The sequence below is a fragment of the Papio anubis genome, chromosome 7, assembly GCF_008728515.1.
Source record: "Papio anubis isolate 15944 chromosome 7, Panubis1.0, whole genome shotgun sequence".
Lineage (NCBI taxonomy): Eukaryota > Metazoa > Chordata > Mammalia > Primates > Cercopithecidae > Papio > Papio anubis.
In genome coordinates, this window is record NC_044982.1 from 99,097,793 (window position 1) to 99,221,035 (window position 123,243).

The 123,243-nt window shown below is 45.1% G+C and overlaps 2 protein-coding genes and 2 non-coding genes across 9 annotated transcripts; 3 read left to right on the top strand and 1 right to left on the bottom strand.

The window, feature by feature from the left end:
• Positions 1–1,567: 1,567 nt before the first annotated feature.
• LOC103875502 (actin related protein 2/3 complex inhibitor) lies at positions 1,568–34,584 on the top strand. 4 transcript variants are annotated; one of them, XM_009210922.3, is made up of 6 exons: positions 22,797–23,039; positions 24,964–25,039; positions 27,692–27,824; positions 32,143–32,349; positions 32,749–32,912; positions 34,315–34,584. In XM_009210922.3, the coding sequence occupies exons 1-6, from the start codon at positions 22,948–22,950 to the stop codon at positions 34,321–34,323; spliced, it is 681 nt and encodes a 226-aa protein (XP_009209186.1). In that variant the 5' UTR covers positions 22,797–22,947; the 3' UTR covers positions 34,324–34,584. The 4 variants fall into 4 exon arrangements, with proteins under 4 accessions (XP_009209188.1, XP_009209186.1, XP_009209187.1 ...); XM_009210923.2 differs by having other exon boundaries at positions 32,749–32,916; positions 34,315–34,489; XM_009210924.4 differs by lacking the exons at positions 22,797–23,039; positions 34,315–34,584 and adding an exon at positions 1,568–2,176 and having other exon boundaries at positions 32,749–33,277.
• Positions 34,585–38,780: 4,196 nt separating this feature from the next.
• Positions 38,781–38,842, bottom strand: LOC116276057. The gene has a single exon (XR_004185505.1). It is a non-coding gene; the product is annotated as a U7 small nuclear RNA (small nuclear RNA).
• A 3,699-nt stretch (positions 38,843–42,541) lies between these two features.
• Positions 42,542–111,401, top strand: AP3S2 (adaptor related protein complex 3 subunit sigma 2). Of its 3 annotated transcripts, XM_009210920.4 has the most exons (6): positions 43,418–43,551; positions 48,331–48,422; positions 48,840–48,951; positions 71,096–71,167; positions 104,274–104,381; positions 106,342–111,401. In XM_009210920.4, the coding sequence occupies exons 1-6, from the start codon at positions 43,483–43,485 to the stop codon at positions 106,468–106,470; spliced, it is 582 nt and encodes a 193-aa protein (XP_009209184.1). In that variant the 5' UTR covers positions 43,418–43,482; the 3' UTR covers positions 106,471–111,401. The 3 variants fall into 3 exon arrangements, with proteins under 3 accessions (XP_021796546.1, XP_021796545.1, XP_009209184.1); XM_021940854.2 differs by lacking the exons at positions 104,274–104,381; positions 106,342–111,401 and adding an exon at positions 91,295–92,199 and having other exon boundaries at positions 42,542–43,551; XM_021940853.2 differs by lacking the exons at positions 104,274–104,381; positions 106,342–111,401 and adding an exon at positions 74,299–75,251 and having other exon boundaries at positions 42,542–43,551.
• Positions 51,143–51,249, top strand: LOC116276016. Its single transcript, XR_004185476.1, has one exon. It is a non-coding gene; the product is annotated as a U6 spliceosomal RNA (small nuclear RNA).
• Positions 111,402–123,243: the final 11,842 nt, after the last annotated feature.

Below are 123,243 nucleotides of genomic sequence, written 5' to 3' on the forward strand. Positions count from 1 at the left end.
TATCTTCTTGCATCCAGTGTTACCAAAAGAAGGGCTGATGCCAATCCATTTTTTTGTCCCTTTTTAGTTGATCTGTTTTTCCTCTCTTAAGGAAAGATTTCTTTAAAAAAATATTTTTAGAGATGGGTGGTTCACTATGTTGCCCAGGCTGGTCTTGAACTCCTGGCTTCAAGTGGTCCTCCCACCTCAGCCTCCCAAGTATCTTGGATTACAGACACATGCCACCACACCCCACTCCAAGACTTATCTTTTGTCTCTGATATTGTGAGATGTCACCACACCGCCCACCGGGCACAGTCTATTTTCTCACCGACAAACAAAATGCCAGACGTATTATGGTGAGCACATGGCGTTTTAGATATGTAACATCTTGTGGAATAGCGCACAGTTTAATTAATGTATGCATTTTCACTCACGTACTTTATTTGTACTGAGAACACTTTAAAATGTAATTTCTCTTAGCAATTCTTTTTTCTTTTTGAGACGGAGTCTCTCGCTTCTGTAGCTCAGGCTGGGAGGCAGTGGCCGATCTCAGCTCACGCAAGCTCCGGCCCCGGGTTCACTTCAGCCATTCTCCTCGCCTCAGCTCTCCGAGAGAAGCTGAGACTACAGGCTCCACCGGCCTCCGGCTACTTTTTGTATTCTCTTTAGTAGAGACGGGCTAGTTTCACTGTATAGCCAGGATGGTCTCGACTCCTGACCTCGGATCCACCCATCTCGGCCTCCCAAAGTGCTGATTACAGGCTTGAGCCACCGTCCGCCGCAATTTTCAAGTATATAGTAATAGTTGTTTTCCTTTTCTTTCTTTTTTCTTTTTTTTTTTTGAGACGGAGTCTTGCTCTGTCGCCCAGGCTGGAGTGCAGTGGCACGATCTCGGCTCACTGCAAACTCCGCCTCCTGCGTTCAAGCGATTCTCCTGCCTCAGCCTCCTGAGAAGCTGGGACTACAGGCACGTGCCACCATGCCCAGCCAATTTTTTGTATTTTTAGTAGAGACGGGGTTTCACCATGTTAGCCAGGATAGTCTTAATCTCCTGACCTGGTGATCTGCCCACCTCGGCCTCCCAAAGTGTTGGGATTACAGGCGTGAGCCACCACGCCCTGCCTATACTACCTTTTTATTTAATCATTCATCCATTGACAGTTAAGTTGATGACCTATCTTGGCTATTATAAATAGTGCTACAGGAAACACTGGAGTGCTGAAAACTGTTTAACATACTGATTTCATTTCTTTGGGATATAGAGTTAGTAGTAGGATTGCTGGATTATATGGTAGCTCTATTTTTAAATTTTTGAGGAACCTCCATGGGTTTTTTTGCGGGGGTGAGAAGGTCTCACTCTGTCACCCAGGCTAGAGTACAGTGGCGTGATCGTAGCTCACTGCAGCCTTGGTCTCCTGTGCTCAAGCAATCTTCCCACCTCAGCCTCCTGAGTAGCTGGGTCCACCGGCACGTGACATCACACTTGGTAATTTTTTTTTTTCCCAGTAGAGACAAGGTCTCGTTATGTTGCTCAGGTTGGTCTTAAACTCCTGAGCTCAAGCAATCCTCCGACTTGGCTGGGATTACAGGTGTGAGCCACGGAGCCTCGTCATCTATCTATATATACTGCATCGTAGTGTATATAATTAATTTGAAGTCTCCTTGATTTCTCTGTTTCCTGAGTTTGGTATCTCTGTTTTAAGGTTGTGTTTTTCCTCAAATATTTTTTGATTCCTGGATGTGCGACTGTCTTTTTATATTTGAGCATCCTTGTTAGCTTTCACAGAAGACCTTGACAATGGCCTAGTAATAGGTATTTCTCACTTCTTGCTTCCTGACCAGCAGAAAGTTAATTGAGTTTGCGCAATTGCATGTTCAGCCAGCTCAGGTAACAAATCATGACGGTTCTAAACCAATTGTTGTAATTCTAATTTTGTTTTTTTCCAGCCTCTCTTGCAGCAGGGCTGATGTGTGACAAAGTTCTGGCCAATGAGATATAAGTGGAAGCCTACTTACGAATTGCTGGGGAAACTTTCACTTTATCATAAAAGTGACACTTTTTTGAATGAAAACTCAGTGACACTGCGTCTTTCTCTTCTTCTTTCCTTTGACATAGATGTTGTGTCCGGAGTTGGTTCCTTCCGGTGGGTTCGTGGTCTCGCTGACTTGAGGAATGTAGCCACGGACCTTTGCAGTAAGTGTTACAGCTCTTAAAGTTGGCACAGACCCAAACACTAACCAGCAACCAAGATGTGTTGTGAACAGCAAAAGAACAAAAGTTCCACAGTGGAAGGGAACCCCAGCAGGTTGCCAGTACTGGCAGGCGGTGGCTAGCCTTTATTCCCTTATTTGTCCCCGCCCATGTCCTGCTGATTGGTCCATTTTACAGAATGCTAATTGGTCTATTTTACAGAGTGCTGATTGGTGCATTTTTACAGAGCACTGATTGGTGCATTTTACAAACCTCTAGCTAGCTACAGAGTGCTGATTGGCGCATTTTATAATCCTTTTGTAAGACATAAAAGTTCTCCAAGTCCCCACTGGGCCCAGGAAGTCCAGCTGGCTTCACCTCTCAATGTTAAATCTGAAGTGCAGCATACATCATGCGACCATAAGGCAGCTGTATACTAAGGATGATGAAGTGGAAAGGTAGAAAATCTGTTTTCTGTATAGCTTCCTTGAGTCAGAGACACTAAACCTGAAACCACCTATCTCTAGACATCTCATGATGTGATTTCATTAAATGTCTTTTTTGCTTGCATCACTATTAGTCAGATTCCTTATTATTTGCTAAACATTACTAACTAATGTGACCAGTGTGTGACACTAACTGTTTGCTACATCCTGAATCCAATTATTGTGGTAGAGGAACGGGATACTATGCTGGGTGGGTTGAGCCAGTAGCTTATGGTTTTTATCCTTTTTTTGCTCCTAAGTGTTGGTGGTCTTCCAGAGCACTGCCCTACTTTTTGAGCTGAAGTGCCCACCCTGCTACTCCTAACTGCAGGCAGAGGCCTCTGCTGTCCTCTGTTTGGTACAAAAAGGGGAGGAAAGCAGAGAGTCAGACCTTTGTTTCCACTGTGAAGCCTGAATTAACCACCTTCATGGTGCCCCAGAGCTTCCTTCTTTTCCCCATATCTACCATCTCCAAGCTTAGAGCCCCTAAGATGCTCTTGACTTGTACAGCAATCTTTTCTTGCATGTGGTTTAGGCTGTGGTTTCCTCCTGTAGTCTAGCCTCATTCTCTTTCTGCCTTTCAGGGGTCCCTGATCATTTATGGTCTACTGAGAGCACTCTGTTTTCCAGTGTTGCCACTGTGTGTGTGTGTGTGTGTGTGTGTATCTATGTGCCTACCTCACGTCTGATCCAAAAACTGTGATTTGTATTCATGAAAAGAATAGGCCGGGTGCAATGGCTCATGCCTGTAATCCCAGCACTTCGGGAGGCAGAGGCAGATAGATTGCTTGAGCTCAGGAGTTTGAGATTAGCTTGGTCAACATGGCAAAACCCCATCTCTACCAAAAAAAAAATACAAAAATTAGCTAGATGTGGTGGCGTATGCCTGTAGTCCAGGTACTTGGGAGGCTGAGGTGGAAGGATTGCTTGAGCGTAGGAGGATTGTTTGAGCCTGGGAGGCAAAGGCTGCAGTGAGCTGAGATCAGCTCACCACCACACCCTGAGTTCAAGGCAACAGAGACAGACCCTGTCTCAAAAAAAAAAAAAAAAAAAAAAAAGCCTTATTTTTAAATATCTAAACTCTCTCTTCTGGGACTCTATCTGAAGAAATAGCAGAGTTGTAGTCAAAGTTTTATATTCAAAGATTTCCTTTTCAGCAGTACTTGTGTAATAGGATTAATATCTTAGAAAGTATCAAAGAGCCTTTCCAAGTACATGACCTTCTCTCCGTGTGGTTTGAAGCATCCAGCCTTCCTAGAGGAAGGAGAAGAGGTGGGAGAAGGAATAGTATTAAGGTTTACTAGAATTCATTATTTCTTTGAAATTCATATGTGTCCCTATAATCAATGTTTGCTGACAATAGCTGTTGGCCAGGCAGTAGTTACGATACAGTTGTCATTGTCTGCATATATGAAAACTTGGCCTAAAAACCTTCTATTGACACCTTCTATAAGATTAAAAGAAGAAAAAAAGGACAGGAGGTGCAGCATAAAAACCTGCAGAATGAGGACGGGCGTGGTGGCTCACGCCTAATCCACCCGGGAGGCCGCAGGCGGTGGATCACTTGAGCTGGGAGTTCAAGACCAGCCTGGCCAACATGGTGAAACCCCGTCCTCACCAAAAACAAAACAAACCCAGCCGGGCATGGTGGCAAGCAACCCGCAACCCAAGGCACTCGGGGAGGCCGAGTCAGACAACCAGCTGAACCGGGGATAAGAGGTCGTATGAGCCGAGATCGGCCCACACTGCACTCCAGCCTGGACGACAGAGCAAGACTCTCAAAAAAACGAAAAACAAAAAAACTTGCTGAATGAGTGTCGACATTTGGGAAGGCAATCCCAGAGGCAGTGGTGGAGCACTGGATGAAGAAATCCTATATCAACAACTCTCTCAATGTACAGGCATCAATGCTGTATAGAGACCAGGTCATTATTGACTTTGATATAAAAAGGGGTTCAGAAGAATTAATGTCTACATCAGTCTCTTCTGTAAAGAAGGTATAGAAATACCTTCCAACTATTTCACTTAGATTTTCCTTTTTACATGTGCACAAGATGATATATAAAAATATATGTCTAAATAAGTCTAAAAAGAGCTTTTTGAATGAGTGTAAACCAAAATTCTAAATAAGAATGCATTGTTCACAATTTAATTGGCAGTTTGTTTTTCTTTCTTAGGAGTACCTAAAATAACAGTGCATCTTACAACTGATGGTGCTAGTTGTGGTGAAATGCAAAATTATAAAAAGTATGAGGAGAGAAGAAATTAATATCTAGTTCTGACATTCAAAATAGATTATGCAGCAAGACATTAGCCTTGCAAAATAGGTGTTTGTCTTAAGAGATCTTCTAAATTATTTTCTTTCGATCCTATACACAGACATCCTTTAGCATTTCAACAACCAAGCCCAGAGGACTTAGCCTGTAGAGTTGTCCCCTAAGTGGAAAAGAGAGCCCTTTCAGCCTAGACTGTGGGCCTCAAGGCTTGCCGCCTCGCTGGATGGATGTGTGTGGCAGAGCAAGGTGGAAGGCTGCCTGTTTGAGGCCATGGGGAAAGTGGGAAGAAGAAAGCAGTGAAGGGTCGGGTGCGGTGGCTCACTCCCAGCACTTTGGGAGCGCGAGACAGGCGGATCACTTGAGGTTAGGAGTTCGAGCCCAGCCTGGCCAACATGGTGAAATCCCATCTCTATTAAAAATACAAAAATTAGCTGGGCATAGTGGTGCACGTCTGTAATCCCAGCTACTTCAGAGGTTGAGGCACGAGAATAGCTTGAACCTGAGAGGCAGAGGTTGCAGTGAGCTGAGATTGCACCACTGTACTCCAGCCTGGATGACAAGGCAAGACTCCGTCTCAACAACAACAACAATAAAAAGGGAGCAAAGGAGGAGAGGGATTCAGGCAGAAGTGCGACCAGAGTTAGAGAAGTCAGTAACTCAATGATACCCATGGTGAGGGGGGCTTTGCCTCTCTTCTGCTTGGAGCCCCTGAAGGAGGTTGCTTCAGAGGAAGCCCTGTAGCTCTCCGAGGCACAGTCTCATCAAATTAAGGCACAGTTTGAGTAGGCAGAGCAAGGAGCTGAGCTTCAGCCTTCCTGAACTTCTGTACAGCCCCCGTGGGGTGAATGGGATCCTGATGTCGCTAGGGTGGGCTGTGAAGTTGCCAGAGGGGATCACCCTGGGTTCAGAAGAGGCCTGAGCAAACCCACGGCCAGAGATCCCTCGGCCTCCCTCCCACTCCTGCCCCTGGGATCTCAGCAGCCACAGTCCTGCCCCTAATACTCCCCAGCCATCACTTGGGACAGGAGCGGAAGATGGGCTGCTTTTCTTAGAGAAACTGAGACCTGTGTATAAGGATTATTGGATAGGACTAACTTTTCAAGGTAACTTTTTTCCCCCCACACTAACCAGAGAAGAGAACTTGGGAAGACCAGAAAAAATAAAAGAACTACATTTTTTTTTCTTTACATCCCAGATATAGTTGAGCTGCATTTTAAGACCCTGCTACATTTAGAAAAATGAAAGTGTGGAAACAAATATGTTGTCATAGGAGAGTGATTTAACAAGTTACTACACATGCATAAAATGGATTTTTACACAGTTATTAAAATTATGTTTTTAAATTTTTAATTTATTTAATCTTTTGTAAAAAGTAAATTATTTAATTTAATGATTTTTTTTTTTATTTTATTTTAGAGACATGTATGTCTCTCTGTGTTGCTCAGGCTGGAGTGTGGTGGCACAATCCCAGCTCACTGTAGCCTTGAACTCCCGGGTTCAAGCAATTCTCATGTCTAAGCCTCCTGAGTAGCTGGGACTACAGACACCCACCACCATGCCTGGCTATTTTTTGTATTTTTAGTAGAGACGGAGTTTCACCATGTTGGCCAGGCTGGTCTCAAACTCCTGGCCTCAAGTGACCCTCCCACCTCTGCCTCCCATAGTGCTGGGATTACAGGCGTGAGCCATTGCACCTAGCCCCGGCTAATTTTTTAAATGTTTTGTAGAGGCAGGGTCTAGCTATTCTAGCTATGCTGCCAAGGGTGATCTTGAACTTCTGGCCTCAAGCCATTGTTGAGGATCAAAAAGATAGGGTCCTTCTACAAGACCACTAGCTTGGACTCTGAAAAAAATGCCGATGACATGAAAGTTAAAACAAGGCTGTGGGCTCTGAGCTCGGAGATGGTAGGTACAGGGAACAGAAGGAAGTTCTGGGGCACCATGAAGTTGGTTAATTCAGGCATCACAGTAGGAATAAGGGTCTGGCTCCCTGCTTTCCTGCCCTGCTTGTACCAAAACAGGACAGCAGAGGCCTCTGCCTGCAGTCAGGAGTAGCAGGGTGGGCACTTGAGCTCAGAAGGTAGGGTAGTGCTGTGGAAGACCACCAACACTTAGGAGCAAGAAAAAGCTAAAAGCATAAGCTACTGATTCAAGACGTTTTGATGGAGATGAGTGCTCCCAGACCATGAGGAAGACGACATTGAAGCAGCAATGCCAGAACACAAATTGACATTAGACAATCTGGCAGAAGGGTTTCGATTATTTAAGACTGCCTTGACTTCTTTTATGACATGGACCCTTCTATGGTACAGGCACTAAAACTAAAGCAAATGGTGGAAGAAGGATTGGGACCATACAGGAACATTTTTTAGAGAAATCAAAAAGCAAAAAAGTCAGACCGAAATTCTGATGTATTTCTGCAAGTTGCACTGAGTATGCCTGCCTGTCCTGCCTCCCCTTCCACCTCTTCCACCTCTGCCACCCCTGAGACACCAAGACCAACCCTCCTCTTCCTCCTCCTCCGCCTAATCAATGTGAAGATGACAAGGATGAAGAACTTTACTTAATAAATAGTAAATATATTTTCTCTGCATTACAATTTTCCTAAAACATTTTCTTTTCTCTAGCTTACATTATTGTAAAAATACATCATATAATACATATAACATATAAAATATGTTAGTAAAATGTTTATGCCATTGGTAAGGCTTCCAGTCAACAGTAGGCTATTAGTAGTAAAGTGATTTCTGCTGTTCCAATAAAAAGAAAGAAAAAGAAAGAAAGGAAGGAAGGAAGGAAGGAAGGAAGGAAGGAAGGAAGGAAGGAAGGAAGGAAAGAAAAGTAGTTAAGTATTTGGAGAGTGAAGAGTTATACACAGATATTTTACTGCATTGGGGAAGGGGGGTGTCACTGCCCCAACTCCCCGCATTGTTCAAGGGTCAACTGTATTAAGTTGTAAAACTTTTTTTTTTTTTTTTAAGAGATGAGGTCTTGCTATGTTGCCCAGGCTAGTCTCAAACTCGTAGGCTCAAATGATCCTCCTGCCTTGGCCTCCCAAACTGTTAGGATTGTAAGCATGATCCACCACGCCCAACCTAAAACATTATTTCTTTTCTTTTCTTTTCTTTTTTTGGTTTTTTTTTTTTTTTTGAGACGGAGTCCTGCTCTGTCACCCCGGCTGGGGTGCAGTGGCATGATCTCGGATCATGGCAAACTCCGCCTCCCGGGTTCAAGCAATTCTTATGTCTCAGCTTCCCAAGTAGCTGGGATTATATTCTCACGCACCATGCCCAGTTAATTTTTGTATTTTTAGTAGAGACAGAATTTCACCATGTTGGCCAGGCTGGTCTCGAACTCCTGGCCTCAAGTGATCCACCCGCCTTGGCCTCCCAAAGCATTGAGATTACAGGCATGAGCACCATGCCTGGCCCATTCACATTGTTGTACAACCATCACCACCATCCTTCCATGGAACTCATTTCATTTTGCAAAATGGAAACCCTGTGCCTGTTAAACAACATCCTCCCTTCCTCTTCCCTCTGCCCTGGCAACCACTATCCTGCTCTCCGTTTCTATAAATTTGACTACCCTAAGTACCTTATGTAAGTGGAATCATAGAGTATTTATCCTTTTGCAACTGGCTCATTTCTCACTTTGCATAATGTCCTCTAGGTTCATCCATGTTGTAACATGTGTCAGAATTTCCTTCGTAAAGCTGAATGATATTCCATTCTATTGTGTATATCACCTTTTGTTTATTCTTTCGACTGTCAATGGATATTTGGGTTGCTTCTACGTCTTGGCTATTGCAAATAATGCCCACTATGAACATGCATAGACAAATACCTCTTCGAGCCCCTACTTTCAGTTCTTTTGGATATATACCCAAAAGTAGAATTGCTGGACATATGGTGGTTCTATTTTTAATTTCTGAGAAACTGCCATACTGTTTTCTATAGTAGCTGTACCATTTTACATTCCCACCAACAGTGAACAAGGGTTTCAATTTCTCCACATTCAAACTTGAAGACTGATATACATACACAAACTTGTCTGATGAACTAGAGTGTTCCCGCACATGCAGGAAAGAGTATGAAGCTCTGAAACAAAATCATCATGTATAAGGAAGATGCTGGCAGACAGGATGCAGGGTCAGAGGGCACAAGGATTTCAGGGACCCCATGACCCTGACTCAGACACTCCACGAAGTGCCTGTGGGTAACTGCAAAGCCATTTTTGTATCATTGCATTGATCTTTCTCTTATTAATCAATAACAGCTTCTCATATTTCCCAATTTATCATTATATTCAGAACTAAATACAACCCTGAAAGTTTATTTGAAATGCCATCTTTGTAATATCCTTAAAAAAAAAGCTATGGATACTCTTTTTTTTTTTTTTTTTTGAGACAGAGTTTTGCTCTTGTTGCCCAGGTTGGAGTGAAATGGCGCAACCTTGGCTCACCACAACCTCTGCCTCCCAGTTCAAGCGATTCTCCTGCCTCAGCCTCCTGAGTAACTGGGATTACAGGCCTGTGCCACCATGCCTGGCTAATTTTGTATTTCTAGTAGAGATGGGGTTTCTCCATGTTGGTCAGACTGGTCTCGAACTCCCGACCTCAGGTGATCCACTCACCTTGGCCTCCCAAAGTGCTGGGATTACAGGTACGAGCCACCACGCCCAGCCAAGATATGGATACTCTACTTGCAAATATTTCTTGGTTTTTTATTTTTTTTAATTTTTAAGTAAAAGCAAGTTTATTAGGAAAGTAAAGGAATAAAAGAATGGCCACTACATAGAGCAGCCTCCTGGCTTTTTATTCTGGTCCACTGATCTGTACATGTAGTACCATGGTTAACATTTTTTTAGTTTTATGAGATAATCCAATAACCAACAGGGCAAGTTCCCCTTTGTGAACCTGTCTGTCAATCTGACCTTGAATTTTCCTGCTGCACTTGTTTTTCTAGGTGTATCTATTCTAGAATGATTGGAGCCCCTGGAGTGACAATCAATTGTCAGGGCTTAGGACATAATGATGCTGGGCCTCCCAGGCAGGTCTCTCTCTGTCCAGCAAGAACCTCCATGGTAATCACAGTCAGTGATGGTAACTTCCCCTAAGGTATTCCCATTATGCCAGACTGAGTTTTCCTTCTTTTTTTTTTTTTGAGATGGAGTCTCACTGTGTCACCCAGGTTGGAGTACAGTGGCACAATCTCGGCTCACTGCAACCTCTGTCTCCTGGGTTAAAGCAATTGTCCTGCCTCAGCTTCCCGAGTAGCTGGGATTACAGGTGTGCACCACCACACATGGGTAACTTTTGTATTTTTAGTAGAGACAGTGCTTCACCATGTTGGCCAGGCTGGTCTCGAACTCCTGACCTTAATGATCCGCCCGCCTCAGCCTCCCAAAGCGCTGGGATTATAGGCGTGAGCCACTGCACCCGGCCAAGTGCCCTCTTTCAGTGGGTCTCTACTGGTGCTCCACCCAGTGTGGCTGATTGGACCAGAGCACCTGAAAAACTTCCGTGTTTCCAGGGACGAATTAACCTTCTTTTCCCTTTGACTAGAGGCCTTCACACTGGGCGCAGGTCTGTCAGTGGATAGCTGTGGTTTCAGAGGTGCCTGAGACTCCTGTCTGCTGGTATTACATTTTGTTCTTTATACCTGAGGTTATCTGCAAGACAGAGTTTTAGAAAATAATGCTCTTCATAGTCAAAGTTGGAAACGTTTTAAGGCTGACTGTACAGGAAACCCTTTGACAGAGCAATGTGGCCAGTGTAATTTCTGTGGGCATTGATTCAGGGACCTTCTCCTGGCTCCTCTGCTCTTATTACTAGATATCATTCTGCCTGATCAGACATCTGGTCTGTCTGCTTGGACATCTGGTCACATTTTAATGGTATTTAAATCTTTATTTGTCTTATCACTGAGGATTAGAATGTCAGAATCAGGGGGTTCTCTTAAAGCTTCCACTGCAAATATTGATCTAAATGAACAATTCCTCAATGTTCATAAAGAAACAGGCATTGCTAAATGGGAACAATCTTGGAGAAACTCTACCTTGATATTTCTGCTTTGAGGGCTAGCGTTAGGGAGGTATCCTGTTAATATTACCTTGCAAACTGTCATACTTGTACCAAATATCAGGGATCAGGGAGAAGGAATCATTTCCCACATTCTGTCCCTCAGTCAAGTCATCCACATCCTGTTGTAGTCAGGTTATGTTGATTTGGGAAGAGTAAGGGTCTTCAGAATCCATTTGTAACATTTGCTATATGAAATTATGTTGGTTGGGTGCGGCGGCTCACACCTGAAATCCCAGCACTTTGGGAGGCCGAGACAGGCAGATCACCTGAGGTCAGAAGTTCAAGACAAGCCTGGCCGACATGGTGAAACCCCATCTCTACTAAAACACAAAAACTAACCAGGCAAGGTTGTGGGCACCTGTAGTCCCAGCTACTTGGGAAGCTGATGTGGGAGAATCTCTTGAACTCAGGAGGTGGAGCTGAGATGGTGCCACTTGAACTCAGTGAGCTAAGATGGTGCCACTACACCCCAGTCTGGGAGGCTGAGGTGGGAGGATCGCTTGAGCCCAGGGGTTCCAGACCAGCCTGGGCAACATAGTGAATCCTCATCTCTACAAAAAGTAGAAAAAATTAGCTGAATGTGGTGACATGTGCCTGTAGTCCCAGCTACTCAGGAGGCTGAGACAGGAGGATTGCTTGAGCCAGGGGAAGTGGATGCTGCAGTGAGCCATGATCATGCCACTGCACTCTGGCCTGGATGAGGCTCAAAAATTTTTAAAAATTAAAAAATTTTTCTCAAAAATTAAAAAAATTGGCCGGGCTCAGAGGCTCATGCCTGTAATCCCAGCACTTTGGGAGCCCGAGGCAGGTGGATGATCTGAGGTCAGGAGTCGAGACCAGCCTAGCCAACTTGGCGAAACCCTGCCTCTACTAAAAATACAAAAATTAGCCGGGCGTAGTGTCGGACGCCTGTAATCCCAGCTACTCTGGAGGCTGAGGCAGGAGAATCACTTGAACCCGGGAGATGGAGGTTGCAGTGAGCTGAGATCATGCCACTGCCCTCCAGCCTGGGCAACAGAGCAAGACTCTGTCTCAAAAATAAATAAATAAGTTAATTAATTAATTAAAAAATTAGCCAGGAACGGTGGTACACACCTATTGTCCTAGCTACATGGGAGGCTGAGGCAGGAGGATTGCTTGAGCCCGGGAGTACAGGATTATAGTGAGCTGTGATCATGCCACTGCACTCCAGCCTGGGTGACAGAATGAGACTGTGTCTAAAAAAAAATAAAAATAAAAATATGAGTGCATTCAATGCCACATAAATGTACACTTAAAGATAGTAAAGATAGTAAATTTTGTTATGCATCTTTTACCACAATTGAAAAAATAAAAATAAAAAAAGGAGGGCACTGATAAACACAAAATTAGGATGGTGGTTACTTTTAGTTGGGGGAGGATGGGGATGGTAAAGGCAACAAGCCATGGATAGTTATTGGCAATAGTTATTGGCAATGTTGTAGTCGGGTGGTGGAGAGTGTATTATAAAAAGTATTATTATTATTTATTACTATTATAAAAATACTCAACCATGTGTGGGGCAAATAATGATAGTGGGCTCTTTAAAAAAATTTTTTTTTCAATTTTTAAAAAATTACACTTTAAGTTCTAAAAATTTTTTTTAATTTAAGATATATTTTTAGGCAGGGTGTTACTCTATTGCCCAGGCTGGAGTGCAATGGCACGATCATTGCTCACTACAGTCTTAACCTACTTGGCTCCCCTCCCACCTTCACCTCCCAGAGTGCTGGGATTTCAGGCATTCACCACTGCACCCAGCCTATAACGTGTTCTTAATTAAGAATTACAGTCTTTTTTTTTTTTTTTTTTGAGACGGAGTCTTGCCCTGTCACCCAGGCTGGAGTGCAGTGGCCCAGTCTTGGCTCACTGCAACCTCTGTCTCCCAGGTTCAAGCAATTCTTCTGCCTCAGCCTTGCAAGTAGCTAGTAGCTGAGATTACAGGTTCCTGCCACTATGACTGACCAATTTTTGTAGTTTTAGTAGAGACGGGGTTTCACCATGTTGGCCAGGCTAGTCTCGAATTTCTGACTTCAGGTGATCCTCTCACCTCGGCCTCCCAAAGTGTTAGGATTACAGGAATGAGCCACCACACCCAACCTACTGTCTATTAATTGCATGCACTTGAAGCTCAAAAAGTAAAAGTCATTTATAAAATGTATGATAATAAAGAGACCATAAATCACCCATGACTTACTAGGTCTTGCTAATATTTTTGCAGTCTTTTTTTTTTTTAAGTGGAGATGGGATCTTACTGTTGCCCAGGCTGGTCTTGAACCCTTGCCCTCCCAAAATATTGGGATTACAGATGCGAGCCACCATGCCTGGGCATTTTGTAGTCTTCATATGTGTGTGTGCTAAAATTGGAATATGGAACATTCTCTTTTGTAACTGTGTTTTTCATCCAACAGTAAATTGATAATATTTTTGCATGCCATTAGCATACTTTGACAGCATTTAAAATATAGTCATACAATTCTATTACATGGATATACCATAGTTTATTTAAATAAGTCACTAGTGTTAAAATTTAAATTGTTTCTATAATTTCCCTATTATAAACCTGCTGGAATGAATATCTTTGTAGCTTAATCTTTGCATCTGTTTCTTATTCTTTGGGGAAATTCATGGACATGGAATAGTTGAGGCAAGGATATACTAAAAAAATTAACGCCTTTGATACCAAAATAGTCAAGTGATCCTCAGGAAAGGTTTGCCAATACTCATTCTGACAAAATATACAAACAACACGTGAGTCCATTTTCTCATATCCTCATCAACAATGAGCTTTTTGAGTTTTTTTTTTTTTTTTTTTGAGACGGAGTTTCGCTCTATCGCCCAGGCTGGAGTGCAGTGGCCAGATCTCAGCTCACTACAAGCTCTGCCTCCCGGGTTCACGCCATTCTCCTGCCTCAGCCTCCCGAGTAGCTAGGACTACAGGCGCCCGCCACCTTGCCCGGCTAGTTTTTTTTTTGTACTTTTTAGTAGAGACGGGGTTTCACCATATTAACCAGGATGGTCTCGATCTCCTGACCTCGTGATCCGCCCGTCTCGGCCTCCCAAAGTGCTGGGATTACAGGCTTGAGCCACCGCGCCTGGCCGCTTTTTGAGTTTTTAAATCCTTCCTGAAAAATCTTATTTCCCTGATGTTTGAATTTGCATTTATCTGATTACAACTGAGATTGAATATTAAGATGTTTTCACAGTTTAAAAAATTAAGTAGTTTTTAATGGAAAAAGTAATTCATGTACATGGTAAAAATATCAAACAGCATAAAAAAGTACACTATGAAACATAAGTCTCCTTCCCGCCCTGGAGCCCCAGTCCCTCAGAGGCAGCCACCATAATCGGTTTCTTGTTTCTCCCTCCAGAAATATTATGTACATAAAGAAGCAGGCTGGGCGTGGTGGCTCACGGCTGTAATCCCAGCACTTTGGGAGGCTGAGGTGGATGGATCACGAGGTCAGGAGTTCGAGACCAGCCTGGCCAACATGGTGAAACCCCATCTCCATGAAAGATACAAAAAATTAGCCAGCGTGGTGGCACACGCCTGTAATCCCAGCTACTCGGGAGGCTGAGGCAGGAGAATAGCTTGAACCCGGAAGGCGGAGGTTGTAGTGAACTGAGATCATTCAGGAATATATACATACACATATACATATATACACACACACATATGTATACGTATATATACGTATACATATACATACATATATATGTATGTATGTATATGTATATCCCCAGTTTTTTATGCACTGAGAACATGTTCATGTTCTTAGAATAAAATACAAATTCTGAGCCTTGCCTACCACTCAGACCTCATCTATGCTGGACTCCCTAAGAGTCACTGAGTTCCATCAGCCTTATTTCTTTGTGCCCTCAGCACTCTACATTCTCTCTTGTCCCCTGTTCTTGCAGGTCCCAGTGTCTCAACTCAAAAGGCACCTTCTAGAGAAGTCTTCCCTGGCTACGTGTCTCCTGACCACCCCAGTGCACCCAGTCTCTCGCTTCCCCATCCCTTTGTTGAGTTTCCTTCATAGCAGCTACTACTGCCGGAACCTCTCTCATTTCTTTGTTGCTTTATTTGTTCATTACCCCTCTCCTCTACCAAGATGTCTGCCTCATGACAATTTGGATCTGATCTGTTCAGTTCACCTCTATATCTCCAGCACCTAGGACAGTTCTCAGCAGAGAGGAAGTCTCAAACGCCTGACCTCAGACGAGTCGCCCGCCTTGGCCTCCCAAAGTGCTGGGATTACAGATGTTAGCCACCGCGCCCAGCCTGTTTTTGTTTTTTAATACAAATTGAACATCATGCTGAGAGGCAGACCTATCAAGGCTGCACACTCAGCCTTCTTTGACAGCTCTGTCGTCATCAGATACCAAGTCCGATTTTTAGCAGTTGTCCCTGAAGCTTCAGGAAGTGACAGTCTCCTTAAAAACTGCCACAAAGCTCCCCATGGCTCTTTTTTTTTTTGAGAGAAAGTCTTGCTCTCTCATCCAGGTTAAGGTGCAGTGGGATAATCAGGGCTCACTGCAGCCTCTACATCCCAGGCTCAACTGATCCTCCACCTTAGTCCCCCAAGTAGCTGGGAACCACAGGTTTTTTAATTTTAGTAGATATGAAGTCTTGCTATGTTGCCCAGACTAGTCCTGAACACTTGGGCTCAAACAAGCCTCCTGCATCAGCCTCCCAGAGTGCTAGGATTACAGGCATGATCAGCACTACACCCAGCCCCTCTGGGCTCTCTTAATCACTACTTCCCCTTCCACAAAGATAACTTCCTTGCTTTTCTTTTAGAATATAACCACCCAAGCTTTTATTTCCAAACAATATAGTTTAGTCCTGCCTAACTTTTGAACATTGCATAAACTTTTGAACGGCTCTATTAATTATTTAGTGACTATCTTCTTTCGTACGACATTCTATTTGTGACAGTCCTCACGTTGTTGTGAGTTGCAGTCAGTCATTCATTTTTATGGCTGTATCATATTCCATCATAGGACTACACCGCAATTTATTTCTAAATTCTACCTTCTCTAGACATTTGAATTGTTTCCAGTTTTGAACTATTATGAAAAGTGTTGCTATAAATTTTATTTATTTATTTATTTATTTATTTATTTATTTATTTTTGAGACAGAGACTTGCTCTGTCACCATGCTGGAGTGCAGTGGTACAATCTCAGCTCACTGCAACCTCTGTCTCCTAAGTTCAAGTGATTCTCCTGCCTCGGCCTCTTGAATAGCTGGGACTACAGGCAAGCGCCACCACGCCCAGCTAATTTTTGTATTTTTAGTAGAGATGGGTTTTCACCATGTTGGCCGGGATAGTCTCCATATCTTGACCTCGTGATCCTCCTGTCTCAGCCTCCCAAAGTGCTGGGATGACAAGCGTGAGCCACTGCACCCAGCCTCTATACATTTTCTCATATATGTCTTTTTTTTTTTTTTTGAGGTGGGTCTCGCTCTGTCCGCCCAGGCTAGAGTGCAATGGCGTAATCTCAGCTCACTGCAACCTCTGCCTCCCAGGTTCAAGTGATTCTCCTGCCTCAGCCTCCGGAGTAGCTGGGATTATAGGTGTGTGCCACCATGCCTGGCTAATTTTTTATATTTTTGGTAGAGACAGGGTTTTACCATGTTGGCCAGGATGGTCTCGAACTCCTGACCTCAAGTGATCCTCCTCCTTTTTTTTGAGATTTGGTCTTGCTCTGTCACCCAGATGGGAGTGCAGTGATGCAACCAGAGCTCACTGCAACCTCCATTTCATGGGCTCAAGGGGTCCTCCTGTCCCAGCCTCCTAAGTAGCTGGGACTACAGGGATAATCTACCAGGCCCAGCCAATTTCTTTTATTTTTAGTAGAGACTAGATTTCACTATGTTCCCCAGGCTGGTCTCAAACTTCTGAGCTCAAAGGATTCTTCCCCCTCGGCCTCCCAGAGTGTTGGGATTACAGGCATGAGCCTCTGTGCCTGGCCTTGTCTATATCTCTTGGTGTACATATGTACATGTTTCTATTGGTTGTATACCTGGGAGTGGAACAGCCGGGTCATAAGGTTTGCCTATGTTCAGTTTTCACAGATACCAAAATAGTTTTCTAGAGACTGATTTGAGTAATGAATAATTAAGCTCTGGTCTCCTGCAAAAAAAAAAAAAAAAAAAAAAAAATTCTAAAATGATTGTATCCTGTCCCTACACCCAGCCTCCCCATGGCTTGTACATATCTGAAGTTGGCTGTTAGCTATCCTGAGACTATCATTTTCTTTTTTGTAAGATTTCAATGCTGTTAATAAAAGCTGGTCTACCCCATATTTCTTTTCTTTATTGTTTTGATACAGAGTCTCACTCTGTTGCCCAGACTGGAGTGCCATGGGGCAATCATAGCTTACTGCAGCCTCAAACTCCTGGGCTAAAATGGTCTCCCACCTCAGTCTCCTGAGTAGCTAGAACTACAGGCATATTTCACCATACCCAGCTAAATAAAACATTTTTTTTTTTGCAAAATTACCAGTTTCAATAATAGCTAAAAGTGTTCAAAATGTTAACAAAGGTTTTTGTTGCATGGTTAAATAAATAAATAAATAATAAATTTTGTAGAGACAGGATCGTACTATGTTGCCTGGGTTGGTCTTCAATTCCTGGCCTCAAGTGATCCTACCTCCTTGTCTGCCCAAAGCACTGGGATTACAGGCGTGAGTCACCACACCTGGCCCAATAAAAGCTAGCCTACTCAACATTTCTTATAATGATATTGCTCCATACCAATCAAATGCCACAGACACCCCATTTACCTGCCCAATTTCACTCTCCACCTACAGCTCACCCCCAATTAACTACAGATGAAAACCTTAATAATTTTGATGCCACTTCATGTCAAGGGTTATCATGAGCCACTTACCACTAGTAACAGTGTACCTATTGCCGTCATGAGGGATTGTTTCCACATGAGATCAGTGGGGCCCTAGGCAGAATTGATCACTGTAGAGAGGTGAGGACAGAATAGGTCAAAGACCTGGGAAGAATGTGAGGCCAAGAGGCTCTGATGTGGCATTAAGAGATGTTTGATCTAGGCCAGGCGCAGTGGTTCATGCCTGTAATCCCAGCACTTTGAGAGGCTGAGGCAGGTGGATTACCTGAGGTCAGGAGTTTGAGACCAGCCTGGCCAACATGGTGAAACCCTGCCTCTACTGAAAATACAAAAATTAGCTGAGTGCAGTGATGCACGCCTGTAATCCTAGCTGCTTGGGAGGCTGAGGCAGAATTGCTTGAACCTAGCTATTTGGGAGGCTGAGGCAGGAGAATAGCTTTAACCTGGGAGGTGGAGGTTGCAGTGAGCTGAGATCACACCACTGCACTCCAGCCTGGGCGACAGAGCAAGACTCTGTCAAAAAAAAAAAAAAAAAAGAAAGAAAGAAAGAAAAGAAAAGAAAAGAAAAGAAAGAAAGAAAGAAAGAAAGAAAGAAAGAAAGAAAGAAAGAAAGAAAGAAAGAAAGAAAGAAAGGTCTGATCTAAAGGCATATCATAGATTTTCTTTCCAAAGTAGGGTTACTCCATTTGCATTTATTGATGTGATGTGATGGATAGGTTTGGTCTTCATTCTGGCATCATGTTATGCTTTCTCTCTTGAGCGATTCCTTTGTTTTTCTTTTGCTCTGTGGTGTGTATACAATTTCTTCAGCCTTTTTTTTTTTTTTTTTTTTTTTTTTCCACTGTCTTGGTGGCAATTTGGCATGCTATTTCTTCTGGAACCACCAGACTTTGTCAGGACAAGATGTGTCAGATATGCTAAGATCTGATGTGATGCCTAAAATCTAAAACTCGATACACAAGTGCATTTTCTGTTTGTTTTACTGCTAGACATTTGTGCCCTACACAGGAATCCTGATAAATTCTATTTTGCCCGATGCCCATCAAAAGACAGGGAGAAAAATGGTTGGTATGTTTATAATTACATGCACAGCTTTAGGGAAGACATTCCTGAGAGAACTTTGATTTTGACTACAGTTAAGGAGAATCTTCTGCTTATAATTTCATCTGTCTGATAACTGGAAAAATTTTCTTTTCTTTTCTTTTTTTTTTTTTTGAGACAGACTCGCTCTGTCCCCCAGGCTGGAGTGCATGGTGTGATCTCAGCTTACTGCAACCTCCGTCTCCTCAGGTTCAAGTGATTCTTGTGCCTCAGCCTCCTGAGTAGCTGGGATTACAGGCGTGCACCATGACATCTGGCTAATTTTTGTATTTTAGTAAGAGACAGGGTTTCACCATGTTGGGCAGGATGGTCTCGAACTCCTAACCTCAAGTGATCCGCCTGCCTCGACCTCCCAAAGTGCTGGGATTACAGGTGTGAGCCACTGTGCCTGGTCCAAAGAATTTTCTACACACCAGCTTCTGGCACTTTATGACTCACACTTTGTTCCTTCTCCAGCACCCACAAAGTCTCAGTGCCAGGCACTGTAGGGCACATTTCTACTGTGATGTGACCTCTGGCCCTACTTCATGTCATCCACTTTGTGCTCTGTACCAGATGAGTTGGCACAGAGGGAGGTAGGATATTTCTACACCAGGATGGCTGGCAATAATTTAATTATAGGTGGAAAAGAGTACAGACCACATAAAAGTATTCCACTAAACCCAAACTAAATGTATTCCATGTCAGCTTCCCCTCACTCGTATTTCATACCACCATCACTTGACATGAGGCAAAGGAGAATTCTGAGCAAAAAAAGTAGTCTCTGCTTGAAGCAAAATTGCTTCATCTATGAAAATTTTACAAAAGTGGATGGCCATGTGAACATGTTATGAGAGCCTTCCAACACTGGCCTAAGTAGGGGCTCATGGAACTGAAAGGCCCAAAGCTTAGGCATCTGTAGCTGTAAATTTGTTTAAGCTAACAATTAAAAAAAAAAAAAAAAAAAAAAAAGAGGGCCGAGCGCCCTGGTTCACACCTGTAATCCCAGCAGTTTGGGAGGCTGAGGTGGGCGGATCACCTGAGGTCAGGAGATTGAGACCATCTTGGCCAACATGGTGAAACCTTGTCTCTACTAAAAATACAAAAATTATCTGGGCATGGTGGCTTATGCCTGTAATCCCAGCTACTCGAGAGGCTGAGGCACGAGAATCGCTTGAACCCAGAAGGCAGAGGTTGCAGTGAGTCAAGATCGCGCCATTGTATTCCAGCCTGGTGACAGAGCAAGACTCCATCTCAAAAAAAAAAAAAAATTAGCTGCACGTGGTGGTGCACGCTTGTAATCCCAGCTACTTGGGAGGCTGAGGTGGGAGAATTGCAGAGGTTGCAGTAAACCAAGATTGCACCACTGCACTCTAGCCTGAGTGACAAAGTGAGACTGCCTCAAGAAAACAAAAAACAACAAAAAACTGGACATTTTAGAAAGTTTGATGATGATGAAGAAATCAAAGCAAGGGGAGTTAGTGTAGGAATCAAATGTTGAATGGTGTTAATCGAAGATGACTTGATACTGTCTCCATGGTACCTTGTAGTTTATAATTTAATATAGAGACATTATTAAACTGCAAAATACATGTAAGAAAGTCCAACAAAATTCTGGGTATTTTTTCCCGTGATGATTGATGCTTTTTAGGAAATAAATGTCAAAACCTTTCCAAAATTTTCCTTTTGTTCTTTTGGGTTCCTCTGTCTTGCTGGTGCCTGGCTTGCAGATCGTGCTGATGGGGTGAAGTTGCAGAGCCTAATAAGCAGATGACTCTTCCTGAGAGGATGTAGAGCAGCCCTGTCCAATAGAATGTTCTGCAACGAAGAAATGTTCTGTGTCTTGTAGTCGCTAAACACACATTGCTATTGAGCACTTCAAAATGTGGCTAGTGAAAGTGAGGAATCGAGTTTTACATTTCATTTAGGTTTAATCAATTAGAATCTAAATTTAAGTAGTCACATGTGGTTAGTGGCGACCATAGATGGCTATTCAGAGTTGGAGCCACAGTGAGGGGGAACATGACACAGAAAGGGGAAAGAGGAGGAGGGCATGCCAGCCAGCTGGCTGGGAGCAGCTGGAGGGTTTTGAGCAGAGAGGGCCAAGGGACAGTTCTGCCCAGAGGGGCTTTTCAGTAGGGCTTTTCTATGTTTTTTCTTCTCAGACATGTACCAGGCAGCCAGGTAGGCCAGATGGGAGTGGAACTGATTCATCCATTAGGCCCATCATACTTTTAGTGGTCCACAAAATGTTTTTATTCTTTTGAAATTTAAATTTAATTTCATTAATTTTTTTTTTTTAATAGACAGGGTTTTGCTATGTTCCCTAGGCTGGACTCAAACTTCTGGGCTCAAGTGATCCTCCCACTTTGGTCTCCTGAGTAGCTGGGACTACAGGTGCTCTTTCTTCCTAAAAATATGTTTAGTAATGGATGATTGTATGCAGAAAAAAATACATATATGTTTAGGTTGAAGAAAATACATCAGGCCGGGAGCAGTGGCTCAGGCCTGTAATCCTAGCACTTTGGGAGGCCAAGGCAGGCAGATCACATGAGGTCAGGAGTTTGAGACCAGGCTGGCCAACATGGTGAAACCCCATCTCTACTAAAAATACAAAAATTAGTTGGGTGTGGTGGTGAGTGCCTGTAATCCCAGCTACTCGGGAGGCTGAGGCAGGAGAATCACTAGAACCTGGGAGACAAAGGTTACAGTCAGCCAAGATTGCACCACCGCACTGTAGCCTGGGCAATATACCAAGACTCTGTCTCAAAAAAATAAAATAAAATATATAAAATTCATATATTCATCTTTATGCCAACCCAGTGGTAAGATATAATTTTTAAAAAATTTTTAATGGAGAAAGGGTCCCTTGAAAACAAAAGTGCCTAGGACCCAAGAGAGTCATGGGGTGTGTGTGTGTGTGTGTGTGTGTGTGTGTGTGTGTGTAGCAGGGAAGGGAAAAAGTGCTTGCTTCTTCCAACATTGACAGCTCATGCTGGACTCCTAGGCATCTGCCTGGCCACCACCCGCTTTAAATGCCGCCCCACCCCCACCGGGGTTACACCTGGCCTCCCTGAATGGGCCCACCTGCCCCGAGGTCTGGCACGAAGAAACCAAACAGAAGAACAAGATTCTTCAGCAATCCCAGGGTCAGAAGCATCTCCTGTACCAGGCTTGGAAAATGCACCTATGGACTATGACATACTTGGGCAAAGGGCACTGTGGGACCAGGGAGGAGTTCAGGAGCTGTGCGGGAAGAAGGAGGGAGGGCAATGCTATATTGTAAAAAGAGTGAGCTCGTTAAACTTTACAATCCTCCTGATACCGACCCCATTTTACAGAGGAAGAAGCATGGGCTCAGAGAGGCTGAGGGTCTTGCCCAAGCTCACAGCTGGGATTCAAACTTAGGCGTCTCTGTTCTGACACCCATGCCCCAGCTCCCTGGTCACAGATCCCTGGGATGCCTGACTCAGCCACTGTAGGGCCGCCGGCAGGGCATAACGGACAGCTTCTAAGCTGACCACCCAATCCTCCCCAGTGGCTGTTCTCCATTCCTGCTTCCCAGAAACCCATCCTTCACGGGCTAATCCTACAAAGGATCTTCTTTAATAGGATCTCGGGGCCTCAATTTCCCTTGTTGCGTGTGCTGGGGCAGGAATCTTCCTCTAGGAATAAGGAAGAGAGAGAGACAAGAGAAAGGCATGGCCTTTCTGCCCCACTGTGCTAAGCCCCCAGCCAGGGTCCTCCCGGAAGCCCAACCCCTGCCGCGCGCGGCCTGGCGGGCAGGAATGGAGCTCGGTCCCTTTAAATCCCGCCGAGGAACGCCGGAGGGCCGGGCCGCGCCATTCCCGGATCCGCCGGCTGGGAATCGCTGGTCCCCAGCGCGTCCTGCAACGCTTCCCGCGCCGCGCCCCCAACCCGGTGCGCCGGGTCTGTGCGCGGGTGCCTGGGCGGTCGGGAGAATGAGCCGCATCTACCACGACGGCGCGCTTCGGAACAAGGCGGTGCAGAGCGTCCGGCTACCAGGGGCCTGGGACCCCTCCGCCCACCAGGGGTAGGCCTGGGCGCACGGCCTCGGGTCGGCCTCATCTGCCCCGGCTCGAACCCCGCTCCAGGATCGGGGGATGGGATGCGGGTGGAGAAAAACTGGGGTTGCCAAAGCCGCCTCTCCGCCTCCAGTCCACCCCTCCCGGCGCCCCTGCCACCGCGCCCGCCCTGCGACCCCATGACACAGATCGGCTTAAAGCTCCCCGCATGTCCTCATGCCCTTGAGAGAGGGTCCCGACCCCCAGACAGGTCTCGGAAGGCTGTGCTTCGCCTCACGCCGACCTCCGGCCTTACCCCACCCCCATAACTATAAACTCCAGCTGCTTGCCGCGCTGCTTTGCACAGGCTCATGCGCTGCCCCAGAAGGGACACTGGCCGTGCTGTGGCGGGAACAGCGGGCGTGCTGGTCCAGAGCAGGGCCTGCCTGGGTGAGGAGGATTTGGAGGGCCAGGCCCTGTCGTCACAGGGTTATGAGGCGGAACGGACAATTCCATTTCCAATTGCACTAAAGAATTGTGCTAAGTGAAATAAGCCAGACACAGAAAGACAAATACTGTGTGATCTCGTATGTGGAATCTATAAAGGGGTGGAACCATAGAAACAGCAGAACAGACCGGGCGCTGTGGTTCACCGCTGTAATCCCAGCACTTTGGGAGGCCAAGGCAAGTGGATCACTTGAGGTTAGGAGTTTGAGACCAGCCTGATGGTGAAACCCTGTCTCTACTAAAAATACAAAAATTAGTGAGGCGTGGTGGCAGGTACCTGTAATCCCAGCCATCTGGAAGGCTGAGGCATGAGAATCGCTTGAACCCGGGAGGTGGAGGTTGCAGTGAGCCAAGATTGTGCCACTGCACTCCAGCCTGGGCAACGGAGGGAGACTCTGTCAAAAGAAAAGAAACAGTAGAGCAGTGAACAGTGATTGCCAGGGGATAGTGGATGGGAGTGGGGATGGGGGTGGGGAAATGATCAAGGGTACAAACTTTCAGTTACAGAATAAACAATTTCTGGGGATCTAATGTACAGCATGGGGTCTGGTGGGTGTGTTCATTAATTTGTGGTAATCATTACATAGTGTGTACTTAAATCATCGCGTTGTGCACCTTGAATATATAGTCTTTGTCAGTTAAATATTTAGAAAAATAATTGCCCAGGAGGGTGGGGATGGATTGGATAGAGACAAGTTAGGTAGAGTTTTCACTTCCCACTCCCATCCCTCTTCCACTGTCATCTTCAGCTGTCCCCACCCTTCTCCATTTCTGTGGATGCAAAAAAGGAAGCCTCCAGGTTCTGCTTTTATGAAAACCAGAGGCAGGAAGCCAGGGGTCCACTTCCCCTCAGTGAAGGACTGTGTGATCTTGCGCTAGTCCCAGACTCCTGAGTTTTGGGTTCTTCACCTCTCAGAAATAACCTTTTCCTCGGATTAATGACCACCTGGATATGAATGAGAACAGGAATATGAGAGTGTTTAAAAACAGGTGGAAAGGGAAAATAGCTTATTGCAGCTTAGATACCTACCCCCACATTTGGCCCAATAAAAAAGTAAAATCTTTTATATTTAGTAAGCACTTAATAGCTTACAAAACACCTTCACACACATGATCTTGTGTCATCATCAGAGGAGCAGAGTGAGGCGGCTGTTTTCCTCCCCATTTTGTAGATAAGACTGAGACTCTGGTTCCAGTAACTCCCAGTGGCCTTGTAGGAGGGGGCCGTAACTTGATCTTAGGACAGCCTGACAAGGTTCCTCCTGGCATCTGGGCAATGCCCCAGCCTTTGGGACCCTTGCAGGGTTGGAGACCCCTGTGTAGGAAGCACAGGGAAGGGAACTGCTCAATACCCAGCCTGCTCAGGGTTGGGTGAATAGGAGACACAGGTGAGATTTGCTGAGGAGTGACAGAACCGACTATCCTTTCTTTCCCATTCATCCCCAGGGGAAATGGTGTCCTGCTGGAGGGAGAACTGATCGATATATCTCGGCACAGCATCTTGGACGCTCATGGCAGGAAGGTGAGGATGCTTCCTCAGTGCTAGCTAGAAGGCATAGACTTCACGGTCGTTACCCACTGTGGCATCTCCTTGTGCTGGGTCCTTCCAGTGCCATGAGTGGGGATTCTTGATGGGCTTAGAAAGCAAGTGGGAAGTAGGTCAGGAGACTTGTAGCCAAATGGGACCACCAGCTGGAAGCAGAATAGTTTAAGGCTGTGTTGGGCAGCAGACAGGTGGGAGGGCCTGTGTTCTTGCCAGAAGAGCCTGGGTCATGGCTGAGAAGGCGGACCAGGCCGTAAACCCCAGTCTTGCCTGAATGTAAACTCAGACACTGTCTGGGGCTTCAGTTCCCATGTTGATGTCCTGGCTGCCTTTGCCCTCTCAGCCTCCTGGGGTCATGCCCCGTATCACCACCCCATCTCAGGTGTCTGTGGGTACACCTGGCATTCACCATCCACTACTAGCTTGTGTCTTTTTTCTGAGTGCTAGTTCTGACTTTCCATTCCCCTTTCAAATAGCCCCACCTAGATGTGCTGACCACCTTATCTCCTTGGTCTCTATAACTGACCTTGGTCTCTAAAAATGTTCCCTCCAGTAGGGCCAGAGTCCTGGTGCTACGTGGAGCCTGCATGTCCCTCCTATACCCCACGAGAACACTCAGTACTATTTTCATGTCAGGTGGTATTTTGCTGCACCCTCCCCTTCTTAGCACACAGTCAGCAGGTGGGAACACCCCTCAGAGCCCCTAACCAGCCTGCCCAGGAGAGCCCAGCAGTGTCTCCATGCTGATATGGGGCTTACTTGCCTCAGCTGCCCTCAGGCAGGGCCTTCTCCTAGCCCCTCTTAAAACTTGCCTCCTCTGAGTTCCATTCCTGGTGACGGTTCAGTTGCCCTCCCAGCCACCAGGCTGCGAACCCTCACTGTCTCCTCCCCAGGAAAGCAATGCCAGGTCCCACTGGGCTCCTCCCTTGCCCATTCCTCCCCCTCCCCTGCCTTCCCTTCCTCTTTCCATGGCTGCTTACCTCAGATGGGCCCTCAGCCTGTCCTGATAAAACCTTGCACCTGTCCCTCTGCCTTCTGGCTGTCCCCAGAGCTCATCCCTGCCCTGCTGCCAACAGGACAAATGTCTTTCCAGAAATACATATCTGAGGGTCTCACTGCTGCTCAGAAACCTTTCAGGATTCCTTGTCCATCAGATAAAATCCAAACTCCAAATGCCAACTCAAGGCCTGTCCTGAACCAAGCTCACTTGCTTTCCCAGCCTGGGCTCCCAGAAGGCCTCCAGGTGCCCTGCGTGGCTCAAACATGCACAGGGGCCTCTTGACTTTTATTTCCTATACTGTCCCAGGCTTTTAATATTCTTCCTGTGGCTTCTTATTCCCACAGTTGGCAGACTTCCTCACCCTCCAAGACTTCATCTTTCTTGATTCTACCAGGAAGTGGCCACCTGTTCTTCAGGCCCTGGGAGCATTTCACCCACCTGCCTTGAACAACTGGCAAACAGCATTTACAGCACACTTCACACTTGGCACTGTGCTTGCCCCTCTGTTATCTCGTTGAACCCTCATAATATTCTTAAACACAGACATCGCGTTATCCCCATGTGATGGGGAAACTGAGTGGCTTGTCCCACGCACTGCATCTGCTGGAAGGGGCAGAGTGGCCACCCTCACCCAGGGCTCCTTTTCAGTGCCCTTTCCATTGTACCTTGGCAGTACCCATTCCTGCTCCATGGTATTTGGGGTCCTCGGACTTGGGTTATGGATTTTGTTTTGTTTTGTTTTGTTTTTTTGAGATGTCACCCCGGCTGGAGTACAGTGGCATGATCTCAGCTTATAGCAACCTCTGCCTCCTGGGGTCAAGCGATTCTCCTGCCTTAGCCTCCTGAGTAGCTGGGATTACAGGAGCATGCTACCACACCTCGCTAATTTTTTATATTTTTGATAGAGACAGAGTTTCATCATGCTGGCCAGGCTGGTCTCGAACTCCTGACTTCAAGTGACCCACCCACCTTGGCCTCCCAGAGTGCTGGGATGACAGGCATGAGCCACCTTGCCTGGCCGAGTTATGATTTTCTTTCTTTTCTTTCTTTCTTTTCTTCTTGAGACGGAATCTTGCTCTGTTGCCCAAGCTGGAGTACAATGGCATGATCTTGGCTCACTGCAACCTCTGCCTCCTGGGTTCAAGCGATTCTCCAGCCTCAGCCTCCTGAGTAGCTGGAATTACAGGCACCTGCCACCACGCCTGACTAATTTTTTGTATTTTTAGTAGAGACAGGGTTTCCCCATGCTGGTCAGGCTGGTCTTGAACTCCTGACCTCGTGATCCACCTGCCATGGCCTCCCAGAGTGCTGGGATTACAGGCGTGAGTCACTGCGCCCAGCCCAAGTTACGGTTTTCTGTATATACTCTTGGTCTTTGGCTGTGTGGAAGCCCTGGGCTTGCCCTGTTAAGAACTTCTAGCAGGGCTCATTATATGTGGCAGGTGCTCTTGTGAACCCATGAATGAATAAATATTTGGTGGGGTTGGGGCGTCTGTCTAGCTTGAACATCTTTTGGAGCTGAGGTGGGCTTCCAGGGTAGATGTGAGGTTGGCGGGGCTGCAGCCAGAGCCCAGAGTGTGTGTGTTGTGGGATGAGGCCGCCTCCCTCACTCTCTGTCTGCCTGGCCCCAGGAGCGCTACTATGTGCTGTATATCCGGCCCAGTCACATCCATCGCCGTAAATTCGACGCCAAGGGAAATGAAATCGAGCCCAACTTCAGCGCCACCAGGAAGGTGAACACGGGCTTCCTCATGTCATCCTACAGTAGGTATCCTCTGCCCTTCCTCCCTCCCTCAGGGCCCTCCTGCAGTGTGGCAGCCTTTGTCTTCTGAGCCTCTTGGCCCCTGGAAAGTGTCTTCTCATCCTGCTTGATGCTGAAGCCCCGTGTGTGGCCTGAGGCTTCCCCACCCACTCCTGGGGCTGGACTCCTTCCTGCCTCCCATTCACTCAGAGGATCCCCGTTTCCTCCCCTCCATCCCAGGGACCAGGCTGGCCTTCCCACCTCCTGCCATTTCCTGTGTCTGGCAGAATCACCCACAAACCTGGCTTTGGGCTCTAACTGCCTTTGTGCAGAGCCCAGGCCAGGCCCTAGGTGGTTTCCGTTTTACTGCCCAAATCCTCATTTGGTTCTGGGCTCTTAGTCCATGCGTGTTATATAACAAAATAGCTTAGGCTGGGTGATTTATTAACAACAGAAATGTGTTTGTTTATTGTATTCTTAATTTTAAAAATTTTTATTTCTTTGTGCATTTTTAGTGGCTGGATTTTGCTATGTAGCCCAAGTTGGAGTATAGTGGCTATTCTCAGGTGCAATCATAGCGCACTACAGTCTTCAAGTGATCCTCCCTCCTCAGCCTCCAGAATAGCTGGGACTGTAGGTGTGTGCCACCGCACCTGCTTAAGAACAAAAATGTCTTGCTTACAGTTCTGGAGGCAGGGAAGTCCAAGGTCAAGGTGCCAGCAGATTCGGTGTCTGGTGAGAGCTTGCTTTGTGCTTCAGAGACGGCGCCTTCTTGCTGAGTCCCACATGGCAGAAGGCAAGGCAGCTCTGTCTTCAACCTCTTCTGTAAAGGCACTCATCCCACTCATATGCCATGACCTTCTCACCTCATAAAGGAACCACCTCTTAATACTATCACGTTGGTGATTAAGTTTCAACGTATGATTTTTTTCTTTTTTAAAAAAATTTTAGGGTGAGTGCGGTGGGTCACACCTGTAATCCCAGCACTTTGAGAGGCCGAGGTGGGTGGATCACTTGAGGTCAGGAGTTCGAGACCAGCCTGGCCAACATGGTGAAACCCCGTCTCTACTAAAAATACAAAAATTAGCTGGGCATGGTGGCAGGCGCCTGTAATCCCAGCTACTTGGGAGGCTGAGGAAAGAGAATTGCTTGAACCCTGGAGGTGGAGGCTGCAGTGAGCCGAGATCCCACCACTGCACTCTAGCCTAGGCAACAGAGTGAGACTCTGTCTCAAAAAAATAATAGTAATAATAATAATAATAATAATAATACTTTTCAGTGGCCACTTTACTTCTAGGCATTACGTCCATACTCCGTCAGTGGAGGAAAGACAGCTGAGTTTGTCTCTTTGTTTTTCTTTTCTTTTCTTTTTCTGTCTGAGACAAAGTCTGGCTCTGTCACCCAGGCTGGAGTGAGTGGCTCGATCTTGGCTCACTGCAACCTCCACCTCTCAGGCTCAAGTGATTCTCCTGCCTCAGCCTCCTGTCAACAAATGAATTTTGGGGGATACATTCTGATCATAGCAGACCCTCCATGATCTTGTTCTTCTTCCTAATTTTGTCTCTGGTAGGGCCTCTTTGCTGTCTGCCCCTGGGTGAGAAGGTTTTGAGGTTGAGTGGGACGCCATCACTTTATTCATTCATACCTTCAGTTACTCGTTGACTCTCTGAACATTAGGGATCATCTATATCATGTGCCAGCCCTTGTGCCACATACTGAGGGGTCCAGGGATGAACAAAACCCAGTAGTATACTTGAAATGTTCTCGGTCCAGTAGAGGAGATAGAGAGGCCTGGGCCTGGATCCTGTGAAGGGCGCTGAGCCCAGGCAGGCATGACTGGGGACGCCCTGGAGCAGGGAATACCAGGACTGAATCCTGAAAGATAAGCAGAGGTCAGCCAGGTGCCAGGGATTTGCAGGGTGTTTCAGAGAGGCAGAGGGTGCCCAATGCCTGGAAGTTGAAGAGTTCCTAACCCAGGTATGTGAAGCCATGCAGGGCAGGCAGCAGGAGGAGCAGGCACTGAGGAGCTCAGCTCTAACCGAGGGTGCAGGGCAGCCCTGTAGTGAGTGGTTTTAAGTAGGCAGGTGACATGATCAGGTCTGTGTTTGAAAATCCCAAGGGAGGCAAATAGCCTGGAGCCCAGCGAGGACTGTGAAGAAGCTGTTATGGTCACCTAGGACAGAGATAAGAAGGCCAGGATTAAGGACCTGTCAGTGGGGGTGCAGAGACTGGAGCAGCTCAAGCTAGAGGAGGCACAGTGGCCTGTTGGCTTGGCTATTGGGGAGGAAGAGGAAGGAGTCGTGATGACACCAGAGGTTGGGCATGGGTGCCAGGCTCAGGGGAATGGAGGAGTGAGAGGTTTGTGTAGAGGAGATCTGTTTGGAACACACCGAGTTTGAGTTGCCAGGAGCACTGCTGGGTAGAGGTCCACTGAGGCCTTGGAGGACAGTTCTAGAACTTGGGGAGAGAACTGGGCTGCAGCACATTGAGAGTATTGAAGCTACGGAAGTGGACCAAGTTACCCAGGAGGAGAAAAGAAGTGGGCCCAGGAGGTTGTCTTGGGAAACAGCAACAACGGGAGGTGGATGGAGAAGGAAGAGCAGGAGATGGAGCCACTGAAAGGTCCGAGGGATGGGGAAGGTGTCATGTCTCTAAAGCCCCTTGAAGCCAAGGGGAACAGGCGTGAGGAGCTAACAATGGGGTCAGGCACTGCCCAAGGGTTAGTTAGATCTGAGATATGGAGCATCCAAGAGGTTTGCCGGTTAAGAGCTCACCGGTGACTCTGGTGGGGGTACATGGGGTCTGGAGCAGTAGGTGTCAAAGCCAGAATGCAGGAAGGCCTTGAGGAAAGGTCAAGGAGTAGGGAGAGAGAGACAGGTCCTCAGGAGGTGGGAAAGGGTCTGCAGCCCAGATGGAGGAGCTGGCTTGAGGCAGGAGGAGAGGCCTCCTATCCTTTGAGACTGAAGAAAAGAGGAGATGTTTTGTGTGGTCAGAAGTGAGTTGATGGCTTGGCGTGGTGGCTCACGCCTGTAATCCCAGCACTTTGGGAGGCTGAGGTGGGTGGATCACCTGAGGTTGGGAGTTTGAGACCCTCCTGGCCAACATGGTGAAACCCCGTCTCTACCAAAAATACAAAAATTAGCCAGGTGTGGTGGTGCACACCTGTAATCCCATCTATTCGGGAGGCTAAGGCAGGAGAATTGCTCAAACCCAGGAGGCAGAGGTTGCAATAAGCTGAGATTGTGCCACTGCACTCCAGCCTGGGTGACAGAGTGAGACTCCATCTAAAAAAAAAAGTGAGTTGACAGGTAAGTGGTGTCAGGGAAGTGAGAGGCCCCACTTGATGGCTTCTGTTACCTTGCAAAGAAGGTGAGATGCTCTGTCTAGCCGGTGTCGGGCAGAGGGCTGAGGAGAATGGAGCGGTCCTGTGGGGGCAGCCACCTGTGCAGTCCCAGAAGGCATCCCTGACAGAGGTCGGCTGAGGTTGTACCCCATGAATGAAATGTGCTCCATGAAATGTGTTCATGGGTTGACTGGGATGTTCTTCAGCAAAGTGCAGCCACCTGGGCTTGGCGTGGCGCAGGCAGCCTGTGGGACAAGCTCCGGGATTGCTGTGCTGGGGCGTGGCCTTGTGAACATCCAGCCCTGTGAGGCTGGGCCCACTTCACAGTCCAGGAGTGCCCCTCCCCTAATCCAGCACCTGGATTTAGGACTCCTCCCTTACCCCACGAACTCTGCCAGGAACAGGAAAGAGGAGGGGGACTACCAGAGTTTACTCCTGGTTCCAGTAGACCTCACCCCAGCCAAGGAGACCCTGAGGGCTTGGACAGAACCCTTCCTGGCCACCGGGGTCTCAAGATGGAATTGTGTTGGGGTGCTTTGAATCCTGCCTCCTCTACTACTATGTGACCTTGAGCTAATTACTGAACTTCTCTAAGCCTTGGTTTTCTCATCTGTAAGATGGGAATAGTGAAAACATATGAACGCTCACTGAGGGGTCCACATGCCAGGCGCTGCGCTACGTGCTTTATTTCCTTTATATGTCATGTCAGTCCTGTCAGGTAGGTACCGATTTTATCCTATTTTTCGGGTACAGAGAGGTGATGTAACTTGCCCAAGTTATTGTGGAGCCCAGATCTGCACCAGGCTGCCTGTCCCCAGCCCATGCCTGTCCGCCTCTGCTGTGGAGTTCCTTGTTGAGGACTCGCAGAATGGGCACCGAGTCCCAGCCTCCGGGTGACTGAGCTTGGAACCACTCAGCCCTCACCTGGCTCTTGAGAGGCCCTGCGGAAGTGCTTGCTGCCACAGTAATAATGACCCTCCTGTGCTCTGTGCCTGCAGAGGTGGAAGCCAAGGGGGACACTGACAGGCTCACGCCCGAGGCGCTGAAGGGGCTGGTCAACAAGCCAGAGCTGCTGGCACTAACAGAGAGCCTCACCCCCGACCACACAGTGGCGTTCTGGATGCCCGAGTCGGAGATGGAGGCAATGGAGCTCGAGCTGGGGGCCGGGGTACGGCTGAAGACTCGGGGCGATGGCCCCTTCCTGGGTGAGCAGTGCAACCCTCACTGTGGCCCACCATTCCTGTGTGGCCCATGGGAGCTCTCGGCCTCCCTAATGTCTAGAGCTCATGGGAGCAGGCAAGGTCTGGCCTCCGTGGGGACACAACCAAGTCCTGGAGATTTACTCCTAAATCCCTGCACAGGTGCCCTAGGGCCATTAGGCTCGACAGCCTGGATCCCCAGGTGCCACCCAATCCCATGGTTCCTGTGAGCGACCTCTCCCCACCATACCTTGGGGGTCCCACCCAGGGATTCACTGACCACATCTAGGCCTGGAAAAAACAGTGGCTTAACCCAGGCCTAGGGGACCCCACCACAATGGGCCCAGCCCTCGCTATGTTTCCACCACAGGGACAGAGGACATTCAGCTTCATTTCTTCTTTCAGATTCACTGGCCAAACTTGAGGCTGGAACAGTGACAAAGTGTAATTTCGCTGGTGATGGAAAGACAGGGGCATCCTGGACAGACAACATCATGGCCCAAAAGTGTTCGGAGCGGGCTGCAGCGGAGATCCGAGAGCAGGGGGACGGGGCAGAGGACGAGGAGTGGGTAGGTCAGTGGGGAACTGTGCACCTGGTGTTGGTGCAGTTGAATCTCCTGGCAGGAGTATGGTACATACTGGTTGAGGTTGTGGCTAGGATGAGAAGATGACAGAAGAATCTTACCCCCTAGCTTTAGTGGAATTCTGTGAAACACTTGGGAGTATGTTAGCATCAGGAAAATTCCTTTAAGGTATGAAGAATGACAACCTGGGACCTTCCTTGTAGGTGGCTGTGAACCTAACTATGCCCCAAAGATTCCCAAGTGGTAGGAAGAAGGGGGTGCAGAGGGATATTAATGATGGTCATTAAGTCTCAAAACATCTCTACTTCAGGTGAATATATTAACAATGCTGAGGCAGTTGAACAACTGAATGCGTAGTTTTTCCTCCTTTGGTTTGGGCTGCTTGCCTGAAGTGTCTGGAGAATGGCTGACCTGGTCCTTACTGGTTTTTCTTTTGCTGAGAGTCAGTCCCCTCATTGATCCTCAGCCTATTCACAGTTGCTTTTCTTTTCATTTCTTTTCTTTTTTTTGGAGACGGAGTCTTATTCTGTTGCCTAGGCTGGAGCGCAGTGGCATGATCATGGCTCACTACAGCCTCAAACTCCTGGGCTCAAGTGATCCTCCCACCTCAGCCTCCCAAGTAGCTGGAACTATAGGCATGCATCACCATGCCTGGCTAATTTTTTTATTTTTTGTAGAGACAATGTCTTGCCATGTTGCCCAGGTTCACAGTTGTTTTTCTGAAATATATTTTACCCAAAGAGTTGAATTGATGTCACAAGGCCCCCAAATGCACACTTATTATTTTATTTTATTTTTTCGAGACGGAGTTTCACTCTTACTGCCCAGGCTGGAGTGCAATGGTGTGATCTTAGGTCACCGAAAACTTTGCCTCCCAGGTTCAAGTGATTCTCCTGCCTCAGCCTCCCAAAGTGCTGGGATTACAGGCATGTGCCACCTTGCCTGGCTAATTTTGTAGTTTCAATAGAGACGGGGTTTCTCCATGTTGGTCAGACTGGTCTCGAATTCCCAACATCAGGTGATCCACCAAAGTGCTGGGATTATGGGCTTAAGCCACCACACCTGGCCTCAAAATGAACATTTAAAGCAAAGAAGTCACAGAAAAATGCTCTATCTAGGTGATGGAGATGATTTTTGCCAGAGAAAGCAAGGGCACGCAGATGAGAGTGTCTGAATTCCTTTTTGTCTTCATAAAGCAAGTCTTGGACTGAAAAACAGTCTAAGAGCTGTTGGATCTGCCAGGCCAGCTCTAATAAGGGTGGGCCCAGGCAAGCACTCATGGGCCCCACAGGTACCACGCGATTGAACCCTTGTTTGTCTGATAACTTGCAGCGACGTTTATGACATGTGCTCTCTCTGTATCTCTTTACCCCTTGGATTTCTCCAGGATGACTGAGGGATGTGGCTGCCTCCGGGGGCACCAGCACCTTCTGTAGCATTGTTGAGAATTTCTTCCATGAACTTCTACTCTGGAGCTGGAGAGAACAGTCAGCCAAGTCTTACCTGGTTCTTCCCCACAGCCACCTTGGAATACTCTTTGAACAAGCTCTGCTAAAACCAAACCCATGACCACTGTGTTGGTGGTGGGTCCCATGCCGCTCCACTGCCCCTCCCCTGCATGTGAGTCTAGCCTCCCAGACACATGATGACCCTTTAAGAAAAAATTAGAGGTCGTGGTGGTGGCTCAAGCTCAATCCCAGCATCTTTGGGAGGCTGAGGCTGGTGGATCACAAGGTCAGGAGATCGGTGACCATCCTGGCTGAACATGGTGAAACCCCGGGCTCTACTAAAAATACAAAACTGGGCCTCATGCAGTGTGGCCGCAGTCCTGTGCTACTCAAGGCTGAGGCGGGAGAATGGCGCGAACCCGGGAGGCGGAGCTGCAGTGAGCCGATTGTGCCACCTCGCACTCCAGCCTGGGCGACACAGCCAGACTCCGGCTCAAAAAAATTAGAGATGGAGGTCTCACTGTGCTGCCGAGGCTGCTCTCAAGCTCCTGGACTCAAGCGATCCACCCACCTCCACCTCCCAAGGTGTTGGGATTACAGGTGTGAGCCACCGCACCCGGCCTCATGTTGACCCTCGCCCTGGATAGCAGCCTGGTTTTTGGAGGTGGTGGTGGAGAGACTCTCACGCAGCCCCAGAGTAATCTCAACCTGCATTGTGCAGATTGGGAATATCCTTTTGTCTAAATGCAGAGCAGCTGAGAGAAGTTAGCGGAGCTCTTCCTCTGTTCTCATTGTTTCCTGCTTTCCTTCCCCACTGGCCCCCTCCTTAGCACTCCATGTTGTAGCCTCTACTATGCCGCTTCAAGCCTCCGTGTCCCCTGTACCTTCCCCCCGCCTCCCAAGTTGCCAGGTCTTTATTCCCCCATTGATCCCATGCCACCTCGGGGGTTCCTGTCGTCTGACATCCCTGGCTGCTTTCCTGGTAGATGGCATTCCCAGAGAGGCCAACAGCATTCCCAGAGAGGCCAACAGCGTTCCCAGAGAGGCCAACAGCGTTCCCAGAGAGGCCAACAGTGTTCCTAGGTGTGGCTGGCTGGTCTGCATCTCTCAGACTCACTCTGCCAGGCTACAGTTTTGAGAATACCTTTTTTGTTGTTGTTTTATACCTGGAGGACTTTTTATGAATGAGCAAATCTTCAGAAAGGAATTCCTCCACCCTTACTGGGTTATTGTCAGGTGTAAACAGCCTTTCAGCTGAGCAATGTTCCTAGGAGAAGGAAGCCATTTATCTTGGGTCGTGAACATTGCCTTTTTGGGTGGTATACCCACACCCAGATCTGTGAAGAGACCTGGAGTTGAAGTCTCCATGTCATCAGGACTTTGGCATGTGGATCTTGCTTGACTTGGGAAAAGAGAGGGTGGTGGTGAACTAATAATTATGGAGTGCCCCTAATGTGTCAAACACAATGCTGGATGATTTCCATGATAATAATGACTCATACTTGTGCTAAGCACTTGCGATATCTTACTTGTCACAACAGTCCATGAGGTACTGATTATCCCCATTTTTTCATGAGACTAAAGCTCAGAGCTCTAGGATAGTATACAGTGGCAAGAGGAATTTACACCCAAGCACCCAGATTTCAAAGCCCACATTCTTAACTACTGGACTATTCATATTACAGAGCAGGAAAAGGGTCTCAGAGAGGTTAAGCAACCTGCCCAGAGTCACACAGCTAATGAGTAGCAGAATCAGGATTCAAACCCAGAGCTGTCAAAAGCAAATCTTATGTTCCTTCCACTGTCCCCTGCTTCCTTACTTTTAAGAAAGGTCTTGGAAACGGGGCCAGAAGACGTGGTAGCCACTTCACTGGTGTTCTGTGTCTGAATGGGACTTTCTCACAGGCAGGCCATGCTGGAACCTCAACCATGGGGGTGGCCAGGGAGGTGGTTGAGCAGAAGGATAGCTGGGGACACTGACTGGGGGTAGAGTCACCCAGTGTCTTTAGACATCCTGCTGTCTAAAGCACTGTGCCCAAAGGGTATGGCAAACTCATATGGACAGGTCACCATTCCAAACAAGGAGGCCCAGTGTGTCGATAGGAGAGGTCCTAAAGCAACAAAAAAGGTGGGGTGTCTTGGAGGGGGCTTCAGAAAGGGAAAGGCCATTGTGTCTGGAGCTCAGAGAATGGGGGCTGGTGTTTGAAATGAAGCTGGAGATTGGGCATGGCATCCTCACGCATTTGGGGACTTTACCCTTAACATCCTGGAAGCCAGTGATACCATGAAGAGTGAGATCTGATCTATGTTTCAAAGGTCACTTGACTACAGAGCAACTGGAGGCGAGGAGCTCCTTTAGGAGACTGCTGCAGTTGCCTGGGTGAGAGGCTAGAGGGTTTGGGCTATAGCAGTGGCAGGGGAGATGACAAGAAGAGAATGGTTTCAGGGGCATTCAGGGGGCAAAATCAACAGGACCTGGGAGGGGACGAAGGGGTCAAGAATGATGCCCAGATTCTGGGTGAGTGGCAGTGCTGTGGTGCACAAGTAGTGATGTTATGGTTCTGGGTGACCTGCTGTTTAGGAGGAGCCCAGCCTGTGGCTAAGAAGTATAGAGAACTGAAACCAGCTCCCTAGGGATGGGAAAACCAAGTGGGCTGATGATAAGAACAGGGCCCCAGGGCCGGGTGCAGTAGCTCACGCCTGTAATCTCAGCACTTTGGAAGGCTGAGGTGAGCAGATCACTTGAGGTCAGGAGTTCGAACGCAGCCTGACCAACACAGTGAAACCCCATCTCTACCAAAAAATACAAAAAGTAGCCGGGCATGGTGGCACGTGCCTGTAGTTCCAATGCCTTGGGAGGTTGAGGCATGAGAATTTCTTGAACCCAGCAGGTAGAGGTTGCAGTGAGCTGGGTGACAGAGTGAGACTCTGCCTCAAAAAAGGAAAAAAAAAGAAAGAAAGAATAGGGTCCCAGGCTCAGCAGGTAGGGAAACTGATGCAAAATCCTCTTCCCTAGGGCTAGGGACTAGGAAGGGAGAAGATGGGAAGCTGCTGTGGCTCAGAGGCTGCATGGGCATCTACATGGGCAGACGGTGAGGCCAAAGCCCCTGATTTTGCTGCACCTCCTGCCCTGGTCAGGACTGGCTCAGGCATTAGGGCAGGCCCAGCCAGGGCAGGAGCCTTCCTAGATACACTTGTGGGGAGCTGAGCAAATATGGCAGGGCTGAAACCTTGCTTTCAGGGGCCCCCATGTGGCTGGCAGGGGCAGCTTTCAGAAGCTAGACTGGATCCTATTACTCCCCAGATGAAAAGTTCAAATTCCTTAATACAACTCAGAGCTCATCACAACGTCACAACCCTCCTCTCTTGGCTCGCTTCCTCCTTAAGAGCTCTGCGGCGATCCCTTCAGACCAGCTCGAGGGATATTCCACAGGTTGTTAATAGGGCTAGAAACAAAAAGCGGTGGTGTTTCTATGATCTAATTTGTTGGGACAAACGTAATGTTAAACTCAAACATTTCTGTAGGATTTCCCAGAGCTTTTACTATACTAACATTTACTGTAACTCTTCAGGACAGGGTATGATTAAGTATTTCCCACATTTCTTTGGTCATAGAACCCGTTTTTGTGAGGAGCATTTCATGGGACAGCTGCTCTGAGAAACAGTTTGGGAAGGGCTGTGTTGGTCCCACGGAGGGGCTGGCTGTTTCCGGAGCAGGTCACTCTCCCACTTCCATCGCCTTGCCTGGACTCTTTTCTTATCGGGAGGTCCCTTTCCTCTATCCATCTGAATTTCTTTTCTTCCACCAGTGTCCAGCTTGCCTTTCACCATGGGCCTAATGATGGAAATTGACAGTTATTTTGTATCTTCAAACAGAACCAAGAAAATCCTCTGAGCTTCATTCATATGGGAATTTTTTTTTTTTTTTGAGATGGAATTTCACTCTTGTTGCCCAGGCTGGAGTGCAATGACTCAATCTCAGCTCACTGCAACCTCTACCTCCCGGGTTCAAGAGATTCTCTTGCCTCAGCAGGAGTATTACCATAATCCCAAGTAGCTGGGATTATAGGCATGTGCCACCACACCCAGCTAATTTTGTATTTTTAGTGGAGATGGGATTTTACCATGTTGGGTAGGCTGGTCTTGAACTCCTGACCTCAGGTGATCCATGCTCCTCGGCCTCCCAAAGTGCTGGGATTACAGGCATGAGCCACTGTGCCCGAACGATATAGGAAGAATTTTTGAGGGACTAAACTAATCTCCATAAATAGCAATGCACTTAGGAAATATATTTAAAGGGGAAAAAAAACCTCACAGTTTCACTCAGTCATGTTCATAATTTTTAGTGTTTGGGTTTTTTAGCATGTAATTTGTGTACATAGTTTTGGTTTCTGTAAACTTGCATAGGGGTTTTCTGGTACAAACTGGAAAACCTGCTAGACAAATTCTAAAACATCTGTAATACTTGTACGTAGTTGTTGTAACACTATGCCCACACATAAAATTTGATATTACTTTTTCGATTAATGTTACATAATCACTTTCCATATTGCTACATAGTCTTTGTAACCATTTTTCTTTCTTCTTTTTTTTGAGATGGAATTTCACTCTTTTTGCCCAAGCTGGGGTGCAATGGCGCGATCTTGGCTCACTGCAGCCTCTGCCTCCCAGGTTCAAGCTATTCTGCTGCCTCAGCCTCCCTAGTAGCTGGGATTACAGGCACACGCCACCACGCCCGGCTAGTTTTTTGTGTTTTTAGTAGAGACGGGGTTTCACCATGTTAGCCAGGCTTTTCTTAAACTCCTGACTTCAAGCGATCCTCCCACCTCAGCCTCCCAAAGTGCCGGGATTACAGGCATGAGCCACCATGCCCACCTGCAACCATTATTTTTAAGATTGCTACCACTGGATAGTTCCGTCATGGTCCAACTTTTGGATATTTAAATTGATCCCTGTGTGGCTAACAGGATTGTTTCCAAAAATGTTGAAAATTATATAGTTCCCTTAATTCCCCACCTCTAACTATATTTTTGGGTTATTTCTTTAGGAGCAGATTCCCAGGAGTCATATTACTGAGAATCTAGAAATCTTTTGTAAAGTTCTTGTTATATTGCCAAATTGCTTCCCAAAAGAGTTGTTCTAAACCATAATTTCACCAGCAATGTAGGGGAGAACCATTTTTATGCTGCCCTTGTCAGAATTGGGTATGAAAACATTTTAAAAATGATTTTGGATAAGGTGAAAATTATATATATACACACACACACACACACACACACACACACATACACACACATACATATAGTTTTTTTTTTTTGAGCCAGAGTCTCACTGTCGCCCAGGCTGGAGTGCAGTGGTGCGATCTTGGCTCACCTCCGTCTCCCAGGTTCACGCCTTTCTCCTGCCTCAGCCTCCCGATTAGCTGGGACTACAGGCACCCACCACCACGCCTGGCTAATTTTTTTGTGTTTTTAGTAAAGACAGGTTTTCACCATGTTAGATAGGATGGTCTCAATCTCCTGACCTCGTGATCCACCCGCCTCAGCCTCCCAATGTGCTGGGATTACAGGCGTGAGCCACCGCACCCGGCCTATTTTAATATATTTTAATTTGCCTTTCCCCCCACTTATAGTGAGCTTAAACATTTTTTCCTTTTCCTAGCTGTATTTCTCCCTTTGTTATTCAGTTTTTTTGTCCATTTATCTACTGGGGAGATGGGGAGTGATACCTCTTTATCAGAGTTATTTGTATTTTAAATGTAACCATTTGCCATATTTTAATGATTTTTCCATTAAATAATTCTTTTCATAAAAAAATCTTTATATATCTATTGATGTTTTGTGATTTTTATTGCTTCTAAGCTAATGCAGATTTTTGGATATTATTCAATTTCGTTTTCTTCTATTTAGGTTATTATCTGGTTTTATACTTAACTACTTATTTTCAAATTGCTAACCAGTTTATCCTAATAGTATTTACTGAATTCCTTCCCACTCCTACATCACATATTAAAATTATTTTGTGCCTAAATTATTTATAGTATTTCAGTTAGTCTTCCTATAATTACAATTTGAACCATCAAAGTAGGTTTTAATAGTTGGCAGAGCTAGTTCTTCATAATTCTGTTTCAGAATTTTCTTTGATATTTTTCCTCAATATTTTAAACATTTTTGTCAAGTTTCAGTGCAATTGACTTTGGGTTTTTATTTATTTAAAAACTGGGCCATGGCCGGGCGCGGTGGCTCAAGCCTGTAATCCCAGCACTTTGGGAGGCCGAGACGGGCGGATCACGAGGTCAGGAGATCGAGACCATCCTGGCTAACACAGTGAAACCCCGTCTCTACTAAAAATACAAAAAATTAGCCGGGCGTGGTGGCGGCGCCTGTAGTCCCAGCTACTCGGGAGGCTGAGGCAGGAGAATGGCGTAAACCCGGGAGGCGGAGCTTGAAGTGAGCGGTCACCCCTCAACGCAAGCTCCGCCTCCCGGGTTTACGCCATTCTCCTGCCTCAGCCTCCCGAGTAGCTGGGACTACAGGCGCCCGCCACCACGCCCGGCTAGTTTTTTGTATTTTTTAGTAGAGACGGGGTTTCACCGTGTTAACGAGGATGGTCTCGATCTCCTGACCTCGTGATCCGCCCGTCTCGGCCTCCCAAAGTGCTGGGATTACAGGCTTGAGCCACCGCGCCCGGCCTTTCCTCAATATTTTAAACATTTTTGTCAAGTTTCAGTGCAATTGACTTTGGGTTTTTATTTATTTAAAAACTGGGCCATGCCAAGTGCAGTGGCTCACGCCTGTAATCCCAGCACTTCGGGACACTGAGATGGGTGAATCACTTGAGGTCAGGAGTTTGAGACCAGCCTGGCCAGTGTGGTGAAACCCCATCTCTACTAAAAATACAAAAATTTGCTGGGCATGGTGGCATGCACCTGTAATCTCAGCTACTAGGGAGGCTGAAGCAGGAGAATTGTTTGAACCCGGGAGACGGAGGTCGCAGTGAGCCAAGATCATGCCACTGCACTCCAGCCTGGGCAACAGAGACTCCATCTCAAACAAACAAACAAACAAAAACAAAAAAACGCTGGACCAGGCATTGTGGGGGTTTGGGAGGCTGAGGCTGGAGGATCGCCTGAGGCCAGCAGTTTGAGGTTACAGTGAGGTATGACTGTGCCACTGCACTCCAATCTGGGTAAGACCCTGTCTCTGAAAAAACAAACAAGCAAACCCCAAAACTCTAGCTGCAAAAGTAGCACATATTTCTTTGAAGGAATAAAAGGAAAACTTGATAATCCTACCACCCAAAGATGTTTTAAAATCACTTATGTGGTACTCAGTTATGTGCCATGCACTGTTCCAAGTGCTTACAAATATTATAGTAACTCCTTTTGTGTTTATAACAACTGTCTGCAGTCAGTAGACTCATCTTCCAGTTTAGGAAACTGATATTACACCTTTTCTACAGATGAAGAAACTTGCCCAGGGTGCCCAGGCAGTCCGCAGAACCATGCTTTGAATCAGGGCAGTGTGGTTCCAGGGGCCTGTACAAATCAAACCACCCTGACTCTGCCATTCCATCAGATACATTATTCATATTTTGGTGTATTTGCCGCCAATCTTGTGCAAAGTGGGTTGTCCCTGTGCAGACTTCATGTAATCTTTTGGCTTAACAGATGTCATGAACACTTCTGTATCATAAATCTTTCCCAGCATGATTTTTATTAGCTATTTAATATTTCTCATATTCATGTAGAACAATGCACTTAACCAATTTCTCATTTTTGTAATAATTTTTTTCCCATTTTCCCCTGTAATAACACTGCTGAGATATATATTTTTTTCTTCTTTTTTATTTTACTGTTCTAAAGATACTCTGGCAGAAATGTATGTTCCTGAGGCTAAATCTTCTCACACATCCACAATCATTTTATTATAAATTCCAGAGCTGGAAACGCTGAGTCTAATGTTAAATAAATAAATAAATATATATATAGAGAGAGAGAGAGACAGAGAGAGAGAGAGAGTTTTTTTTTTGGAGACAGAGTCTCCCTCTGTCGCCCAGGCTAGAGTGCAGTGGCGCAATCTCGGCTCACTGCAACCTCCGCCTTCCGGGTTCAAGCCATTCTCCTGCCTCAGTCCCGGGACTAAGTATCTGGGTATCTGAGTCCCAAATATCTGGGACTACAGGCGCGCGCCACCACACCCGGCTAATTTTTGTAATTTAGTAGAGGCGGGGTTTCACCATGTTGGCCAGGCTGGTCTCGAACTGCTGACCTCAAGTGAGCCACCCGCCTCAGCCTCCCAAAGTGCTGGGATTACAGGCCTGAGCCCCCGGGCCTGGACTGTTACATATTTTAAAGGCTTCTGATCCATATTGCCAAACAGTCCTCTGGATCGATTTGCAGCTGTATCCGCTGCTCCATCTGCAGTATACGAACGTGCTCCACCTTACCCACACTGGGTCATTAAAAGAACAAACAAAAATAAGAACTTGATTGATTTGGGATTTTAAAGGAAATGCACTAAAAATTCTTTAATTCCACCATTCACCGTCTACCATGGAGGAACAGCCCATATGCACAGAGAGACAGCTACGTAATTCACTGCAGCATTGTAATACTGAAAAATAAAAATGAACGAAACGTTCCTTAACCGAGGAACGGCCGAATGACCGGCGTCTCCACTCCGCGGAACGTTCTGCGAGCGCTAAGGGGAAGGCGGGAGTACAGGTTTTGGAGCGGACGGTGAGAAAGGCAAGCTCGCGCCGCCTCTCTGTGTTGGCAACCCGGCTGGTGGTCAAGTTTCGGCTTCTGGGGCCAGCTGTCGGTCTTGGCGAGGGACATAGATCCGGATTCGCATCCTGACCGGCCAACCGACGCTGGTCGAGGTGACCACGCTCCTGGGCACCCGCACCTGCAGTCCGCAGGGGACCCCGCCGCCTTCTCCAGGGCGTCAAAGAGGCCGGACCCTTGGGTGCTAGGGCTCCTGGGTGCCGGGGCCAAGTTTCCGAGTGCCGCTCTCAGCAGCGCACCAACCGGAAGTGGCCGTGTTGTGGCGGAAGGAGGCGATTTCTGGGAGTAGCCGGTGCTGAGAGAACCGTGGCTGGCAAAGATGATTCAGGCGATTCTGGTTTTCAACAACCATGGAAAGCCGCGGCTAGTCCGCTTCTACCAGCGTTTCGTGAGTGCGGCCCGGCTTCACCACGCCCGTTGAGGGTGCCCACTATCTCTTCCCTCCTCTTTGGCCTCTGGGCGCCCGGGGGCATCGCTCCTTGGTCACCTGGGGCTCCTGCACCGTGCATGACCCTCACCCTTCTTAAGCACTTAACCTGGGCGCAGGCCGGTGCCAGGCATTCTGTCTCCCGCCCTACTGCCCCCGCTCTTTCTGACCCTTTTCTGGATCCTGGCATTTCTGTGCCATTTTGTGACATTTTCCCTTGGGTCTCTGGGAACGAGATAGAAGCGACAGTGGGGAGTGTGCCTCGTTGAGAACTTGAATGATTGAAGTCACGTTCTGTCATCTTTTTGGTTGTTGACCACAGTTTCATGAGGAAGAAATATTAAGTTTCTGAAAGTTTTTGTTATAGCCAAAGGGTCTGGAAAAGTTCTTTATTTGGAATTATTTTGCTTCAGTGTGGCTGGGACTTTCCAGAGACTAGATACCCTTCACTCTGTAGGGTTGAAGAAAATTTTAGTTTAAAAGTGGAAACATGGCCGGGCGCGGTGGCTCAAGCCTGTAATCCCAGCACTTTGGGAGGCCGAGACGGGCGGATCACGAGGTCAGGAGATCGAGACCATCCTGGCTAACACGGTGAAACCCCGTCTCTACTAAAAATACAAAAAACTAGCCGGGCGAGGTGGCGGGCGCCTGTAGTCCCAGCTACTCCGGAGGCTGAGGCAGGAGAATGGCGTAAACCCGGGAGGCGGAGCTTGCAGTGAGCAGAGATCCGGCCACCGCACTCCAGCCCGGGCTACAGAGCAAGACTCCGTCTCAAAATGAAGAAAATTTTAGTTTAAAAGTGGAAACATGATGAGAAATTATAAATGCTGCTGCATAAGGGCTCAATAAGTGATTACGTAAATTTGAATTTTCCCAACACGTTCCTTTGCAAACACATAAACATCAGTATTTGCTTCTTGTCTTCCAGTATTTTATTTCTTCATGGCGGGGTTTCAAAATGTTACATAATTGGGGTACTGGTGAAACTGAAGAGGGAAAAGAGTCAGAAAACGTATTCCGGCTTCAGCTCCACCTTTTCTACTCTTGCGTCTATTGACAAGTTAATAAACCCTTTTCAGACTTTTATTCTGTCTTTTTTCAATCAGAAATGAAAAACTAATTTTACTCCTTCATAAGATTTTTAAAGCTAGATTACATTTAATTAAGTAGATTACATCGAGGTAAAAATATGAGTATTCAACATAACTATTTGTATTTGCATTTGTGTGTATACAGATTCCCCCCTAGTTTTTTTCTAACAGGGTTATTGAGATAAAACTAACATGCCATACTATTTACTTATTTATTTTACGTTATTTACTTATAGAGATGGAGTCTATGTTGCCCAGGCTAGTCTTGAACTCCTGGGCTCAAGCAATCCACCGGACTCAGCCTCCCAAAGTGCTGGGATTACAGGCATGAGCCACTGTGTCCGGCCCCAGTTTACCTATTTAAAGAGGACAGTTCAGTGTTTTTTAGCACGTTCACAGAAGCTGCACAACCATCACCACAATCAATTTTAGATCATTTTCATCACCCCAAAAAGAAACCTCTGCCCATTAGCACTCATTGCCTATTTCTCCATGACTGTCCCAGCCCTAGAGAGTCTCTTTCCCTCTAAATTCGCCTGTTCTAGAATGGCAAATGGAATTTGACTATTCCAGAGTGGCAGATGGAATTTGCCTACTCCAGAGTGGCAGATGGAATTTGCCTATTCCGTTGCATATAAATGAAATCATAAATAAGTGGGTTTTTTTGTGTCTGCCATGTTTCATGTAGTATAATGTTTTCAAGATTCATCCATGTTGTAGCATGTATCTGATCTTCATTTCTTTTATTGCTTAATAATATTGCATTATATGGGTATGCCATATTTTGATTGTCTGTTTATAAGCTGATGTTTCTACTTTTTGGCTCTTCTAACTAATGCTGCTATGAACATTCTTGTGCAAGTTTTTATGTGGACTTATGACTTCATTTCTCTTGGTTATATACCTAGGAGTAGAATTGCTGGATCATATGGTAACTATGGTGAACATTGTGAGAAACTGCAAACTATTTGACAGACTTTCCAAGTGGCTGCACCATTTTACATTTCCATCAGCAATGTATAAGGATTCCATTTTCTTCACATCCCTGCCATTCGTTATTTATTTATTTATTTATTTTTTTGATTAAAGACATTTTAGTGGGTATAAAGTGGTATCTCATTGTGGCTTTTTTTTTTCCCCCGAGACTGAGTCTTGCTCTGTCTCCCAGGCTGCAGTGGCGTGATCTTGGCTCACTGCAACCTCTGCCTCCCGGGTTCAAGTGATTCTCCTGCCTCAGCCTCCTAAATAGCTGGGATTACAGGTGCCCGCCACCATGCCTGGCTAATTTTTGTATTTTTAGTAGAGATGGGGTTTTGCTATATTGGCCAGGCTGGTCTTGAACTGCTGACCTCAAGTAATCTGCCCGTCTTGGCCTCCCAAAGTGCTGGGATTACAGGTGTGAGCCACTGCACCTGGCTTATTGTGGTTTTGATTTTAATTTCCAAAATGACTAATGATGTTGAGCATCTTTTCATGTGCTTATTGACCATTCATGTATCTTTGGAGATCATAGGATTTTTATAAGACCTCATGAGCTCATAGATGAAAGTACCTTGAAAACTACAGAGTACTAAAATGATATGAGGGGTTATTAAAATCACTGAGGCATGTAAGCAATTGGTAGTTTACCTTTTTACTGAACTAGAAATTAGGTAGCCTCATCATTTCATACCATTTCCCACTGCTGCCACTTCCCCCAGAGTCAGATAAAAGGCTTTAGTTCAAAAGATGTGTTTTCAGTTTTAAAAAGTGCTGATGTTTAGCATGTTTCGTATTTTGCAGTATATAGACTTAGTTCCTTACAGCATCCTGTCATCTGTGAGCTTTGTTCTTTAAATGGAAATGAGGAAAATAGTGATTGATTTACTCAAATTTGTAGTGACCAATGATTAGCAAGTTTTCATTCATTCAGTAAATACTGTGAGCCATTCCATACCCATGTGAGTCAAAGTAATTTCCCCACAATTACGTTTTCCCTGTTTTTTCCCCTCTCTGTTTCTTTTAAATAACTAACCCTTTCAAAGCTAAATTCAGGGCTGTAGAAAAAAAGGGATTAAAATTACTTGAACCTATTTTCTAACTCTTGGGGCAAGTCCAATTTAAGGTTTTCTTATGCTTTGTTACTCAAAGTGTGGTCCCCAGACCAACAGAAATGGTATTGCCTGGGCGCTTACTAGACTTGCATCTCAGGATTTAACCTATACCTGCTAAATCCGAATCTGTATTTTAACAACATTCACAGCTGATTCATTGCAAACTAAGATTTGAGAAGCAATGGTCTAGAGCTTTAAATTATTTTCTGTCTTAATTGCTGGTTTCTCCCTCTCATTACCCTTTTTAACCATACTTCTGAAACTCATATGTATAATTAGAAATCAAAGGTGAGTTATCAAAGTGATTTCATCAGAGTTGAGCTTTCTTATGCACGTAGTAAGTGAAAAAATAAGGCCAGACATGGTGGCTCACGCCTGTAATCCCAGCACTTTGGGAGGCCAAGGCATGTGGATCACCATGAGGTTAGGAGTTCAAGATCAGCCTGACCAACATGGTGAAACCCCATCTCTACTATAAATACAAAAATTAGTGGGGCATGGTGGCACATGCCTGTAATCTCAGCCACTGGGGAGGCTGAGGCAGGAGAATCGCTTAAACCCGGGGTTGGAGGTTGCAATGAGCTGTAATCGCACCACTGCCTGGGCAACAGAACAAGACTCAGTCTAAAAAAAAAATAATAAAACATTTTATTTGTAGCTCTCTAATTGTTCAAAATTTTAATCTGTGATCTATTTTTCTCAATAATACTTTGTTGATGAGTAACACAGCATCTTATATGTAGTATCTATATTACCAGTACAAAAGATGGCAGCTGTATTTGCCAATACAACTTTTTAAAACATTTACATGATTACTTCTTGACCTTCTTTTTTTTTTTTTTTTTTTTTTTTTTGAGATAGCGTCTCACTCTTTCGCTCAGGCTGGAGTGCAGTGGCATGATCTCAGCTCACTGTAACCTCTGTTTCCTGGGTTCAAGCAATTCTCCTGCCTCAGCCTCCCAAGTAGCTGGGATTACAGGCATGTGCCACCACGCCCGGCTAATTTTGTATTTTTAGTAGAGATGGGGTTTCTCCATGTTGGTCAGGCTGGTCTCGAAATCCTGACCTTGTAATCCACTCCCCTTGGCCTCCCAAAGTGCTGGGATTTCAGGCGTGAGCCACCGTACCTGGCCCACATCTTGACCTTCTTAAAATGTTAGACCTGTTGAGATTTATTATATACTTGTCACAGATGTTTTCCAGGGGAAGACAAAATATTTCAGGATCAGGCCTTCTAGTTATTCTCTGACTTTGTATGAGAGTTTATCAATGTTCCTTTTCTTGTTTAAATATCAGCTTACCTATAGGACAGTAATGGTTAGTGACTTAGATATTTAGGTAAATATACCCTATCTTAATTCCTGTATCAGAGCCTTGTCATCCATTTTTCATAGATTCACTCTTATTTTTTCCTCATCATTTTTATCATTTCTAGAAACAAGTACTAAATGTTTAGATGTTCCCAGCTTAGAAACACTTCTTCCCTGTCCATCCCCATGGATGGGATGTAGTTTTTCAGGCCTGCCCACTGATTCACTTATCTTTTTGTTCCATAGCCAGAAGAAATTCAACAGCAGATTGTTCGAGAGACTTTCCATTTAGTCCTCAAGCGGGATGACAACATCTGTAACTTCTTGGAGGGTGGAAGGTAAACTGTCAGCTTCATTTTTCTCCCCATATATCCACTTGTGAGTGCCCTTCATTATTGCATCTTCTGGCAGTACTCAAGTGTCAGGTGGATACTTGATGCAACTGTAACTGGTCTCACCATGATCTGCTCAGGGAGAGACACAATTCTCTCTGGGGGCGCAGTTCAATTACTGTGCTTCTGATATCGCTCATTTGGATGATCGGTCCCTGGGAGGATAGGCAGGAGAAAAGGTAAGGTAAGGTGGCTTTAGGTACCTCTGCCAAACTTGGTTGCCATTCACCTAGTAAGAATGGCCTGCTTCTAGCATCTGGCCTTCTCCTTTCCAGTGGGCCCTTTCTCATTCTTTGGCACAAGGTTCCTTTTTGATGTGTTTAATTAAGCTGTGGGCATTTAAATGTTTCCCATCTTCTGCAGTTTGATTGGTGGCTCTGACTACAAACTGATCTACCGACACTATGCTACCCTCTACTTTGTATTTTGTGTGGATTCCTCAGAGAGTGAACTTGGAATCTTGGACCTCATCCAGGTATGTGTAGTCAGCTAATGATGGCAGCAACTTTAGAGAGTTTCCACGGGATTTTTGAGTAACCTTGTGTCCATCTCCTTATTGATACTGGTAAAAGTTGCCAGATGTCCACCAGGTGGTGCTCTGGGAGAGCTCCTGAGAAACCCTCAGCACTTGTAGATTTATTGGTTTCTATCTAGCCCTTGCACTGCCCTTGGTTTTCATTTACAAACTTACACTTTTGGCCGGACATGGTGGCCCACAATCTGCTTTCAGATTGTTTTTATTAACTTCATGAAAACTGAGATGTGTAGGGATCCTAGCTTGGGAACTATTCATTTAGCATAATTTCATCATTTTATATGTGAGATTCTAGATGAGCTTCTTTTAAGTACTTGAATAAGCCCATAGGTAGAAAACACTCAAATAGATGCTACATTGAAAACTTAAGTAACAACAATTGTGGAAAAGAAAATTCTATAGCTATAAAATGTAAACTTTAAATGCTTACAACAACAGGCCAGGTATGGTAGCTCATGCCTATAATCCCAGCACTTTGTGAGGCCAAGGCGGGCGGATCAGTTGAGGTCAGGAGTTTGAGACCAACCTGGCCAATATGGTGAAAGCCTATCTCTACTAAAAATACAAAAATTATCCAGGCGTGGTGGTGTGCACCTGTAGTCCCAGCTACTCAAGTGGCTGAAGCAGGAGAATCGTTTGAACCTGGGATGTGGAGGTTGCAGTGAGCCGAGATCGTGCCACTGTACTCCAGCCTGGGCAACAGAGTGAGACTCCGTCTCAAAACAACAATAAATTAAAAATAAATAGGCCGGGCATGGTGGCTCACGCCTGTAATCCCAGCACTTTAGGAGGCCAAGGCGGTCAGATCACGAGGTCAGGAGATTGAGACCATCCTGGCTAACACGGTGAAACCCCGTCTCTACTAAAAATACCAAAAATTTGCCAGGCATCGTGGCGGGCGCCTGTAGTCCCAGCTTCGGGAGGCTGAGGCAGGAGAATGGCATGAACCTGGGAGGTGGAGCTTGCAGTGAGCTGAGATCGCGCCACTGCACTCCAGCCTGGGCTACAGAGTGACACTCTGTCTCAAAATAAATAAATAAGTAAATAATAAATAAATAAATGCTTACAACAAAATTTGTTTTCTTAAGATAAAAGTTTAAAAGCTAAATATAACTTGGAACAAATAAATTGAAATTTTGAATATATAGTTTTGTAAGATAATTAAAAATTTCATACATTGTATTCACTGATACATAAAAGTATACATAAAGATGAACCCATCTAAAACAGATGCATCTTGGAGATAATTTTTAAATACTTTCTTAAAACCTGAGTCAGATTGGACATTGAGAGTCAGCATAATAGAAAGAGCTCAAGGTGGGGCGCAGTGGCTCACACCTGTAATCCTAGCACTTTGGGAGGCCGAGGTGGGTGGATACTTGAGGCCAGGAATTTGAGACCAACGTGGTCAACATGATGAAACCCTGTCTCTACTAAAAATACAAAAAATTAGCTGGGCCTGGTGGCATGTGCCTGTACTCCCAGCTACTTGGGAGGTTGAGGTGGGAGAATCGCTTGAACCCAGGAGGCAGAGGTTGCAATGAGCCAAGATCGTGCCACTGCGCTTCAGCCTGGGCAACAGAGTGAGACCCTGTCTCAAAAAAAGAAAAAAAGCGCCGGGCGCGGTGGCTCAAGCCTGTAATCCCAGCACTTTGGGAGGCCGAGGCGGGTGGATCACGAGGTCAGGAGATCGAGACTAACCTGGCTAACATGGTGAAACCCCGTCTCTACTAAAAATACAAAAAACTAGCCGGGCGTGGTGGTGGGCGCCTGTAGTCTCAGCTACTTGGGAGGCTGAGGCGGGAGAATGGCATGAACCCAGGAGGCGGAGCTTGCAGTGAGCCGAGATCACGCCACTGCACTCCAGCCTGGGAGCACAGCGAGACTCCGTCTCAAAAAAAAAAAAAAAAAAAAAAAAAAAGCTCAAGATCTAGCATCAGGAAATCTGGGTTTGAGTCATGAATCTACCATCTGAAAAGTGATATTAGGTTGTAGAATTCAAATGTGAGAATGTGCTTTATACTACTGTTAACGGTATGTAGCAGGCTATAGAAATGTGTACATAATATGAGTTTATTTGAAAATTAAGGAAATATAGTGATAATGTATTTTAAAAATTGGGATAGAGTGCTTGCTTCATTCAGCAGCATATATTCTAAAAGTGGACCAATGCAGAAAAGATTAGCATTGCCACTGTGTAAGGATGACATGCAAATTGGTGAAGCATTTCATATTATAAAAAATAAGGAAAATTTTTTAAAAGAGAAAAAAAAATTGGGCCACAGTTATAAGAGAAAATGGACCTTGGAGATTTATATTAACAATACAAAAAGACCAGCTTTATAATTTTTAAAAAATTATTTATTTATTTATTTTTGAGACAGAGTCTTGTTCTGTTGCCAGGCTGGAGTGCAGTGGCACGATCTCAGCTCACCGCAACCTCCGACTCCCTGCTTCAAGCGATTCTTCTGCCTTACTCAGCCTCTCGAGTAGCTGGGATTACAGGCACACACCCAGCTAATTTTTGTAGTTTTGGTAGAGACAGGGTTTTACCATGTTGTCCAAGATGATCTTGATCTCCTGACCTTGTGATCTGCCTGCCTTGGCCTCCCAAAGTGCTGGGATTACAGGTGTGAACCACTGTGCCCGGCCTCTAACTTTATAATTTAATAGACATTTATTAAATATTTAGTGTACATTGGATTTGGTAAGATCAGATAAGTAAAACGTAAAAATAATAGGAACTAAAAAGTTTGATCTTTGTTTTTGTTTTTTTTTTGAGACAAGGTCTTGCTCTTAAACTGGAGTGCTGTGGAGTGATCACAGCTCACTGCAGCCTCCATCTCCCAGGCTCAACCCATCCTCCTACCTCAGCCTCCTGAGTAATGGGGCCTACAGGCATGCATCACTACATCTGGCTAATTTTTTTAATTTTTTAGAGATGAAGTCTCACCATGTTTCCAGGCTGGTCTCGAACGTCTCAGCTTAGGCAGTCTTCCCACTTTGGCCTCCCAAATTGCTGGGTTACAGGTATGAACCACTGGACCCAGCTGATCTTTGAAAAGATAATAAAAATTAATAAATAGTTGGCCTAATTGATATAAAGAAGATAGAAATAGAAAACATTGTTTTAAAGGGATGATATATACATAATACTACCAATATATCTGAAATAGCTGACTACAAAAAATAACTGCACTGGCCTGGCGCAGTGGCACGTGCCTATAATCCCAGCACTTTGGGAGACCAAGGAGGGTGGATCACTTGAGGCCAGGAGTCTGAGACCAGCCTGACCAACATGGTGAAACTTCGTCTCTACTAAAAATAGAAAAATTAGCTGCGCATGGTGGCACATGCCTGTAATCCCAGCTGCTTGGCTACTTGGGTAGCTGAGGCATGAGAATCACTTGAACCTGGGAGGCAGAGGTTGCAGTGAGCTGAGATCACACCGTTGCACTCCAGCCTGAGCAACAGAGCAAGACTCTATCTCAAAAAATATGAAAACAAAAAACTGCCCAAATGAGGTCAACATAAAAGCACTGAAATAATATTAGGATAAAATAATAGATGTTAAAAAAAAAAAAAAAAAAAGAACTGACTCCCTAATGGGGTCACAGAATTTTTTAAAGTTGAAGTACATTAAAACCTGTATGTTGCATTCAGTTATTTTTTAAAACTTAGAACAAGGAATCCTACTACCTAAGCGTATTTCATGGAATAAATTGGTTATCATCCAAAAACCTGACTCTAAAAAGCAAGATGGGCCGTGCACAGTGGTTCACGCCTGTGATCCCAGCACTTTGGGAGGCCAAGGCGGGAGGATCACAAGGTCGAGAATTTGAGACCAGCCTGGCCAATGTGATAAAACTCTGTCTCTACTAAAAATACAAACAAAATTAGCTGGGTGTGGTGGCACCCAGCTACATGGGAGACTGAGGCAGAAGAATCACTTGAGCCTGGGAGGTGGAGGTTACAGTGAGGTGAGATTGCGCCACTGCACTCCAGCCTGAGTGACAGAGTGAGACTGTGTCTCAAAAAATAAAAAAAGGGGAAGATGTTTGTCAAATATTGCTTGTTAGTATTGGTATAAAATTACATACTAACTAAAATCTTAGCCAACAATCAGTTGAACCAAGGGATTGTGAAACCTGACTTTTTTTTCCTTTTTGACTCTCCCATTAACAAGCAATGTGCCCTTAAACAAATCATCTAGGCTTTATTGGCCTTAATGGTTTTTGTTTGTTTTGCGTTTTGTCTCTTCTGTGTGTTGGGTGTTTTTTTTTTTTTAATCTACAAAGATACTAGATATTCTTTTCTAGCCCTAAAATTATTTCTTTAGCAGGAAAACTGCATACTATTAAATAGAAGAATTATACATTGTGTCCAAATAGTATTTATTCCCAAGAATGCAAGTCAGTGTAACAAAGAAAAATTAATAGTTGGCCGGACGCGGTGGCTCAAGCCTGTAATCCCAGCACTTTGGGAGGCCGAGACGGGCAGATCACAAAGTCAGAAGATTGAGACCATCCTGGCTAACACAGTGAAACCCCGTCTCTACTAAAAAATACAAAAAGACTAGCCGAGCGAGGTAGCGGGCGCCTGTAGTCCCAGTTACTCGGGAGGCTGAGGTAGGAGAATGGCGTAAACCCGGGAGGCGGAGCTTGTAATGAGCTGAGATCCGGCCACTGCACTCCAGCGTGGGTGACAGAGCGAGACTCCGTCTCAAAAAAAAAAAAAAAAAAAAAAAGAAAAAGAAAAATTAATAGTCTATTATAGCAGTAAGAAAAACTAATATAATAAAAATTAGTAGTTTCTGAGAGGAGTGATTATCCAAATTATATTAAATACACTCTTAAACTGGAATAAGAAGCATTTTTGATTAAAAGTACACATTTATTAATTGTTTACTTTCTGAAGAAATGAATATAGTTATGTGGTTCAGAATTCAGAGACACACTATGAGTATACAGGTTGAATATCCCTTTGAACTGCTTGGGACCAGAAGTGTTTTGGATTTTGGACTTTTTCACATTTGGGGATATTTGCATCATACTTATCCTAAATCTGAAAGTCCAAAACCTGAAATGCCCAATGAGCATTTCCTTTGAGCATCATGTCGGCACACAAAATTTTGGATATTGTAGTGTTTTGGATTTCAGATTTTTGGATTTTGAGTGTTCAACCTGTATGGTGAAAAATATCCTCCTTCCCCTTTCCCCTCGTCACTTAGTTTACTTTCCCTGAAGCAATCAATTTTAGTTTCAAAACCAAGAGCCAAGAAACCAGAGCCACTGTTATCTCAGGGTAAAATCTGTAGGCATTTGTGAATACTCTTGTTGAGTGTTTCATCCAGGTGCAGTGGCTCATACCTATAATCCCAACCCTTTGGGAGCCTGAGGCAGGAGGATCACTTGAGCTCAGAAGTTCAAAACCAGCCTGGGCACCATAGTGAGACCTACCTAGTCCCTATAAAAAATCAGGTGGTGTGCCCCTGTGGTCCCAGCTACTCATGTGGCTAAAGCAGGAGGACTTCTTGAGCCCAAGAGGTTGAGGTTTCAATGAGCCATATTCACGCCACTACACTCCAGCTTGAGTGACAGAGCGAGACTCTGTCTCAAAAAAAAAAAGGAATATCTTTTATTGTTTAATTTTAACAAACATTTGTAGTGAGTGATACAAAAACAAATGAAGAAGTAACATAGTAAAGAAAGACAGATAAGTTATCATGTAAGGTGGCTGGATTATGGACATAGAAAATCTTTTTAAAAAATTATAAGTAAGGAAATTATATCAGCAAAATGACAGAATATGAGATAAAGCCAACAAAATTAAATTTCCTGTTTCTGAGAAAACAGCTAGAAAATGCATAATTAAAGAAGTCTCATTTACTGTAGTAATAAAGAATAGTTAGTGCTTGGGAATGAACTTGGTATGGAATACTTGACATTGATTCCAATAAAATTATAAAATCTTAAAGGAAAAACAAAGGAATAGTTGGAACAAATGGAGCTACAAACTCTCCCCTTGTTGGAAAGAGTCAAGCAAAGATGACAGTAGTCCCAAAGGTGGTGAGCAACACATCAAATGGAAAACCAAGTATAATTCCATCAGGAGAGTTTATAGAACTCGGTAAAGGCAAAATATATCAGGGAAAAGGGGTGGCCAAGAAATGCAAAACTATATTCTAGGGAAAAAGGACAGTGATGGGAAATTTGCTTTACTAGGTTTCAGAATATATAGTAGTTACAGATGAATTGATTAGAAAATCGAAATCAGTTGGAAACAATTGGAACTAATAATAGAGTTCTGTAAGGTGACTGAATACAAGTTTAACATATGGAAATTAGTAGCTTTTGGCCAAGCACAGTGCATCACGCCTGTAATCCCAGCCCTTTGGGAGGCCGAGGTGGGCAGATCACTTGAGGTCAGGAATTTGAGACCAGCCTAGCCAACATGGAGAAACCCCGTCTCTATTAAAAATACAAAAAATTAGCCAGGTGTGGTGGCACATGCCTGTAATCCTAGCTACTTGGGAGGCTGAGGTAGGAGAAACTCTTGAACCTGGGAGGTGGGGGTTGCGGTGGGCTGAGATTGTACTCTGGCCTGGGCAACAAGAGCGAAACTCTGTCTCAAAAGAAAAAAAAAAAAAAAGGTCAAAGCAGAACGGGGGGTTAAAATGAGTGTTCTTAGCTGATTCAGGTAGCAGAGCACCTAGGATAACAGACACTGGATACTTTGTTTCTTTTTTTTTAATTAATATGAATAAAACTACTGTAAGTCTTTATGCAAACTGTTATGCCTGTTCATACCCTGCTAAAAACAGAATACCTGGGTCAAAGGGAATTAATATTTCTAATCATAATGCATATTGCTAGATAGATATTTAGAAAGAGTATGTTAGCCAGGCACGGTGGCTCACACCTGTAATCTCAGCACTTTGGGAGGCCGAGGCGGGCAGATCACCTGAGGTCAGGAGTTCAAGACCAGCCTGGCTAACATGGTGAAACCCCGTCTCTACTAAAAATACAAAAAATTAGCCGGGCATGGTGGCATGCACCTGTAATCCCAGCTACTCGGGGGGCTGAGGCAGGAGAATTGCTTGAACCTAGGAGGTGGAGGTTGCAGTAAGCTGAGATTGTGCCATTGCGCTCCAGCCTGGGTGACATATCAAAAAAAAAAAAAAAAATGAAGAGTATGTTAATTTATAATGCCTCCAGTACTATATAAGTTTGTTTCCTTGTAACTCTAGTACTGAAGTGTATCATTTTACATTTCTACTCAGAGATAGAGGTACCTCACATATTTGAATTTTTATTAATCATGCTTTTTCCGTATGTGAGTTTATAATTTTATTTTCCATGTCAGCCTTCTGTAATATAATTGAACCACTTGTCCAGTGAAGTCTAGATCCTGGCTTATAATATCATATTTTATATATTCTAAGATGCACATTTTATCACACTTTAATAACTCTAAAATCTGGATGTGTGTTATAGTGGGTGACATCTTACAATTATAATTGACGGCATTTTTTTTTCTTTGTTAGCAGATAAAACAATGGTTTGCCTTATCATCAACAAATAAGTAAATCTCTGTGTTTTTTGAGTTTATTTTAAAACTTATTTTTTTCAAACTAATTATTGTCTAACCTATTATATTAAGTGTAAATAATCCATTTTTACCTCCCCTTGTTGAAGAAACTCTAATGTTGTATACTGTATTAAGTTTAGAGTAAAACTCAGGCCCCCTATTACAGCCTGTAAGGCCCAGCATGGTCTGGCTCCTTTGCCACTCTCTCCCCTCACCGGATACACTGTCATCTTCATTGTGCTCTGGCCTTCTTGCTGTTCTTCAAACACAAGTACATTTTTGCCTCCAGGCCTTTGTACTTGTTCTGTCCCCTGGAATACTCTCATCTAGGTTCCTTCACTTCAGCTCTTCAAATGACTGACGACTTTTATCATTTATGTCTCAGCTCGAATTTTAATCCTTAGACAGACTTTCTTGACATTCTATCTGAAGTAACCCCCGTCACATCATCCTGTTTACTTCCTTCAGGGCACTTAGGACAATAGAAGATACCTCGTTTCATTTGCCTCCTTGTTCTTCCCACACCCAGAATATAAACTCGATAAGAACATGAGTTGTTGACTGTGGTGTCAACAATGGTATGTTCCTGGCATGTAGTCATCACACCTTTAACATTGGTTCAATAAACATTTAATACATAATTGGATTTAGTTTTTACTCTTCATTTCTTCATTTTATTCCACTGAGTTACATTTTTCTTTCTGCATTACTTTCTTGTTGTTTTATTTATTGTTTCTTTTCTTTTTCTTTTTTTTTTTTTCTGAGACGGAGTCTTGCTCTGTTGCCCAGGCTGGAGTGCAGTGGCTCAAACTCGGCTCACTGCAATCTCCGCCTCCTGGGTTCAAGCAATTTTCCTGCTTCAGCCTCTTGAATAGGTGGGACTATAGGCGCCCACCACCGCATCTGACTAATTGTTGTATTTTTAGTAGACACGGGGTTTCACTATGTTGACCAGGCTGGTCTCAAACTCCTGACCTTGGCCTCCCAAAGTGCTGGGATTACAGGCGTGAGCCACCGCACCCAGCTATTTATTGTTTCAATATAGTTTCACATACCTAGTAAGACTAGTTATTCCCCTTTGTGGCAGTTGTTTTTCAATACATTCTCTGATATTTGTAACTATTTATTCATCCATGTATATACTTGAATAATTTGTAAAGGTCCCAAAAAGTCCCTGTTGGATTATAATTATAATTAGAAGTGAATTAACAGTTAGCATTTCCCTCTTGTTTATTCATTTCTTCTTTTGAAACTTACATTAAAGTTTCTTTTATTTATTTTTTATTTTTTGGAGACAGAGTCTCACTTCGTCACCCAGACTCCAGTGAAGTCTAGATCCTGGCTTATATTATCATATTTTATATATGCTAAGGTGCACATTTTATCGTACTTTTATAACTCTAAAATCTGAGATCACACCACTGCACACTGGGCGACAAGAGTGAGATTGCATCTCAAAAAAAAAGAAAAAAAATGAAGTGTATGTTAATTTATAATGCCTCCAGTACTATATAAGTTTGTTATATAATTTGGAATCTCACTCTTGTCGCCCAGAGTGCAGTGGTGTGATCTCAGCTCACTGCAACCTAACCTTGAGGTTAGGAGTTCGAGACCAGCTTGGCGCCACATGGTGAAACTCTGTCTTTACTAAAAATGCAAAAAAATTAGCCCGGAGTGGTGATGGGTGCCTGTAGTCCCAGCTACTGAGGAGGCTGAAGCAGGATAATCACTTGAACCCAGGAGGTGGAGGTTGGAATGAGTCGAGATTGTGCCACTGCACTCCAGCCTGGGTGACAGAGTGAGACCCCCAAAAATAAAAATTAATAAAAATTAAAAGTAATCACACTCTATATTAGTTCTAAAACTTTCCTTTTCATCATTTAAGTTCTGGAGCTTTTTCCACATGCATTTTTTTTGATGGTGTGTGATTTTCCATAATATGAATGTATTCATATCTTCATCTTTGATTCATCATGCTGCTTGTGTGAAGGGGTGGCCTACCCCTCCACACCTGTGGGCGTTTCTCGTTAGGTGGAACGAGAGACTTGAGAAAAGAAATGAGACACAGAGACAAAGTATAGAGAAAGAAAAAATGGGCCCAGGGGACGGCGCTCAGCATACAGAGGACCCACGCCGGCACTGGTCTCTGAGTTCCCCTAGTATTTATTGGTAATTATCTTTACCATCTTAAAGAAAAGGAAGTGGCAGGATAATAGGATCATTATAGGGAGAAAGTCAGCAGTAAGACATATGAATAAAGATCTCTGTGACATGAATAAGTTTAAGGAAAAGTACTGTGCCTTGATATGCATATGTAAACATCTCCATAAACCTTTTTAGTGCATAAAGAGCAGCTTTGCACTAGCAAGTCCCGCCTTTCGCCCTAAGGCAGTTTTCTCCTTTCTCAGTAAACAGAACATACAATCGGGTTTTATACCGAGATGTTCCATTGCCCAGGGACGGGCAGGAGACAGATGCTTTTCTCTATCTCAACTGCCAGCAACCGCCGAGAGGCCTTCTTTCCTCTGGTACTGGTCCTCCTCAGCACAGACCCTTCACAGGTGTCAGGCTGGGGGACGATCAGGTCTTTCCCTTCCCACGAGGCCATATTTCAGACTATCACGTGGGGAGAAACCTTGGACAATACCTAGCTTTTCTAGGCAGAGGTCTAGAAGTGTGCGTGTCCCTGGGTACTTGAGATTAAGAGAATGGTGATGACTTTTAACCAGCAAGCTGCCTTCAGGCACTTGTTTAACAAAGCACACCCTGCACAGCCCAAAATCCTTTAAACCTTGAGTCACCATAGCACATGTCTCTTGCAAGGACAAGGTTGGGGGCAGGGTCACAGATTAACAGCATCTCAAATACAGAACAAAATGGAGTCTCTTATGTCTGCTTCTTTCTATATAGACACAGTAACAAGCTGATCTCTTTCTTTTCCCCACACTTGTGGGCATCTATGTTTTTCCCAATTTCTTGCTATTGCAAATGATGCTGCAATGACATCCTTCCATGTGCATCTATATGCATATATGTTAATTCCCATAGTACAGATTTCTCAATTGGAATTGCTGCTTTAATAAGGGTATGTGTTTTTAAAATGAATAGATACTGCTGAATTGCCTCCAAACAAAGGCTTTGCTTTTGATACTTGTACTAATGGAATGTAATAAGAATGTATCTGTTTACCCGTAACCTCACCGACTTTTGAATATTAGAATATTAAGAATATTTTCACGCTGGGTGCAATGGCTCACGCCTGTAATCCCAATACTTTGAGAGGCCAAAGCAGGAGGATCGCTTAAGCCCTGGAGTTTGAGACCAGCCTGGGCAGCATAGTGAGACTTTGTCTCTACAAAAAAATTAACCTGGCTGGGTGCAGTGGCCCACGCCCATAATCCCAACACTTTGGGAGACCAAAGCAGGCAGATCACTTGAGGTCAGGAGTTGGAGACCAGCGTGGCTAACATGGTGAAACCTCGTCTCTACTAAAAATACAAAAATTAGCTGGGCCATGGTGCGGGACATCTGTAATCCCAGCTGCTCAGGAGGCTGAGGCGGGAGAATCACTTGAACCTGGGAGGCAGAGGTTGCAGCGGCCTGAGATCATGCCACTGCACTCCAGCCTGGGTGACAGAGACCCTGTATCAAAACAAACACAATAACAACAAAGAAAATTAGCCTGGGGTGGTAGCATGCCTCTATGATTCTCAGCTACTTGGGAGGCTGAGGCTGAAGGATTGCTTGAGCCCAGGAGATCAAGGCTGCAGTGAGCTATGATTACACCACTGCACTCCAGCCTGCATGACAGACCAAGACCTTGTCTCAAAAATAAGATAAGAATATTTTCAAATGTTTGCCAATCTGATGGGTGAAAAGATGCAAATTCATTGTTTTCACTAGCGTTTCCCTGAATAGTAGTGAGGCTGCATATCTTTGGTATTTGGAAATGTCTGTGATATTTGTCCACTTATCAAATGACTCATTTGTTTTGTTTGTAAGTTGGATTCTTTCCTAATTGTATGGATATTCTTTTTTTGTTATATTTATTGCAAATATTTTCTCCTAGTCCATTGGTCTTTTTACTTTATGTAGATACATCTGGAAGTTGTTTTCTTCATAGCTCCCAAGGTATGAAAATATTCTCCAATAGTTCTGCTGGTTTTTTTCCTTTGGAGAAAACCATTTTTATTATCATCACCACCCAGCTTATTTGTGCTGGGTTATGTACCAGTGGCAAGATCTTCTAACGAACATCTGCATAACATTTCTTTTATGTTTTAAAAGATGAAAATAACTGTACAAGGTTAAGTACAAAAGTACACAAGATAACAGACACAAAAAAAATGCATGTATGAGATTTCATTCTACCTACAGCATTTTATGTTCAAAAAGTAGAATTCATGAACCAAAAAATATTGTCCTTCTATAGTCCTGTCAGGTTTAGTGGAAGTGAGTTTAACATGATTACAACACCTATATCACTGATCTGATATTTATGAAAAAAATCTTAATTTTTCAATAAATTAAAGCCAATGCAAATGGGAATAGCATTTCAGTTTTTTGGTATTTTTCTTTTTTTTTTACTTTTATTTTGAGACAGAGTCTCACTCTGTTGCCCAGGATGGAGTGCAGTGGCATGATCTTGGCTCACTGTGACCTCCGCCTCCCAGGTTCAAGCAATTCTTGTGGCTCAGCCACCAAGCCACCCAGGGTTTCACCATGTTGGCCAGAGTGGTCTCAAACTCCTGGCCTCAAGTGATCCACCTGCCTCGGCCTCCCAAAGTGCTGGGATTACAGGCGTGAGTCACCGCGCCCAATCACGTTTCAGCTTTATAAGATAGAGATATGAACATGGATGGTGGTGATGGTTGCACATTATGAACGTTATCGAATGCTACTGAATTGTACACTTAAAAAATGGCTATGATAGTAAATTTTATGTTATGTGTATTTTACCACAGCTTAAAAAAAAAGAGAGGAAGAAAAGCCAGTGCAACAAACTGGAACACTAGCTCTTTGGGAACAAGGACCTGACATCAGAACAAGAAGGCTATAAGTTCCCAAATCTTAAAAGTATGGTCTTTTTTAAACTGCATTCATTTCTTACGTTGAAGATGTGAAACCCAATCCCATTCCTCTTTGTGTGTGGGTTTGTGATCTTGCCTTTTCATATTGAGCATCTACATTTCTAAATACAGGACTTCCTATTGCTTCACAGTCTTCTAAGTTTCTTCATCAGCTGAGCTACATCCAGCTTCATCATCACTCTTAATACCCGCTAATTTCCTATATATGACATTTTGGTCCTTGTTTCCCAAAGTCATAGTTCAGCAGATGGGGAGTTTGCCCAGTTTTTCTTGCCTTGATTTTTTTCCTCTTGTTCAGCAAATTTCACTGGATTTCTAGCTGCTGTGTCATAATCCCTCGGTACAGCTGTTCCATCTCTGCCAAAGCTGTTGCTTGCAGGGCTCTCATTTGAGCTGCCATAGCTATCTGAGTTATTGGCATTCCTGATGCCAACAGGGCAGCAACATTAAGAACAAAATCTCTAGTAACTGGAGCTATTTCTTGTTTTTGTTTTTCAACAATATCTTTTTCTTTTAAAAACTTTTTCTGCAACACCCATCCCAACTATTTCTTTTTCTTGCTGTTCTTGTAATTTCTTTGCCTATTCCATCCTCCCAGCTAAAACTCTTAGGCATCCATTGCTGTGCCTTTACCTCTGAAGAGAGATGAACTAGAAATCTGGCTTAAACTTCTGGTAAATCTTCTTAGTTTCTCAATGCTCTTCTTTCTCTCTTGTCTTCTGCTTCCTGTACTACTTCTGCTTCTTTCCTATGCGTGTCATATTTATTTATTTACTTATTTTTCACACACAACACAGATGTAGTTTTTATCTTGAACAGGAGCAAGATCTGGTCCATGGTTTTCTTTCTTTTGTTTTTTTTTTTTTTTTTTTTTTTTTTTCCTTTTTGGAGACGGAGTCTCACTCTGTTGGCCAGGCTGGAGTGCAGTGGTGCGACCTCAGCTCACTGAAACCCCCACCTTCTGGGTTCGAGTGATTCTCCTGCCTCAGCTTCCCAAGTAGCTGGGACCACAGACGTGCACCACCACACCTGGCTAATTTTTGTGTTTTTAGTGGAGACAGGGTTTCGCCATGTTGACCAGGCTGGTCTCAAACTCCTGAACCTCAGGTGATCTGCCTAACTTGGCCTCCCAAAGTGCTGAGCTTACAGGTGTGAAGCACCGTGTCCAGCCCATGGTTTTCTTTTCCTTCTCCTAGATCATGATTGTTCTTCTCTCTGCTTCTGGATTGAGACTACTTCTTTTCCCTCTTTCTACTATGATGATGCCTTTCACGAGACCTGTATCTTGAGTGGACTTCTGCTTCCTGACGACTTTGTTTGTGTTTGTGTCTGTCCTTATCATTTTCAGATGAATTTATTTATTTATTGAGATAGCATGTCATTCTGTTGCCCAGGCTGGAGTGCAGTGGCATGATCACAGCTCACTGTAACCTCTGTTCCCCCGACTCAAGCTTCTCACCACAGCCTCCTGAGTAGCTAGAATCACAGGCACACACCACCACACCTGGCTAACTTTTGTGTTTTTTGTAGAGACAGGGCTTTGCAATGTTGCTCAAGCTGGTCTCAAACTTGTGAGCCCAAGCAATTTGCCCACCTTGGCCTCCCAAAGTACTGGAACTACAGACGTGAGTTACTGCACCCAGCCCATTTTCAGATGAATTTAGTCCCTCTCTTCCTTTATCAGAATAGTGTTGTTTGTCATTAGGCTCCTCAGAAGTGTATTTCTTAGAGGAATTGTTGTAGGATTCCTGTCTCCTTGCCTTATCATGAAATAGGCTTATTATTTTCCTACCTGAGTCTGCAGTGTCTTCAGTTCAGCCTTTTTGCCCATCAGCATGCTCTTTGTGTTTTCGTCCTTCATTTTCTTTCTCGTTTTCTTTCTCTTGACCTTGATTGTGATCTTGAATAATAATATTTTGAGTAAGAAAAACCGATGCATCCGACAGTTCTTCTTTTTCCCCCACCATCTGGGGATGTCTTTTTCTGGGGCTAGTCCATCTTGTCCTGGATAACTACCCTATCTTGAGAACCCAGTCTTAATTTCATTAAACATCTTTAATGAAGACAGCCTTTTGGCACAGTGCTGCTGCAAAATGTGGTCTGGCTCTCCTCACATGTTCTCTGGCTGCCACACTTCAGAGCTCAGGCCACTAGGGTGGCACCTCCACTTGCCACTTTTAGCAGTACCAGCCACCTCAAAGCTTTGCCACAGACTGAATAGCTCTTTCTGGGGGCCTGGATGGCACCCAGGGGATCTGCCATTGCTTTTTAAATTTATTTTTTACATTTAGCTCATTAATATCTGTTAGATATTTTTATGTCTCCATTGAAATAGGTAACTTTATTTTTCCCCCAAAGGGTAACTGTTCTAACATTATCAGTTAGCTTGTCTTTTCCCCACCAACTTAAAATATGACTCTTACTTTAAAAATTACATGTTATAAACGTGTATGTTTCAGTAATTTATATTCTGCCCCACTGATCTACATTCCCATGTTAGAATTATACTTTTATTTTATTTTTAAAATTTATTTAGAGACAAGATCTTGCTATGTCACTCTGGCTGGAATGCAGTGGTGCAATGATAATTCACTGCAACCTTGAATTCCTGGGCTCAAGCAATACTCCCACCTCAGCCTTCGAAGCAGCTGGGACTGCAGGTGTGTGCCACTGTGCCTGGCTAATTTTTTTATTTTTATTTTTTTGTAGAGACGATGTTTTGCTATGTTGCCCAGGCTGGTCTCAAACTCCTGGGCTCAAGGGATCCTTCTGTCTTGGCCGCCCAAAGTGTTGGGATTATAGGCGTGAGCCACCCCACCCAGCCTTAGTATTATACTATTTTAGTTAACAAAGCTTTACAATGAATTTTGATACCTAGAAAGACAAGTCATTCCTTATTTTCGCTGTTTTTCCAAATTTTTTTGGCAGGGTAGTCTTTCACATTTAATTTTCTGTAAGAAGTTTAGTCTGTCAAGTTTCATTTTCTAAAGTCCTACTGGGGACTTCCATACTTCTAAATTCATTTTTTTCCTTTAAAACTGTAGAAAGTGAACTTTAAAACACACACACACATACAAGGACAGAGAGTACAGGAAAGGAGACAATAGCAATGAAATTTTTGAAAGCAGACAGGAATATGAATGCTTGATAATTGACTTGGAAAGCCACATCCCAGCCAACAACAGGGAAAGCTGACAGGCAAGCCGATAGAACTCTCAAAAGGCACAGAGCTGGCAGCATAGAGTCTCACTGGGGTGTGGGTCTGGAGCAGACAGGGAAAGCTGTCTGAGAACCAGTTAGCTCCCTAAGTCCTTTTCCCAATTCCAGTTCTCTGGTTAATTGCCCTTACCCCAGCACAAGACTGCAGATTTATTCCCTGAGAGTGAAAGAAAGTGTCTCTGGCTTAGGCAACAAAAGGTGTGCTTGATGGTACAAGTCGGGGATTAAATGATCATATGGATTCTGATTGTCGAATACTAATTTGCCAGCCCAGTCAGCTCCCACGTATCTAGCAGCCAGTCTTTTATTCTCCAGGCAGGAGATTGAAAGATTTTGTCTCATGTGTCCATGTGAAGAGACCACCAAACAGGCTTTGTGTGAGCAACAAGGCTGTTTATTTCACCTGGGTGCAGGTGGGCTGAGTTTGAAAAGAGAGTCAGCAAAGGCTGGTGGATTATTAGTTCTTATAGGTTTTGGGATAGGCAGTGGAGTTAAGAGCAATGTTTTGCAGGCAGTGGGTGGATCTCACAAAGTACGTTCTCAAGGGTGGGGAGAATTACAAAGAACCTTCTTAAGGGTGGGGGAGATTACAAAGAACCTTAAGGGTGGGGGAGATTACAAAGTACATTGATCAGTTAGGTTGGGGCAGAAATAAATCACAATGGTGGAATGTCATCAGTTAAGGCTATTTTCACTTATTTTGTGGATCTTCAGTTGCTTCAGGCCATCTAGATGCATACCTGTGGGTCACAGGGGATATGATGGCTTAGCTTGGGCTCAAAGGCCTGACATTCCTGTCTTCTTATATTAATAACAAAAATAAAACAAAATAGTGGTAAAGTGTTGGGGCAGTGAAAATTTTGGGGGGTGGTATGGAGAGATAATGGGCAATATTTCTCAGGGCTGCTTTGAGTGGGATTAGGAGCGGCGTGGGATCCTAGAGTGGGAGAGATTGAGCTGAAGGAAGATTTTGTGGTAAGGGGTGATATTGTGGGGTTGTTAGAAGGAGCATTTGTCATATAGAATTATTGGTGATGGCCTGGATGCAGTTTTGTATGAATTGAGAAACTAAACGAAAGATATAAGGTCCAAATAAAAGAAGGAGAAAAACGGGTATTAAAGGACTAAGAATTGGGAGTACCCAGGATGTCCAATTAGGGAGTGTCCAAGTGGGGTTCAACATTATTGTTTGCTTGGTTGGTGAGTTTTTGGGCTCTGTCCTTGAGTTTTTTTATGTTGTTATATACTAGGCCAGATTGATCTAGGTAAAGACAACATTCTTCATTTAAAAATATACAAAGTCTTGGCCAGTCGCGGTGGCTCACGCCTGTAGTCCCAGCACTTTGGGAGGCCAAGGTGGGGGGATCACGAGGTCAGGAGATCGAGACCATCGTGACTAACACAGTGAAACCCCGTCTCCACTAAAAATACAAAAAATGCTCCAGATGTGGTGTTGGGCGCCTGTAGTCCCAGCTACTCTGGAGGCTGAGGTAGGAGAATGGCGTAAGCCCGGGAGGCGGAGCTTGCAGCGAGCCGAAATCATGCCACAGAACTCCAGCCTGGGCCACAGAGCGAGACTCCATCTCAAAAAAAAAAAAAAAAGTATATATCTATCTACACACACACACACACACACACAAAGTCTCTTTTTTTTTTTTTTTTTTTTTAAGCAGTGAGTAAGTCAGGGCCTCGGCGATTTTGGAGGAAAGAAAAATGCAAAGCCAGCAACTGTTCGTTAAAGAAGGATTAAAAACAGCTAGGAGAGGGTGAGATTGATAGTGTGGTGGAGATAACTGGGGAGAGGTAGAGGGTGGCATAAGAACGGGAACCAGAATAAGAGTGAGTATAAAAGTAAAGAATAGAATTTCATCAGGGTGGAAGTATTGGAGGGTGCCCTGCCACCAAAGATCATCTATCTACTCCAAGAGTGAGTCAAGGGTGGCGGTTTGGGGATGGCACCGGGAGATATCAGCCGTGATGTCTTGGAGAAACAGTGTAAACTGGCAGTGTAAACAAGAGCAGGTCATTTATGAGTAGTTGAGAATGGTAAATAGGAGTATGACTAGACAGAATATAGTAGGGATGACAGGTTTTTGGGGCACAGTCCAAGTAGTGGGGGTGACTGCATAAAGCCCTGTTGCAAAGAGTAGGGTAAGGATGGATAGACCTAACAGAATGAAGGGATGTATTAGGCTCATAAGGGTTATTATTGTTCTTCAGAAATGTGAGTGAGTTTAAGGGAAGTAGGGGAGAGTACTGGCAACTTCCAGGAGGAAGAGGAGATATCAGGCTGGCTGTCCTGATATCAGACAGACACAGCTTTATCCTGGAATGATGAACCCAGTGGGGAGGGTCCTGCAGGCAGATGGTGGTTGGAGTACTATAGATGACTAAGTAGGGTCCGGTCCATCGAGGTTGTAGAGTTTGAGGGGTCAGATTCTTAACAAGAACTGATCGTCCAGCTAGAGTGTCTTCATATGGCTGGGAATCTGGACTGGGCAAGAGAAGATTAGCAGCTTGGCAAATTTCCTGTCTAGCCTGATGGAGGACTGGAAGATAGTCACCTAGAGGTCTGGTGTCTGGGACGAGATTGGGGCCGAGTAAGAAAGTGCGTCCCCATAAAAGTTCAAATGGACTGTACCCTGTAGCATCTCGAGGACAGGCTCTAATTCTGTCAGGCCTCTGAGCCCAAGCTAAGCCATCACATCCCTTGTGACCGGCAGGTATGCATCCAGATGGCCTGAAGAAACTGAAGATCCACAAAATAAGTGATAATAGCCTTCACTGATGACATTCCACCATTGTGATTTATTTCTGCCCCAACCTAACTGATCAATGTACTGTGTAATCTCCCCCACCCTTAAGAAGGTTCTTTGTAATCTCCCCCACCCTTAAGAAGGTTCTTTGTAATCTCCCCCACCCTTAAGAAGGTTCTTTGTAATTCTCCCCACCCTTGAGAACGTACTTTGTGAGATCCACCCACTGCCTGCAAACACTGCTCCTAACTCCACCGCCTATCCCCAAACCTATAAGAACTAATGATAATCCACCAGCCTTTGCTGACTCTCTTCAACTCAGCCCACCTGCACCAGGTGAAAATAAACAGCCTTGTTGCTCACACAAAGCCTGTTTGGTGGTCTCTTCACATGGACACATGAGACAGATTTCACGGGGGAAGCAAATAGCCATGGGGGTGGGCAAGAAGTATCCGTGATTATGGAGCTTCCAGGCAGCCTTTTATTCTTGTAACAAATGAAAAACCAAGGATTATCAGACATCTGAGGAAAACCTCTAACATAGAAGAAGGAGATAAAATGAACAAACAATAAAAAGCAACTTAAAATGTGCACCATATAAAGAAAGGAAAACAGTTAAAAAAAAAACCAAACAAACAAAAACCCAAAACTCTATTCTTAAGCTACAGAGAAAGCCTGGCCAACATGGTGAAACCCCATCTCTACTAAAAATACAAAAATTAACCAGGCGTGGTGGCGTACACCTGCAGTCCCAGCTACTCAGGAGGCTGAGGCAAGAGAATCACCAGAACCCAGGAGGCTGAGGCTGCACTGTGCTGAGATCACACCACTGCACTCCAGCCTGGGTGACAGAGTGAGACCTTGTCTCAAAAAAAAAAAAGCCACAGAGAAATAAAATCAGACAAACATAAATGGGTACTAAACAAAAACACTCACAGAACAAAATGGTCTCTTAGAAATAAAAAAATTAGAGGAAATGGAAACAAACGAAAACCCACTTCAATTGAAGTATTAGAAAATCAAGTTAAGCAGTTGTCTCAGAATGGGCAGGGATAGAAAATGGGAGAGAAAAGATAAGAAAATAAGACAGAGGCCAGGTGCAGTGGCTCATGCCTGTAACCCCAGCACTTTGGTAGACCGAGGCAGGGGGATCACTTGAGGTCAGGAGTTTGAGATCAGCCTGGCCGACATGATGAAACTCCATCTCTACTAAAAATACAAAAATTAGCCAGGCGTGGCGGTGCACACCTGTAATCCCAGCTACTCGGGAGGCTGAGGCAAGAGAATTGCTTGAGGCAAGAGAATTACCGGGGAGGCAGAGGCTGCAGTGAGCCGAGATCATGGCACTGCACTCCAGCCTGGCCAACAGAGCAGGGCTCTGTCTCAACAACAACAACAACAACAAAAAAGACAGACAGAGGTCCAATACTTGAATATAAGCAGCTCCAAAAAGATTGATGAGGAACGTGGAAAGGAGGGAATTCTCAACAAAATAATTTGATAAAATTTCCCAGAACTGAAGGACTTGAACTGCAGGATTATAAGGGCTTACCAAGTACCCAGCATAGTGATTGAGAAAAAGACCCATTTAACTATGTGTCCTTACAGTGAAATATTCTGGCACTGTTAAAAATGTAAAGATTTATGAATAGCACTAATATGAAATTATTGTATGTGGTTTTTCATCTGTAGCATTACTAGTCATAGAACATGAATACATAATGTCAAATAGTTTTCCAAAGTGATTGGTATCTGACAGAACACAGTGTACTGGTTATCAGTCTCAGGAAAGGAATCTAAATGCTTTTGCCCATTGCATCTTGGTATCAGAGTCAGCAAGGAAAACAGTGCAAACACTGGATAAAGCTTTACTTACATAGAGAAGAGACAGAGCAGGATCAGCTCCAATAGTGTGCATTGGTTCCTCATGGCAAGTGGGTCTGTCTCCCCAGCAGCCACTGCAGGGTGGTTTGCCTACAAGCACCCATCTTGTGCTACAGTGAAACGGTGTGCCTGGTCTCCATCACTTGCTGGCCTCAAGTAAGACCCATTTTCATGCAGTGCTGAACAATTCGTGACACTGCTGACAATGAGATTGTTTAAATGAGGTCATTCTCTGAGAGAAATTAAAAAGTTATGGACAGATACCTAGGCTGTAGTTACATGGTATGTTCATTCTGAAAATTCATTAAATTATGCCTTTGTCATTTGTACGCTTTTCTGTTACGTTTTATTAAAAGTTAAAAGGTTCTATAGAGAAGTAAGCTCAGGGCTTTTTAAAGAAAATTTTAAGTTGTAAACACATAAATTAAATTTATTCATAGGAAGGTGTTTTGTAGGCTAAATAACTCTGACCAAAAAAATTAAAAAGGGAAAGTGTTTCCAAGTTAATGTTAGCTGAAATTAAAACACAGCCATGTTAACCCTGTAATAATGAAAACTTTTTTGTACATGTATTCATTGAGGACATAGTATTGTAAGTAGTTGGGTTTTTTTGTTTTTTTTTTTTTTTTTTGAGACAGAGTCTCGCTCTGTCGCCCAGGCTGGAGTGCAGTGGCTCTCACTGCAAGCTCCGCCTCCCGGGTTCACGCCATTCTCCTGCCTCAGCCTCCGGAGTAGCTGGGACTACAGGCGCCCGCCATCTCGCCCGGCTAGTTTTTTGTATTTTTTTTAGTAGAGACGGGTTTCACCGGGTTAGCCAGGATGGTCTCGATCTCCTGACCTCGTGATCCACCCGTCTCGGCCTCCCAAAGTGCTGGGATTACAGGCTTGAGCCACCGCGCCCGGCCTAGTAGTTGGTTTTTTAAATTTGTTATTTTATGGAATTTTTTTCTTTCTTTCTTTTTTTTTTTTTTATGAGACTCTCACTCTGTCACTCAGGCTGGAGTGCAGTGGTGCAATCTCTGCTTACTGCAGCCTCCACCTCAAGCGATTCTCGTTCAAGCTATTCACATGCCTCAGCCTCCCAAGTAGCTGGGACTATAGGCTTCTGCCACCACATCCGGATAATTTGGATAACTTTTGTATTTTTAGTAGAGATGGGTTTTCACCTTGTTAGCCAGGCTGGTCTTGAACTGTTGGCCTCAAGTGATCCGCCTGCCTTGGCCTCTCAAAGTGCTGAGATTGTAAGTATGAGCCACCATGCCCCACCATAAATTAGCATCTTATAAAGGGGGAAAGAGCCACATGTGTCTGCTGGTTGTGTTACTATCCTGAAAACAAGGTTTTCCTGTCCTAGATTATTCCCTCTGTATCGAGATAAGTAGGGTGATCAGCTAATGCTGGAGACAAAAGGTGGGTGGTTTTTTTTGAGATTTGTCATAAAGTAAATAGTATTGTGACAGCTGCCTTTACTTTCAGATGTGACATTGATAAAGCTGTGAATATGTTCCTATTTCTCCTCTTTATCTATTTCTCTTTGTTTTCTAGGTTTTTGTGGAAACTCTGGATAAGTGTTTCGAAAATGTGTGTGAATTGGATTTGATCTTCCATATGGATAAGGTACATTCTCTTGCAGTTCTCTTCCAAACTAGGGTTACCAGAAAACCAAGAGCCTTGGGCATCTCTAGCTACCTCTACACCTTCATTTTGTTTCTTGTTTTTTTTACTCTTAAGACAGTCCTAGAACCTGTTTTATTTAATAGGTTTAATAGTTTGGGTTTTGCTTTATTTTTGCTAAGATCTATTAACAGTTTTAACGTGCATAAGATTATTACTAGGCCTATATCATGGTTCATCTACTCACAGACTGACTTCTTGATATAGGAGAATGATGTCACTGGCTACTTGGCCAAAGGTGAGATAGTTTTATGTTGATTATACAATTAGTTTCCTAGTCATAGGCCAGTGACAATGAAACTTTGGAATAATCATGACGCAGAGGCTTTGACTTAGATAGTAAAATTTATATCTTTCCTAAAGAGTAATATAGTGACTAAGAGATCTGTAATGTAATTCAAGGTCAGGTGATATTCTGTAGGAAGGCAGACTATCAGAGGCAGAATTAAAATGGCCCCAAGTAGGTGTTCTCAGATTTGTTTTGCTAGGATAACTGTGACATGGCTTGTGTGATCTTGGCTCACTGCAACCTCTGCCTCCCATGTTCAAGCCTCTCCTGTCTCAGCCTCCCAAGTAGCTGGGACTACAGGTGCCTGCCACCATGCCCGGCTAATTTTTGTATGTTTAGTGGAGATGGGGTTTCACCATATCTGTCGGGCTGGTCTCCAACTCCTGACCTCAGGTGATCCACCCACCTCAGTCTCCCAAAGTGCTGGGATTACAGGCGTGAGTGAGCCACCGCGCCCAGCCTCTTAGGTAACTTTGAAAGTCAACATTTGTTGTTTTGTATTTTACCTTCTTTGTTCCGTGTTTTTTGTAAGAATCACCCATTTTGTTACATTTAGCCTTAGGTAGTTTAATTTCATTGCTGCATAGGATTTCATTATATGATTTTATCCATTCTATGACTGATGGAATTAGATTGTTTTGAGTTTGGAGCTTTTATGAAATATGTTTATGAAATATCAGCATCCTAATGCAGAAACATCATGGAACCCTGTTCCTTCTTTAGATACTTAACTTGGGACTCCCTGGCAACCTTATGGTGTTTCCAGTATTTACTGATGATTTTGAGTCAGCCTCCCTTTCATGTGAAAGGATTGTATACTTTTTGGAAACTTCAGAGATCTCTTAGCACTCTTTCTTTGCAAGCACTTAGAGTTGTTTTGTGCTTTTCATGTGTTATAAAGATCTGCTGTTTTGCAACTGCTATCAAGGAGAGCCATAGCTCAAATCTAGTTCCCTTTTGTACTGGAGGGACTAGAGGGACTAGAGTCCCTTTCAAGTATTAAAGAGACTTGAAAATATAGGGGGAATGGAGAGGTGCCTTCTGTAGGCCTTATTGTTATTATTTTAAAATAATATTGTTAAATACAGGCCGGATGTGGTGGCTCACACCTGTAATCCCAGCACTTTGGGAGGCCGAGGCGGGCAGATCACTTCAGGTCAGCAGTTCAAGACCAGCCTGGCCAACATGGCAAAACCTTGTCTCTACTGAAAGTACAAAAATTAGCCAGGCCTGATGGTGCACGCCTGTAATCCCAGCTATTCAGGAGAACCGCTTGAACCCAGGAGGTGGAGGTTGCAGTGAGCCGAGGTCGCGCCACTGCACTCCAGCCTGGGCAACAGAGCGAAACTGTGTCTCAAAAAAAAAAAAAAAAAATTATTAAATGCAAGATGTTACTTTCAAAGTTACCACCTGGTTTGCAAAGTGCGTTCTTTGAAGATGCCACCTGTTGCTCACCAGGCTGCAGATGAATTTCTTAACATCTCAGGTGTAGATTCAGGGATTCAGAGATATATTTTACTAGGAAAGGGGGAGTTTTCAAAGCAAGAGAAGAGCCCATGGAGAGGTATATTGAGGTGTCTCTGCTGGAATGACTTCGTATCACCCCCCTCTTCTAATGCTGTCTTTTTTTATCAGGCACCTATGAGAGTAGCTTTACTAGTGGAGAGATTGGCAGAATGCTTAGACACCACGAAATCTGTATTTGTGTGCCAGCTACTTATAGATGTTGTCTGGGGGCTGGGCACAGTGGCTCACGCCTGTAATCCCAGCACTTTGGGAGGCCTGAGGTTGGGAGTTTAAGATGAGTCTGACCAACATGGAGAAACCCTGTCTCTTCTACAAATGCAAAATTAGCCGGGCGTGGTGGCGCATGCCTGTAATTCCGACAGGAGAATCACCTAAACCTGGGAGGCAGAGGTTGCAGGGGGCCGAGATCGCGCCATTGCACTTGAGTCTGGGCAACAAGAGCAAAATTCCATCTCAAAAAAAAAAAGGAAGTTGTCTGGGAACGCCAGCTGCCCAACACCTGGAAACTTAGGGATCTGTGGGATAATATACACCTGGAGAAGACAGTGGCAGGCCCTGTGGGAAATTGTGCTTGGGTGCAGCCCCTCTCACTGGGAGAAGGGGTAGCCTCCCAACCCCCTGGTCTAAGCTAGTTCATTGTCTAGGCAACCTGGAGTATGCCTCCACAGTGACTTTTTTTTTTTTTTTTTTTTGAGACAGAGTCTCGCTCTGTTGCCCAGGCTGGAGTGCAGTTGTGTGATCTTGGCTCACTGCAATCTCTGCCTCCCATGTTCAAGCCTCTCCTGTCTCAGCCTCCCAAGTAGCTGGGATTACAGGTGCCTGCCACGATGCCCAGCTAATTTTTGTATGTTTAGTGGAGATGGGGTTTCACCATATCTGTCGGGCTGGTCTCCAACTCCTGACCTCAGGTGATCCACCCACCTCAGTCTCCCAAAGTGCTGGGATTACAGGCGTGAGTGAGCCACCGCGCCCAGCCTCTTAGGTAACTTTGAAAGTCAACATTTGTTGTTTTGTATTTTACCTTCTTTGTTCCGTGTTTTTTGTAAGAATCACCCATTTTGTTACATTTAGCCTTAGGTAGTTTAATTTCATTGCTGCATAGGATTTCATTATATGATTTTATCCATTCTATGACTAATGGAATTGGATTGTTTTGAGTTTGGAGCTTTTATGAAATACGTTGTCATGAATATTCTTGAAAATAGATGCTATTGTACATTTTTGTACATTTTCTTGAAACATCTATTTCTCTTAATAGTGCAATTCCTGGGTCATAGATGAGGCCTCTAGAAGGAAGAAACAGGGGACCACAAAGGCACCAGCAGGCCTGCAGCACTGGCAGAAGAAGTCTGAGGCTCAAGGCCTCCGGACTGTAGGCCATAGTATCTGCCACTTTGTTAGATAATGCCAAACTTGCCAGAGTGATTGTATCAATTTATACTTCCACCAGTGGGGGGTGAGTGTTCCCTTTGCTACATATGCTCACCAAAAGTTTATATTCTCAGTGTGGTAATCATTAGAACTGATAACTAAATATTTACAGCTCTTTCCCCTTCAGGACACATGGTAAAATTACACTTCTATGCCTTCCTGAAGTTAGGTGTAGCCATGTGACTTGCTTTAGCCATTGAAGTGTGAATGGAAGTGCCATGTATCACTTCTAGGCAAAACTTAGGAGCCAGTGCTAATATATATAATAATGGAATGTGTGTGTGTGTGTGTGTGTGTGTGTGTGTGTGTGTGTGTGTGTATATATATATATTCCATTTGTGGAAGCATGGATACACAGCCTCCCACGGCCTGGGTCCCTAACTGACGATGAGGTAGAGCACTGTCCCCAAGTGGACCCACAGTGGATGTGTGTATAGTATGAGAGAAATAAACTTGTTACTTTAAGCCATGAAATGTTAAAATTGTTACTGTGGCTTAACCAAGCCTGTCCTGACTGATGGATATAGAACTTAATTTTTATCAAGCTAGTAGGTATGTACTGGCATTTCATTGTCATTCTAATTGCATTTCTCATGAAGATGAGCATCTTTTCTTGTTTATTGGCTATTAGGAGGTCCTCTCTAGTGAAATGTTTATTCAGGGCCTTTGTTCTTCTGTGAGGTTGTCAGCCTGTGTTTTAAAAATGTATTTGTAAGGGCTGGGCACGGTGGCTCATGCCTGTAATCCCAGCACTTTGGGAGGCCAAGGCGAGCAGATCACCTTAGGTCAGGAGTTTGAGAACAGCTTGGACAACATGGTGAAACCTTGTCTCTACTAAAAATACAAAAATTAGCTGGGCATGGTGGTGCACCTGTAGTCCCAGCTACCTGAGAGGCTGAGGCAGGAAAATCACTTGAACCCGGCAGCCGAGATCACACTACTGTACTCCAACCTGGGTGACAGAGCAGGACTCCATCTCAAAAAAAAAAAAATGTGTTGGTAGAAGTTGTATTGAATAGAAGTAGTGACAGTGGGCGTCTGCTCTGATTCCTGGTTTCAAAGGGAAGCTTTCATCCTGTCACCATGAAGTACAGTATTTGCTATAGGTTTTTTTGGTAAAGATGATCAGGTTAAGGATGTTTCTTCCTTTCTCTTCCTACTAAGCATTTTTAATCACAAAAGGATGTTAAAATTTATCAAAAGCCTTTTTTCTAGTTCCTGAGGTAATCATGAGTTTTTTGCATCATCATTCTAATACTGCTTTGTAAACATCTATAAGGGTGCCCTCTAAAGCAATAAAGTAATTCCACTTCCAGCCATTTTATTGGACATGTCTTTTAGAAGGGAATAAAAGGCCATAAAAATGTTGTTCTCCCTCATGTCTTATCTTCAGATAAGTTCCATAAAGTATTTTGCTGCCACTGCAAATTTCTTTTACAGTTTATGAAACTGTTTATTTTTGTTGTTCATGCAGTATTAGGAAATAACTGTTCATATCTCCTGAGATTTTTGAAAACTAGTGATGCAAGGAATCAGAATCCTACCCTATTCAGCTTTAGAATGTCTGAGGCTTCCAACAGGTGGCTTCCTTTTCATAGGATTTCAAGCTTATCTTTGCTGTCATAGAGAGCAGTTGCTAATTCAAGTACAGCTTCTTTCTATTGATAATAAAAAATGATCTTTTTACTAAGATAGGTAAAAGCCTTGTCCTAAGACAATAGGAACATCACCTTGAACTCTGTTCTTTTTGACTAAAGAATCTCTTCACCTTGAGGTCAGAAACTCTCATCAGTTCCTAGGTCTTTAAGATCTGCATTAGATAGTCATGGATAGGCCGGGCGAGGTGGCTCAAGCCTGTAATCCCAGCACTTTGGGAGGCTGAGACGGGCGGATCACAAGGTCAGGAGATTGAGACCATCCTGGCTAACACGGTGAAACCCCATCTCTACTAAAAAATACAAAAAACTAGCCGGGCGAGGTGGCGGGTGCCTGTAGTCCCAGCTACTCGGGAGAATGGCGTGAACCCTGGAGGTAGAGCTTGCAGTGAGCTGAGATCCGGCCACTGCACTCCGGCCTGGGGACAGAGTGAGACTCCATCTCAAAAAAAAATAGTCATGAATAGATACCCCACCACCTTAAGCAGATGTGGCCAGAGTAGTAGGCCTGTGTAAAGACTAGACATAACTGAATTCCTCGGCTCTGACAAGTTGTTTATTCCTAATCTTGTGATTTCTTGTTTAACCTCCTAAGTTGTTTTTGTATACTGTCTTTATCACTGCTTCTCTCTTTTTCACCTCTTCTCTCTCCTTTTCTTCCTGTGTTAAAGGAGGGTTTATTTCATTCCATTTCTAGAGCCAGGTTCTCTTTCTGTCTCTCCCCCACACACACCATAATGTCACTTCTTGCACCGGTCTGTAAGGTGTCCTTAGTGTTTGTTCTTCTGTGTCTATAGATCCCCAGAATGCCCCAGTCTCAGAGAGAATATAGCCCTTCCCATGGCTCTACTGCCCCCCTAACTGTAGTTCCATTTCCGTTGTTCTCATGCAAGGTGAACTTGAATTAGTGAGTGATTTATGCCTAGTCTTTAATTCTACTTTCTCTGTTCTCTTTCTAGAGTCCCATAGCCTGGTTTTCACTCCTACCCAAAATTCACTGATGATTTCCCAATTTTCAAATCCTATGATCGTTTCCTAGTCATCACTTTCTTTCTTGTTTCTGCGGTATCTGATGCTGTTAACCCTTCAATGGAGCACTCTCTTAATCTTTTTCCACCTTTATTTCTGTAATATAGAACCCTCTTGATTTTTCTCCTCTTCTCTTCCCACTCTATCAGGAAATTATGTTGTCAGTCATCTCTTACCTCTCTCTTCTCCCTCATATTTCTAGCATAAATCTCATCCATTTTTCATGTTCTAGGTCTTACAGCAAAACTTGGGTATTAAAAAAAAAAACATTTTTCATGCTCAAACTATTGTCTATGTAGGTAATTCCCAAATTGGTCATTACCAATTACCATACATCTAGTCTTGATGTATGGCTTGAGTCCTATTCCTGTATTTCCAACAGCCTGAAGGCATTTCTCGCTAATGTCATTCTCACATCTAAATTTCTTCTTACCAGTTATCCAGAGCCAGCTTCAGCATATGTCTTCTGAAAACCATTTCTCCCTGCAGCTTCCCTTTTCCAGGAGTGTTAGTACCATCCTCTGTCATCTACGTTCAAAACCTTTTCTCCTTCTTCCTCGCTCCCAAGATCCAGTCAATCACTAAACCTGTTGCTTTTTTCTGTAATGTCCTTCTTTATATCTTGTTCTTAGATTCGTCAACTATTAACATTCGGCATACTTGCTTTTATCTCTATATACATATATACTTTTTTCCTGAACCATTTTGAGAGTTAGTTGCAGACATCATAGCTTTTCATCCCTAAATATGTCAATAGACATCTCCTAAGAACAAGAATATTATTATATAATATGTTGTATATAATTCTCTAATGATGCACAACACAATTAACATAGTTGGGAAATTTAACATTAATAAATATTGTTTTCCAATATATAGTTCATATTTAAGTTTCCCCAATTGTCCCAGAAATGTCCTTTAGATCTTTTTTTAAATCCCAGTTTCAGTTATGAGTCAAACATTGTCTTTAGTTATCATATCTCTTGCTTGTTTCTGGCAGGTTTTCTAACCTTATTCTCTCTTCCTTCTTGTTGAAATTAGTTTTTCTAATGTACTTCTTAGACTAGCCTTGACTCCTTGGCCAGACATCAAGGCTGTCCACAATTTGTCTCCATCCTATCTTGGCCTTACTTCCATAACTATTTGCCACTTTCTGCTCCAGCCACAGTAGACCACTCTTACTTTGTAATTGCTGCCTCAACTCTCTGCCTAAATTGTGTTTTCATGTACTAAATACTGCCTGTCATTCAAATGCAGCTCAAATCCTACCACCCTAAAGCTTGTCCTCATGGTCTAGCCTATTGTGATCTCTTTGAACCATGTGTAGTATTATTTTTATCCTTCTGTGACCTTTATTTATATACCTTTCTATGTTTTCCCTGCTTGATTAGACTACCTTATCTTTGTCTTCCTCACTGAATCTAGTGTGGTACCTTTTACTGACTGGGGTAGTCTTCAGGTGAGTGTCACTAAAGAGTTCCCAGGACTCTAGTCTCATAAGGTTGTTCATGATTTAAACTGTTGGAGGCTGGAGTAAGGTCTGATTTCATATTCTCTGGGGTAGACATCAGCTCTCCTGGCTGTGCTATTTAGAGCCTAGGGCACTTGGTTCCCTTTTGCTTTCAGAAATTCCCAAACACAGCTCAACATCATGACTGAGTTGGGTGTTGATGTTAATTATGGTGAATTGAATTTTTGTTCAAAGAAAACTGTGTGGGTGACCTAATATTCTGATCTACCAGTATCTAATAGCAAAGCTGGATTTAGAATTCAATTGGGCTTTCAAGATTTGGTCATCAGAGTCACAAATCAATGGCTATGTCAAGGGAATTTATCCAGCTTTTTTTTTTTTTTAATAGATTTCAATTTGCAGTGGGAAACATATGCTTCTGAATGGTGCTGAATCCAAGAAAACCTCATAGTATGGAATTTTAAATCTCTGCTAAGCATAGGCTGCTAAAATGGAAAAATGCTGAGGGTTCAAAATTGGACTTGTGAACACTAAGATGAAAGAATCATAAACAGTAATATTGGGTTATGTTTGCCAGATGTCCCTTCTGTGAACAGAGCTTGTGATAACAAAGCTCATTAATACCCGCCACACCCTGTGACGTTGAAGGAGGTGTCCTGACTGCAGGTCTCCAGGAATGGAGGGACAAGTGAGGGACATACAGTTTGTGTTTTTGATGATGAAAGAGAAGCTATTTGGTCTAGAAGAATAAGATATTCTGTTTGAGTTTTAGTTCTTGTAAAAGGTGTGAGTTAACACACTTGACTATCCCTGGCTGCCTCTATTTCTATATCTGGATGTGCCAAAGAGAGAAGAAGGGAGCTGAGGCCAGCCTTGGGTTCCATTGCATCTATAAAGCCCTTCTTTACTGATGCTTGATAGGTAAGAATTTTGTGGCAGAATTTTTTTTTTTTGGCTTAAGTAATAAAGAAATGTATTATCTTACATACAGAAAGGCCAGTTGAAGGGCAGAGTTAAACCGTGGTTAAGACAGTTTTATCTGCAGTTTCACTTTCTGTAGTTCCAGTTATGCACAACCATGGTCCAAAAATATTAAATGGAAAATTCCAGAAATAAACACTATGTTTTAAATTGCATGCCATTCTGAGCAGCATGATGAAATGTTGCTCTGTCCTGCTCCAGGATGGGAATCATCCCCTCATCCATTGTATCCATGTGATGTACACTAGCTGCCCATTGCTTACTTAGTAGCCATCTTGACAGTCACAGTGTCGCAGTGCTTGTGTTCAGGTAACCTTTATTTTACTTCATAATGGCCCCAAAGTGCAAGAGTAGTGATGCTGGCATATTGTCATAATTGTTTTTATTATTAGTTATCATTGTTAATCTCTTAGTGTGCCTGATTTACAAATTAGACTTTATCTTAGGTATGTGTGTATGGGAAAAAAACATCGCATCCACTGGGGGTCTTAGGACATATCCTAGGCAGGTAAGGGTGGACTACTGTACTTTCTATATGTTATCTTCAATTCTTAGTGTTGGCTGTAGAATATTTTTTTCAGAGGCCAAAATCTTATTCCCTCAGGGTAGCATAAAGACAGAGATCGGCCGGGCATGGTGGTTCACGCCTGTAATCCCAGCACTTTGGGAGGCCGAGGCGGGTGGATCATGAGGTCAGGAGATCGAGACCAACCTGGCTAACACAGTGAAACCCTGTCTCTACTAAAAAATACAAAAAATTAGCCGGGCATGGTGGTGGGTGCCTGTAGTCCCAGCTACTCAGGAGGCTGAGGCAGGAGAATGGCATGAACCCAGGAGACAGAGCTTGCAGTGAGCCGAGATTGTGCCACTGCACTCCAGCCTGGGCAACAGAGCGAGACTCCATCTCAAAAAAAAAAAAGACAGAGATCAGCAATAATGATTTCTCAAATTTTTAAAATCCCTGTAATTTGTTTAGAAAAAAAAGAAAGAAGGGCTGGGCGCGGTGGCTCACACTTGTAATCCCAGCACTTTGGGAGGTCGAGGTGGGTGGATCACCTGAGGTCAGGAGTTCAAGACCAGCCTGGCCAACATGGTGAAACCCCGTCTCTACTAAAAATACAAAAATTACCCCACCTCTAATCCTAGCTACTCAGGAGGTGTGAGGCAGGAGAATTACTTGAACCTGGGAAGTGGAGGTTACAGTGAGCCGAGGTCACGCCCCTGCACACCAGCCTGGGTGACAGAGCAGGACTCCATCTCAAAAAAAATAATAAAAGAAAAAGAAAGAGAGAGAGAAAGAAAAGAAGGAAGGAAAGGAAGGAAGGAAAGGAAGAAAGAACACTTAGGCTGGTGGTGGAGGCTCACGACTGTAATCCCCAGCACTTTGGGAGACTGAGGCAAGAGGATCGCTTGAGCCCAGGAGTGTGAGATCAGCCTGAGCAACAAGTGAGACCCCATCTCTTTAAGTAAAAAGGGGGGAAAAAAAAGAAAAGAAAAAAACAAAGATTGTTCCAGACTATACTTAATATCTGCTGCCATATACGCACTCACTTTCCTTACTTGAACTTTGGACTGCCTCAGTGCACAATCTCATTGATTACCTGCTGCTTCAAGTTTGGTGTGTTAGTCATTCCTTATTACTGGTTAGTGGAATAACAGTGTACACAAAACAACACAATTTGACCTTTAGAGATATCCCTTTGATATCTAGCCTTTTTCAGTAAAACCTAGTGTTTGTCAAGGTTGTAGTCAGTAAGCAAAGCTTATTACCCATGGTATTACTTGGATATGTTGCAGATAAAACAAATTGTATTTTGCTTTGGTTGCTGATTTACAGGCACCCTGAAAGGCTGGAATTGAGATTCAATTCTACTGTTCTTGCTATTATTCCTTATATTGCAGAAGAGGATTGGCCTACTCTATGATAAAAGCAGAATTTTTTTGTTTGTTTGTTTTGAAACGGAGTTTTACTCTTGTTACCCAGGCTGGAGTGCAGTGGCGTGATCTTGGCTCACCGCAACCTCCACCTCCTGGGTGGAGGCAGCAATTTTCCTGCCTTAGCCTCCCGAGTAGCTGGGATTATAGGGATGCGCCACCAAGCCCGGCTAGTTTTGTATTTTTTTTAGTAGAGATGGAGTTTCTCTATGTTGGTCAGGCTGGTCTCAAACTCCCAACCTCAGGTGATCTGCCTGCCTCTGCCTCCCAAAGTGCTGGGATTACAGGTGTGAGCCGCTGCACCCGGCAAAGCAGAATTTCTTGATTCCTAACTGAGAACCCTTTTCCAGGCTTGGTTTTTGTATCAATCAAGGTAGGCTAGGTAATGCATTACCCCAAAATCCCGATGACTTATGACAACGAGGATTATTTTTCACTTGTGCTGTGTGGCCATCGTGGTGTCTCTGCTCACTGTAATTCCTCTGAGGTCCAGGCTAATGGAAATCTCCTCAACATATGCTTCTACCTGGGCAGTGTGTGTGCCAGCTCTTGAAGTGACACATCCCTGTACACTCACATTTCTTTTTTTTTCTTTTTTTTTTTTTTTTGAGACAGAGTCTTGCTCTGTCATGAGCCTGAGGTGCAGTGGCAGTTCAGCTCACTGCAAGCTCCACCTCCCCGGGTTTTACGCCATTCTCCTGCCTCAGCCTCGAGTAGCTGGGACTACTGGCTCCCGCTTCTACCTCGCCTGGCTAGTTTTTTGTATTTTTTAGTAGAGATGGGGTTTCACCGTGTTAGCCAGGATGGTCTCGATCTCCTGACCTCGTGATCCACCCGTCTCGGCCTCCCAAAGTGCTGGGATTACAGGCTTGAGCCACCGCGCCCGGCCTACACTCACATTTCAGCGATCAAAGTAAGTAACATGCTCCCACCCAAGGGACTGGGAAGTGATACTATTATGTGCCCAAGAGAGAGGAGAACCTGAACTAGTTGAATATTACCAATGATGACCACGGTTTTTCTATGTATTTTCTTAGAGGAAAAGCTGACATTTGATTTATTATCACTTTGTAGAAGGGAAGCTAGAAATTATTATAGTTACAGAAAAATAGAGGAGTGCTCTAATAAGAAGGAAATATGGTTGAATCTTAGGAAAGGTATTCCACATAGCAGCTTTTCAATTTCTCTAACTGATTATTTGGTATTTATATCTTCTGTACTTCCCAAATGAATTTAAGGTGACTTAAAATAAAATTTCTTAACAGAATAAGTGGCTTTTATATGTGGGAGGCAAGTGTCTGCTTCCTTAGAGGCTTTCTGCAAATCATTCATCTTTACCTTGGCTCTCTGACGTTGATGAAGTACCGATGTCTGTTGAGAGTGTTTTTGTCTTTTCTCTGATTACCAAACAGCAACCATTTATGAAGCATTCACTAGGAAAAAGACAGTGTGCTAAATATAGAGATACAAAGATATAAAAGTCAAATTTTCTACCTGTAAGAAGCTCATAAGCTAGGCGTGGTGGCTCACACCTGTAATCCCAGCACTTTGGGAAGCCGAGATGGATGGGTCACTTGAGGTCAGGAGTTCAAGACCAGACTGACCAACATGGTGAAACCCCGTCTCTACTAAAAATACAAAAATTAGCCAAACATGGTGACGCATGCCTGTAATCCCAGCTATTTAGGAGGCTGAGGCATAAGAATTGCTTGAACCCAGGAGGCGGAGGTTGCAGTGAGCCCAGATTGCACCACTGCACTCCAGCCTGGGTGAGAGAGTGAGGCTGTCTCAAAAACAAAACAAAACAAAACCAGGAGCTTATAGTTGAAGTAAATAGATGGATCATACAGAGACATCCTTTGGTCTTGGAGTCAACGGCATATTTTTGGAAAACATTCCGTAAGTTGAGTGTAATTTTTCAGTGGGCATGATGTTCATATTAGGGAGTTCTCATCCTGTACTGCTTTTCATAGAAGTGATCGTAAGCATGTCTTAGTCAAATATGTATATATCTGCAGGTTGCATTTTGTAACACTAAATTGCATATAAATTATTTATACAGAATAATACAGTACCTAATCATAAGCTCTTTCATTTAATGATATTTGATCAAAAGTAGAGAACAAAGAATAGGACTTTGAAGTAATAGCTGTCTCTGAGGCTGGGCTCTGAAACAGACTAGCAGAGTAGATGGTAACCCATCTGCAGCTTTCAACTGAGCATCTGTGGCCCTAGATACAGAAGCATGGCAGGCAGCCTCCTGACTGAGTGCAGTGTACAGCTCTTGAGCTGTGCCGAGTGTGTAACAACATAGGCAAGGCTGGCCTGGCACCGCAGGTATGCCTTAAGCCAGATAGCTGGGGGAAAAAACACTGGCAATTTGGGGTAGAAGATCAATGCCAAGTGAGAAGAGCAATGAAGACTGTATAAATTCCTGAGTAGGAAATTATCAGGCCAGGTGTGACTCACGCCTCTAATCCCAACACTTTGAGAGGCCAAGGCAGGTGGACCACCTGAGGTCAGGAGTTTGAAAGCAGCCTGGACAACATGGTGAAACCCTATCTCTACTAAAAATATAAAAATTAGCCAGGTGTGGTGGTGGGCACCTGTAATCCCAGCTATTCAGGAGGGTGAGGCAGGAGAATCGCTTGAACCCAGAGGGCAGAGGTTGTAGTGAGCCGAGATCTCGCCATTGCACTTTAGCCTGAGCAACAAGAGTGAAACTCTGTCACAAATAATAATAATAAAAAAAAAAAGAAGACGAAGAAGAAAAAAGAAATTATCAAGGGAGGAGTAGTCATAGGAAGGGAAGTTAATGTTAACTGGGCAGCTGCCAAGTACCAGGCATTGTGCTAGGTACTTTATTCTCAGTAATCTTCTATAAAGTAGATGGTAGCATTCCTGTGTAACAGATGAGGAAGCTGAAACTCAGGCTAAAGTGCCTGAAACTTTAAAACCCATGTTCTTTCCACTAAACCACAGAATTTGAGAATTTTAAAGCATAAATAATGTGATAGATATAGATAGATATAAAAATTTATAGAATTTATTGATTTTTTGTTTTCAAAACCAGAAGTCTAAGAGTCAAGACAATAGGAACAAAGGCTGGGGGCTATGGGAGATTTGGAACTATGCATAAGCTCCAGCCAGACCAAGGGTCTGCCAGAGGAGGCACTGTTTACATTTTGGGCAGTGCAATTTTTCTTTGAATTGCTGGTATTTAGTGTCCTTAGCCCCTTCTACTAAATGCTGGTAGGGTGCCTACCTGATACATTTCCAAATGCCTTCTGAATGGGAGCAGTACTTTCCTAGATCAAGAGCATGGGGTTAGAATACGGAGTATGTATAAGAGATCATGAAGTTTGAAGTAGACAGTGATCCAGTTGAGAACCTTGTCCTCTGTATTGCTAAATCTGATGGACACTTTCCAGTGCCCTTCACCAAGCAATTTTGACACTTCCTTATTTTTAAAATAGTCTTTGTTCTTAGTTTTATGATACACATTTACTGGTATTTTTTTTTTTTCTACCTTTCTGGCGACTCTCTCTGGCCCACTGGGCTTCTTACCTCTTAAATAGCCATTCTTCTCTTTTCTTTGAGACATTATCTTCTTAGGAAATCTCTCACAATCCCATGACTTCATTTATCTGTCTGTTGGTGACTCCTCAGTTGCTGTCCAAACTGACTCTACTTTAAACATGGTATGTCCAAAGCAGAACCTCCAGCTCCTGCATCTTCACACTGACAGTTTTTTTTGTTTTTTGTTTTTGAGACAGAGTCTTGCTCTGTCGCCCAGACCGGAGTGCAGTGGCTCGATCTCGGCTCACCACAACCTCCACCTCCCAGATTGAAGCGATTCTCCTGCCTCAACCTCCCAGGTAGCTGAGATTACAGGTGCATGCCACCACGCCCGCCTAATTTTTTGTATTTTTAGTAGAGACAGGGTTTTATTGTGTTAGCCAGGATGGTCTCAATCTCCCGACCTCATGATCCGCCCGCCTCAGTCTCCCAAAGTGCTGGGATTACAGGCATGAGCTATAGCGTCTGGCTTTTTTTTGAGAAGGAGTCTCACTCTGTTGCCAGGCTGGAGTGCAGTGGCATGATCTTGGCTCACTGCAACCTCTGCCTCCCGAGTTCAAGCGATTCTCCTGCCTCAGCCCCCCGAGTAGCTGGGGCTATGGGTGCATGCCACCACATCCAGCTAATTTTTTGTATTTTTAGTAGAGACCGGGTTTCACCATGTTAGCCAGGATGGTCTTGATCTCCTCACCTCCTGATCCACCTGCCTCGGCCTCCCAAAGTGCTGGGATTACAGGCGTGAGCCACCATGCCTCGCCTTTTCTTTTCTTTTTTTTTTTTTTCTTTTTTTTTCTTTTGAAACAGAGTCTTACTGTGTCGCCCAGGCTGGAGTTCAGTGGCACGATCTCGGCTCACTGCAACCTCCGCCTCCTGGCTGCAAGTGATTCTCCTGCCTCAGCTTCCTGATTGGCTGGGATTACAGGCACATGCCACCGCACCCAACTAATTTTTGTATTTTTAGTAGAGACTGGGTTTCACCACGTTGGCCAGGCTGGTCTTGAACTCCTGACCTCAGGCGATCTACCCGCCTTGGCCTCCCAAAGTGCTGGGATTATAGGTGTGAACCACCATGTCTGACCCACACTGACAATTCTGACTCACCCTTTGAAAAAGTCAGCCCTCAAAATGCCTTTCCTGGCACTCCCCTCCTGCCCATAGACTGAAATAGATATACTTGTCTTGTTTGCCCAGCACCTTTGACTAATTTTGCCACTGCATCTGACACAGGGTGTTGTTTTCTCCTGTTTGCATGGATAAGGGCACAAACTCCAGAACCTGTGTGTCTGAGCTTAAATCTTGACTTTGCCACATAAGAGCCAAATGACTTGTGCCTAAGAAGCTTTTGTGTGAGGCTGAGCGCAGTGGCTCACATCTGTAATCCAACCACTTTGGGAGGCCAGGGCAGGCGGATCACTTGAGCTGAGGAGCTGGAGACCAACCTGGGCAACATTACAAAACCCCATCTCTACAAAAAACACCAAAATTAGCTGGGAATGATGGCACATACCTGTAGTCCCAACTACTCAGACAACTGAGATGGGAGGATGGCTTGAACCTGGGAGGTCAAGGCTGCAGTGAGCTGAGATCGTGCCACTGCGTTCTAACCTGAGCAACAAAGCCAGACCCTGTGTCAAAAAAAAAAAAAAAAGAAACTTGTGTGTGATAGCATCTTGCTTATGTGGTAGCTGTGACTATTAAAAATATGTAAAGTACTTAGAACTGTGCCTACACAAAGTATTTCATTATTTTGTTTGTTTATTTCCCCTACCAGATAGTATTAAGAAAGTAGGGATCAGATTGTCTTGTTCACTACTGTATTTTCCATTTTTAGCACAATAGTTGGCACACATTTGTTAATTAATTCCTGTAGAATTCATATATTCACCCACTGTTCTAGGCGGGAATTCATATATCCACCCATGTTCTGGGGAAACAGTTAATAAAACATTCCTGTCTTCATGAATCTTACCTCTAACAGGGGAGACAAAATAAAACATAGGTGGTGATAAGTGCAGGGGAGAAGATACAGCAGGGTAGGGGATGGGTAGATGTGGCTTGATAATTTATATAGGATAGTCAGAGAAATGTTTGATAAGATAGCATTTGAATAGAAACTGGAAGGAAGTGAGAGAAGTAAGAGGGAAGCCGATAATAATCCTGAAAGGAACAATCCCAAATATTGAAATCTGGAAAGATCAAAATTCCTAAAGTCTAATGTCCTGAAAATCACAATCCAGAAAAATCAAAATCCTGAATTACAATTCTGGAAAAAGTAATTTAAAGAGTTCTTTAAGCCAGGTGCAGTGGTTCATGCCTGTAATCCCAGCACTTTGAAAGGCTGAGGCGGGAGGATCACTTGAGCCCTGGAGTTGGAGACAACAAGCCTGGGCAACATAGTGAGACCCCCCATGTCTACAAAAAAGTAAAAATATTAGCCAGGCATGGTGATGCATGTCTGTAGTCCCAGTTACTGCAGAGGCTGAGGTGGGGGGATCGTTTGAGCCTGGGAGGTTGAGACTGCGTTGAGCCATGATTGTGTCACTGCACTCCAGCCTAGGTGACAAAGCAAGACCCTGTCTCAAAAAAAAAGGCTGGGCGCAGTGGCTCATACCTGTAATCCCAGCGCTTTGGGGGAGACCAAGGCGGGCAGATCACCTGAGATCAGGAGTTGAAGACCAGCCTGTCCAACATGGTGAAACCCCATCATCTCTACTAAAAATACCAAAATTAGCCGGCCATAGTGGCAGGTGCCTATAATCCCAGCTACTTGGGAGGCTAAGGCAGGAGAATTGCTTGAACCCAGGAGGCGGAGGTTGCAATGAGCCGAGATTGCGCATTGCACTCCAGCATGGGCGACAAGAGCGAGACTTCGTCTCAAAAAAAAAAAAAAATGAAAAGAAAAAAGGGACAGGTCTGGCTGTGTTGGCCAGAGTGGTCTTGAACTCCTGAACTCAAACAATCCTCCTGCCTCGGCCTTCCAAAGTGCTGGGATTACAGGCATGAGCCACCGTGCCCAGCCCCAGCCCAGTTTTTACCTTTGATGAAGCTTTCTCTGAAATTCAGTATTGTAGTTCTCCAAACTGTTTGTCTTCTTGCTCATGCTCTCATGTTTTTAATTCTAATTGTTTCTAGTAGATTGTAAACTCCTTTGGAATAGTGTCAGTGTATAATACTTTGTTGGTTATCCAAACAGTACAGGACAGTCAGAATTGATTAGTTGAAGTGAAATAGATATGTGTCCCAATTTTGTGAGTTTCTTTTTCTTTTTTTTTTTTAGACAGAGTCTCACTCTGTTGCCCAGGCTGGAGTACATTGGCACAATCTTGGCTCACTGCAACCTCCGCCTCCCGGGTTCAAGTGATTTCCAGCTAATTTTTGTATTTTTAGTAGAGACAGGGTTTCACCATGTTGTCCAGGCTGGTCTCAAACTCCTGACCTCAGGTGATCCGCCCACCTTGGCCTCCCAAAGTGCAAGGATTACAGACATGAGCCACCGCGCCTGGCCTTTTCTTTGTTTTGTTTTTGAGACAGAGTCTTGGTCTATTGCCCAGGCTATAATGCAATGGCACGATCTCAGCTCATTGCAATCTCTGCTTCCGAGCGCCTTCCACTTCAGCCTTCCAAATAGCTGGGACTACAGGCGTGCACTACCATGCCTGGGTAATTTTTTTTTATTTTTTGTAGAAATGAGGTTTCTCCATGTTGCCCAGGCTGGTCTTGGATTCCTGGGCTCAAGTGATCCGCCCATCTCAGCTTCCCAAAGTGTTGGGATTACAGGCATGAGCCATCTTATCCAGCCTGTTTTTTTATTTTCAAGGCATACTTTTCAGGTATATTATCTGAATAGCACAGCTAGAGGCCACCCCCCCGCCTTTTTTTTTTTTTTTTTTTTTTTTAATTTTGCGACAGAATCTGGCTCCGTTCCCCGGGCTGGAGTGCAGTGGCTCAATCTTGGCTCACTGTAACCTCTGCCTCCTGGGTTTAAGCAATTCTCATGCCTCAGCCTCCTGAGTAGCTGGGACTACAGGTACGCACCATCACGCCCGGCTAATTTTTTTTTTTTGGGGACGGAGTCTCACTCTGTCATCCAGGCTGGAGTGCGGTGGTGCAATCTCGGCTCACTGCAACCTCTGCCTCCTAGGTTCAAGTAATTCTCCTGCCTCAGCCTTCTGAGTAGCTGGGATTACAGGTGCACACCACCATGCCCGGCTAATTTTTTGTGTTTTTTTTAGTAGAGACAGGGTTGCACCATCTTGGCCAGGCTGGTCTTGAACTCCTGACCTCGTGATCTGCCCACCTCGGCCTCCCAAAGTGCTGGGATTACAGGCGTGAGCCACTGCGCCTGGCCCTCATTTTTGTGCTTTTTAGTAGAGACAGGGTTTCGCCATGTTGGCCAACCTGGTCTCGAACTCGTAACCTCAAGTGATCCACCTGCCTCGGCCTCCCAAAGTGCTGGAATTACAGGTGTGAGCCATTGCACCCAGCCAAGGCCCATTTTTTAAAACCAAATTCTAATTAGACCTTGCCTCTGAAGGTTATGACTTGTGCATACTGGCTAGTTTCAGGGTGGGCTCACTTTTCACTTTGCCTTTGCTCCCTTGGGAGATAACCTCTAGGTGCACTCAGGAGGAACTAGGAACCCTATGTTCCTCAAGTGGGATTCTGCATGAAGTGCTTTTGTGGGCTTCTGACTCTACCAGATTCTAACTGTGTAATTTATGCAACCCTCTTAAAGACCTCTTTGTGCCTCAATTTTCTTCAGTTGTAAAACAGGGATGATATCACATTTCATTGATTCTTAGACTCACTTTTTGAGTACCATTTATAATTTTAACATCAAATCAAGATTTTTCTTATAATCAATGGTATGTCATTTTTCTTTTTTAGTAGCACATAAAATGGTATGTTTTACAATCAGTGAAGTCTTAGATTTGATATAATACAGTAATATCTACCATTCAATTACTTGAGGATTGGAGTTAGTGAATAATTTCTTAGTTGAATAAATGGTGAATTTGTCTTTATTTTTACTTTTTCCTACTAGTCTCTCTGCCTCCTATATTGTGCCTTAAAACTATCCTTTACACACGTTCCTAATTTTATATATATATATATATATATATATAAAAATTTTTTTTTTTTTGAGATCTTGAGTCTCAGCTTGTCGCCTAGGCTGGAGTGCAGGGCCGGATCTCAGCTCACTGCAAGCCCGGCCTGGTTTACGCATTCTCCTGCCTCAGCTCCTCCTGAGTAGTTGGGACTACAGGCTCCTCACCACCCCGGCCCCAGCTTGTTTTTGTGTGTATTTTTAGTAGAGACTGGTTTCACTGTGTTCTCCAGGATGGTCTTGATCTCCTGACCTCGGATCCCACCTGTCTCGGCCTCCCAAAGTGCTGGGATTACAGGTTTGAGCCACCGCTACCGGGGCCGAGCATATATATTTAAAAATGTATTTTTACTAACTCTGGTTGATGTATAAATTCCCTAACCGTGCAGCGGACATTCTTGAGGTGAGGGAGGGAGGATATGTCTCACTCCCTCCACCACCTTCCTCAGAACCTTATGATAGTTCAGTGACACTAAGTGATTGAGGGAAGTATGTTATTTAGTGAATTTTCATGATATTTTTTTAAAGTTGGGGACCACTGCCAAAAGGGTGAAGCCATAGCCCCTTCTCATGTACAAAGACCTCCGTGAGCATGCCCAGCCTGCCTCTCTAGCCTTACCTCTTGCTTTGAACTTTACGCTCCAGTGATATGAACTATTTTTGTAACTTGTGTTTAGGGATGTTACAACTTTGGAAGTCTTTGATCCAGCATGTAAAGGGCGAGCGGGTAGAGTGGGGCGCAGGGCTATTCCATGGGCAGCGATTTAGAAGGAGCAGGGAACTGTGGGGATGGAGATAGTCTCCTTAGAAACAGGTTTGTGAGATCTAGGCGTGGCATTTGAACTTTTTTTTTTTTTTTTTTTTTTTGGATGGCCAAATTGTGCTTCACTTATCTGCCTGCCTATGTGGTTGCCTTAGGCAGAGTGATAGAATCTCAGGGTAGAGAGCAGGGACTTATTCTCTGTTGCTCCAGAGGACACAGGTAGGATTGGGGGTGGAAATTATTTGATGTTTGTTGTAGCTCAGTACAGTTAAAAACTCTCTGACAGTTGTTGCTGCTCAACAGCCCACTGAGCAGCTTGGAAACAGTAGTGAGCTCTCTTCATGGAGGCGAAGGATCTGTCACCAGAGTGAAGGATCTATACTGTTGCAGGAGCCAAAGAACAGAATCCTGCACTGGGAAAGAGGTTGGTCAAGATGACTTTGATTATAACTACCAAATTAACCAACATCCATCAAGTACTTACTAAGAACCAGGCACATAATAGATAGCCAAGTGCTTTATATATAGTGTCTCATTTATTTCCTACATCATCTTTTTTAATCTTTAGAATAAGCCTGGCAGCCAAGAACTCTGGTTCTCCCCATTTTACAGATGAAGAAACTGAGGTTTATTGGTAGGAAGCCTCAGTTTCTCTAAGGTCAGACAGCTGGTAAGTGATAGAGCCAGATTCAGATCCTGGACTCTGATTCTGGACCTGCTCCCTCTACACTCTGCACTGCTGCCTGTAATGTTCCTGCCTCCTTTGACATCCTAAATATGGGGAAATGTGTTTGTGTCATGTTTTGTTAGCAGATAAGCAACCAACGAAGGATAAAATTCAAAAGGACAAGGTTTGGATCTTTTTCTATACTTAGCACTGTGCTTGGCGTTTGGGATCAGCAGTGCAAACAGGTAGTAGCCAAAGGAGGATGAAACACTGGGCTAGAAAGAAAAAGTCCTGCTAGAACATTAAAAAAAAATGATTTCACAGAGAACCCTGACTCATAATAGGAATTCGTTTTTTTAAAAAGGAAGTAATAATATGTAGTGAGTATACTTTACTGTAGTCAACTGTGTATACTCAAAGAGCATAAAACATGAAGCCAGTGAGTGAGTGATCCTTTTATTAATTATAAAAGAAGATGAGCTAGGTGTGGTGGCTCATGCCTGTCATCCCAGCACTTTGGGAGGCCAAGTTGGGCAGATCACAAGTTTAGGAGTTCGAAATCAGCCTGGCCAACATAGAGAAACCCCATCTTTACTAAAAATAGAAAAATTAGCCAGGCGCAGTGGCACATGCCTGTAATCCTAGTTACTCAGGAGGCTGAGGCAGGAGAATTGCTTGAACCCGGGAGGCGGAGGTTGCAGTGAACTGAGATCGCACCACTACAATCCAGCCTGGACGACAGAGCGAGAATCTGTCTCAAAAAAAAAAAAAAAAGATGATGAATTAGTAGAGCATGAAGAATCATTAATGAGTTGCTAGGTAATTTGCCATTCCCTCTGCCTGGCTGCCTTTTCCTCCAATTGCCAGTTAGTCTTAAGGTCACCCTTCTCTGAAATAACATAGCACTTTGTACTTGGGTCATAGTATTTATCACAGACTTCGTTTTATTATAGTTAATTCTCTACATGTTTAATCTTTCTTACTTGATTCTAACCCCTTTAAGGACAGGATCCACATCTTATCTTCATTTCCTTCTTCCAGCTCTTAACATTCTGTGATGTTAAGCCTATTTGAAAATAGACATTGTTAGAGATTATATTCTTTTAGTGAAAAATCGGCCAGGTGCTGTAATCCCAGCACTCTGGGAGGTTGAAGCAGAAGGATTGCTTGAGCCCAGGAGTTTGAGATCAGCCTGGGCAACATAGTGAAACCCTGTCTCTACGAAAAATACAAAAATTAGCTGGGCATGGTGATGCACATCGGTGGTCCCAGCTACTCTGGAGGCTGAGGTGAGATCACTTGAGCCTCGGAGGTCAAGGCTGCTGTAAGCCATGATCACGCCTCTGCTCTTCAGCTTGAGTGATAGTGACAGAGCAAGACCCTGTCTCAAAAAAGAAAAAAAAGAAAAATCAGTGAATGCCTTGAACCTAACACACTACCTTTTATGTGGTAGGTACAGTGGGCTTACTGAAACATTTAACTTGTTCACCTCTATCCATTTGTCCAAAAACAAAAAGGAAACGAAAAATTCTAAATACAGGACGAATCTGCCCTCAATTCTACTTAATTAGTGTGTGTCTGGAATGAGTGTGACATGGAAGATTTGAATCTGCTCTTCTTTGCCTCTGTTCTCATGTGCCTGTGCTCATGTGCATCTTAGAGTGCTTAGAGTGATTGTAATGCTTAAAACATATTTTCAATCTCTGTGGCCCCTAAACCAGCCAGCCACTTCCATCTGATGTGTAAGAGGAGGCTCCACTGGATTCATTCATTGCCCATTGAAACAATGTATGATCATGTGAGTGAAAGAGAGAAAGAAATCAATGGCTAGGGATTGAATGTCTTGTGGGATTTTATGACAAGAAGACATCTAGAGAAAACCATGGAAATGTCCAGTCTGAAGGTCAAAAAGTTCATAAAAGTGATTTAGAAGACACTAAGAGCAGGTGAAAGGGAAAACAGAACTTTACAAAGCAAAGTTGCTTTCTTGGCTTGCTTTCTTCAGAGCTGCTTAGGACCAGACAGCTCTATGTGCCTGAGAGTTCCTGAAGGAATCTTAGCATTAAAATACAATTCACCATGAAATACTATGCAGCCATAAAAAAAGGATGAGTTCTTGTCCTTTGCAGGGACATGGATGAAGCTGGAAACCATCATTCTCAGCAAACTAACACAAGAACAGAAAACCAAACACCATATATTTTCACTCATAAATGGTAGTTGAACAATGAGAACACATGGGCACAGGGAGGGGAACATCATACGCCAGCACCTGTTAGGGGGTGGGGGGTTAGGAGAAGGATAGCATTAGGAGAAATACCTAATATAGATGACCAGTTGATGGGTGCAGCAAACCACCATGTCACGTGTATACCTATGTAAAAACCTGCACATTCTGCACATGTACCCCAGAACTTAAAGTAAAATAATTTTTTTAAAAAAGTACAATTCATAGGCTGGGCACAGTGGCTCATGCCTGTAATCCCAGCACTTTGGGAGGCCAAGGCATACAGATCACTAGGTCAGGAGATAGAGACCATCCTGGCTAACACAATGAAACCCCCGTCTCTACTGAAAATACAAAAAATTAGCCAGGCGTGGTGGCACGCACCTGTCGTTCCAACTGCCTGGGAATCTGAGGCAGGAGAATCGCTTGAACCTGGGAGGTGGAGGTTGCAGTGAGCCGAGATGGTGCCACTGCACTCCAGCCTGAGCGACAGAGTGAGACTCCATCTAAAGAAAAATAAATAAATACAATTCATTACTTGATATTAACAGTGAGCTGCAAAAAAAACACTCCCCCCCAAAAAAGCCCAATTACATTTAGAATATTCTTTTTTAGAAGTCATGGGAGTGTGTAATATACTTTTGAAGGTTTCTGTTAAAATGATTTAATGATGATTTAATGTCTAACTCTTTGACTCATATTGTTTTGTCTCCTTAGCTAGAAGTCAACTTTTCAGTGACATCAAGTATGCCTGGTACTTCTTAATGTGCTTCATGTTGTTCATTGTAGTTACACCTACATAGATATCCAGCCAAGAGTCATTGAATCTAATTACCATATGTTCGTTTTTAGGTAAAAGAGGTGCAAAGGAATGAGGATAGTCAGTTCTTTGCTTGTCTTAAAACACCGATAAAACACTGGACTTTGGAATGAAAGTACCGAGTAAGAGAGAAAAAGGCATATGTACCAGGCCCTCAATTCTACTCATAAAGATATCTTCTTCCCCTTTTCATTTGTTTCTAAAATGAATAATATGGGAACTAGAGTCTGACTGTGGGCCAAGATGACTCTCAGATGATTTTCTCTTCCCCTGTCAGTGCTGAGTCACCTCAGAGCGTCTTGTTACCCTTTGACTTATTAGTAGCCACCACGCCTTCAAGTATAGACAAGAAAATGATGCATTTCCCATCTCTCAACAATCTCTTCCCTACTTATTTTCTGAAGCCCTTTCTTAGGAATTAATGAAACTAGTAAAAAAAAGCTATCAGCCTGGGAGGCTGAGGTGGGTGGATCACGAGGTCAGGAGATCGAGACTATCCTGGCTAACACAGTGAAACCCCGTCTCTACAAAAAAGACAAAAAATTAGCCAGGTGTGGTGGCACGTGCCTGTAGTCCCAGCTACTTGGGAGGCTGAGGCAGGAGAATCACTTGAACCTGGGAGGCGGATGTGGCATGTGGTCTATAGTCCCAACTACTGGGGAGGCTGAGGCTATAGGATCGCTTGAATCCGGGAGATGGAGGTTGCAATGAGCCGAGATCGTGCCACTGCATTCCATCCTGGGCGACAGAGTGAGACCATGTCTCAAGAAAAAGAAAAATGAAGAGACACAGATGTCCAGAGGTGTTGGGGGAGAATGGAGAGACTCGATAACAGGTTAAATTGTCTTTAGAGGAACTGACATTTTGACTACAGTACTCATTCCTACTCTTGACTATTTTCAGGGGTTCCAAGAGAAAAATCTAAATAGGACAGAGCTAAAAACACCAACTTTCACTCACTAAAATGTGGTCATAAATTTATGTATCTTGATCTTGGAAAACATCAGTATCTATGCCTCATTTTACCTTTTAAGATTTCAGATTTATCGCCTGAAGCATTTTTTCTGTTGTCTTCCCCTTATGTCAAGATATCCTGTTGGTTTATTGGGGTTATCCTAATCTTTATGTCAGATGAAACTCATCCTGGTTGTAATTATTTTTAGGTTAAATAACCATTGGATTTGCCAAGTACTGAAAAATCAGTAGCACTTTTGTTTAAACTCTGTTAATAAACACTTCTGAATGCATTTTGCTAGTGTCATTATTTCCCATGCTTGCTGAGTAGAGAGAAAGTTGAATTATCATTACTTGATAATTCATATTTGTTCATTGCACACTGTGTGAGTCTGGGTTTAGGCCTCTTGAAGACTTAGCCTCTTTCCTTCTGTTCCTATGGTTTCGAATGCCATTTACATGACTCACATCTCAGATTTTCTTTCCCTACCAGCCTCCCTGTGTTGGTTTGTGACTTTATCTGTCAGTCAGTCTTCTCTCAGGTATTTACCTAGATTTCTGCAGGCTTCCTCAAGGTCAGCCCACCAGCCAACTTCCGTTGTTTCAACAGAACCGTTCTTTGTGCCCTGACTGTATCTCCAGTTCTTTAGATACATGAGTTCAGTATTGATTCTTGACTGCTTGCTCCCCACACCCATGCTTGGCAGCCTCCAACTTTCTCAAGTCCCGTCTGTCTCCAGTCAGAGAAATGTTAGTCATCTTTCGTGGTCAACTTTTCATATTCAGTGGACAAGGTCTGAACTGACTAGCAGGACTAATACGGGCAGCTGTTTGCTTATCCATTGCTCAGTTACACTTGAGTCATTTTGCTTACTAAAGGTCAGTTGTGATGTTTCCAGATCTCTTTATGCCAGTAAAGTGGTACTGTAATTATGTAATTTGATTAAATAATATACGTATTAAATTATGAGGAAGAAAAGAAAATTATTCTGGCTGTGCGTGGTGGCTCATGCCTGTAATCCTAGCACGTAGGAGTTCGAGACCAGCCTGGGCAACATGGTAAAACCCTGGCTCTACTAAAAATACAAAAGATAAGCTGGGCGTGGTGGCGTGCGCCTGTAGACCCAGCTACTCAGGAGGCTGAGGCAAGAGAATTGCTTGAACCTGGGAGACAGAGGCTGCAGTGAGTCGAGATCGCGCCCCTGCACTCCAGCTGGGCGACAGAGTGAGACTGTTTCCAAAAAAAAGAGAAAAGAAAATTATTCTGTGAAAACTAAGAGGAATGCTTTGGAAGGACAAGTTACTTTAAAAAGGAAATGAAGCTGAATTAGGTTGGGTAAGATAACTATGGAAGAGTAGAGGTGGAGGAATCCTAAAAATCTAGGATTCTGTACTTACTGTTTCATAGCAGTCTGAGTTCTAACTTTAGAGAAACTGGAAATTGTAGATGATGCATTTTGGGTGAGTTTTTTGCAATAATGGCAAAAAACTCAAATCAGCAGAAGAGATCTTTCTGGGTTGGGCACATTGGCTCACACCTGTAATCTCAATACTTTGGGAGGCTGAGGCGGGAGGATCCCTTGAGCTCAGGAGTTCAAGATCAACCTGAGCAACATAGCAAGACCTCATCTCTACTTAAAAATTAAAAAAAAAAAAAAAAAGCTGGGCATGGTGGCATGTGCCTATAGGCCCAGCTACTCAGGAGACTGAGGCAGGAGGATTGCTGGAGCCCAGTAGTTCAAGGCTGCAATGAGCTATAATCATGGCACTGCACTCCAGCCTGGGTGACAAAGCAAGACCCTGTCTCAAAAAAAAAAAAAAAAAAAAGAAAGAGAGTTTTTTGGCCTTTGCCAAAAATTTAATGGCTCTCAAAGTTTTGTTTATAGCAAATAATGGTAGGTGTGGACATTCACGGGAAAAGTCACAGTAAAAGTCAGATTAACCATACCTTTATTACTTTAGTTTTAAATGCTATCCATGGACTCTCAGTTACTGAGGGTGAGGAAATCAGTGTTCGTATTCTACCTCCCTCCTTTTTTCCCCTCTTCTCTTCCTAGTTTTTACTAGCTGGAGTTTTCTACATCATCAAAGCATATAGTATTGACACTCCGTTGTTACCCTAATCCTATTTTAGTCTTAGACCTACAGTTAAGTAGTTTCAGTGCTCACTGCAAGTTTTTGCCATAGTTTTTTGTTTTGTTTTTGTTTTTGAGAAGGATTTTCGCTCTTGTTGCCCAGGCTGGAGTGCAGTGACATGATCTTGGCTCACTACAACCTCCTCCTGGGTTCAGGCGATTCTCCTGCCCCAGCCTCCCAAGTAGCTGGGATTACAGGCAAGTGCCACTTCTGCCCAGCTAACTTTTTTTTTTTTTTTGAGACGGAGTCTCACTCCGTCACCCAGGCTAGAGTACAATGGCGCAATCTCAGCTCACTGCAGCCTCCACCTCCCAGGTTCAAGCGATTCTGCCTCAGCCTCCTGAGTAGCTGGGATTACAGGTGTGTGCCACCACACCTGGCTAATTTTTGTAGTAGAGATGGGGTTTCACCATGTTGGCCAGGCTGGTCTTGAACTCCTGACCTCAAATGATCCACCCGCCTTGGCCTCCCAAAGTGCTGGGATTACAAGCATGAGCCACCAGGCCTGGCCCTGCCATAGTTTTTCCAGTCACCTCTTAGTTGGCACAAGTGCTTCCTTTTGTAGATTCCTTAAGAAATACTTGGCCGCGTGTGGTGGCTCATGCTTGTAATGCCAGCACTTTGAGAGACTGAGGTGGGTGGATCACTTGAGGTTGGGAGTTTGAGACCAGCCTGACCAACACGGAGAAACCCCATCTCTATGAAAAATACAAAATTAGCCAGGCGTGGTGCACATGCCTGTAATCCCAGCTACTCAGGAGGCTGAAGCAGGAGAATCGCTTGAACCAGGGAGGCAGAGGTTGCGGTGAGCAGAGATAGCACCATTGCACTCCAGTCTGGGCAACAAGAGTGAAACTCTGTCTCAAAAAAAAAAAAAAAAAGAAAGAAAGAAAAAAAGAAATATTTGGGAACAGTGGTCCCCATTCTGTTACCCTTGCTGGACAGTTGACTGGGTATAAAGTCCTTGAGTCTGCTGGGCACAGTGGCTCACGCCCTAATCCCAGCACTTTGGGAGGCCAAGGGGGGCGGAATATGAGGTTGAGAGATCCGGACCATCCTGGCCAACATGATGAAACCCCATCTCTACTAAAAATACAAAAATTAGCTGGGCATGGTGGCGCATGCCTATAGTCCCAGCTCCTTGGGAGGCTGAGGTAGGAGAATTGCTTGAACCCAGGAGGTGGAGGTTGCAGTGAGCCGAGATCACGCCACTGCACTCCAGCCTGGTGACAGAGCGAGACCCCATCTCAAAAATGAAAATAAAAATAAGTAAAGTCCTTGAGTCACACTTTGTGTCCTTGAGAATTTTGTAGGTATTGTTCCATTTTCTGTTAGCATCAAATATTAATGTGGAAATTTTCATGATTTTTGTTTCTCTTTTAAGTGATTTGATCTTTTTGCCTGGTTGCAGGAACTCAGAAACCTTACTTAAAGGTGTATCTTGGTACTGCCTATTTGAATTTGTTTTCCCTGGGATACAGTGTGACCTTTCAGTATGTACACCCCAATCCTCTTATAGTTCAGAAACATCTTAGATTCTATCTTTATGAACATATCTTTACATATTTTTCCCATTCATGTTAAAGTTTTCTTTTATGCAAATATTACATCTCCTTTGCTGTCTTTTGTAACTGTTTCTTCTCTATTTCTTTTAGCCCTTTTTGGTTTCTTTTTTTTTTTTTCATTTCTCTCCTTTTGTTCCCACTGTGTTTTTTTTTTTTTTTTGAGACGGAGTCTCGCTCTGTCGCCCAGGCTGGAGTGCAGTGGCCGGATCTCAGCTCACTGCAAGCTCCGCCTCCCGGGTTCACGCCATTCTCCGGCCTCAGCCTCCCGGGTAGCTGGGGCTACAGGCGCCCGCCACCTCGCCCGGCTAGTTTTTTGTATTTCTTAATAGAGACGGGGTTTCACCGTGTTAGCCAGGATGGTCTCGATCTCCTGACCTCGTGATCCGCCCGTCTCGGCCTCCCAAAGTGCTGGGATTACAGGCTTGAGCCACCGCGCCCGGCACCCACTGTGTTTTTAGCAGTCTCTCTTCTCCCTTTGCTTCTTCCAGTTTCACCTTCATTTCTATAACAGTATTTTTCCTTTCACTTCTTTCCTCAGTTCTGCTAGTATACAGCTTGTGTTCTCTTCTCATCTCCCTACCTCTGCTGAAGTTCTTGTATTTCTGCTTTGAGCTCTCATTTCATAGAGACAACTATTTTGTCAAGTTTTCTTTTTTTCATTGTGTAAAATATTTTATTACCATTGTATCTAGTCCATGGAGGCCCTTTTCCAGTGTGTGGTCTTAGTCTGCCATTTGGTTTTCCTATTTCTTTCCTAATTTTTCCTCACTGTATATTTTTATAGATCCTGTTTAGATTTTTTGTATACTTAAATAGGCAAGTTTTTCAGGGACCAGCTGTTTGCAGGATGCTTGCTGGGGGAGCTACCAAAACTGTGTTCTGGGCTGGCTACAGTTGTTCCCTTGATTTAGGGTTCTGGGTGAGTCCGTGTACCCTTAGTCTCCAGCCAGCCAATCGAGATAGGCAAGGTGTCTCTTAGCATCTCCTCAATGCAAAGGCTGTCTTCTCTACTACCATGGAGACCACGTCTGTGAGGCAAATGTAGCTTGTGTGATTTCTCATTTAGCCTCAACTTCAGGTCCAAGGAAGTTCCTGCCTTCTAAAAACGAGGAATTAATTTGGTACCGGAGTGTGTCCTTTACTCACAGGAAGTACATATTTTTGCAGGTCTTTCTGACATCTCCAGCTTCCCTGTCCTCTCCCTGTAGCATCCTTTCTTCTTTTCCTTCTGTGAAGCAAAGGAGTCCCTGCCGGAGCTCCCTGCTTTTGACAGCTTTTTCACCTGTTTGGGGGTTTGGAGTTATGGATATCCTATAGTTATAACAAAAATGGAGTTTGCATTTCTATTTCTTCTTTTTGCATTTGGAACACATTTTGAACAGCATTTGAAAATGCTGACTTTATGATGCAGTGTTAAATAAGAAGCTTTAACTGACTTTTTCTGTTAACCAGCCACTAGTCTCCACGACATCATGTGTTAGGCCTTTTACTATACCTTCTCCATAAAGCCCCCACCACCACACTGTTGTCAGTCTTCGAAGTCCCTAAAGCCCAAGGAATATGCTACTCAGATATATGGAAAGCCTTTCATTCTTTCAGCATGCCTACTCTGAGCATTGTTCTAGGCCTTGGAGATAAAGCATGGAAGAATTAATACAAGATCTTAACACACCAAAGTCTTAAATGATTTCATGTGGAATAGGTGTCAGGGATGAATAGAGTGGAAGACACAGTTTGGGATTCTGAGGAAGTATGATAGAAAGGGTAGAACATGAGCTCTGGAATCAACACCATTCTGCTACTAACATACATGACATTGGGATCATTTTATTGCCTTTTCCTCATACATAAAATGTATCAATTTATTCATATATAAAGACAAGGCAGGCCAGGCGTGGTGGCTTACGCCTGTAATCTCAGCACTTTGGGAGGCCAAGGCAGGCGGATCATCTGAGGTCAGGAGTTCCAGACCAGCCTGGCCAACATGAGGAAACCTCGACTCTACTAAAAATATAAAAATTAGCTGGGCGTGGTGACAGGTGCATATAATCCCAGCTACTCAGGAGGCTGAGTTGGGAGAATCGCTTGAACCCAGGAGGCGGAGGGTACAGTGAGCCAAGTACACAACACTGTACTCCAGCCTGGGGAACAGAGTGAGACTTTGCCTCAAATAATAATAGTAATAATAATAATAGTAGTAGTAATAATAATAAAGTGAAGGTTACATTACCTACCTTAGATGAATGTTGTAAAATTAAGGTAAGTTACATAAAGTACTTGGTTCATAATAGATACTCAACAAGTACTACTTTCTACCCACACAGGGATTGGCTAAACAAAAGGAATAAATACTGAAAGTACAGGTATAGAGGACTGTTTCTCTCCTTTTTTATTAAATTGTGGTAAAATATGTAACATAAAGTTTCCTGTCTTCACTATTTTTAAACTTACAGTTCTGTGGCATTAAGTATGTCCACATTGTTGTGCAGTCGCCACCACCATCCATCTCCAGAGCTCTTTATTTTGCAAAACAACAGCCCTGTAACCACTGCCCTCTTCCCCCTGCCCATGGCAGCCCCCATTCCAGTTTCTGTCTCTGAATTTGACTACTCTGGGTACCCCATAGGAGTGGAATCACACAGTCCTCATCCTTTTGTGTGTGGGTTGTTTCACTTACAGTGTCTTCAAGGTTCATCTGTGTTACAGTGTGTCTCAGAATTCCCGTCCCTTTTACAGCGTCTCAATTCAGATGGAAACAAAACAAAACAAAACCAAAAAAACAGAATTCCTTTCCTTTTTAAGGCTGAATAATATTCTGTTGTATTTCTGTGGCACATTTTGTTGATCCAATTGTCTGTTCATGGACACTTGGGCTGCTTCCACCTTTTGGCTGTTGTGAATAATACTGCTATGAACATGGGTGTACACATTCTCTTCAAGTCTTTACTTTCAATTCTTTTGAGTGTGTACCCAAAAGTGGAATAGTTGAGCCATATGGTAATTCTGTTTTTAATCTTTTTGAGGAACCACCATACTGTGTTCAGAGGCCTATTTATTGATGGGGACAAGTATAAACAGTGGAATTCCCCCAGGGAATTATTTTAAAACCAATCTTAACATTTTGTAAATTATCTAAATATGAGACTTTTACCATTAAATCTTTATTTGCATATAGCTAATGAATAATTCATATTGTATAAAATGTAAGAACACCTCGTGAGAGTGTGTGTGTATGTAGACAGAACAGTGGTTAATAAGGCTCGATGTGGGCACACATACACGGGAATACATTTGATTTATTATACTCTGTCCTCAAGATCAGAAGTTCCCTGCACTTCCTGAGGGCAAAATACAGGGAGCCAATGCCAGAGAACTTCAGATGTCAGAAGTGCACAGTGCCCAGATATGCAGACACATCTTTCTTCTTGACTCTGCATTGCTTACAGAGTAAACTGGTGGTTGACTATAGACTCTAGACCAGTGGTGCTCAGCTGGGGTGAGTTTGCCCCCTGGAACACATATGACAATTCTGGAGACATTTTTGATTGTCAAGCTGGAGGAGTAGAGACCAGGGATGCCAGAGAACAGGCCACAGCGACAGGACAGCCCCACAGCAGAGAATTTTCTGGCCCCAGATGTCACTGGTACCCAGCTGAGAAGTCCTGCTCCAGACCCAAATTACCTTCTCAGCCTTGTCTTAGCCTCTCTCCTGCGTAAATAAAGTTGCCATCCCAGCCAGACCCAGAAGCTCCCCATACCTGCCCATACACCAGCTGAATTGCTCCTTCCAACACCTTCTACCTGAAATTCTTTCCCCTGCTTCTCTCATGTCAGAGCCCAGCTTCAGTCCTCCCACTGTCTCTGTGAAACTCTCTGATCTCTCTAGCCACAGTTCCCTTTCTTCTCTGACTTCCCCAGGATTATCCCAATCATTTGGCACTTAGTTAACAATAGAAGGTTGTACTTGCTATCTTCTCACCTTGACTGAAAGCACCTTGAGGGCCATTTGATACGATTTGGTTTGAAATATGCAGTACCATTCCTTATGAACCCCAGTGGGCATCTCTGCTTTGACCCACCCAGGGCTTTCTGTGACAGCTTTCCTACTATGATGGGGTGCAATGGTTGAGTCAACCTCTGTCCCATCACAGCGGTTAGGTACACTGAGATTCAGCTTTGTTTAGATAACTAGCTAGATGGAACCTAAGCCCAAATGTGAGCCTTATGCTTAGAAAGGTGTTTATGCTGAATCTGCTTTCTAATCTAAGCAGTAAGAAATGAGGTTAGGAGAGGTGCAAAGGAATTGGGCTCTATCTTGCTCTGATCACGTCCCTTCAGTGGAGCACAGCCTGGAGGATCTGCCTTATGGAAGGTGGGAGACATTCATTTCAGTTGCTTGGATAGGGATTATTCTGTCATAACTGGACCTACTCAATGACAGTCAGTGTTGACAATGGTAATATTAATAATGAAAGCCATAATTACTTACTTGGAACCCAGTGTGTCCTGGGCACCAGGCTAGGTGCTTTACACATGTTTATCTCATCCAGCCCTCACTGCAATCCTGGAAGGAAGCTGAAGCACTTTAAAGATAATTTGCCCAGGGCCACCCAGCTAGCAAGTAGCAGAGCCAGAATTTAAACAAGAGCTGCCTGACTTTGAAGCCTGTGCTCGTAGCTACCACCTCACTGCTGAGGGGAGAGATTCATGTTGCCCTGTGCCAAGACCTGGGAGAGACCCCTCGTGGTGTCGCTGGAGAGGTGGATGGGCAAAGGGGCTTGAGTGTCTGAGTTCTGAGTCAGGACCTGTTGTCATATCTGACCACTCTGCTGCTGCAGGAAAAGGAAACCTCATGGTTACACTTTGACCACCACAGAGTGTTCTGACTCTTGTGATTTTTGCTTCCGCTTTAGGTGCACTACATCCTCCAGGAGGTGGTGATGGGTGGGATGGTGTTGGAAACAAACATGAATGAAATCGTGGCTCAGATTGAAGCTCAAAACAGGCTGGAGAAATCTGAGGTGAGTAAGCAACTGTGTTCTAGCCCTGGCTGGGTAGAGAAAACCTAGGCAGAGGCAGGAGTGTGTACATGTGTTGGTTTGTGTTGCTGTGAAACCTCAGGAAATGATACTCATCTTCTTTCTTCCTTGAGTCCATTGAAACTCATGGATTTGAAGGTCAACCAGCCCTGAAAATTAAACAGATAACAAGGTTTGAAATCTCAGACTTTCAGGGTAAAAGAGTAAATAGAAAAGCCAGATGGCAGAGGAAAGCAAACAGCTTTTGGCTTGGGGGTTATGACCCATGTTTGTGGTTTGTAATTCCTCCTTTGAAAGCCACTCGTTCTCTGGAGGGACCCAGAACCCTCTTCTCCTATTCCAGTGTGGTTTCCTAGTTTGTGTGCTCTAAGAGTCTGATCTCACAGCAGCCATTTCTCATGGTGTCTTTCAGACCTCAGAGTTGCCAATTTCCTTATTTCCAGTTAGCCTTATAAAAAACTACAGTAGAGTTTGGGCTAGGCTTGAAAATAACATACCCCAGTCCACCCCCACATGGTACTGGGCTTGATACAGATGTTCACATAAATTCTGTCCTATCCCTCTGAGGTCTCTCCATCCCCTTCCTCAGCCTTACCAGAGCACAGAGGTTACAGACATATACTTTCACATGCAGAAATAGCAGAACAAATTACCTCTTTAATTATCTGAGGGTCTTAAAGAGATTCTTTGCCTTGTATAACGGAACTTGATCTTGCGAAACCAAGAATTCTTTCTGTGAGAACTGGCAGTCCTGCGGAAGAAGCTTTTGCAGACCACAGCTATTGTGACAGCTATAGTTCTTTCAGAAATGTAGGCTGGGAAGATTCCAGGAATAGTAAGTGAGTCAGAGGCAAGGGGGTTGGAAATGGGAAGAAATGGAGACTTGCTGGGTGAGGGCAGAATTGGAGTTGGCATTCGGAAAGAAGGCAATAGGGGAAAAATGATTGTGAGAGAGTCTTCATCCACTTTTGCCCTTCTCTCCACATGGGGATGAGCCTGCCAGGTAGGGGGTTCACTGTAGATGTGCATACTCTGCGTTTTGTCACCAGCCCTTCTGTATCTGTGATACCCCCCACCTTCTCCCAGCTTGTTGCCACACGACACTTCCAAAGCCAGCTCTTTTCATTTCACATTATTAGTTGGCAAGCAGTTGCCCTAGAGCCATGGCTTTTCTTTTCCTTTTAAGAATTTCCCTGTGACTTTGCACGTTTCAATAAGAGTCTTCAGTCTTTTGAGGAAGGGGTTTTGTTTTGTTTTGTAACCAGAAAAGTGCCCCTGACAAACCACCTTAGATTATTTCAGCATTTTTTGGGTACCCACCATGTGCCAGGCACTGTGAGATGCTGGGGCTGTGAAACTGCATAGGCCACACCCTACCTCTGAGGAACTGGTAGTCTAGTAGGACTGCAGGCTTTGGATCCCTGTGCCAAACCCCATCTAACCTCAAGATTGTTTTGTTGGCTACTTTTGAGGAATAAGAGGGGAAAATTAAAACTTCAGTTGCGTGTGCTCAGTTTGGAATTTCTCTAGGCATCCCTCACCTGTTATTTTGTTTGTTTGTTTGTTTGTTTTTGAGACAGAGTCTCTCTCTCTTGCCCAGGCTGGAGTGCAGTGGCGTGATCTCAGCTCACTGCAACCTCCACCTCCCAGGTTCAAGCGATTTTCCTGCCTCAGCCTCCCTAGTAGCTGGGACTACAGGCGCCCGCCACCACACTCGGCCAATTTTTGTATTTTTGGTAGAGATGGGGTTTCACCATGTTGGCCAGGCCAGTCTCGACCTCCTGACCTCAGGTGATCCACCCACCTTGGCCTCCCAAAGTGCTGGGATTACAGGCGTGAGCTTGTTTGTTTTTGTTTTTGCTTTTCTTTTCTTTTCTTTTTTTTAGCGTTAAGCAGGTAACACTGAGAATTTGTCTCATACTCGCCTCTCATTTCTTCTCAGGGTGGCCTTTCAGCAGCCCCTGCGCGGGCTGTGTCTGCTGTGAAAAACATCAACCTGCCAGAGATTCCTCGGAACATCAACATTGGCGATCTCAACATCAAAGTTCCCAACCTGTCCCAGTTTGTCTGAGGGTCAAGGATTGGGCTGAAATAGAGTCCTTAAGACAAGCAAAGACAAGCACGTCTGGAAACAGAACCCATTTTGAGCCATAGAAGAGTCAAGCCTCAGGACCTGGAACCTTTGTGTCTGGGGAAGACTGTTTGGCATGGAATGGGGAAGGGATTCCTATTGACACTGCTCGGGTGTGCCCAGTTCTCACATGTGCAGCCATGCCGTTCTCTGATGCACACGGCCGCTGCAGATGTGAGGGGCCCTGCCTTCCTCAGCAGGGAGTCAGCATGCCCAAGCCACTCACACCTTTACCTTACACACGGACGCTCCCAAGGGTTAGGGACTGCATTGAGCAGACCTACCTGCTTCCCAGAACCTCCTCACTAGGGCTGAGCACCTTCTCTGACTGGAGTCTTCATCCTTAGCACCACAGACTTCCAAGGTCCCATGGCCTTTACTTGCTGGTAAGGTGTCATAGGTAGAAATGGGCTGGCCCTTCAGATTTGGGGGTGTGGTGAGTGGCAAGTAAGGGCAGAATTTTAGAAGAACCAGAGTCACCTGCTGACTCTATTGAGATTGTTACACCCAGAATCCTTTTGTAGTTTTTTTGTGGGTTTTTTTTTTTTTGAGATGGAGTCTTGCTCTGTCACTCAGGCTAGAGTGCAGTGGTGTAATCTTGGCTCACTGCAACCTCTGCTTCCTGGGTTCAAGCAATTCTCCTGTCTCAGCCTCCCCAGTAGCTGGGATTACAGCACCCACCACCACGCCCAGCTAATTTTTGTATTTTTAGTAGAAATGGTTTCACCATGTTAGCCAGGCTGGTCTCGACCTCCTGGACCTCAAGTGATCCACCTGCCTCGGCCTCCCAAAGTGCTGGCATTACAGGTGTGAGCCACCATGCCCTGCCACCAGAATTCCTTTTGTATAGCCGAGCCTTTTGGTTACCACCTCATGAAGAATATGCTTCCTGCATTGTCCTAGTCCCAGTTGTATTCTCACAGGTGTTATGTGCAGGACACGATCCAAATCATAAACCTGGCACATGCCCACCACATTTCTGCTAATAGGGAGAGGGACCCACCACACACCCACACATGCCAGAGGTCCCTCCTCCCAGAGGAGAGGCCCTGTGTCTGTAGAAGGTTAAAGCTGACAACATGTGGAACATCCCAGAATTATGACTCTTCCAAGTTTAAAATACATTCTCCTTATGGGAGCAGAAGGTTCGTTGCTGTGTTGTGAATGATGAGCTGCCTCCACAGGGAACCCACTGCCACCTGGGCCAGCTTCTGGAGCATGAGAACCTGAGCCAGGGTCACCCTTTTGGGGCCTGGACATGACGCATGCTGGCTATGACTAGGAGCAGGGCTGCCTCTTCTCCCTCCCGGAGCTCTGCTTGTGGGCACGCCCTGTTCCCTCAGGTGCCATTCTCCCAGAGCTTAGGTGCCCATAAATGTTCTTACTGCGGTGGAGTAGGGCCTCCTGCTCCCACGCTGTCGCATGGGCTAGATCTCAGGTGTGCTGTTGAGCCACCTTGAGATGAGGACTGCTTCGCAGTAAAGTTTCCAGCCTGGGCCCCTCTCGGGCCTTCTGGTTGGGGACTCTCAGCCTCCTGATGCTGTTGCAGGGCAGGTCTGAGAGGCTGCCCAGCAGCACCCCGTGTCAGGGCCACCTCGTTTTCCATTTTTGAACAGCGCTCCCTGTGGTTTGTGCCCACTGCTCCATACAGCCTCTGATCCTCACTCTTGAAAGCTCCATGATAAGCGCAGAGATGGGCAATGTGGATCAGAAGGTGGGCCTCTTACTGTGGAAGAGGGAAGTGTAGGTGAATAGATGTCAAAACCCCTGATAGCATTCTTTTGAAGGGTTGGATTTTCTTTTTCTGGCAGACATTTCAATACATTCACATTTCTCTCATTTGCTGAATGTGAAATCAGAATAAAGGAGATCAGTGTTTATTTTGTACCTTCTATAAGTTGGCATGAGCAAGATCATTCAACAGTCCTTACAACAGACATTCTTATCCCCATTTTGCAGATGAAGGAAGTAGACCCAGTTCCAGTAACCTTCCCTTAGGTTACACAGGGCTGAGATTCGAGACTGCTCACTTGACTTCATTGTCCTTTTCTTTCCTCATTGCTGAAGATGGCTTCTCCCAATGTTATCATCTTTTTTATAGATGAAACTGAGCCTCAAAGAGATTAAGTGACTTCTCCCAAACCGTGGTCTAAATAGGCTTGATTTTCTAAGGTGGTCAGTGATCATGTCATAGAGTATAAGAGCCAAAGAGTCTTCTGTGTCCCTCCATTTAACTGAGGTTGAAGCCAAAGCCCAAGGTGGTAAGTGTTACGTTGAGGGCCACAAATCCAGAGCTACATCCCTCTTCTTGAGTTCGTTTGTTATGTGGTTTAATGAATTACTGCAGGACAGCCCCTGTGCTAGATTTCCTGAGATAGCCTTGAGATTTTGAATGTTTTGCCTGCCAGAAACCAATGGTTTTAAAAAATCATTGAGTGGTCCTACAGATTCAAAGTGGGCATCAAAACATCCCTCACACTGCCTCTTACAATGGCATAAAACTAAAGCCCGTTTTTTTATTTGGAAAACTCAATCCCTTTGGACAAGCCACAATAATTTTTCATTAACTGCTTAAGCTTGCCTGCAAATTCAGCTAGCTTTCCGGCCTGCTATCAGCAAAGCCATAAACATCTTTTTAAAAAATATGTTAAGGTTGGCCAGGTGCAGTGGCTCACGCCTGTAATCCCAGCACTTTGGGAGGCCAAGGCAGGCAGATCATGAGGTCAGGAGATCAAGACCATCCTGGCTAACACAGTGAATCCCCGTCTCTACTAAAAATACAAAAAATTAGCCAGGCGTGGTGGTGGACGCCTGTAGTCCCAGCTGCTCAGGAGGCTGAGACAGGAGAATGGCGTGAACCTGGGAGGCAGAGCTTTCAGTGAGCCGAGATCATGCCACTACACTACAGCATGGGAGACACAGAAAGACTCTGTCTCAAAAAAAAAAAAAAAATTATATATATATATATATATGTTTGTGTGTGGGTGTGTGTTAAGGTTATATGGAATACTCGGCTTTCCTTTTTTTGTGAGATGAGGATCTCACACTGTGGCTCAGGCTGGAGTGCAGTGGTGTGATCATGGCTCGCTGCAGCCTCGAAGCCCTGGGGTCAAGTGATCCTCTCACCTCAGCCTCCCAAGTAGCTCGAACCACAGGCACGCAACCATCACTCCTGGCTAATTTTATTTTTTTAGTAGAATAAGGTCTCACTATGTTGCACAGGTTGGTCTCTAACTCCTTACCTCAAGCCATCCTCCTACCTTGGACTCCCAAACGTGTTGGGATTACAGGTGTGAGCCACTGGACCTGGCCAAATACTGGGTTTTCAGTGCTCACTGCCACTAATAAAAATCTGAAATTCTTTCATTATGCAATTTCTAAGTGCCTGGTGAGGGCCAAGCTCAATTCTAGGCTCTGAAGATTAAGAGGGAAACAAAGGTCTGCCTGCTCCTGTTGTCTCTGTGAGCATCTTTGACACAGTGCTCAGATTGTTGGGATACAGTGTATCAGACTGGCAGCCTGAATTCGTGGAGACTGCAGTCAGTAACTTTGTGATATATGTAATATTTAGAGGACGATGACCCATTTCCCTACCTGCTACCTGATCACATCACACCCTGCTGGGCCATACTCCAAACAGCCCACCTTCCTCTAGGCCTGGCCATGGCCCTGTGCTTGCCACATTGAGGATTAAGTCAGGATATCTTGAGCTTTCTCAAATCCCTGTTTATTCAGGCCTCTGACACATATAGAGCCAGCCTTCTCTCCCCACCACTTCCACTACCATGGAGCCCACTTAGTAAAACCCTCTCTGGGCCCAGCTTCACCAGAAAAGACACCAGGGGAGCAAGGCTCAAACCAGGGGCAGCTAAATCTGATCTTGTGGACCAGTCTTTAGTAAGGGCTTTCAGCTTGGCTGTCTGTCCATTGCTTTCCAAATAGGATGCAGCAATGATTGGTACATGGATATTAAGATCGGTAGAAGGGGCTAGTCCAAGTTTAGCAATAGCCAAACTGGAGAGCCTCTGAAGTATGAGAGTCCCAGAGGGATTTGTCAGCTCCTGGCAGACATCCTGAGTTTCACCTTCCTGAGTCTACCCTCCCGCAAAAGGGTGCCAGTCTCACTGTGGTGATGGTTAGCCCAGTGTGCGCTGCACTCACACTGCAGCACAGGGTCGGTGCTTGCAGGCTGGTGGATGCTGTCCTCTGGGTTAAGACTGTCCCTTCTGGGGAGCACTGGAGGCTTCTCCCATCTGCAGTGTTTCAGCAGAAGTTGGCAGATATGAAAACAGGCCCCCTGTAGGGAAGTAGTTCCATGAAAATGATTAATTCTTTCCAAAAGACTTAAAATTCTTTCCTATTTCAGTTTTTCCTTTCAAAAACGGAAATACATTCATGTAATTCAAAACTTTACAAGTCTGTTCAGCAGAAGACTCCCGCTCTGTTTCCCCAAACACTGAGCCCCATCCCCCATCCCTGGTAGCAAGAAGTGTTTCCAATTTAAAGGTTAAGAAGCAAAGTCCCTGGATTTGTATTAGGGATGTCTTCCTGAGAATGTGAGTTGTGTTCCATTTGACCCTGGCAGTTGACCTCGGCCCACTAGGATCATGCCGCCCTCTCCAGGGAGGAGGGTCTCCCCATCACCCCGTACAGTGGCACCCTGACCCTGGCACTGCCCTTCCTTGCTCAGCATACCTTTCCCGTGGCACTCACGTGATGGGTATTTGGTTTCTGAAGTTACTGGTTGTTTACCCTGCCGGGATGTAAGCCCCTCCAGGTCAGGGGCTTGTCTCGTGTTCAGCGCTGCATCCCAGCTCCTGGGCACAGTGCCTGGTCCATGGCGTTCAATAAATAACTGTTAGATGAGTGAACACTTGAGGCAAATGGTGGTTCATTCTTACAGTCTCAGCATGTGCTCTCCAGGGCCCTGTGCTCAGAACTTGGGAAGGAGAACCAGGATAGCGGTATTGGGAGCAGAAACTGGGAAGGACCTGATGATGACTTGTGGAGGCTGAGGGAGAGGAGGATGGCAGAGCTGGTGTTGGCAGGTGGAGCCCATGTAACGAGGAGGCGGAAGGATGGGGCTCTTGAGAGAGAAGGAGGGGGTTTGGGAGGGCAGCAATCAAGAGTTTGGATGTGGAATGCATTCGGTTGGGGTTGTCCAAGCATCTCTGGGGGCAGATGTCCACCAGTCAGCTGGAAAACTGAGTGGGCAGGAGAGGAAATGAGTGTCCACCCAGAGATGATGCTTGGAGGTGTGGGGGCATGCACTGTGGCCAAGGGATGAGAGAGTTGGGGACTGAGCCTGTGGGCAGGGGAGAGAGGAGCATCTGGACAGTGGGCGACTTCAAGTCAAGGGAGCACTTTCAGTGGGGAGGGGGACCAGGAAGAGATGGCCTCTCTCAGGCTTCCAGTGGCCCCAGCCCAGCCCCCCGAGTGAGAACTGTGAAGAGACGGCTCTCACCTTGTGATGGGGCAGGTCCAGACTTAGTGTGGGTCACAGTCCAGCTCTGCAATGTGCAGTTTGAACCTTCGGAAGATCAGTCTCCTCGTCTGAAAAAGAGGGTAATGATTCCTGCCTTGTAGGTTACTGTGCGGATTCACTGAGATCATTGATGCAGACGATGAAGAACTCAGTCAACATTGGCTGCTGTTATCACTGAGACTTGCAGAGGGAATGGGAGTTGAGGAGGTGGATGGAGTAAGCTCGGTGATGCTGGGAAGGAGAAAGAGCTCAGGTCCTGGCAGAAGGGGAGGGGGAAATGAGGGTGCTGCACGTGGATGGTGATGCACAGTGGCCCTGGCCTGACCTGTCAGTGGGGTCCCACACCCGTATCCAGAGGCACAGCTGGATAAAACGGTTGAGGAGGTGGTGGAGTCTGCAGAAAGTGAATCTTAAGATGAGGAGAGTCTGAAGACATAGAATAGCAACTGGCAGGACCCACGGCATTGGGGTCAGAGGGGAGAGGAGCCCGGAACTTCCTTTCCCTGGAGTCAGGAGGGACATCTGGCAGTCCCAGCAAGCACGGCAGGAGCTCAGATCTGGGGGGACCAGTAAGAGGGCCTCTGACCTCGCAGGCCTGGACGAGAGTTGGGGCCCCTGCAGGGACTCCACGCTTCCCATGAGAAGGAGAATCTTTGAGCCTTCTCAAGAGCAAACCTTACATTTTAGTACAGCTCTGACAGCCTGGCCTCCCGGGAGCACTTGGAAACGAGTTGTCTCCTCCCCCAGCCTCCAAGGACCAGGCCGTAACTTCAAGAGAGACAAGCTGGAGGTTGCCTTCTGCATTGCTGAGAATGAATGCCCTTTGCACACCGTGAAAGAAAGGCAAAGCTAAAATTGCTAGGAGGTAGTTTTCCAGGTAGTTTTCACAAATGAGTCCACTGGTCCCACGAAATGAGGTGATGCTCAAAATATTTACCAACCAGCATGGCTCAGGCATTGACCAATCAGGATGGAGGTAGCTGATTTAGGGGTGGGGGTTACTGGTGTCACGTGTGGGCTCTCCCACCTGGATCCCTTCCTCTTCCTTCCGAGGCAACAGCCACATCTGGGGGCTGCTGCAGTCTGCTCCTTTGCTTGCCTGGGAGAGGCAGAGATGAGACCTGTGGGTTGTGTGCGTTGCTGCATGGGTCAGCGTGCCTCCTCCCACTTGGGCACTGTGGTGGGAGGGACAGATACCATCTCACACCATCTCTCTGGACACTCCCAGGCTGGCGCTGAAACTGGAGGCCAAAGGACAGCCACAAACCCAGGGCACTTTGCGCTGCCAAAGATCACCACCTTTGCCCTAGGCAGCCTGAAACTGAAGGTTTTCTCCAGCCTCTTGGTCCAGGGCACTTGGCATGAACGCCCTTTCCCTGACCCCTGTCCAGCCCTGAGTGGCTCCCCAGCTGGGTGTGTGCTGGCTAGAGGGAGCTGCGGACCAAAGCCAGCAGCACTGAGGCAAGCCAGGATTTGAACTGTCAACTTCTGAGCCTGCTCTACTGGGACTTCCTTTGTGTGGCTGGACCTGCTCCCACAACACCGTCAGTTCGCGTAGTGGGAGCTCCCGCAGGACTCAGCTCCTTGGGGGTGTTTTCTGCTGAGATTCCCCTTCTGAGTTGTCAGCCTGTAGCTGCCTCTTCTCCACCATTTGGGTCCTGCCTCAGCCCTAGAAACTGTCAAGCAGCCCAGTAGCTGTTTAAAGTACATGGTGATATTACAGGGTTGGAAGGAAATCCCTGGGTCCAAACCCTGTGTCAACCAGGTGAGGGTTACGGTGACACTACCTGGCCTTGCAGCCTGAGCCTGGTACAGGTTGACACCCCGAAGCAAGTCCTCCTTGTCAGGTCCTACCCAAGCCTTCTTGTCAGCCCAACTGGTTCAGCCCCAGCCCAGCCCAGCCCTGCCCAACTGCTCAGGGCTCCCCTGCCCTGGAAAGGCCACAGGCCTGGCCCTTTCTTTGAGTGCCACAGCTCCTCTTTGCTCTGGGCCCACAGTCCCCAGGCATCCCCAGCCCCTGTCTTCTCATCCCTGACACGAGTTCCCCTCGCTGGGAACTCGCTGCCCACCAGCACCAGATCCTGCACAATAGTCAGTGGTCCTGGAGCCCACATCTCACCACTGTGTCCTCCACCCCAGTGCCCCTGCCTGGACACCACCACAACCCCTCAGGCCCCTCAGCAGTGTCTCTGCCTCCCACTGTGTCTCCTTGTGGCTCATGTCATCGCTCCACTGCAGAGTGAACCGCCTCACGCATTCATCAGACCCCCACTGCCCTGCAGCCTTTAAAGCCTCCCAAAAGCTTCCCACTAGCCTCAAAGAAATCCAAGACCCCATCCACCCCATGTCCTCATCTTGCACCCCTGCCTGGCTCCCTCCTTCCAGCCACATTGGGCTTTATGCTTCTCAAACCTGCCGGGCTCATTCCCATGCGGGGCCTTTGCCTTGCCATCCCCTCTGCCTCTGGCTTCAGGTCCCCCTCACTCCTCACTTCTCTCCGTCTTCACCTGCAGAGGACTTCCCGGTCCCACCGGGCTGAAGCAGCCACTTCTCCCCTCACTCCCCATCCCTCACCCCACTTTATCCTCCGTGGCACTTGTCACCCGATGTGACAGTGTGTGCCATGTCGACTGTCTTTCTCACTGTTGTTTTGCTGCTGCCTTGCTGGTGCCAGGGACAGTGCCTGACGCATATTCAGCTGTCAGTAAGTACGAGATTGCTCAACAAATCAACGAATGCGTTCAGCTCCTTCCACTTCCCTCTCAACACGTGCGAAGCTCCATGCTCTACTCAGCCTTGAGGGCAGGTGGCACTGTGTGGTGGGGGCACAGGCCCGGCTTCCACAACCCTGAGCCAGTCCCTTATCTGCCCACTTCCAGGTGGTCAGAATGGTGCACGAGAGGACACTTTACTATGATACATAGTCCTGAAGTCCTGAAGGAGACGTGAACTTGGTTTGAATCCTGGCTCCGCCACTGCCAACTGTGTGACCTTGGGCAACACACCTAACCTCTCTCTGCTGTGTTTCCTCAGCTGGGAAATGGGAACACAGCGCCTCCCTTGCACCTGTCAGCATTCTCAGTGCAAAGAGAATTGACCCAGAAAGGCACTCGCTGAAGGGCTGTGGGGAAGCTCTCACAGGCTCAAAGGGAAGTGGAAAGCCTAGACTCAAGCTAGCCAGGCTGCAGACAAGACCAAAAGTTCGCCTGGCATGGTGGCTCGCGCCTGTAATCCCAGCACTTTGGGAGGCCGAGGTGGGCAGATCACGAGGTCAGGAGTTCAACACCAGCTTGATCAACATGGTGAAACCCCATCTCTGCTAAAAATACGAAAAAAGGTTAGCCGGATGTGGTGGCATGTGCCTGTAATCCCAGCTACTTAGGAGGCTGAGGCAGGAAAATCGCTTGAACCTGGGAGGTGGAGGTTGCAGAGAGCTGAGATCGTGCCACTGCACTCCAGCCTGGGCAACAGAGCAAGACTCTGTCTCAAAAAAAAAAAATTCTACAAAATGCAAACCAATCTATAGTGATAGAAAGTAGGTGAGTGGCTGCCTGGGAATGGAGTTGGGGAGATGGGTGGGAGGGAGGGACGACCAAGGGACCCAAGGAAACTTTTTTGAGGTGACCTGTCAGTTACTTACCCCTATTATACAGATGAGACAAATGAGGCTCTTTGGGATTAACTTACTTGCTGATGGTCACACAGCTGTTAAAGGTCAGGTCCAGAATGGGAGCCAGGTGTGCCTGCATCCAAACGCTGTTTTTTGTTGTTGTTGTTGTTTTGTTTTGTTTTGTTTTGTTTTTTGAGACAGAGTCTTGCTCTGTCGCCCAGGCTGGAATGCAGTGGTGGAATGCAGGTTCAAGCGATTCTCCTGCCTCAGCTTCCTGAGTAGCTGAGACTATAGGCACACGCCACCACACCTGGCTAGAAACCCTGTGCTTTTTAACCTTGGGTGGAAGGTGACTAGCAGACAAGGGGCCAGGAGTGAGGGTCCCTAGGATTGAACATGGGCTACACAGAGAAACCCAGAGACAGCCCCTACTTAAACATGGTGTTCCAAAGAGTGACACCTGGGATGAAGAGAAGGTGGGCCAATGCCAGGCCCCACAGAGTTTTCAGAGCAGGTCCTGGTGCCATGGGCAAGAGGGCACAGCACAGCACCATAGGCGGCTGGGGCCAACTTGGACCTGCTTGGGAGAGCCAACTGTCCACATTTCAGTAATGTCACAGGTCAGTTGTCAAGCATAGCCATCACTAAAAATTAAATTACATATGCTCACAAAGTTTGTCAAAAGAGCAAACGTAGTATGAAACACTTACCACTTCTTGATTATGTGAACACAAATGTTTCTGCTTTTGAAGTTATCCACACCTCTTGTATCTGTGCGGTGGAGACGTCATATCCTGGTGTGCCACTGGGCATCTCTTCCCAACGCCACACCCACAGCAGCTTGAAATTGGACAGGGCAGGGTTATTTATTTACACCATGGAAACTGGCAAATGCTAAAGTCAGGGCCAACCCACTGCACCCTGCGCCCACTCTCTGCCGGTTGCTAAACACTTTTGTCATTACATCATTGAGTCCTAGGGTCTTGGGCCACCCCCATGGGGAGCAGGAGGCCTGGAACCGCAGCTGAAGGAGGGCGCATGGAGCCAGAGGCTGTGAGGCCGGGGACTACCTGGAATGATGGTATAAGATGGCCAGGATGCACGGATCCCTGCTGCCTGGCACATTTCTCACGCATTCGCTCACTCCGCACCACCACCCTGAGAGGCAAAGCATCGTTACCATCTGCTGGTGGGAAAACTGAGGCACAGAGAAGTGACCCAGGGCCACGCAGCTAATAAGTGTCACAGCCAAGATATGAAGCCTGATCCTTAACTGCCATGCTCTGCCCCCTTCAAAGGTACCAGTGTTGGACTGGGGGTCTGACCTAACCCTTCCCTGAAACCTCCAGCTGTGTGCAGGCCCCAGCCCCCAGAAGCCTGGAGTGGGCTTCAGTGAACACTCAGCCTGTGGTCCTGCTTCCCCTATAGGCAGCCAGTCCTGGGAGCCACGTTTCATGCAGATGTGAGGACTGGGGAGGCCAAATGCAGGTGGGCCCCTTCCCAAGACAGCCCGGGACCTTTCTCCAGGTTCCCTGGAGCAATACGGGCCAAGCTGGGTGGGTGGAACCGCCACAGCCTTCTCCTGAGGGCTCAGAAGAAGAGAAATTCCAGGAATGCATTCACCTGAGGGACTGCTCAGGTGACAGAACCCCCGAGCCCCACCAGCCCGTCCTCAGCCCTTTTTTACTGGCAGTCTGCCTTATGCCAGTGCCGGGTACACTCAGGAGGGAGCAGACTCCATGTGAGAGGCAAGGGGGCCGCTGCAGGTCCAGGGAAAGGCTGATGCACTGATGGTGGGAGAGGAGGCAGCGTGATGCTTTGCGTGGAGTTTGACCTTGGCATTGGTGGAGTCCTGAAGGATTTTCAGCAATTTAGGGGAGAGAGAGGGAGACAGTGACATCTCCAAAAGGTCAATCCAGCTGCCAGTGGGGCAGAGGTTGTGGTGAGGGCAGGGGGACCACCCAGGAGGCTGGAGTGGCCAGTGAGGGGCTGCCGCAGCCCCCCTAAAACAGGTCATGAGGCAGTGGTTACAGAATTGAGCAGAATTGGGGCAGATTGGATGGGGGACAGGGAGGCAAAGAGGCTGGTGGGGGTGGCACCCTTGGCCAATGTGTAGGGGCAGGATGGCAGGGTCAGGTTTGGAGGTATATTTGAGAGCCCCCAGGATGCCCGGTTCAGATGACTACAAGGAGCTGGTTCTGTGGAGGGGGCTGGGCAGGATGTCTTAGGCCATGGATGGAAACGGGGGATGGTGTCCAGGGAGGTGGTGAACCCATGGGAGTGGGTGGGACACCCATGATGGAGAAGAGGAGACCTCATGCCCAGGACCGATCGGAAGGCATGAGGTCTCCTCCCTCACCCCCACCCAACCCCCTCCATAGAGAGGACAGCTTGGAGGTGTAAGCCACGCCACCTGGTCAAAGACTTCACTAAGACAATCCATGGGGGGCTCCACTGCAAGGGCTTCTTGAGGGCTGGGCATTGCTAAATGCTGTACAGGATTTTTCTCATTTAATTTTTACAACGGCTCCAGGGATTGTCCCCATTTTATAGAGGAAGCTGATGGCTCAGGCATGAGTAACCACCCCAGACCAGTGCCCTGCTTGTGTCAGACCTCCTGAGGAAGCCACGTCTGTCTGACCGCAAAGCTGCCTCCCACCCAGCACTCCTCTGCAGGGACCCTGCCTTGCTCTGCCCTGCCCAGGAGGACTCCTGGGGGAACCACACACAGACCGGAGCATGTGATCTGTGCATGGGCGTGGCGTCCAGGGAGCACTGGGGAGGTAGCCCGCCAAGGGGTGCCATGCGGGTCTTTGCATCCCCACTTGCCTGGCCCATTCCTCCCCCCACCCCACTCTGCCCCGCCCTGCTGCCGCCTCAGGGACCTCTATCTCTCCTGCTGGGCTCTAGGTCCTTCCCATCCCTTCCACAGCCCGGACAACAACAGGCCCTTTCCCACTTCCTGAGAAAGTTCCCAAGGAAGTTTGCTGTAAAAGCTGCTCTTTGTCTTTTTTTTTTTTTTCCAAAAAATGTGTTTTTAATCAATTTTATAATAAAATCCAATCTTAGTTCTTGAAAACAACAGCAATAAGAAATTAAATATATATATATCGGCACCAGAATTACTGACTCTAGCACTGCCCTCCCCAGCCCCAGCAGCGGCCCTGGTGCTCCCTTCCCCTGACTCCCTCCCCCGCTACTGGTCACCAGTCCTCCTGAAGCTGCCTCCGGAATATCCCTGAACTGCTCTTCTTCTGTCTCTGGAGAGCACCCCGCCTCCCCACCCGCCACCAACTGCTCTTCCTGCCTCCTACCTGGCGCCCTTCCAATCTGGTCCCCAAACTGTCCCCAGGGACTCTCTCTAAAAGGCAAATCTAATTCCATCAGTGTCCTTTTCTCTAGCTTCACCAGGGATTCAGCATCCCCAGGAATAGAGCTCAGCTCCCTAGCTCAGCATTCAGGGCTCCACTGTCCCTGAGCACTCCAGCCTCCCCCCTCGCCATGCACTGGACCTCCTGCTTTTGCAGATGTTGGTCCCTCTGCTACGGACACCCTCCCTCCACCTGTCCATCTGGCAATGCACCTCATTCCTCAACACTGCCCCTTGGACACTCACCTTCTCCTGCCCTCCCTCGTCACAGTGTGGGGGACTTGTGTCATCGCACCATTCTATCCAGGCTGGCCTTGAAGGTCTGGGCTCCAGCGATCCTCCCACCTCAGCCTCCTGAGAAACTGGAATGACAGGTGCACACCACCATCCCCTGCTTTGGCTCTTTAGTTCACCCTGTATGTGCCAAGTCCTGTGCTAAGTGGTGGCATACAGTGGAAAACAGTGCAGGCAGGAACCCTGCACCCACGGAGCTTATTATCCCTGCTGTTGTTGCCCAGGTAGATCAGGAATCCTCGGTGCACAGGAGCCACGCATCCACACAGCTGACCAAAGTGCCTGCAGGCAGCCTGTGCTGCTTACACTCGTGGCGAGAGGGAAGTTTAGAAACAGCTGCTCCTGTCCTCACCAAGGGACTCCAGCCTAGAGAAGGGGTCTTTGGGGAAAGTCCGCCACTAAGCTACCACACCCTGAGATCACGCACCCCCTCGCCAGGGCTCTTCCGAGCACCACGTGGGGCTGAGGCACTGAGATGGGGGTGGCAGCAAGGGGTGCCACACGGATGAGCAGGGAGGCATCATTCCCAGTCCTGCCTGCCCCTCCCACTCTCACCTTTTCTTTTTTATTTTTATTTTTTTGAGACAGAGTATTACTCTGTAGCCTGGGCTGGAGTGCAATGGCACGATCTCAGCTCACTACAACTTCTGTCTCTTGTGTTCAAGCAATTCTTGTGACGCAGGCTCCCAAGAAGCAGGAATTACAGGTGCACGCCACCACACCTGGCTGATTTTTGTATTTTTAGTAGGGACAGGGTTTTGCCATGTTGGCCAGGCTGGTCTTGAACTCCTGGCCTCAAGCAATCCACCCTCCTCTGCCTCCTAAAGTGCTGGAATTACAGGTATGAGCCACCACACCTCTCCCTTTAAGCAGTATTTTAGTGGTTTTGTAGTGGTGGCTGGTTGCTGTGAAAATCTCATGTTTGTTCTAACAATTCAAAGAATAAACAAGCATATAAGGAAAAACTGGATAGTCTCTCCCCTGTCTCCCTCCCCCAACCCACCCCTGGCTCAAGTCAACCTCACTGAGGCAGAGTGGGTTAATAATTTGGCAAGTTCATTTCCATTCCATCCCAGCACTCCTGACAATACACCCGAATGACAAACCCAGAGAGAGTTCTTTCTTATGAATACAGGGTGAGATGAAATTGGAACTTGCTTTTGAACTTAAAAATGTACTAACGGACATCATTCCAAGTTGGTGCGTAGAGAATTAGCACACACACTCTGTGACTGAGTACGGTGTTTCCTGTGGGCCTGTAATCACTTGTTTAAAGGGTGCTCTACAGACGCTTTGGCTTATTTTTCTTCTGGAACAAGGAATGCTCTAATAAGCCTCCTCCTGCATGAATGGTTTAAGCCCTAGTTTCGTTACTCCCTGGGTTTAGGATAAATTTCCCAAAACAGGATCACTGGATGAAAAGGTAGCTGTGGTTAAATTGTGAATACGGCTTACCATTTTATTCATAGCGATTCCCAAGGGCCCCAGAACTGTGTGGGGATCCCAGTTCCCCACACCCTGGCCAACTCTAGATGTTATCCATTGGTCTAGACCTTTGCCAATATCGTGAGTGAAAACTGACATCTCATTGTTTTGAAATTGTGTTTCCTGAGTACAACTAAGATTAAACGTCTTTTCACCTGTTAGTTGGCTTTTAAAATTTCCTCTTTTGTGAAGTTTTGGATCTAATCCTTTGCCCAGTTTTCAGTTGTGTTGTTTTTATTTTATTTTATTTTCCCAAGTCCTATTCTGCCCTAATGTTTATTTATTTATTTATTTATTTATTTATTTAGAGACACAGTGTCACTCTATCACCCAGGCTGGAGTACAGTGGCGTGATCTTGGCTCACTGCAAGCTCCGTCTCCCATGTTCACGCCATTCTCCTGCCTCAGCCTCTGGAGTAGCTGGGACTACAGGCACCTGCCACCACGCCCGGCTAATTTTTTGTATTATTATTTTTTTTTAGTAGTGACGGGGTTTCACCGTGTTAGCCAGGATGGTGTTGATTTCCTGACCTTGTGATCCGCCCGCCTCAACCTCCCAAAGTTCTGGGATTACAGGGGTGAGCCACCGTGCCCAGCAAGCACTCGGTTTTTTTACAAACACCTTGTAGGACCTTTTTAGGACATTATTAATATCAATCTGTTGTTGTTTATATGTGTTGCAAATATTATTGTCCAATGTAATATTTGGCTTTTGCCATACAGAAGTTTGTATATATTTAAGTTTTTCTTTCTGTTATGGAAATTTGAGAACACACTAAAAAATAACAGAATAATGAACCCTCAATATACCCATTTCTGAGCCTCAACAATTAGCAACATATAGCTAATTTTCCCCTGGTATGGAGTGTTCTTTTTGGCTTTGCTTGACTTTGCTTGTGGTTGTGCAATGCAGAGATTTTTACTTTTATGTAGTCAACTGTAGCAGTCTTTTCATTTGTGGAGTATGGATTTCATATACCTAAAAAGGTCTTCCCACTCCACGATTATTAGCAAAACAAAACACAAAATACTCTTTCAATACTTCTAAAATATGATTTATTGCCATTATTATTATTATTATTATTATTATTATTTTGAGACAGAGTTTCGCTCTTGTTGCCCAGGCTGTAGTGCAGTGGCATGATCTCGGCTCACCGCAGCCTCCGCCTCCTGGGTTCAAGCGATTCTCCTGCCTCAGCCTCCTGAGTAGCAGGGATTACAGGTATGTGCCACCATAGCCATCAGGCTATTTTTGTATTTTTAGTAGAGATGGGGTTTCTCCATGTTGGTCAGGCTGGTCTCGAACTCCCGACCTGTGGTGATCCACCTGCCTCAGCCTTCCAAAGTGCTGGGATTACAGACGTGAGCCACCGTGCCTGGCTATGATTTATTATTTTTTAAATGGTAGCATAGTAGTTTTATCATATGGAAGCCCATAATTTATTTAACCAGTCCCCCATTACTGAACATCTAATCGTTTCTGATTTTCCCCTATTTTAAATAGAGGAAAATTGTATTGAGCATTCCTGACTTCTCCACCCCCTCTTGATTAAGTCAAAGCAAACCTGAGGCATCAAATCATTTCATCCATAAATGTAAGTTTATAATTTTTATTCTTTTATTTTTGAGACAAGTTTTGCTCTTGTCGTCCAGGCTGGAGTGCAATGATGTGATCTCTGCTCACTGTAACCTCTGTCCTCTAGGTTCAAGTGATTCTCCTGCCTCAGCCTCCTGAGTAGCTGGGATAACCGGTGCCTGCCACCAAGCCTGACTAATTTTTGTATTTTTAGCAGAAACAGACTTTCACTATGTTGGCCAGGCCTCCTGACCTCAGGTGATCTGCCTGCCTCGGCCTCCCAAAGCTCTGGGATTGCAGGCATGAGCCACTGCGCCCAGCCAAGTTAAAAAACATTTTTAAAATAGAGATGGGGTCTTGCTATGTTGCCCTGGCCTCAATCGATGCCCCTGCCTCAGCCTCCCAAAGTGCTGGGATTACAGATGTGAGCCACCACACCTGGCATTCAAATTTTTATATTATAGCCAGGCGCAGTGGCTCACGCCTGTAATCCCAGCATTTTTGGAGGCCGAGGCAAGTGGATCACCTGAGGTTGGGAGTTTGAGATCAGCCTGACCAACATGGAGAAACCCTGTCTTTACTAAAAATACAAAATTAGGTGGGCGTGGTAGCACATGCCTGTAATTCCAGCTATTCAGGAGGCTGAGGCAGGAGAATCGCTTGAACCCAGGAGGCGGAGGCTGTGGTGAGCCAAGATTGCGCCATTGCACTCCAGGCTGGGCAACAAGAGCAAAATTCCATCTTACAAAAAAAAAAAAAAAAAAAAAAAGATTGCCGGGCACAGTGGCTCGTGCCTGTAATCCCAGCAGTTTTGGAGGCCGAGGCAGGCATATCACAAGGTCAGGAGATCGAGACCATCCTGGCTAACACGTTGAAACCCTGTCTCTACTAAA

Coding starts and splice junctions, on each gene's coding strand:
- LOC103875502 (XM_009210921.2), top strand. CDS start 22,948: ATGAGCCGCATCTACCACGACGGCGCGCTTCGGAACAAGGCGGTGCAG. Junction 23,040..24,963: donor GACCCCTCCGCCCACCAGGG/GTAGGCCTGGGC, acceptor ATTCATCCCCAG/GGGAAATGGTGTCCTGCTGG. Junction 32,350..32,748: donor GGGCGATGGCCCCTTCCTGG/GTGAGCAGTGCA, acceptor TTCTTCTTTCAG/ATTCACTGGCCAAACTTGAG.
- AP3S2 (XM_009210920.4), top strand. CDS start 43,483: ATGATTCAGGCGATTCTGGTTTTCAACAACCATGGAAAGCCGCGGCTA. Junction 71,168..104,273: donor TGATCTTCCATATGGATAAG/GTACATTCTCTT, acceptor CTTCCGCTTTAG/GTGCACTACATCCTCCAGGA. Junction 104,382..106,341: donor ACAGGCTGGAGAAATCTGAG/GTGAGTAAGCAA, acceptor ATTTCTTCTCAG/GGTGGCCTTTCAGCAGCCCC.